This window comes from Alligator mississippiensis, chromosome 9, assembly GCF_030867095.1.
Source record: "Alligator mississippiensis isolate rAllMis1 chromosome 9, rAllMis1, whole genome shotgun sequence".
Lineage (NCBI taxonomy): Eukaryota > Metazoa > Chordata > Crocodylia > Alligatoridae > Alligator > Alligator mississippiensis.
The window spans coordinates 61,247,772-61,369,667 of NC_081832.1; the positions used below are offsets into that span (position 1 = coordinate 61,247,772).

At 42.3% G+C, this 121,896-nt stretch overlaps 2 protein-coding genes across 3 annotated transcripts; one reads left to right on the top strand and one right to left on the bottom strand.

Moving 5' to 3' along the window:
* Positions 1-13,615: 13,615 nt before the first annotated feature.
* Positions 13,616-108,419, top strand: UBTD2 (ubiquitin domain containing 2). 2 transcript variants are annotated; one of them, XM_019478525.2, is made up of 4 exons: positions 13,676-13,760; positions 30,642-30,792; positions 65,376-65,612; positions 101,020-108,419. In XM_019478525.2, the coding sequence occupies exons 2-4, from the start codon at positions 30,729-30,731 to the stop codon at positions 101,415-101,417; spliced, it is 699 nt and encodes a 232-aa protein (XP_019334070.1). In that variant the 5' UTR covers positions 13,676-13,760; positions 30,642-30,728; the 3' UTR covers positions 101,418-108,419. The 2 variants fall into 2 exon arrangements, with proteins under 2 accessions (XP_014453139.1, XP_019334070.1); XM_014597653.3 differs by lacking the exon at positions 30,642-30,792 and having other exon boundaries at positions 13,616-13,760.
* A 4,376-nt stretch (positions 108,420-112,795) lies between these two features.
* Positions 112,796-121,661, bottom strand: EFCAB9 (EF-hand calcium binding domain 9). The gene is made up of 4 exons (XM_006270864.4): positions 121,494-121,661; positions 117,803-117,951; positions 116,687-116,863; positions 112,796-113,294 (listed from the first exon to the last, which is right to left on the bottom strand). The coding sequence occupies exons 1-4, from the start codon at positions 121,627-121,629 to the stop codon at positions 113,190-113,192; spliced, it is 567 nt and encodes a 188-aa protein (XP_006270926.2). The 5' UTR covers positions 121,630-121,661; the 3' UTR covers positions 112,796-113,189.
* Positions 121,662-121,896: the final 235 nt, after the last annotated feature.

The window sequence follows — 121,896 nt, forward strand, 5'->3', positions numbered from 1 at the left end:
CTCCCTTGCAGAGCTAACAACCCTGTCTGAACATCAGTTCCACCCTGGCTTAACTCCACAGGGGCAGGGCCACTGGAGCTTTGCAAGGGGGGTTCCCTCCCTCTCGCCCCTTTCAACAGAGAACAACAAGGGGAATTAGAGAGGGAAAAAAGAAGAAAAGAAAAAAAAATCAAGGAAAAGTCACAGACTCACTCCCTGTGCTGGCTCTCTTTCTCTCTCGCTCTCTTTTCCTTCCCCCCCCCAGTCCACTGTCCTCCCACTTGGTAGGGTGATTTCTCCACTTCAGTAGTGGGGCCATGCCATCCTTGGCTCTAGCCAAAGCTGCACTACTTGCACCAAGCCTGTGCAGCAGCCCGTTGGCATCAGCTCCTTGCCTCAGGCTTCCTGCTTCAATCTTTGCCAGGCTAGATCAGTCCAATTCCCTGGTGCTGTGGGTCCATGGCTTTGCCAGTGGTCCTCCAACCACTCTGGCCAGGAGTCCCACTTCCTTCACCAACTGTTTTCTGCCAGATGCTGCTTGCTGGGGAGCTCTTAGGGGTCCCCTCTCCCAGTCTGCTCTCCAGGGTCTTTGTGCTCCCTCCACCAATATGAAGGGAGCACACACTGCGGCTACACAGCGGCACACTCCCTGCTCCAGTTAGGCTTCTCTCCGCACCTGCAGTAAGTACCCCTTGTTTGTGATTCCCAGGGCTTTCTCCTTGCTCCACGCTTCTCCCCTCACAATTTCAAATAAAAGTTATCTAATATGGAGTATAAAATGGCTCTTCACTTAAAAGAACTATAACAAAAAGGTTCTGTTCTATATCTCTGGACCAGTACACAGCATAAATTGCTACTTAGATTCTCTTTCAAGACCTACAAAAGTTGTTGCCGCTGATTCTTTTTTAAATCTCATAGTCAAAACTTCAAAACTTAGTTTGAGTCAAATTCACCCTTGGTGAAATTCCAGCAAAGTAAATGGCAATACAGCAGGATTAAATTCAACTTATTCTTGTTGATTATGATTATACAAGGAGACAAGCTCTCAGCTTAACAAGCCCGGTCAAAGTTGGGCTGCTGCCAAAAATATTTTTCCTCTCTGTGAAAACTCTGTGATATATGAAAGAAAAACAAATTTCACTTCTGGATCTTATGCAGAAAATTCTGAACTAAAATTTTGTCACCTGGAACTGATGGCCTTTTGAGGAGCCTGGGAAGAAGGTGTTGCCATTTTAAAAAGGGACCCTTCTCCTTGGTACTGTTATTATCTGAAGTGGCAAAGGTCAAGGTATTCCCCAACTTCTAGACACATCAAAGCATCTATATTCTCTATCTCATTGGGCTTAATATTTTAATTGATTTTATTAGATGGGCCATCCAATTGCAAAATCTGTTGTTTTTTATAATTGTGGATGATGTTGGCTTTCTTGTATTGTACCTCTTTCATTTGTTTTTACTTGCTGCATGGTATGTATTTGGATCTTACATGCACATACATGTGCACAGCCAGGGGTGGGGACTCTGCCCATAGACTCAGTCATTTGCACAACACCATTCCTTCCTCCATGGCCCACAAGGGAGAATGCTCCATATGGGCAATAATTGATGGACCCTGAGGAGGAGTGGAGAGGTCAGGTGCGTGCATATCATCTTCCATTTAGACTTGCAGAGCTCAGATGAAAAAGATCACAGTAACTGTGGTAGGTTCTATGCTTCTGCTAGTGACCTACCATGTAACCATGTAACCTGTTTGTCCTTTTCTACTCTTTCCAAGCCTCAGTTTTCCTACTTCCAAAATGGAGGTAATGGTAAGCACCTTCCCTTGTAACATGGTTGCAGCTCTATAGATGTTAAGAGCTAAGCAATAGCTGTCAAGGACTTTCTACTTGTGTTATTTATCTGCTGAAGAATGTGGAAGAGGAAAACACAGAGAAGCTATTGCAATTCAAGTGGGCGCTTCCCAAATGTATGACTTCTATAAAGCAGGCCAAGAGACAGCTCAAGATATATATCACAAATATTTGAAATAATTAATATTAATTTGGTATGTCAATTTTACACATTTCTTAAAGTAGCATATTTCCTGCATGGCTGATCCTACCATATGGGGCCATTTGTCTGCATCATTACCATCTGCTTCATCTTTTATTTTATCAAGAAACTTTTTGTCACGAGATAGTATTTTCCGTCTTTCAGCACTCTTCCCACCCTTTTGAAAAGCTGCATGATTTTTCATTGCATGAAACACCCCATTAAACCTGTACAGTGCTTAGTATCTTGGGGTGCAGGGCTGCAATTCTTTCCCTTCCAGAGGATTTATTGATGCTCATTAAAGTAAGGCAGAAATTTTCCATGAACTCTTATTCAAATTCCAAATCTTATCGTGTCCCCTCCCTTCCTTTGCATTCCGTGCTCTACCAGTGATGCCAGCTTTCTCTGCCTGTTTGTTAATACAGAAATCTCCATGATTTCTTCCATGCTGTGCCTTACACATAAAACACTCTGGGCTGTTTTGAATTAAGAGAAACAGAGAAATTGCCACTCTGGGTCAGACACAAGATTTGTCCAGTTCTGGGACCTAGTTCCAGCAGTGCACTGGATGCTTTAGAGAAGGTGCAAGAAATCTTGCAAGAGGCAGATGTGAGATAATCTGCCACAAAGAAGAGTTTCTTCCTAAGCCTCATTAGTTAAAATGATTGCTGTAAGTCTGTAGCATGAACTGAACTAATGTAGCTGATGTTAAAATAGAGTGTAATAATAGTAAAATATAACCACGTTAGTCTTGTCCTGTAAGCAATCTGAAAACTCCATTTTGTATCCTTCTGCTTGACATAAGTGAATGAACTCTGCATAGCCTTTATGTATGTGTGTGTAAAAGAGTGAATGTTGAGAGAATGGCATAGAGACAGGAGAAAAAGATTTAACTGTTTATGTAAGGAACAAGGCACCAAATGTAAGTTACAAGTCAGTAAACTAATTAATGAATGGCTGAAGAATCCCTTTTAGGCCTGGGGCACAAAGAAGATAATGAGGAGAAGAAATGCACCCATCTTGCCAGATGGGCAGCAAAAACACTCCAAGGCTAAGATAAGCTGAAGACAAAAGAAGAACAACCACAACAACAGAAGCTGGGTATAGAAAAACCCCAAAGCACTGAAACAAAGGATGCCAATCCCTATAAAAGAACACTTTGAAAATGCCAAGTTGGGTGAGTCTCTTTCTCTACTGCTGCTTCATCGGAGCATAGATGCATCTGTTCACCCCACTCCTACTGTTATCTTCATATCTGCTATCTTCAAATCATCATCATCTACTCAGTAAGCCCAGGTTGGCCACCCTGGGCTGATATTGAGAAACTATTGCTGGTAACTATATCTGGTGTATGTGTGGATGAAATGGTTGTTTTTTGTATGTGTATGCCTGTCTGTAATGATGTGTATGATGATTTGTGTGTGTTTGTATGAATGGTGTGCCCAAACCTCTCTGTCTAACTCATGTGATCAATAACCGCAGCACCTTGCCTTACCCCCCTTTATAAAGTCTCAGTCGTGATTTGAGCAACTGGTAATTTGAGTAACAAGTCTCAGATGCCGATTTTACACACACACACACACACACACACACACACACACAAATACTATATGCATATATGTGTATGCATATACATACATATACATACATACATATATGTGTACACATACACAGAGGCACACACACAATACACACATTCTATATATAAGGTGTTTATGGTATTTATTATTTCATTCTTGATCTGCTTGTTATCTGTATAAAAGTCCAGTCTTTTAATCTTCTTAAGTACTTGGCTTCAGAAATAGCCCATGTACCTGCAGTCCAGATCGACATTCTGTGAGAGAGCATTTATTTTGCTTGATCCTGTTTGCACCACCTTTCATTTTTGTTGAATTTTTCCCTCACCCTTGCATTAGGAAACAAGTAGAACAAAATTTCTGGATCCTGATCCACTCCCCCATTAATTATTTTAGATTCTTTTGCCTTCTTTGAGCCTGGGATTGTGTTCTTTGCTTGGGTTGCCTTAAATGCTTCAGTGTTCTTTTTTAATTAAGCTGACCAAACCTGATGCTTATCCCAAATGAGGCCACACTAATGATTTATACTTGCATTGTAGTATTTTCCATATTATTTTCCATCTACTTCTTCACATCTGCTAACATGTTGTTTGCTTTTTTCTACTACAACTGCCCTTTGAGCAGGGGACTTCTGTAATGGGGCCCCTAGCCCATCACTGAAGAAAAGAGGAACCCAGGAAGCAGCTGGCTGGATCCAGGCACCTGGAGGAACTGATAGGAGCAGAAGGCCCTTCACACCTGCCCCAGGTATGACCAGTATAGTAGGGCCAGTGATTGACAAGCCTTGGGTGGAAGTAGGGGGCAGATGACCCAGAGAGGGGGCTAAAGGCATATAATCCAAGGGCCTGAAGCAAGGTGGTGCTTACCTCTAAAGTGAGCCACAGTAGTCATTTTTTTTTTCTGTCTTGGCCTTTTGACCTTAAAGAAAAATAAGATGTGAACCACACTTGGCCTGAGCTCCCGGATGTAGTGAAGATTGGCTTATGGTCCTTGCTGTCCCTGGATTACCTTGTTTCCAAAGACATCTCTGGTTTTTTGGCTATGTCATTACTGTGGTCTGGACTCCTGGCTCTCTCTTGCCTTTGCAGGGTCCTTGGCCATCCAGTTGTCTCTCCTCAGAGCCCACAAAGGGTAAAACCAGGGCTGAGAGCCCCAGAGCCCATAAAGGGCAAGGCTGGATCTGGGACCCAGAGCCTAGGGTCCTGGGACAGTGGACCTTGGGCAGAGAGGCCCAGCCAAAGTAAAGTAGGCCAAGGCCAGGAGGTCTTAGCCCAGACAAGGGCCTAAGACCTGAATTGAAACCCCGCTAGGCAGCTTCCCTATCCAACTACAACACCAAGGTGTGGCAGGAAAGACAATAGGGTGGGACCCAGAGAGGCCAGAGGGGTTAAGCAAGGTGGCATCTAGGCAGACACTAACAGGTTAATTTTGCCACCCCAGCACCAGACCTGTTACACCTTCACAGTGTTGCCAACAATAATGCTTAATTCTTATGTAACACCTTTATATCAGTAGATCTCAAAATACTTTACAAAGTAGGGCCACACCAGTGTCTCTGTTCTACAGATAGGGAAACTGAGGCACACAGAGGTGAATTTTACCCAGTAGGCTTGTGGTGGAATGGGGGATAAAACCTAGATCTGCTGTGTCCCAGTCCAGTGATTTCCTGGGTCCTTTTCTGAATCGATGCTGTTATTTTAGAACCCAGTAAGATATATAAAGTCAAATAATCTCTCCAATGTGCATTACTCTACATTTATCAACCCCGAATTTCATTTGCCCTCTTCTCCACCATTCCTATCACGTCCCTCCGTAAGACTCCGTTAAAGAAACTGGATCTTTTCAGCCTCCGCAAGAGAAGGTTGAGAGGCGACCTTGTGGCTGCCTATAAGTTCATCACGGGGGCACAGAAGGGAATTGGTGAGAATTTATTCACCAAGGCGCCCCCGGGGGTTACAAGAAATAATGGCCACAAGCTAGCAGAGAGCAGATTTAGATTGGACATTAGGAAGAACTTCTTCACAGTTCGAGTGGCCAAGGTCTGGAACGGGCTCCCAAGGGAGGTGGTGCTCTCCCCTACCCTGGGGGTCTTCAAAAGGAGGTTAGATGAGTATCTAGCTGGGGTCATCTAGACCCAGCACTCTTTCCTGCTTATGCAGGGGGTCGGACTCGATGATCTATTGAGGTCCCTTCCGACCCTAACATCTATGAATCTATGACTCCCAAAGCTGTGATGTCTGCATTAAATCAGCCAGCATATGGTGGTCTGGCTGCATGTCATTTGTAGAGAGTTCATTTTGGTACCTTCTGGGCCATCAATTTGTCCAATAGCCACCTATGAATCATATGACCCTAGTTTCATAAAACTTCCCTTCATTCTTTTTCTATTCCTGTTTGCCACACTTACATATTACTTCGCATCTCTAATCAGACTCTAGTAGCCTTGCAGAGGTCTGAACTGTTCCTTAGTCTGATTTAGTCCAGCCAAATTACTGCTGCTGGCATAACTGTGTTCACTGAAGATCTGAAAAGATCACATCCCCAGCCAACAGGGCAATGCCAGAAAAATCCCCCATCTGGACTCACCTATATCAATAGAAGAGGGCTTCTGCCAGCAAACCTACTCTCATTTGGGGAGGCAGTGTAAGGATACCACTAAAAAAATCCATTATCTGCCATATGACACGTCTCTACCAAGGGGCTATGCCGTTATAGTTAGGCCAGCCGTGCTAAGGCAACAACAGCCCCATAATGTGAACAGACTCTGTGTACATACAGCACCTAATTCAGCAAAATTCTGATCCTGCCTGGGACCTCTGGGCACTACACCACACTATATGTACTGATAACAAGTGTGGAAATGTTGAAATCATCCATGACAGGGTCAACCATCCTTATTGGCCCTGTAGTATCCGATGACCTGTAAACCAGGTCATACAGCATCATTACATTTTACAAGTAGGTCTCAAACCCACATCTATGTTTATTTTCCTGTCCCAGTGTCTTAGCTACTTCATTATTTAACACACTGATACATAATATCCATGCCCAAAAGGACAACAAGTGAATTAAAATGCAGTTGAAAGCAGAGGAGGATCTGTACAGATTCCATCTCTTCAGTATGTAGTGAGACAAGGGTTCTGCTAGAGGAGACTTGCATGGTTTGTTGAATTTTGTAAAGTTAAATGGTGGTTACATTTTGAAAGAACTCAGTTCCTGAAAATGGAATGGTATGGGAGAATATGATTTTTATGTTTCTTGTATTGTACCTTTAAAGGATCGCCAATGACACTTTAATAAACATTTCTTAATAATATGTATTGTTATTATTTTTTTGAACGTTCTAGCAGTCTAATATTTCGGGGAATTTTTCTGGTGAATTACAACACAGTCACCACAAGAGGGAAGCAGAGCTTCATAAGTTTCATTTTTATTTCCTTAGGCTTCTAGGATAAATCCAAAATAGTACATTTTGACCACTAGAAAAGCTACTATTTCTCTGACAACTGCACCAGCCACTCACTAAATCAATCAGAAAGTTGAAAATGGCAGGAGCTAGAGTGATTGTGGATTAAGAAACTCATTCTGATTTCAGAATTCCTTGCAAAAGTCAGAATGTATTAAAACTAAGGTATTTTCAAAGCCAGAAGAATCAGCAAAGCTATTGTGAAACATAAAATGAAAGCTGACAGTCCACATGCTAGCTGTCCTAACATGCCATCTCTCACACTGACACCCACCAGCCAATAGCTACTACTTTATGGTATATTTGTAGCACTCCTCGAACCAAACAATCTAGAAAATTAGTCTGTAAATTCTTGATTTCTATGCTGTGCAAGAAACGGAATTGTATGCATAAAAATGTTTGACCATATTAGCTGCTCAAATTATAGCAATGTTTTAAATACAGAAAAATAAATATTTGATAAATATGATCTTATAAAACTCTTTTTAAAGTGTAAAATGAACAGTGAAATATCTTTTTCCATTATACAGACAGACTGGTAAGTTTCCCTGCTGAGTTTTCAGCCTAAAAGGCAAAAGATTTTCATGGGCCTTGCTAAACATACAGGCTTTGAGATGAGCGACTAACCAATGCTAAAGTTTTCCGAGTTAAAAAAATCTGGAATATCACCAGGAACTTAGGGATGTTTCAGTTCTACTCTTTTGTTTCATCCTGTCCATTCATGACTTTTGAAAAGTAGAAGTCCAAAAAGGAATGGAGGCAATTCTGTGGGAATCTACAATGGAATCTACCTCAAGCCACCTAGATTCCTGTTGAAGAGGTCCGACGCAACAAGGAACCCCTGCATGTTTAACAACTCTTCTGACCAGTCCTAGGAAACTCCTTTCCTACAAGCTCATAGCAAGGACAGACACTGCACAGAGCCCCAGCCTGCAGAAAGACTTAAAATATCATGACTTCTGTTTGAACAGAATGGATTAACACAGCAGAAGACCTGCAAAAATAGATCATGCATCAACCTCTTTCTTCCTCCAGTTTCTAAATATTTTGGGCTCTGTGTGTGGGTCTGAAAAGGAGCAGTAGATAAGAAAACTGCTCTCCATTGCTTTGCATACCCCACCAATCTGTGGACATTTCCTCACGCTGTATCTGCTGTGAAATTGCCCTATGCTCTTTCTGAATGAAGTGGCTGGACCACTGAAAATCCATGGGAGCAAGGCTATCAAGGGAGCTCTGTTATGAGAAATGAGAGGTGCCTAGGTAGTAAGATGTAAGCACGTAGACATGCTGCAGCCAGCTGCGATGTCCTGACAACCGCTGAGTTTCCTGAAACAGTTTGGGATGACTGTCCATTATGAAAATTATCCTCATTGCTGATTCTATGAGAATGGAGTAAACTCAGCCCAATATGACTGGATGATTTAGAAAATCTCTGGGTGGTCCAGGTTCTGAAGGTTTACCTGCCACTTTTGCCATCTCCAGGGTTTTTCAGGACAATGTAGTTTGGCACAGAGACACGTTAATTATTGGAATGGGAGATAGTATTCTAGAAACTACATCTAAATAGGTAAGCTGTTTGCCCTGTATGGTAGAACGGAGAGTAACTTTCCACACATCCTCATTATTACGAGGAAAGAAAACAAAATAGAGGTAAGTAAATGTAGTGACAAGCTAGATATCCTGGGACTCTAAGAAGGATGGTCCCAAATTACACCAAACTTCTATTGCACTCAGTGAAGTTGTGTTCATTTTCTGGCTCTACCACAGACTTTCTGTGTGCCTTAAGCAAGTCTGCTAATCTCTTTGCCTCAGTTTCCCACTTATAAAGATTAATTCTCTACAGTCTAGTGTTGATGTGTGGGTTAGATGCTGCAGTCATGGGTGCCATAGAAAAGCCTCTAAATAAAAAATCAATATGCTGATGCACAAGACATAACTTTGATCACTGGTGCAATTTGTCAGCATCTCATATTTGTTCCTACGCAAAGATGAATCATCAGAGAACAAGGATTTATCATTTTCTATCACCAATGTGATGGCAAAAACACCATCATTCACTGCAAGCAAACTGTAGGTCCAGGTTGGAAAAGGAAGATTGGCAGTTCATACAAAATATGTTAATGTGTAAAAAATACTCTTGCAATATAGAAATCCCAGGCTGCCTAGGGACTTTACAGAAGTCTCAGTGCTGTACTCCAGGAGCACTTGGGTAGCAATGTTACAACTGAGATTCATCTTTTACAAAAACAGAGACTCCCTAGCACTCATACCAAGGGCAAAATCTCTTTTAGCAGTTATCTCTACAAACATTAGGACCACAGGGGTGCATCTACATGTGCATATTAATGAGACAGAATAAGCTCCAGCACTTATTGTGCCGGAGTTTATTTTTCCGAGGCGCCATGTTTACAAGTATGCCTGAACCGCAGCACATCGGGCTGGGTCAGAGAAGCCCCGGCTGGAAGGAGACCCAGGGGGTCACCCTGCCAGCCCAGAGCTGCTCTGACCCATCTCAATGTGCTGCAGAGGGGCTGGCTGGAGCACAAGTGTACTCTAGTGCAGGGCTAGCCAGCAGGCAGCCCCCACACTGAAGCACCCTCGTGCCCCAGCCATCCTTGTCAGCATCTACACACACAGTGCTGCAGAGTAAAATACTCTGCAGAAGGACAGTATTTGTATTTACAAGTACTACCCTGCTGCAGGGTTTATTAATTTACTCCAGCCTAATGGCCCTGCGTGTGTAGACACCAAGACAGTTACTGAAGAGCTAATTAGTCTGCTCCCCAGGAAATGTCTTGTGTAGACATGCTCTAGATGAACAATAATGATTCTGTCTAGTATAGAGCAGTTAAACATATATGCACTAATTTAACACTTACTTAACATTCCTGGTCTCTAAAACACCATTGGCAGTTAACAACTTAGGAAGAATATGAAGTAAATAATTCTAATCATATTCTTGAAAGGTATATAGATAAATTAGCTGACCTGTAAAAATAGAGAAACTGAATTAGAGATGTGGCCTGTAGAGAGTTAGTCTGTGGCCAAACCAGGATTAGCGTACAGGCATTCTTTAGCCTGCATTTCAAATTTTGGTCCATGCCTCTCATAAACCATATGGGTGGACAGCATAACATAACATACTCTTCAGAACAGAATTTCTGTTGTGAACCAATCATTGTTGAGTCGCCTGTGATCTATTTTAAAAATATACCTAAAAGTATAGAGGTCACATGCATCTTGGGTTAACTGTGCCTTCACTACTTTGTTCAGAAGACTATTTCAAGACTTCAATGCTTAATGTGTTCATCTAATTTCCAGTCTAAATTTGGTCATTCATGATCAGGTTTGTGCAATCGATTTTTATACAATATTATCTATTAACTTATATTGCTCTTTCCCTTCCCTGATATTTATACCTCAAATATACTTGTTAAATTGACACCTGTTCTAGTCTGAATTACACTTTAACATAGGTACGTTGGTACATAATTGGGAGATCTGCTTCTGTTTGAGATTTTAAGTATTCACAGACGCATTGTTTTAAAGGTCACCAAGTTTTCCTTTAAAAAGACACAAATGCAAAAAAAATCCAGAATTATGTTTGTTCATAGATGTGTTTTTTTAATTGCAGTGAATTTCCATCCCAGAAATGTCTGTGGTTTTCTAATGATGAAGACTATCTCCAGAATGTTATTTTTAAACACGTGAAATAAGTTAGTCAGTAGTTTTGTTTCTATTATTTTCTTTGTCAGAAATGCAGCAGACTTCCTCCTTGCACAACACAATTTGCAAGGATCCTAATTTTCAGGCTGGGTTCATCAGATTTTTTTTGCACTGTTGCCACCAACTATGTTCTGGATTACATCTGATTTCTTTTAAAGAGCTGCAATGCATCTTGTGGCATACATATCCATAATTCTCCAAGCTCATTGTGAGGCTGGAACTGAAATGATGTAATCCCAATAGGCATGCAAAACCAAACAAACAGGTTTTTTTCCTCACAGGAATGAAGGTAGATGCTGATTAATTCAGAAGGTGATGCTGATGAATTTTTGAATGTTTAATTGGAAGTGACAGGTTATTAACTCAGATTCAGGATTTAATACATACAGACCATCAGTGGGAAGTACAGTAGATGTCTTTGTATGTGTTTGGACATGTGACATCTTATTGTGTGAATCTGATTATTATGAAACTAAACAGAAATGAAGGCAAAGAGGGGGCTTGGGGGAGCAGAGGACCCTTCGATAGAAAAGTAAAAGCATTTATAAGTCTAGCTAATCTTGCTACTCTCCCGATATGACTACCACAAAACAATATTATATCATAAAAGTAAGAGGGAAGAAACATAAAAAGGCCTAGTGTGCTTATTTTTTAATGTTCTAAATAAAAACATCTATAGAAATAAATTACTCTAATTACTCTTATCTGTTAATACACATACAGTATACCACACACATCTTTTTGTGCTACAAGCTAACACTTACGTGTGCTCCATGTATAGAGCCACTGTATACAGGTTTCCCTCGCCAACCAGAGTTTTGCCAACCACCGTTTTGAGAATCCACACTTAATATGCTGTATACCATGATATACAGTTTTGAGTAACCACGGTTTTCTGTGGCCTTGCATCAGCCTGCCAACTGTGTGAGGGGGCGGGGTGCTTGCACGTGGCGGCCACCGCACACCACACCGCTTCCCTATGGCCAGTCGTGGCTCCGCAGGCTCCTGACCGTCCAATCACACGCTGCTGGAGGCGGGCACAAAACACACCTACCCCACCATTCAGACAGGTGGGTGCGGGGAGGTGCCATGATGTGCTGCATGGGCCAGTGGCACCTGGCGTGTCCCTCCTCTTCCCCCGGGTAAGAAGTAAACGCACCAGGGGTGACCCCCCTGCTGTGCCCCAAACACACTCGTCCCCACCCACCCACGCATACCCACTATGACCTAAGTACCCCTAGGGGTATGCGTACCCCCAGTTGACAACCCCTGTATTAGTGGTAAATAAACATTTTTATACACTGTATGTTGCTTTATTATTCATATTCAAGTCCCTAACCACATTTTTCCCATAAGCCTTTTGTCTTACCAACCACAGTTTTGCCAACCACGGGAACTTTCAGAAACCTAACCTCCATGGATGGCGAAGGAAACCTGTATTTTCTTTAGAGTATTTAAATGTCTTTTGTTTGTAGCACCATCTCCATTCAGCCCAAGTGTGGAATACAAAATACCTTCAACTAGGTATGTGGAACTGCACCCATGTTACGTCTGAGAATCTAGTCTCTTTGTTTTTAACCAGCACGATTAGCAGAAAAATTGAGTCACTTAAGCAGAATCATTGGATTTTATTAGCTGCACAAACAAATGATATAAGGAAGAGTTGCAGGGGTTTGGGTTGTAGCCGTGTTGGTCTAAGGACATAGGCAGACAAGACTCCTTGGGTGAATTTGATATCTATTATTAGACCAACCCAAATGGTTGGAGAATAGTTATTAAGCAAGCTTTCGGGTTCAAAGAGTTGGCGCTTGGTGGTTGGAGCACAGAACAGGGAATATCCGAGTTCAGTTCTTCACTGAGCTGCTGGCAAGGATTTCTTTAGGGTGATATCTTTTATTGGACCAACTCTGTAGCTGAGATAAAGTTAGACAAGCAAGACGTTCTTCGAATGCAAGACATTCTTCCTCAGGTCTCACATTTGAATGTCTTGCATTCGAAAGCTTGTCTAACTTTGTCCCAACTACACAGTCCGCCCAAGAAAAGACATCACCCTAACACATCCTGACTTTTCACGTAACTTTTGGACCATCACAGCTACAACACTCTTGCACTACTCGTCACCGAGCTGCTGCTATCCGGCATCCACGAACTCGGTGAGACTGGGAGCGCTCCTGGGTTCCTTGCTCGGGCAGTGCTCCACCGAGCAACAAACCCTGCGTGTCGTGTCGTGTCCCCTCTGGCTCTCCCGCAAACTCCCTGGCAATGGCACCACCGGCTCGGTTTTGTTTTCCGTTTGTAATTACGTTTTCCGTATTCCAAGCCAAATTAGCCCAAACACATTCCAAATCCACGAGTCAGCCCAGAACCACGAGTGGCCCTGCTGCTGGCAAACCCCCTCTGCCCCCATCTGAGGCTTCAGACGTTTCCAAAACCTCTGGCGGGCGCTGTACTCGCGGGCCCAAACCCGGAGCCGTGGCCCACGTGTGGGGGCACGTGGCATCCTTCAGTCACCGTGCCAGGAAGCATGGTGAATTGTATCGGCAGCCGTTGAGAGTTATGAATCCAAAAAACCACGATCTGAGCCCACACGACGCCGCCGTCCTCACGGGGCAGAGACGGGCTCTCGAGGGCCTCTTGCGGGGGGGGGGGTTCAAAAGGGCCGGCGGCGCACTGAGGTGAGGAGCACACTCGTGCAGCGGGACCCGGGCGCAGCGGCCCGGAGCCGCGCCTCGGCCCCGTCTCCCCACCGTGCTCCGGCGCCTGCGGCCCGGGGGGCGGGGCCGGGCGAGGGGCGGGGCCGGCGCAGCGCGGGGGGCGGGCGCGGCGGCGGCGGCAGGAGGCGGCCCCGCAGCCATCGCGCCTGCCCGGCCGGCGGCGGCGGAGCTCGGGCGAGCGGCGGGTCTGCGGCCCCATGGGCGGGTGTGTGGGCTCCCACCACGACTCCTCGGGCAGCCTCAACGAGACCTCGGACGGCACCGGAGGTGAGCGGTGGCCGGGCCGGGCCGGGCTGGGCCGGACCGGGCCGGGCCTGCCCCCTCCGCGGCTTGGGCCTGAGGGAGCTCCCCGCACCCGCCCGCCTCACGGCAACTTCTCCCGGGCCCGGCAACTTCGCCGCCCCCTCCCGCCCTGCGAGCAGGTGCCCTCCTTGCTGCGGGGCGGCCCCACAGACTCGTCCTGTCTTGCCAGGACTGAGCCCCCGTCCCCGCCACGCCGCTGTCTCGCCTCGGCGCAGTCCAAGCTGAGGCCGTCCCGTCCCGTCCCCCCCCACTTAAATCCTTGCTGTCCAGTCATGACACCCGCCGTGTTCCCGTGTCGAGCGGGGAAGCGGCGAGTCCTCCGTGTCTCTCCGGTTACATGCACGCCTGCGTCATGCGAGTGCTGCTGCAGCATGGAGCAGCTTCTTCTCTTTATTCTTTGAACTTTTCGGTTTAAAAAAAAAAAAAAAAAGGAAGGAAGGAAGGAAGAAAAAGAGACAGGAGGGGATTAGAAATGACCTGTTGGCTCCCCCGAATGGTTTCGGCGGTGGAGCGGTGTTGTTCTTCGCAGCAAATGATGGGCAGCTTTGTTCGCTGGTCCCATGTGATGGGGCGTTCTTCGCGGCGGTGCCGTTTTACACGGCGTGTGCAAAGTAGCAAAGTGACAGTGCTTTGACGTAGCTGTCTATAATGACAGGAGCTCTGTGAGCTGGGGGTGCGTGGCCACAAATGCTTAAATATTTAGAAGTATTTAGGATTTTTGTCTCGTGGCGCCATTTAAATAAAGAGGTGGCTCGCGCTGTAGATACTCTTTTCAAACTTTCGGAGAAATGAGTTATGTAATAAACTCACCCACACCAAGCTAGCGATGGCCAGTTGACAAATGGTTGTAGAAAGGAGAGAGACAGGTTCATGTGGAAAGAACGGCAACAAACTTATCATAGGGCTCTTATGGTTATTATCAGATGTGGATTTTTCAGCACACGCATTCTGGGTTGTCCGTCGAGACCCACACCAGTAGCCAGGCATTATGAGGTGAAACAGTTTCATAGAAACACCCTTAACTGCTTACTTTTCCCTCAGCCATAATAATTAGTGGATTAGCTACAGTATCAGCCAAACGTAATGCCATGTTATTACAGTCTCAATGATAGCATATAAAACAGGCAATTTCAACGGAATTGCTGAAACCCAGAGTCCCGGATCTACTTGTTAAGAGCTTGCTTCTACATGTGGTTACATAGCATGCACCCTTATTTATTTGGGTAAGTAAACTTCTGTGCATTGGTGCATTAATACAGCAGCTGTATTTTCCAGGATGTGCAAATGCAAAGCACATATTGCAGGGCTCACTGTCTCATACTCGAAGGATAATGTACTTTGAGGCTTTTTCTCTAAAGTGATATCTGATGCGATTTTCAGCTAAACTGTGCGCTGCTTGGGACTAATCTAAAAGAAACTATCTACTATTAGAAGTTGCGTATTTTGAAATGTTAACTCAGGTTTTCTGTCGTTTAAAATAGACATAGGTAATCTGGAAGTGCCTCAAAAGATCTGTAATGACTGTAACTTGCAGCATCTGATGTCGGAGACCAACTTTCTCATTTCTTTTTTAAATGTAAAACCTTTATAAAATGTGCGAAATATTAAATCGGACTCCTCGTAGTTCAGGGAGGGGACAGGACTCTTATGATTTGAGACATCTAAAGCAAAACTGGCCAAAGCATAAGGGAATATGATTGAAAGAAGAATACAAGACTAGAAGGGGGATGGAACCAGGTAGGCCTTTAAAGCATTTCTGTCTCTAATTTTCCATTCTGTGATCTAGTACAGTGTATCAGCTTTCAGCCCAGTGCAAGTGAATGGGGCCGGATCATAAACCCCAGGAAAACAGTTTAGAACTGAAACATTCCGTTTTAACTAGAGCAGTTGTTTTCAACCTTTTTTTTTCATTTACAGACTCCTAAAACTTTTTGAATGGAGGTGCAGACCCCTTTGAATTGTAAGTGTGGGTATTCACATACTTTTGATTGATCATAGTTATCTGTTGTGAACTCCTTAGACCAGTGGTTTTCATCCCCAGGGGTCTGCAGACTATATCTAAGGGGTCTGTGAAAGATGGCTATGATCACTCAAAATATGTGAATACCCACATTTACAATGCCAAGGAGTCCATACCTCCATTCGAATTTTTTTAGGAGTCTACAGGTGAAAACCACTGCCTCAGCCATAGTCTACAGTACAGATCCCCAGTGGTTTTCAGTGGATCACAAGTTGAAAACCACTGAACTAGAGCATTTCCAGGGTTCAAAAAGATACTTTACTTTTGCAGTGCTTTATCCTTTCTTGAAAAGTTTCTTATTTAATTAACCTTGCCAGTGATCAGGCCAGTTAGCTAGTAATAAGTGTTTGCTGCTGGAGGACTCTTGGGGTCAGATCTTGAATTTATTTACTATAACCTGACTCTCTTCCATGAGAGTTAGGGGAGTTTTGCTGTGAATGAGATCCAGATCTTCCTCTCTCTTTGTGTTCTTCTGAGTTGTGTTAGCAGTCCCTAGCATTTTCAGATGGGTATCCCTTGCTACTCAGTCAGGATACTAGAATGGCTTGACCGAATACCATTCCTTTTTCTTCTAATGCTGACGCATTTCAAGGGCAGTGAGAGATTTACAAATAGCTAGTTCTCAGGGTAAAGGCAGCAAAGTGGGTGTATATTGCACAATTCACTGACTAAAGTATTGGCGTATTTCTTGTTATGCATGAAGGCTTGTAGCTTGCTTCTGCTCACATGGTCTTCAGCAGAGGTAGGAGCTGGCTGTTAATAATATCTGGTTATCAGCAGATGATGATGTCCCTGTTTTGTTGAAAAAGCAAACGTTCCTGTCCAGGTTGTTTCCAGCTTTTTCAGTATGACTGCTCTTATAGAACCGTAACAATAGGCAGCAATTTATAATCGTAAAAATGTTAAGCATAAAACAACATTGTTACCCTGAAGTGTTCGCTGACTAATAGCCAGAGAAGTTCCAAGAGGATCCTTCTTAGCACTGCTGATGGCAGGCTTTGTTCAACAGGTGCCTTTTCATATCCCTTTAGATATATGCTAAACGGGATGGCGTGCTAAATAAACACAAGATACCTTTTTCTCTTTATCATCCTTTAGTATCTTTCAGGATCCAGAGCCCAAACATTTCCTCAGGGGTGGCCAACCTAAGTTGGTAAGAGAATTTTCTTCCCTACTTGCCCCATGCTTAGGTGAGGACTCAGCAACCTGTGCGGAGCAGCAAGCGAGTTAGCGCAGCTCACTCTGAGGTCAGGCTCTTGCTCTCTCCGATGCCAAATTGTCCCTGACATGCTTCTGACCCAGCCACTGCTTTCATTGATGTTAAGTTACTGCCAGCATCAAGGGCCAGATGGAACCTCTTGGCAGGCCATATTTCGTCCACAGGCTGTAAGTTGCCAACCCCTGTTATAGGTCATATAATCTCTTCAGACACCATCTGAAAATGTGAAAGTTAAACATTGGAGGCTCTACTTTTTTGTGCTTTTTAAAATGTTAATTGTTTTGTACCAGCTATGTTCAGTTTGGTTCAGGATTACATGAACACTGAGGAGATTTTTCTTTGCTGGAGTCATCAATATCTGGGTCTTGTCCTGTCATGCAAGTTCTTCTTTATTCTAACTTTGGCCCTTTGAAATTCCTCTTTTATTCTTTGTCAAGTCCTTTTCTTCTGGTAGGTCTGTAAAAAAAAAAAAAAAATCTTACCCCTTTTGGGAGTCACAAAATGTTTGTTAGTTTTGCCTTTCTTTTTCCTACTAAGTTTAGCAAGACGGGTATTTATATGGAGTGAAGGGCAGGTGAGAGATCCAATATCTTGAAATACAGGTACGACAAGTCAATACAGATTAAGTCTGGGCTGCAGTGGTCTCATTGCTGCTGTTTTTCTTTCTGTCATGTTGCTAGCCTGCCCACTGGATTGCTGATCTTTCCCTTTGTTACAAAATGCTGTAGTCATTCTCTTTCAGACTTTGCCATCTTTACTACCTACCCCTGTTAACCTGTAGTGCCAATAGGAACAAGTAGAAATAGATTGTATGCTCCTCTGATTCACTAGACTAACAGATTATGATGAGTTCAAATTCTTAGTGAAGAACCTGGGACTATGCTACTCTCTCACTGAAATGATTGGTAGACCAGATACAATTCTTGGTCTTCACTTTGTCTACTGAAGAACAAGCAAGTCTTCAGAATTTTCATTAGGAGATTGTGTAGGTTTGCACTTATCTCTCTGTTTTGGAGTTACAGTAATGGCTTTTGTGGTGTTTCTGTTGAAGACTGACTAAAGGAATTTGCATATTAAGTAATCAGATTTGTCATTCAAGTCTGACCAGTATAGTAGTTCACCCTGTGGCAAGCATAGGGTATTTAAAAAAGGATCTTTTGACTGAACAGTTAATAGCTTTTAAAACACCTCTTATATCAGCACATGTTATACAGCATGTCTGAGCTGCTTATTTCAAGCTCTGAAACTGGTGCATTCCAGGACATGGGCGTCAATACAAATCATTGCCATTTTGTAGAAAAGACTACTAAATTTCTGGTAGTTCCTGCTATAAACTGTGCAGAGAATACTGAAATAAGGTATCTTGTGTGTATGTATTCAGGACCAGTGTGTGTTGTTGTGTTTTATTGTGCTGTATTTTACATGTCATTTTCTTTAAGCAGTTAATTTTTAGAAAGATGCAAAATAAAAAGTTGCACTTAACTTTGCTTATTACCTATTTTTTTTAACATGAAATGACACACTTATATTTTGAAGATATCATGAAAATTATACAACAGTAGCCTTTGTGTCAGAGCTTTATCCTCAGGTCAGTCTGTATAGTTGCCTGATTTCTGGTTGTGGTGAGCACCCTGCAACACTAATTGAATCTCATAGTAACTTTAGGTGTTGTGTCCAGAACACCTCAAATTAGTTGCTAAACATTTTTTTTTCTCTTGAAGTACCCCTTGACAAGTAAAACATGTCATTTCATCAGGCTAATGGGACATGTTAGATTTATGCTGTATCACTGCTGTTTTGTCTTACACACTGAAATAAGGCCTAGGGACAGAAATTACACACAAATCGGTATAAGTGATCAGCAGGGATCCAGATTTCCCATGGGGAAAATGGAGAAAACCACAGATTTTCCCCTTTACCGGAGGAAACTGCAGATTTCTCATTTAGCCAGAGAAACCTGCGGATTTTGCAGTCTTGCAACGAACTCTATGCAGGATGGCAGAGTTCCAGCCTGCAGGGGGCTGAGGGGAGCAGGAGGAGGGTGGTCAGGCAGGGGGCACCATATGTATGCACATAGCCACCAGGCAGCCTGGGGAGCAGCTCCCACAGGTAGATGAAAGAGGGAGGGGATGGAGTTGGGCAGGGCTGGGGCTACTGTCCAGCCAGGTGGTGCATTGTTCAGTTCTGTAACGCAACAAAAGTTCGCTACACATAAACCTTTTCAAAATGACCAAAACCAGTTTAAGTAGAGGTGCACTGATGCATCAGTCCGATATCAGATCGGCACCAATATAAAGAAAATTATATAAGAAATTAGTCTGAAGTGACTGATAATTTGCCAATTAAATGCTCAAGCGTGTACGCTGCCGCAGCGCAGCAGGCAGGCAGCGAGAAGCACGAGTCCAGCAGCTTGAAGAGCTGTGACCAGCTGGTAAGTCTGGTGTGGTGGAAGGGGCATGAAGGGCCAGATCAGTGTCCCCACAGTGAGGGAGGGAGTGGGGCTGGGCTTGGGGTAGGCACTACCCAGCCGGAGTGGGGCAGGCAATGGACGGAGCCGCGGCTTGTCGGGGGGAGGAGGGGCTGCTGCTGCTGCACACCGCTCGTCCAGCAGCTTGTCCCACTGCTGCTCCCACCACTTGGCCCCAGCCTACAGCTGCAGCCAGCCCTGCCTCATCACACGCAGATCCAGGGGCACAGCCCTCACCCCCGTGCCCCACCCCCCAACCGCACTCCCTGGATAAGCCGGAGCTCTGTCCTGCACCAACCTCGCCACCCCTGGGCAGTGCCTGGCCCAGCCCCACTCTATCCCTCACTGCGGGGGCCATTGATCTACCTTCCCCCCCTCCCCCCTTTCACCACAACAAACTTACCAGCTGGACTCAGGTGTATTGGAAATCGGATTGGTATCAGCTGATGTGCCTTCTTAAAAATCAGCTGTCAGTATCGGCTCCCAAAATGTCCATCGGTGCATCCCTAGATTTAAGATAAACCTGGATGGATATAGTATCACACTTAATTGATTTAGGTCAGGGGTTGTCAACCAGGGGTATGTGTACCCCTAGGGGTACTTAGAAATACCTTAGGGGTATTCACAGGCAGGCTGGGACTAAGCATGCCCTGGGGCACAGGAGCGTCTTCCCCGGTGCATTCCCATATTTTGCTTCATACCCCAGGGAGAGGGAAGGGCGCGCTGAGCGCCACTGGCCCCACGCGTTACACTGCAGAGCCTCCCTGCCCCCCATTTCAGTTTGCTCTCTGTGCCTGCTCCTAGGAGCAGAGCCGGGGGGGGGCAGCAGTGTCCCTCTGTGGGTTGCACATGTGCCGCTCAGATGGCCAGACGGGGCAGGCGGGCAGGTTTGCACACAGTGGCCACCACCATTGCCACCCCGCGCTGCTGCACCCCATGCTGCTTTCTTATGGCCACTTGCATGTGTGGCTCCATGGGCTGGTGACACGTGGCACGCTTGGCTGGGTGCATGGTCCGTCACCGGTCCATGGAGCTGCACATGCGACCAGTCGTGCGACAGTGGCGGTGGCGACGGCAGCCATCGCGTGCAAGACCCCGCTGTCCAGCCATCCGGGCGACATATATGCAGCCCGCAGAGGGGCACCACTGCCCTCGCCCCCCTGGCCCTACACCTAGGAGCAGGCACAGAGACACGCTTCCCCTCCAGCCTACCATTTGCGATCTGGCCCTTCCTCTCCCCTTTCCCCCACACACATTTACGTACTGCGGGGGTGGCATCTGTGTGTGTTTCTGCATCCATGTGTCTGTCTGCGTGTCTGTCCCCTGCCTGCCCGACAGCAGCAGGCACATGGAGTTGCGCAGCTCTTGGGGCAGTGGGGTACCGAGTCCAGCCTGCAGCAGCAGCTGCCTACACCCCGCGCACAAGTCTGGGGGGCTACATACCCCCTTCCCCATGCACCCCCAGACGAACCGCTCTCATGGCTCCATTGCACACTCCACCTGAGCTGTGCAGCCCTGCACCACTCCCTCCCTCACCATGGGGGCCTGGATCTGCCTACCTCCCCCCCTTTAAAAACAAGAGAAAAATATAAAGGGGTACATGAGGTGAAACTTTGAGGCAGAAGCGGTACGCTTGTTAAAAAAGGTTGAAAACACCTGATTTAGGTGAAATCAGTTTATTGAACTTCTGTCCCAGATCAAGGTGTTATCTCTTCTGTCTGTGGAGGCAGACCAGTTAATGAAACTCCTCTTTTCATTTGCTTTTTCTTTTCATCTGCTCTCTCCACCTATCCCTCCCACTCCTGGCTTTTCCCCTCAGCAGTGGTTTGAGCTGCGTTCTGATTTAAGTGATCTTTTTTTTCTAAAAAAGATCCTGCTTGGAGTTTGGGCTTCCAAAGCTGAAAGTAGCAAAAACCTTCACTGAATTTTAAGTAAATATAATAAATGAAACATTAGTGGTGCTTTAAAGATTTATGACCAGAATAAATGTGGTGAGAAGGTAGTACAATTATTAGTATTCTGTCCTGAACTGAGCTTTCAAAAGTAGTGACTTTTTTTTTTTTTTATAGCAAACAATATAATACACTTCTTTCAGGGCACAGTTAAGTAATATAGTTGATGAGTCGCAAATTGCAATACAATTCAAGCAGTTAATAAGGACTTCTAGCATATCGCTGTAACAGCATAGAAAAGCTTAAGTAGCTGAAGTCGTGTTCAGGTAGTTTAGTTAAGAGAAAATATGTGGTCTTTTCCATCAAAAGAAAAGGGATTTTTCTACATGGCAGAGGAGGAAAAGAAGCTGAAATGATGTGGGTTGGTATTTGGGTGGGAGGAGTATGTGGTGGAAGGGAGGAGGGAATGTTTTCTAAGAAATAAAATTCTGATTCATAAGTAAGCTGGGTCAGTTCCCACAGGAGTGTTTGCAAGTGGAAAAAAAGGCTCCAGTTGATTACAGCCAGCCTGCAATGTAACTTTAAAAGTAAGGTTGCAAAAATTCCTTTGTTCTAATGTCATTTTTAAAAGAGAAATCATAATAAATAACCACCCTACTCTTGAATGGTGTTTACTTTTTATAAGCAAACAAGGACTGAGGTACTTGAAAGTTTTGATATATAAAAACAGTCCCACTCTTCCTCATGAGTTCATGATCAAACATTGTACACAAAAAGAGAAATTCTGAGGCAGTGATTTTCAATGTACTACGTCTGCTGTACTTTAAGATCCCTTTTCTTGTGCTATAACAACTTAATTTTTTTCTTGCTTTCTTTGTAGGATAACTGTTTTGCAACCTGTTGCACCAACTATATTAAAGTACACACTAGTAGTTTATAGAAGTTTCATGTTCCCCAGTTCCTGTCTCATCATATTCAGAATAACTTTTTGATCTGGCCTGATGCAATGCTACTTCCTCCTGTGGAAGAGTAACTTCCAGTACCTCTGCTGTTCATTGTAGCTTTCCAAAGTAGTGCTCAGGGTAAAAACTAAAAAAAAATAAAAGCTTAGCTTCACTGCTGGTATTGAGCACCCTTGGAGGTATAGTCATAAACAAGACTGGTTAAGGTACCAAGCACTAACACATACTTCCTTCAGTAGTTGGAAGCATTTGTTTACTTTTTGGTGGGGAAGTAGGAAAAGATGTTGGTATAAAATAGGCAATCTTTTATTCGCCCTTCTAGCTGCCTTTGGATAGCAGGCTTCTGGGACATCATTCAGAAGTTGAAAAGTTATTTTAGTATGACTTTTTCCCCTTTTGAGGTTAGAGACTTAGTAGCAATGCTGTGTTTTGTTCATTGACCTCAGATTAGTGAAATTGGAAACAATTACTTTCAGAAGCAAAGTATATTTGACATAAAAGTTAATTGCACTTCAGACTCCCAAATCCTGAATTCCCATAGGAATACAATGCATGAGCTTATCACATCAACTTCATTTTCATCTTGTCCACTTCATACACTCTAGTTATGAATTTTCACTTGCTGAAAGACTGCTGACCTTTAGTTGATGCCAGGGCCACCAAGAGCTTTATATATGTGTTTGGCCTTCAGAGTCATCTGTTTGTCTTGTGCACTGAAAACAAGAGAGTTTTATTTGCTCACACTGATGATAGGCTTTTGGCATTTATGTTGTGACTCTGCAGTCAGGGATTTGGCATGGTTGGTGAATCTGCTTGTCAGGAGCTAATGCACAGAGGCTGTTCAGCTGAATTCTTGGTGGAATTGACTGTACCATAGCTACAGATTTCTAATGGTGGATCCTGTCACATGACATTCCTCTGTATAAGGGTGCAGTGAGCAAGGCTGGGCTCAAAATTACCCTGCATGTGAAATGAAAAGCTATGAAATGACCCACTGCATAAAGGAAATAAAATACGAGGAAAGGGGAAAGAGCCTGTAGCCACTTACTCTGATATTCCTCCCTGGTAGGGCTGCTGAATGAGACACTTAAACTGTAATTAGTTATCTGAAAATGGGAATAATCTGCTTTCTATATGGTAGCTACTTAAAACCTAAGAATTGGCAGAAGAAAGTTACTTTTTATTGTTCTACATTGTCAACAACAAATGTTATCTCTTCCCTTTGTTCTGCGCCAAATGCGCAAAGTGGCATTAATCCATCACTGAAATTGGAATGCGAGTTACCCAAGTATCAGCAAATGCGAGAGTTAACATTCTAACAGCAGGCTTCACTCTGTCACATTGTGCAGCTTGTATAATTTATGGAAAATGTTTTACAATGCACTGTGTAGCTTGATATTTTACTGTCTTAATCTGTACACAATAAAATATGCAGGATGTCTATCTAATGTGGTCTACTTAATGTTGTCGTTGGATACTTAACTTTGCATTTCCTGGCTTTTGCTGACCATAGCCCTTATGCTACCGGCATTACACACTCAAGTATTACTTACTTTTCCTCACTTTCAATGAGCCACATACTACTCAAGTGAGTAATAACTAAAGGATGTGGCTGTGCAAGTTGGATGTTGTATTGAGGATTTTAAAGTTTTCTAGTTCTTTGCAAAACACATCTCAGGAAACATAAACGCTTATTAACTGCTCTGAATGCTGAAGAGGCTGGATATCCTTCAGTTACCTTAAATATTTACAGTGACACAAGTGCCATCACATCTTGACAGCTTACAGTAGTGTGAAATGTAGAAGCAGTGCAAATTCTACAGGCAACAAGTGCAGAAGTTGCTCATTTCAAATCCCAGCCAGAGTGAGTTTATGAATTCACTGGAGCTGTTTTCAAGCCTTTTTTTTTTTGCTAATTAGGACCTACTGTCTTAAACCAAAAATAACACTCAGTGACGGTACAAATACTGACCAAACGACACTTTCAGATGTACATGCATGGTAGCTAATTTTCATAACTATTTTTCCATTTTTTTTTCTAGCACTGGTAGAATTAGGGACTTCCCAAAGAAATCGTATTACAAGTAGAACTTCAGAGTGCAGGTGTTTTGAAGTTAACTGTGGGAGTAGCTGGTAGAAATTTTACAGGTTAACATGAGGCTTTTTCTGTCACTTTGCAGAACTCAAATATGACCAGAGATTTTGAAGGGGGGAACTCTTATGCTGAAGTTACCATGATCAGTCCACCCGAAAAAGTCAGTTTTGCAGGAGAATAAAAGTGGGTGAAAAACGTACAATCAAAAATATTTTTGAGTCTTGATTATAGTGGTCCTACAACTTGCTCACTGTAACATGGGTACCACAGAACTAAATGTGGGAGTTAGGCTGCAAACTTATTGTATTGAAGATAGCTAGTAGCAGAAAAGAGATTTTTTTTGTTTTTGTTTTTCTGGGGTTTTTTAAACAACACTGAAACTTGAAAATCATAATTCTAGAGATTTCTGAAAAGGGAAAGGTTGGTTTTGTTTTTGTTTCTAGTAGGTGAGTTTGTTACCCATCATGTGGTTTTCCCACAGTCTTAACTTGAAAATTTGCCTTCCCTTTCATGCTCTTCAAGTTACAGTGCAGAGAAGATGAAAACATGAGTTTCCTCAATGAGAGTGAAGTGTTCAAAAAAAGAAAATCGGAAATTAAATATCAACAGTTTATAATATAATGCCATAGTTAGTATGGAATGATGCTATGTGATCTAAATAAATGAGCAAACATTTAGCTATGATATAGCTGGTTGAGCTACTGTTATTGACACTTAACTTCTCTATAAATATAACTTCTATAACTTCTCTATAAAACTTCTCTGACAGTTTGACCAGCATAAGGTAAAAGTGTTTTTCTGTTTCAACACAGTGAGAAGATACCAGTCTATGAGAATTTCAGTCCCCCTGAGTGTTGCATCAAGACACTATGTTAGCTTGGATACCATTATAATTTAATATGGCACGTGCTACCTACCATAAAAAGCTTGTTTCCTTTGTATTTTAAAATGGAGTCCCAAAGCTAAGTCCTATAAGCAAGAGCACTCTGAACTTGTGAGAGGGATTTCTCACAGCATTTGGTTTTTTGCTATTCTTTAAAATCTTGTCTGTGAATAGGTTCTTTTAAAAATAAAATACTTATAAAATAGTGAGTGAATAAGCTCCCCACCACCTGATTTATCAGCATCCCAATATCTGTGCAAGCAAGAGCATTTTAGAAGATTGGGAATTTCTGCATGACAGCTGTCTGGTGAGGTGGTTAATTGTTTTAGTGAAAATTGCTAATCCACACACTTGCAATTTCTTGTATAAAATATTTTTTGACAAAGGCATTACAGAGCACCACATAAGTCCTATGTACCAGGCTTAATATTTTCAAGTGCAGTTCCTTGCACATAATGGAATACCAGAATTACAAAATGCAAATGTTTTAAAGGAACAAAATGTTTTTGATTCAGCCTTCCTGAAACTTGCATTCAGTGAGTCCCCCTTTCAGCAAATACTGAAGTGGGTGCTTCACTTCATGCTCCTAAGTAGTGCCTCTGAGGTTGATGGGAATACTGCTGTTCATATTTGAAGGATCAGTGCCTTGCTTACTAAGGAATAAATCCTGCTTAACTTTCACATGGCCAAGTGGCACTTACGTAGCTGCATAACTTCAGTTTTTGGCACTTAGGCACAGTTTGAGATTCTGTTTTCATCTGTCAGAACAGGAAGACCATGTGGGCATGCTTGCTGGAAGTAGGGAGGAGGCCCTCCAACCTTTTTTAGCTTAATAACCTAGTGATTAAGGCACTTGGCCGTGGAGTGGAAGACATTGTTTCTATGCCCCCCACCCCCACTGGAATTGAGTCCGTCTCCTGATTCCTAGTGAAGTACTCTAACCACCAGGCCATGGATAGATATCACTTGGAGTGCTCTCCTACCCTAGCTCATAGCCTGGTAGTTAAAGTACTTTGCTATAAAGCAGACAGCACAGATTCAACGCCCCTGTGAGTGAAGAGGGTTAGAACTTGGTTGTCCTGCTTCCAGGTCAAGGGCCCAACCACTAGGCTATTGAGCTAAAAAGTAGATGGTCCTTCCATCTCCTCTCCTCCCCTGGCATCTAACACCCACTAGTAATGATTTTTCTGTGACTGAAGTTTCAGGACTTTCCTGGCATTATGTACATTCCCAGTCAGTTCTGTCACCCCCCTGAGTAGTCATGTGGCCAGAGTACATCCTGGTTAGCACGCTTGGCTGGGCTAGTGCAACTGTGCTGAGTCCCAGCCTGTGCCTAAGTGCCTTAAAAAACCGCAGGTATGCAGTTACGTGAATGAGAAATAAGATGTGGCCTAAGTCATACCAGGTGTCTTATTATCTGGATGAATTAGTTTGTGCATGAAGAGCCAAGTCGCTTTCACTTTTCTTGAAAATACAAGATGTAACCCAGGCCTGTCACCCATTCCTAGATAATCTTAAACTTCTTAAGGTGTGTTTTTATAGTTTGTAGATAGCATAGAAGTCCCCTCTTCCAGAAGACCTGTCCCAAATCCCCCTTGTCTGTTAGCACATAAAAAGAGAAGAGAAGCAGTAAGGAAATGTTAATAGTGAAAAGGGTAGTGGATGAGGACAGCGTAATGAAATTGGGCACAAGGTAAAGGTTGTACTTACGTTTTCTGTGATTTGCTGTGCAAAAAAAAAATGGTCAATTAGCAAGAGCATTTTAAAAACATGTTTTTGAGGTCTCCCTATAATTCCTTCATGCCTTCAGCTACCAAGGAACTTCTTCTTTCCTGCTTCTTGCTCACTGAGGACAACATCAAATCTCTTCCTTTGCACTGTGTAACTCACTTCATGCATCAGGAGTGTTCAACTTCTGAGGGGCCATAGGCATGTTGCCCTGACACTGGGCTGCACTGACCATCTGGGGCAGAAGCTGAAGGAGGCACTTTACTGAGGGAAGGCTGGGGGGTGGGAGTTGGGATTGGTGCTGATGCTTTTATAGTGCCTGCTATCAACTATCTATTGAAATCAATATTTCACCAAATTCCTGGAACTCATTTTTGAATGGTATTTCTATGGCTCATCTATGTGGTTGGGCTGAATAAGATACATACCAGAGGAGGCTTTGTAGTTACAGGAAGGCTTCAAAGGAATGTGTATTTCTGTAAACAAGGAATAGCAGCAACAAATTTGCCTGGTTAAAATAAGTTCTGCGAAGTCCTTATCTCTCTTGGATTTATTAATGTTTGCTCCAATACTACATAATGAAGTTTTTGCTGTCAGTTGCATCTTACGTAGTTCTTAACATTGCAGTTTATTTTCATTTTATAAATATCCATATCTCTCCAAATGAACTCCAGAAAATCTCAAATTGAAAACCTAAAAATGTTTATAGTGAACATAACACCACTGGACCAGCTAAATCCACAGGCTTTAAACTGGTCGCAAATTATACACATTTGTGCTGATAGTATTACAGCAGCTTCCCATGGGTTTTCTGGGTCAACTGAAATAGAAATACATTAATTATGTGTACCCCAAATATTTTCTGTTACATAGAAATTATCAGATTCTCTCATTTTGCAGGGGGCTGGACCCGATGATCTTGTCAGGTCCCTTCCAGCCCCTAACATCTATGAATCTATGAATGAAACATCATCAGAGTAGAAAAGGAGGGAAAGATGAATTGCAGTCTTGCAGTTATTATGGCAATAGCATCACTCCTACATTCACGGAGACTGGGAATGAATATTATAATTTGATAATGCATTAAAATACTAAGAAATTAATGCACTGTAGATCCAAATAAGCCTCTAATTTTTATAAACCCCTTCTAATGCACATTAAAAGATGATAAAGTTTTGTTTTCCTTTGTATTGAGTGCTACATGATTCATTCAGTAGGCAAAAGGATTGTTTTTTCTGTTGAAGCCAAATTAATTGTATTTAAGTGGAATCATTTGCAATGCTCTTGCCATTATTTGAATGAAGTGAATCACTGCAAAACAGCTGTTCCTTTTTAAAAAAAGGAAACTTTGACAGTGTTGCCCAGACCTCACTCACATAGGAGGACATTCAGTGAATAATTTTTGCATTGAAGTCCAGTTGTCTAAAATCTCCACATTGCTGTGCCTTTCTTGTAGAAGAAACAATTGCTTAAATATATGTTCCAGAGCCTGCTTGCTGTAATGGGGGAGGAACTCAGTGCTTTCAGGAGTATTTTTTCCTCCTTTCATCTCATGTTGTGGTTGCTTTGAGGATTCTGCCTGATTAATCTCACTCAGAATTACCTTTTGCTGAAATGCACTTTCAGTGTGTGGTTGTCCTTTGTAGTATTGTTGCACGTAGGAGCAAAAATTGTGAACCAGGAGCTTCTTATGCTAGTCAAAAACCACACAAAAAGGCAGTCCATATCCTTCAGTCTGCTAATATAATTGACTGTCCTAGGGTAGGCAAGAGCAAGGTCTTTTCTCTGACCTTTCCTCCTTTTAATATGGGTTTGGTCTACCTACCTGAAACTATGTAAGGAGAAATCTGATTCCTAATTTGTCAGGATCTTGCTAGTCCTCTTCTCTTTGCAGAGTTAGGGTTACTTACAGTATTATAACTGAGTTTCACTGTCTTTTGAAAAAGACAACCCCTTACTTCTATGTCGGAGTTGTGACTGAGAAGAATCTGCTTCACAGTCTTGTAGTATTATATCTGAACTCGCAAGGACCAATGAGCTCTTTGTATATTTAAATATAAAAACGACCTGTCTCATCAGATACCGTATAAGAATGATCAGGTAGAGTGACAGTGGTTGATTGTTGCAGGGGAAAGAAAAGCACCATTCTTTCTAGAAACTGGTCTCGAGTCAAAAGTGACATCATCTGATTAAATTCTTACATTGTTTTGTATATCACTTTAGAATATGATATACTATTTTACTTTGGAAAGGAGGTGTTTAAGAGATGGAAAAGTATGATATTATACTAGTTTTAATTAGAAAGGTTTCTTTTAAATCTAAAATGTGCCGGGTTTCATTTAATAGGAAAATTATGCATTCTTAAAGACTGCTATCATCTGCAACTGCTTTAGTTTCATTAGCAGAGAATTCTAAACATGGTGTCTGGTCAATAAGGATTTTATCCAAATCAGGAAACAAAGTTCCTAGATTAGTATGTAGACCCCAAAAGGAATGTCATTCTTTTTCTGAGCAGTAGCAGATGTTGGGACCTTGCTGTTGGTTTCCTGTTAGATGAGACTTGAATGATGTGGCATTTGGCTATATACTTTAATTAATTTTATTTGTAAACATACCACCAGGCCTAGAACAGAGGTGGCCACAAGTGGCAGGCAACGCTCTCAGAGATCTCATCCCAACCATCAGTGCCAGTTTCAAGGAAGCAAATCTGCTTCAAGAATTGACCAGTTACCAAGATTAAGATCAAATACAAACTCTCTTGTTCTTGTGGCTTCTCCAGATTTGGTTCCCCTCAAATACTATTTTCACGTACTTTGTTACTCTATAGAACATTGCTATTTTTTGTCATCTTAAAGGAGATGTTTCAGCACAAGTTAGGAATGTGAATCTTTTCAGTACACCAATCCTGACTTTTCTTTGTTTGGGAAAAAATAACGCATTTAAATATGGTACAAGTGCTGAAATCATCTATGTTAATAAGGTTTGCTGGCTGTTAGTAGTAGCACACCCTGGTGCTGTTTTCCCTAAACGCTTGTTGGATTTAGATTCTGCCCTATGTTTCAGAGCAAGACGGAAAGAGAAATATTATTTAAGCCCTGTTAGCTTCTTGTTGTATATTTGCATCATTTACCACCAAATGCTACTGGGAGGGCTACCATTTCATACTTAAACCTGGAAGTGTTCCTAAATAAAGCTTTAAAGCTTGTAACAAGTGTTGCACAAAATCAAAGGTGGTAATTGTTGGACATAACCTTTTTTATTTTCTAAACTGACACCTCTTGTCAAGCAGAAGACTGTACCTATTGATCTAACCTTGATTTTTAACTCTTTTCTGAGTTTACCTGTTACTATATGATTGTTGTTCCTGCCAGATTTCTGAGCTGAATTTCATTTGTTTGAGTCTGCTCCCAGCCTGTAATAATATCCCACCTTTCCCTCATTTACCTCTTAACTATAAGAACTACCTAGTTGAGTTCCCTAAGTTAGCAAATTCCATTCACTTCCCATAAAAGCCAGATTAAAGTTTTCACACCATTTTTCCTTGCTCTTATGCTCTTATTTTGAACCTTTCTTTTATAGGTGTCCTTGTTTATGTTACAGTGAGGTGAATGAGGAACACAACTAGAGACTTCGGAAACTTTTAAAAAGTATATAAAAATAAATCGGATGTGTGTGTCTGTGTGGAACAGGGGTGAATTTCATACACTGCTGCCAAATGAAGAGGCTTTTGGTATGTAACTGTCAGTGGCCGAGTTTTTGGTATACTATTCATCTAAAGCTCTAATCAACAAGAAAATTGAGTCGGGGCATAATTTGATGACAGTTTTTTTCACTGAACTTTATTCATGATGAGAAAAATCTATAGGTTTCCTTACCCCTCTCCTGAAAAGGGGAGAGGTTAAAAATGCTTTTTAGCTGATCCATCTTGGCTTTTAATGTTTGAACTGTTACTCTGGTATATAAGCTATCTCCGTGGGTCTCAGCACACCAACTCTCATTATAAGATTGGGTCCTAAATCCCTGAAGTTGTTGTGGGTCCTTCTGCATTGAAATCCTGCTGCAGGTCTGGGGCTGGAAAATTTTAATTTTTTGTGAATATACCTCTGCTGAATGTCATTTTAAGCTAAAGAGAAATAGTATTTGGACTGTTAAGTACCTTGTCTTGTCTAGGTGGACAGTCTGAAACCATATTACAGAGCTGCTCTTTACAGAAATAAAACTAACTTGAGCCCTGAACACCAAGGACACTACCAATCAGGATCTAATTTTAACTGTTATTAGAACTAGCTTTCCCAAACAGTGCAACTACAGAAAATATATACGTTTCAGTGGCTTCCTTGGGCTGGAAGCTTGAGCAATTTAGATTTATTCTTGCCATTCCAGATGCAGGTCTCTTAAATGCCAAGACTTTCTTCCATTTGTCAGTTTTTTTTCCTTTTCTATGCTTAAATTTTTTTTAATGTTTTCAGATTATGATAAATCATTGTGGTTGCTAAACCACTGTTATCTGAGATAATATGGCAGTAGTTTAGAATTGGCAATTTAAAACAAATTAAGAAAAACTAATGATGTTGGTAGTTTTTTGTCTTTAATCTATGTTAAGGTCTCAGAATAATCTCAGTTTAAAAACTGAGGACATCTTAAACTATAATAATATTTTTGCCCATTTTCCCAGGCAGTTTTTACTTACCTAGAACCCTGAAATATAACCAAAATATGACTCTTTGTATGGGACTTGATCACAGAACTGGTAGCAAATATTGGCATATTACTTGCAAAAGAAAAAAGGTTCATTTTTATATTACTCTTGTTTTTATTTTGGACAGACGATGATTGGGTCTAATTTTGCAAGCTGCTTTAGGGCCAGAACAAAAAAAAAAGAAGAATGAAGGAACAGTTTTCTTGCGATTCTGTTGCATGAGGAATAATTTACAAGGTGAAATTATTTTTGGATTCGGACATAAAATCTGTTTTTTTTGCAGTGGGCAACAAATATACTAGCCTTACCTATATTAAAAAGTTTGACTCCAGTGCTATTTTTAATCAGGTGCCCAGAATAAAATCCCTCTAAATTGTCAAAAACTTCAGTAGCCAACCCTGTAATTACAAGTTCTTTGGACTGCTCAGAGTGGATGCTGATATACAAAGAGTCTTAATGATCAGGGGAAAAAAATGAAACTTAATGCCTATTATTTAGCACTAGAAGATACTGTTTAATTTTTTTAAGCATTTTAGAACTGTTTTGTATTGGCATTAAGGAATATTAGAGGACTAGATAGTCAAGCCACTGCAAGTGAAGCTATTAAATGAAATTCACCACTTTAAATCCTGCAAAATTCTAAAAATCTCTGCATTCAACTGAAATGCTTGCTAAACCATGTTAGGATTCTTTTTTAGTGTGCATTGTTAGTATAACAGCTGAAAATTTCACCTCATGAAATTTGTTATGTAAAATATGCCACAGAAAAAATCAGTATTCCAGCTAGTACAAAATTCTGCATTAGAGGGCTCTATACCAGATAAATTGAAAGCCTCGTGATCCAAGGCACAAGACCAGTAATATAACTGTATGACTTGGGGGAGGGGTGAAGTGAATTTCAAATACAGACAAAAGTAGCACCGAGTTCAGGAGAACTTAAACATTGATTAATGTGGATCAAGTTCAGTGTGGAAATAGGTGAAACGATTATTTTCTGTGCTTCATTCTAGGCTTCCACCCAAGTTCTAAGGAGTTTGCAGCCTTTCTTCTTGGTTAAATACATGCAAAGGAAAGCAATGTCAAATGAGCAATTATCATATTCTCTCACATGTATAACAAACCCTGGAATATAGTACACATCTTGTTTTTGAAAGGCAGAATGAAGGAAAATATATTTTTCTAGCGTTATGACTGCATAGAGTCTAATAGGACAGAGCCTAACAGGACAGAACCTAATATTCAGCTGACTCGCCGTTCCTTAGCTGCTTAACTAAAGCTGAAACCATAGCTGCAGCTGAAGACTGACCTTCACAGGTAGATCCGTGATTCTGAAAAGAGCTAAAAAATTTCCAAGGCTGAAAATAGGAGGGGAGATAGACCAGGAGCACCTAATAGACAGCAGAATTGTCCCAAGAAATATTAGCTGGACTAGTGGAACATTAAGGACATTAGAAAGGAAAGACTGTCATTAACAACCTCTTTGAGTGGACAGTAGCAATCCATTAAATTAGCTGACTCCATCAACTGCCTGAATAGTAATGCAACGATTGATGCACTATGAATCAAAGCAGAGTCCTTGTATCGCAGTCAGAAAATCAGCATCTCTGCTTAGCACACTCATCCCAATTTTGGGGGCTGGTTTTGGGAGGAAAGTTGTGTGCTGTATGCAAGAAAATACAGTATTTGTATGTTTTGATAGGTTTTGCAAAATGGCTGGGTGGCCTTCAAATGATTATAAAAAGCTTGTTGTTTTTTTTAAAATAGCTAGCTAACTCCTACTGGCACACAGGCATCTTTATAATAGGGAGGATCCTGAGGATCCAGAATCATAGTTCTGTGGGAGGGATAATACAAGAATTAAATACTAGGGAACATAGGAACAAGCCATAATGAAATTTTTACTGACTCTGGATAGATTGCAATGAGTGCAACTAAATTTGCATACTTAGGAACTGCAGCCATGTGTTTAAGGGTTGGAACACAGGCTGAAACAATACAGGAGCTTGAGGATTATCTAGTACAGGGCTTTCCAACTGGCAGTGCACTAGGGGTGTGCGAAACGGGCCGTATTCAATTTGGATTCGGCCCAAATCGGGGACAGTGATTTGATTCATTGATTCGGCTCACTGTCCCCAATTCGATTTGGCCAAATCTGAAGATCCAATGCTGATTTGGAGAATCAACGATTTGGCCATAGACATAGCTTTAAATATTTTTTTCTATGTACCTCAAGGTACCAGGCATGGCTTGTGATCGCTGCGATGCTGGGATGGATGGTGTGTCCCACAGGAGCATGGGGGGTGGTCCCCACATACTCAGTGGCAAACCTGAAAGTAGACCGGAAGTACTTCCATTCCACTTCTGGGTCTGCCAGGAAGTGCTCTGGGGGGCCCCGCCACACCTCTCTGGCTTGGCAATTGGCCGCAGGGGGACCCCAGGTGCCCCCCCCAGACCCAGAAGGCACCAGGCGCCAAGCCGGAATAGCATGGGTCCCCAGTACACTCCCCAGCTGGACCAGAAGTGCTTCTGGTGGTCCACTTCTGGGTCTGCTGCCGAGCACGCTGGGGACCCCACCGCGCTTCTGTGGAACACTCCATCTGCCCCAGCATCTCTGTATTCACGAGCCTCCTAGTACTTTGAGGTATGTAGAAAAAACATTTAAAGTTGTGTCTATGGCTGAATCTCTCCAAATCAATTCAGAGGGTTCTGATCCGATTCAGAGAGATTAAAGGGTCTCCTGATTCGATACTGATTTGGAGATTTAGCCACCGAATCGGGCTGAATCTCCTCTGAATTGAATTGTTGACCGAAGCTTCGCACAGCCCTACAGTGCGTAGGCCACATGTGATCTGTGAGGGGTTAAGTCAGGAGCAGGCAATTCTTTTGGCTGGAGGCTGCTTAACGAGTTTCGGTGAGCTGTCAAGGGCCACAAACGTAGCCCCACTCCTTGACAGGTACCTGCCCCCTGATTGCCATCTTGGTACTGGAAGTCCTGGCCCGTGACCTTTGCTGCCAGAGATCCCTGCCCTTGCCCTGGAAGTACTCCTTTTGGGAAGAGGGTTTGCCATCTTGGCACCAGAAAAAAAACCCAAGTTGTATACTAAAAATCTAACATCCATAATAACGTATTTTAATTTTATTTTAAAAAGAGTTTTTTGTCCTGATTTGTGTGTGTTTGTATTGTATATAAAGAAGTAACTGCATAATAGTTCAAAATGAAGTCTGACTCTTGTATATTGTAGGGCAGCGCTGCACGCAGGTCCCTGCCAGCACCTGCGGGCTGGGGGCTGGGGCTGGGGCCAACAGCTGTCTAGAAAGAAAGTCCAGCGTGGAGCCACCCCAGCCCCACTGTGCCCAGGGGGCAGCAGGACACACCATTGTGGGACAGTGCCTGGGCAAGGTGGGACCAAGGTACCCACCGTAGGCTGGACAAAGCCCCTCCGTGGGCCAGATCTGGCCCACAGGCCATGTTTTGCCCACCCCTGGGTTAAGTTGTCCCCTGGGCTTCTGCATTTCTGCTTTTCCTTCCCTTGCTCTGGCTGCAGCAGCAGCAGCCTGCACACAGTATGGCAGGGCAGGAACACCCACATATGCACATTCACACTTTAGCTGGGAGAGCATCTGTGCAGCATGTAGCCCTGGAAAACCATGGATCACCCTGGTGAGACCTTAGTAGTATGCTGCTCTGGCTGGTACAGCCCACAGTGCAGGTGTTCCCCAACCATCTGCAAGTTGCACATCCCTGATCTAGTATTTCCTCTAGGAATCATGATGGAATCAGAATAGGTTGTTTCCATATCAGTAACACCTCGTGTTTCTAGCCAGGATTTGCATCCCCATTGTGTTAGGCCCTATACAAATGCATACGAGGATACTGTCTCTGTCCTAAAGAGTTTGCAATCAAAATTCATAAATGAATTAATTGGTATGGAGTGTTTACCTGTTGTGCTGTGGCAGTCACCTGTGAGGTTCAACTAAAGCACAATTATGGCTAGTTGAAAACTTTTCCACTGGTGGCCATGCTGTCCTAGCACAAGATTTACTTTCGTACAGTCGGCTTTTAACACTTCTTAACTCTAGATAAAAGACGTTTCCAGTGCTTTCATTATGTTTTTAAAAATTTCTACCATTTAATGGAAGCGGTACTATACTTCCATAATAAGAATATCAAACATATAGAAAAACATATGGTAGGAGTAAGTCTATGCTGTTTATGCTGAAATTGATTTGGAATTTTTGCACTTGGTAAACTTTGTAACAGCTGCACCTAAGCATGTTTTGTGCTAATGCTGCTTGACTCATTACCCACAAAATCCAAGTCCTTAAAAAAAATTCAGACTAATTTAATTGCAGTCGAAGTAAATGAAAAACAAGGATCTGGCTGGTAACATACACTTCAGGATTAAATACCGGACCAAGAAGACAATTCTTGCCAAAACTTACTTTCTTATTCCATTAATTTAAATACCCATTTAAAGAAGATGCATGTGGTGCTTAGACTCATTTGAAAATATTTGTTTCCTTTTAATTATATGGGAAAAGAGGGGAAGGTGGGTTTGGTCTGATAACTTACATTCCCAGTTCCATCTCCATGTGAGATGTTACAATGGGAGACAAAAGGCACCCCACAGCGAATGCCTTTCAGAAAGCAAGGGGATGCCTTTTGCTCAAGTTTGTATTTCAGCAATGGCTGCGTATCTTTTGGCTGATGCATTTGTTTTCATCATCACAATACTCTGTCTATATCATGAGTATTTAGTTCAGCTTGTAAAGTGCTCTGATTTCTTTCTTCAATAAAAACACCCTTTAATTCTGCACATTCTATTCTGTAATTATTGTTGCCTTTAAAAGGAAAAGATAGGTAGTCAGCTGTGTTAGCTTGGAGTCGGGCAGAAGCCAAGTGAGGATGACACCTTAGGGTGCGTCCACACATGCAGGCACGTGCACTTGCAGCAGCTCAAATAGAAGCAGTGCAAATTTGAGCTTGGGCTTTTGCCTCAGCACACATGCCTGGACATGCATGTGGGGCAAATTGTGCCACTTGGGGCAAAATAACCCTGCCTGGCTCATCCCGCATCTGCAGGCAGGTGGAGATAGAAGCTGGGACCAGCACCTATGTAAAAAACTGCCCTGGCAAGTAGCTCAGGGCTACTCATTCTCAGGAGCTTCTGAGGCCCAGCCAGTTGGTACCTGGAGACACTACCTCTTATACCAGGTGGACTGCTGAAGCAGCCCTGAGAGTTCCCTGCACCCTTTACATGAACATGAGCCTGCAGTGCAATGCTGCGGCTAGTAAAGCGACCAAAACGCTGGCTTGCATCCATAGATGCTTCTCAAGCAAATCCTGGGATGTCATTCTCCCCTTGTACTCGGCCTTGGTGAGGCCACATCTGGAGTACTGCGTCCAGTTTTGGGCTCCACAATTCAAAAAGGATGTGGAGAAGCTTGAGAGAGTCCAGAGAAGAGCCACACGCATGATCAGAGGTCAGGGAAGCAGACCCTACGATGACAGGCTGAGAGCCCTGGGGCTCTTTAGCCTGGAAAAGCGCAGGCTCAGGGGTGATCTGATGGCCACCTATGGGTTTATCAGGGGTGACCACCAGTGTCTAGGGGAACGTTTGTTCACCAGAGCACCCCAAGGGATGACGACTAGGTCAAATGGTCAGAAACTACTACAAGACCATTTCAGGCTGGACATAAGGAAGAATTTCTTTACTCTCCAAGCCCCCAAGGTCTGGAACAGCCTGCCTCCAGAGGTGGTTCAAGCGCCTACATTGAGCACCTTCAAGAGCAAACTGGATGCTTATCTTGCTGGGATCCTATGACCCCAGCTGACTTCCTGCCCTTTGGGCAGGGGGCTGGACTCGATGATCTTCCGAGGTCCCTTCCAGCCCTAATGTCTATGAAATCTTTACGCACTGCAGCAGTCTGGCAGTGGGGGCTACTGCCTGACTGTGACCTGCTGCCACCTGCAGCAGCACGTGGCCCCAAGGCTGCACGCCTGCCAGACCCAGATGGGGACTGCATGACCAGTAGAGGCATGTGTACCTCTGAGCCAGCTGCCAGTGGGCTGTGCCTGCACAGTTGGCCTTTGTGCAGCGCTACTGCTATGGGCACCACCACCCAGCCATCTGGGCAGCTATTGCCCAGAAGATGTTCTCAGTGTGGTGGCCTGCTTTGAACTGTCAAACCATGTCCTCCTGGTCCCAAGTGGCCAGGAGGTCATCCACCTCCAGCTGGGTCCTGGGTGCCAGCTCTGAGTAGGCTTCTCTTCCTAGGTCCTGCCACTAGGCTCACTAGCAGGAATTCCGATGTTCCCTATTTAAAATGCAAAATCCCTGATAGAAAAAGCCCAAAGTCACTCTTTAACATGCCCTCAAACCCATGTTCTTCCACAAATAAAACAAAAGACTACTAGACATGTATATGTAGGGAGAGAGAGGGAGAGATCAAATCAGTTGGGCAGTGTATTATTGATATATTTACAATTTTGAAGCAATTTGGAAGCCTACCAGTGACTCTTGTCATCATAATAAAATTAATTCTAAATATATGGTTTGGCATTTTTGTCATAGAAAAATCAGAGCTGCTCCTACCCACTTCACTCACCAGGATGTGTAGCATTGAGCAGCACTGATATGCCAGTGCCCTCCCCCTGCCCCTCATTCTCAACCCACACCCTTCTCCCCACCCCAGTCCCCTCACTCCTGACTCTGTGCCAGGTATGTGGATGAGGGGTTTGTGGGTGGGTTGTGGGAGGACTGAGTGTGGGGGGGCATATGGGAGGGGCTGCTCAGGAGGGCTGGGTCCCCAGCTCCCTGCAGGGTGCAGCCCCCCCCTCAGTTCATGAACTGCCTCCCACAGGGCTACAACCCCTGCAGCAGAGGCCAAAGTCCTCCAACAGGGACTACAGCCCTCAGCCCGAGTCCCTGTTTGCTCCCCCGATTGTGTCCCCCCCCACCCAGTTACAGCCCCCATTTGCTGTCCCGCCTGGCCCCAGCATCCCCCCAGCACTCACCAGTAGTAGCAGTGGCCATCAGGGTCTCATAGCAGAGCCCCTCCACATGGCGGGCGGCAGCAAGGATCGGCCCCGGCTGCCTGGCACCCGCACTGCCGCTGCTGCATCCTGCAGGTGCAGCTTGGCTCGGCAGGGCACTGCAGGCTGTCTGGCAACTCGGGGCCGCTTGGGCTGAGCGGCACTGGACTCCAGGTGACAGCTGGAATGGCCCCGAGCTGCCAGACAGCATGCAGGACTGCACCTGAATGATGTGGCACTGGCAGTGTGAGTGTCAGACGGCCAGGGCCAATCCCCGCCGCCCTGTGCTGTGCATAGGGGCTCTGCCATGAGGCCCTGGTGACCTCGATGGCTGCTGCTACAGCCAGTGAGTGTGAGGATGCTTGGGCTGGGCAGGGAAGTGATTGGGAGCTGGAACCAGGCAGGGGCTGGGCAGGGGAGCGAGTGGGACCTGGGACCAGGCAGGGAGGGCTATTGGGGGAAGAGAGGGGGGCTGAGGGAGCGAGCAGGGCCTGGGGCTGGGGGTGGTTATTAGGGCCTGGGGCCAGGTGGGGGACCCCCCCCCATAGTCCGCTCCGCCCTCCAGCCCCACCACCACCACCTACTTACCTTTCACAGAGCCTGGGTCCAGGTGCCTGCAGCCTGCATACTGCTTGACCTGCATGGGCAGGCAGCGTGCTTCAGCAATGGGGCAAGGGCCAGGCATAGAGATGCTCTGGCTGGCTACCAGAGTGGCTCCATGGAGGACCCGAGCCTCTGGTTGCCTCGGGGCACAGTCCGGGACTGTGTCCTGCCATGCTTTTTTCACCCGGGTTTTATTTTGGTACCTGGATATGCAAATTTTCTGCCCCTGCGGAGCACAGGGAAGGTTTTTTGTTCCTGCACATGCATCTTGCAACATCTCAAAGGGGTTTGAGACACTGCAAGAGGCACATGCGCACTCGTCTGGACACACCCTTAGGGGCTAACTTGTTCAGAAAGGCATAAGCTTTCATAGGGGGCAGACTTCATCAGATGCTAAAAAGGAAGGAGAATTACTGAAGTGACGTAAATGTTGCAGAGTATATGGTATAAGTAACTACTGCATACAGAGGAGTAAATCCATGGTCTATATAATTCATATAAGGGGCTAGCTGTACAAGGGTGCATTGGAAAGTTCAGACAAATTAAGCTTTGAAGAAGATACATGTACGTTAAAGTGCATTTCTTCCCTGCCTCCGTGTGGTTGACTCCATTTAGGATTCAAGTGACCTAACTTCTCTATAGCTTACTCCCCCAAATTACTTTACTCCTGAATGGAGAAACACATATTTGCTAATGCTCCTCCTCTTACCACCTTAATGCTCTTTGTTGATTTGCCCTGATTTTCCTGAGAGCTTCCATGGAGATGAGTGAAGATCTCAACTTGAGGAAACTATGTCTATAGTAAACTCGGTTATTTTAGTCTTTACTAGTCATAAACTAGGCAAATTTCTAGTCCATATCTTTTTGGAAAATATTTCTGCATACACTGCACTCCTCTCTGTATATACAGCATGTGACTCCAGCCACGGCTATCTTTTATAACTGGAGGTGGTAAGATCTGTTCAATAACAACATTTTCTAAGTGCTGGGTGCTAATTTATTTTATTTATTTATTTATTAGATGTATAGGCTTCCTTTCCCCAGAATTCTCAGGGTAGCTTATAATAAGAGAGGAAATCTATTATAAACAAATAAAATATTAAACTAAAAGCAAATAAGCTCCCACCCCATTCCACCCAGGAGGGAAAAAGGTAAATTCAGAAGCAAACTACCCCACCCCACCTGCTTCCACTTCCCTTTCTCTGACCAAATCTCCCTCTACTGAACCCAACCTTGCTTTCCAACTCGCATTCAATAAAAACAACAATTTCCTTCCCACCCATAGTCTGTAACATCCAGGGCCGGATTAACCCTTTAGCAGGCCCTAAGCAAACAAACTCGTGGGCCCCTACTTAATAGTATATATTTATATTACTTTTCAGACAATAATTATAATATGTAAAATAAGCACAACTGAGCCCTTTCTTCACTTATGGCCCTAGGCATGTGCCTAGTTTGCCTATGTGTTAATCTGGCCCTAGTAACATCCAACTTCCTCTCCCCCACCTCCTTCCTGTTCCTTCCAAGCCAAACCCCACTTTAAAAGGGAGGCTGTGTCTGTCTCTAAAACTCATTGGTTGTCCCCACAAGGAAAAACACATCGTTCAGCTAAAGCAAGAAACAAAAACAAAACCCCCATCAATTCACCCCATTTCAGTCCCTGCCAAAGGGAGCCTTTGAGCATCGCCCTTTGAGGAGACCCACACTCCCTTTTAAAGCTGCTATTGCTAGTCCCTGACTCCAGGATAAATGTAGCCTTTTTTTTTTACACAAAACTATACATGAAACAAAGGATTTCTTTTCACCTGAGATTTGAGTCAGCCAAGGCTTGTGGAGCTGACTGTGCACATTGGTAAATAATGCATTGAATTCATGTAAGTAGGATGGCATCTCTGCATATTTATAGGTGAAACAGTTTAACATTAACCATGCATATGCAATTGTTTTTGTTCATAAAAGTAGCTCTGACGAATTTAGGTTTTTAGATAAGTGTAAGAATTAATTTTATTAATATTTTATGCAAAATCATAGTCACCTTGTGTGAATATATAAAAATGCATTCTGTTTTGTCCTACTGAATGCTGATTGTAGTGAGCCCTTTACCAAAAGAAAATGCTTTCCTATAGAACGACTCAAGAGTGCAGCTGTTCTGTACTGTTTAGGGAGCTGTAGCCTACCAATTTAACACAGATTAATAAAGACAGCACATAATCTAATGGAAATCTGAAGTTTGAAAGCTGCTGTGGCTTTAAGGATATTTATTTTAATGTTATTGTCTCTTCCTAGAAGAAGACAACAACTTTCTTGTATACTTCACTGATGTGATATTACTATTTTTTAGGCTAATCTATTGATTTTTTTCTGTCTCAAGTTAATAACTAGTTCTATCTTTAGACAATGTAGTTCTTAAAATCGGATAATGTAATTTTGCTCTGTGAAGCCCCATTTACCTATGTGTTGCTATATAGGTAATAAAAACAGTAATTGCATGCTTTGTAAAGCTCACAAAGAAGTACAGCTCAGAAATAACTAGTTTTGAATTAGAATCACTTTGAAGTTTCAAATGTTCATTCATTTATGGAAGGCCTCTATGAGAGGATTTTTGACAACCATCTAGCCCTGCAAATTACCTTAGTTCTGATGTGGGAGATCAGACAGAAATAAATGTGGAGAATATACCCAAACATTCCCCTGCCAAAACATTTGAATCCAGAGTTCATGTTTTCATTCCCCTCTTGTGCTACTAGTTCTTGTCATCCTGCATTATGCATTAATAACAAACACGAGGAATTCTCATAACTTTCCAGCAGGAGATGGATGAATCCAAGGTAATGATGCTAATTGATAGCAAATACAAGATTATTTACAACCTTATTGTATTCTGTGGTAAACCTTATTAGATAAGTGAGAATGGAAGCAAGTCCTGTCTGCTGACTACAAAAACCTAATTATTAGAAATGTTTTTTTCCTTCTCAGATAGCTTGTTGCTTCTCTTTCTGCAAAAGCTAAATAGCAAAAAAATAGTGACTGTAAACCTGGCGGTGCAGACTATCGTCCAGAGAGCACATATTGGATTTCATTACTATATCCTGTATGTCTGGCCATCTCTTGTATACAGTACATCATGAAATATTGTATAAGACATTTTAAATTATCCTTAGCACCTTTCCTTTTGTAGCAGAGTACATCCTCTCTTCTGTTTGCATGCTCTCATGAGCTTGTAGTAGCATGGCATTTCTTATTTTGAGTGTGCTATCCATGTCAGTTTGATTTTTCTCAGTGGTTCATAGTCTCCAATATTCTCTGTTAGAATAGTGTTGTCTATCATAATCACCCTTTCTTTGACTCCAGTAATTTGCTTTTAAACTTACTTGGATTACAATAATTGCAATGGATAGTAATTTCCAACTACTTTCTAGTATCTACTAAGGTTTTTCACTGGCCAACTTGAACATAATTTTTATAAGCATGTAGGGTTGCCTCAGAACTACTGGAAGTTATTCGGTGATCTTTCCGGTACTTAAACAGATCTTCCAGTCTTCCTTTTCAGGCGTTCTCTATATCCTATGCATTAAAATCAAAACAAACTGGGAGCAGAGCTCTGATTCCAAGTTCAACCCCTGATGATTTAATGTCATTTCAGTCCAAGATGATTGTCCATGTCATACCTCCTTCACCAACACCTGGAACTCTTCAACTACCAAGTTTGTACTTAAATGTCAGATTTACCATTTTAAGGTACCCTTCCGTCATGAAAATCTGCCATTTTGAAGTTCTGTGTGCACAGTCCAGTTAATAAACATTGAAATACTTGTAGCTTCATGTTCCTTGTGGTGTCTGGATGTTTGAATAACCTGAAGATTCAATAGAAAGTTATACTGATTTACTAATGTTGAGGATAACTTTCCTTTGAAATTATTCTAATAAGGGGATTTCCACTGTTTGCATTACTGCACCACCTAGTTGTGGACCAAAAACCCCATGCACTGTACACACACAAAACTGAAAGGTAGCCTCTTTCTTAGAGACTGTTGCCTTTACATTTCACCAGACCTCAGGAAGCACATCACTTATACAGGCACTCGGAGGAAAACATTCATACAGAATAAGCTCTGCAGAGTCTTGCTTTCTGACTGAGAGAAGAGCCTGTAGAGATTGATACTGCCATGCCATAATCTGTTAACATTTTTCATTTTAAACTAAAAGAATATGAAATAGGTGATCCAGTTGGGTTTCTGTCCCTAAATCATTGTTGTGTCAAGACTCTGTACTAGAATGCCTTAGTCAATAGGTATCATTGGAGAAGACTAGCATCCACTCTTGGGAGATGGCTGAGAGATTATTTCACAGAAAAAAGCTTGACATTTGAGGAGTGTAGGGAATACATTATCCCATCATTATACATTCAACGTGCAGTCTTTGTGCAGCCGCAGGTGGTCTACACAGTTGCATGCACACAGAGCTGCCGTGTTCAGCTCACAGCGACAGAAATGTTTTTCAGAAATTACAGGGGCATAGTTCTAAGAAAAATGGGAGCAGCAGGTTTTCCTGAGATACTCGTATAAAAAAAGGATACAAAACAAGCTGGAAGCATGTAGAAATCATTTCTATTACTGATTTAAATGACCATAAAACAGTAATTATATCATGAAATACTGGCTTGAAAAATAAGGGGAGAATGATTTAAATGCTTTGCTTAAACTCCTAGAAACACAGAATACAAGTTGGATTTCTTCCTCCTAAAGAATAAGAGCTGAGGATGTGTAAGATATAAACAGGCATTTATGCTGAACAATTGTCATCAGTTTTTCATAAGGTATTAGTGGATCTTTATATGACACTCTAACTAAATCATTAAAGGTAATGCCTAGCAGGTTTATCAGGTAAAATTCCTGCTTCAGACTTTTAATTAACTGATGAGCTTAAGTAGCTGAAGCACACTATTAGCTGCATTTAGTTAATTGGTTAATGCAAGACCTGATCCTCACCAGTAAATGTCATGAAGGGATAAACCCTAGATGGGTTGTTAGCTGAAGTTACAGGACATTACTTCATTACTTGCTATTGTAAAAGCAGCTTTCAGACTTGAGTTTTGTTATGCATTCTGTCATAGAATTTGTAACCATTTAATGTTGGAAATTTTAGTGGTTCCACAATGATTTTTTTGTGCTAAAGCATCACATTTCTTAAGTTCAGTAATTGAAAGAATCTCTATTTTGAGATTTACAACATATCAATGTACGTTTGTCTAGTGTAAGTTCCATAGTTTCATGGAAAGTTACCAAGATTTTGGTAACAAAGTACATTCCAGAGTCCTCCTTGAAACCACCTGGCTACTGAAGCTAGTACAGAATGCTCTTATTAAGCAATTTCACACTAGAAACGTTTCATTAGTAATCTGGGGCCTGCTTGGTGAGGGGGCTTTCCAGCTAGAATTCAAAGCATTAGGGGTGACCTGTAAAGACTTGGACACTTTTGGAACTACTTATTAAATAGATTTATCCCACTATGCTGCCACAGTTTTGATCATAAGAGGTATACAGACTGGAGTCCCTTAGCTACAAGAAACAGCTGTCAGCAACACATTCTCTCTGAGTGTGTTGCTAGACTTTTGGCAGACAAGGTTCTTTGGGTAAATCTGATATCTTTTATTAGACCAACTCAAATAGTTGGATAAATTCTTCTTTGCAAGCTTTCGGGTACAAATACCCTTCATCAGGCTAAGGAAGCATCTGCAGTTGGTCTGTGCTCTACAGACCAGCTGCAGATGCTTCCTTAGGGTATTTGTATGCAGGGTGTTTGTACCCGAAAGATTGCAAAGAAGGATTTTTCCTACTATAGTAAAAGCTCCATTAACCAGCACCTTACAAGCTGGCATGCTCTATTAACCGGCATGCCGGCTTATAAGGTACAGTGAAACCGGAAGTGCCCACCATGGCACTTCGGGTTTCTCTGAGCCCCCACAGCTTGGGGCAAAGCAGCCTGCGCTGCAGAGTCCCCACAGCCTGGGGCATAGCAGACTGCGCGAGTCCCGCCTCCTTGTCCCACAGGACCCGTGGAAGGGTTGGCAATGCCCTGGATGCAGCAGGAGAATTGGCAGCCCAAAAAAGCAAGGATGCCTCTTCGGGCCTCTCAATTAAGTGGCATATTTTGTTATCCAGCGTCCCCCATTCCCAGGGGATGCTGGATAACAGATCTTTTACTGTTTTTGAGTTGGTCTAACAAAAGATATCAGATTTACCCAAAGAACTTTGGCTGCCTATGCCCTTAGACCAGGGGCAGGCAATTATTTTGGGCAGAGGGCCGCTTACTGAGTTTTGGCAAGCCATTGAGGGCCGCATGACAGGCAGCCAGGGGCAGATGAATATTAATTTTCTAAATTTTGGGGGGGCACTGCAGGCCAGATAGAATGGCCTGGCAGGCCTCATCCAGCCTGCAGGCTGCCTATTGCCCACCTCTGCCTTAGACCAACATGGCTACAAATTGAAATTTGCTAGACTTTGGAATTCAAACTCCCCATCTTTACTCTTAATCTTGGCTTTCCTCTGACCTTGTAGTAAAAGGGGGCTGAAGATTGCAGAAGTTTGGGTTTACTTTTTTGGTTTTGATTACTGAAGTTCCAGTCTTCAGATTTAAAAGTTGATGCATGCATGCATTACGTTTTACTGGTGTCTTTATTGTATACCGGCTTCCAGAATAACTACCTTCATTGCATACACTGTGGAAGAGGAAAGGCAACTGCTGAAGAAAAAATACTCCACTAAATGCACATAGCTTAATTTCTAACTGAGAACATTGTGTTTTGTTTTTAAAATGGAATTGGTGCTGAGTATTAAACTTACTTGGTGTGTGGCAAAATATAGACCAGATATATAACAGATGTTCCCATCTGTCATTTAATTGAATTCTGAGGATTCCTGCTGACCTTCTTCTGTGTGTTTGAGGCTCCAAAGTAGCTGGTCTCTCTGACTATTATGCTACTCTAATTTTGGGTCAACATAAAAGCACAGCTTTCTTGAGATTTCTAATTAATTTTATTTTCATCTCGCTGAAAGCGTACAGAATTGATGGTTAGCATGTCCATGCAGGGAAATGCATCTTAAAATGCAAGTTTATATTGGGATATACATCATATTTCAGCTTACAGTAAATGCCAGTTATTTTTTCTGTTAAATCCTTTTGCTTGTAGCTCTCAAAAATAATTGTTGTGCAACACTTTAAAGAAAAAAAAGAGGTGCCTGTAACAACAGACAGAAAAATCCTAGACTAGGATGAACATTCATTTGCAACAGGAAGTGGTCTGATTCCTGACTTCAAATCTGCACTGTATAAACTAGCAGATGAGGCAAGTTTTATGCTGTTGGCTTTGAACAGCAAGCAGGCAGTAGCATGATCAAAATAAGCCAGCATACAATTTACCAGTCAGTGTAACTCCATACCCTGCTCTGCCATCTGAGGTACCTAATGTTTTGCAGTTACCTGAATCTATGAGAAGATATAAAAAGCTTTTAGGTTTGTTTGGGGGTTTGTTTTTGTTTTGTTTTGTTTTGTTTTGTTTTGAAACAGTGTTCTTGGTGAAGTTGCTGAATTGCACGTTTCCTGACAACAAGAAACTGAAAGCATTAGATAGTTTTTGTGTAAACTGTATGTAAGGTTCCCCTTAAATTCCCAAAGAGGTTACAAGATATACTGAATGAATTGTGCTGTGTCTGGTAATGTTTTTTATGAGGGAACCTGCAATAATCAAGACTAAATATAAACCTTCTCTCCAGCAATGAGAAACGGTATATGTGGTTTTCAGTGTAACTCAAAGCCCCAGTACAGGCATTCAAAAAGCCCGAGCCCAAACTGATTCAAGCTTTCCAGGTTAGTCTACCCTGCGTAGATTGAACCAACAAGCAAGTGAATAGACATTCACTTTTGATTCCGGAAATGTAGGCACATGCCTATAGTGCCTCAGGCTAGAAACTGGGGGAGGAGCTAGAGCAGGCATCCCTTCCCTTCAGGCTGGAGGGAAGCTGAGCTGAGGGTGGGCTTAGCTGGGCCCTGGCACACTGAGTATGACTGGGGAGGGGTTTAAAACCCTACCCTAGCCCACCCTGGCCTGCAGGGACCCCAGCCGGGATCTGCCCAGCTTTTTGCCCCTGCTCGTGGTTCAGCATGGCCTGGGACACCCTAAAGCCCCGCTCCCAGCCAGGAGGTAATCCTGCTGTGCCTCCTCAGCTGCCAGAAGTGGGATTTTGCTTGGAGCAGCTCAGGAGCAACGGCCAGATCAGGAGGGGAGCAAAATGGCCCCAGGCCGAGGTGGGTTCATGCATAGAGAGATCGCAGCGGCTCCATCCTGGACATAAGCCCCACTGAGCAGAGGGATCCCACCTATGGGGGCAGGGAAGGGGCAAGAGTGTGTCCGCACTAGCCTGGGGTATTGCCAACCATACAGCTGGGGGAGAAGCTCCTACCCAGCGGCCCCTTCTGCCTGCTGGAGCGCTGCACCCAGACCAGCCACAGGCCCCACAGTACTGTGCACAGCACGGGCTCGCCCCCTCTGCCCTGATCGCTATTACCTGTGTCCCCCCAGGCTGCCAGGCACTGAGCTGGGTGCACCTTGCTCACTTGACAGTGGAAGCACAGCATAGCCCCATGTCCCAGGTGCGGGGCAGTACCCCAACAATTTTCCTGCTGCCGCTGCCACTATCAGTCCACCTGGCAGCCAACTGGAGTTTCACATGGGCAGCAACTACCGGTACAACCAAGGTAGGTCCCTCTGACGGTGGCCAGTGATGGGAAAGCAGTAGGAGTAGTGCCCAACGCCTGACACCTGGTACACCACACTGTGCTGCACTGCTGCTACCAGGTAGGGGAAGAGTAAGCAAGGCGCACCCGGTGGCCAGGGGAACTCAGGTAATAGCACTCAGGGCTGAGGAGGCTAGCCCGTGCCATGCATGCCAGTCTCCAGTGGATAGAAAGGGCCACCAGGCAGGAGCTGCTCCCCCAGCTGCATGCGCAGCTTGGCTTGGCTCTGTTGCAGACTAGCAGAGACGCACTTTCCCACCCCACCACCATCTGGGTCCCTCTGCTCAGCAGGGCTCATGTCTAGGATGGAGCCACCGCTGTGGCAGTCTCTGTGCAGGTCGCCACCTGGGCTTGGGGCAATTTCACTCCCCTCCTTCACCCAGTTCTGGCATTTGCTCCTGGGCTGCCACAAGCAAAACCCCAGCCCCAGTGGCTGGGAAGGTGCAGTGGGATCACCCCTGGCTGGGGTGGGGGGGGGGGCTGTTTCAGGGGGTCCCAGGCTGAACTGAGCCACAAGCAGGGGGGGAAAAGCTGGGCTGACCCCAGCTGGGGTCCCTGTTGGTGGGAGAGGGGAGGCAGGGGGGTTTAATCCCTCTCTGCCTGAACCTGCTGTCCCACACCCCGACCCTCTCCATTCCGGTGGGGAAAAGTCTGGCAGAGGCTGTTCTGCCCGTGCTGGGCAGACTGGGCTGCATCCACAGCACACCCATCCCCTTTTCAGCCAGCCATCACTGCTCCAGCTAGAGAACAGAGGGGCAGGGCCAACCCTGCTCTGTTCCAGCAGACAGCACAGCACAGCCCAGCCCAGGCCTGCAAAGCATGCTGGGATGCTGGAGGACTGTGATTTAACTTGAACTAGGAGGGGGTGTGGGACAGAAGTTCCATATCGCAGTTTGACTTAAATCAGTTAAGTCTGAATGATACTGCATTCAACCAGGTTTATCTTAAACTAGATTCAGCATTTTGAAACTGGTTTATGTGTATCAAACTTATGTTCTGTTACAGGTTTAAAACAGTTTCTGATCATTTAAACTGGTTTATGTGCAAGTTCTGTCCCTAGCCAAAGAGAATGTTCTATGTTGGTCGTTTCAGAAAAGCATGGGCTTGACATGGACCTCCAAGACTGTTGTTTAAAGATGTTAAGTGATTCAAGGGAAGGTTCTGTGCAATTCTTACTCTGTTTTAATACAAGAATTCTTGCAAAGGTCTGGGCAGCTTTGGTTTTGTTTGCTTTTTCAGTGTCAGTCTAGGATTTGTATAGATCCCAGTTGCCACAATATGAGCACTTTTGTAGATAGTATTAAACAGCACTCTACTGAAAATGCCTGTCTTTGCTAACACTTGCATCACAGCACTAGTGAAGCTGCAGTTTTATACCAGTAACAAATCTTGAAAAAGGTGCATCTAAAATGGCTGCTATTGCAGCACATGTGTATACACTAGCGGGGGGCATCAGGCAGTTTATGAAAAGCTTGCTCTGGTTCCTCTATTACTGATATATGCTTCAGAGCTTCTTCATCAATATCTTCCCCATTGTGGCTCAGAACATTCCTGATTCATTTACAGCAGTATGTAAACCAAGAAGTAAAAGCCTTGATACCTTAATTCCCACAAGACATTCACTCTTAACTGTTGCAATCTCTCAAGAGAAATGACTTGAGTTTTGTATTGTATGATCAGTGGGGAAGATTAGAACATATCTACTCTCTTATTCATTACATGGTCAGTTGGGAGGCAGCCAAGCCAGGGGGCCTTAAAAATACTCCTAATGTTCTCTTAAGCATAACTTTACAAATTTAATAATAGAAATGCTAGAATTAACATTGGGAAATACAGCGCCAAGAGGGAATCTGTTAGAGCCAATTGGCTTTTGAGCTCACTTCCTTGAAATGCTGTTCAAGTGATGGGATGATGAATTGTGCCTTTGATTTTTACAAATGGAATTGGTCTGTCCTATAAATACTTATTCAAGGCATTTGTAAAATTTGTATTCTTTAGCCTTCAGTATTGCAGTGCTCATCCTTGTGAAGTCTTGGAGTCCCAATTATCATCCTTATTTAAAAAACAAAAAACTAAAAACTGGATAGTTATACTGTAGAGACTGGTGTTTTTCTATGTTATGGCTCACTAAATTGCTTTCTTACAGGAGGTGGTTTTGGAGCAGTTGTTTGTGACATCTAAGCTGTTGAACAGTCTCTCTGCACCTTTATTTCTTGCTATGGAATTGATATTACCTTCTTCAAATACAAGTCTGCTCTTCATAAGCAACTCTTCACGCTATGCTCCTTGCTTTTTCTTTGACAAAACCTCGCAAAGAGGCTGTTGGTGGAGGTGCAAACCAATGACAGTTTCCTCTCCTTGCCACATCACATTTCTTCCCCCTCCTCTTCCCTTGTGCTTTATATCTCATGATGCAAAGGAAGCCTTTCAGCTGATTTCACAGTGATTTAGTGCTTTGTATGTAGCAGGGAATGAGGGAGATACTTTTTTGGCTTCTAGCTGTCCTTAGCTGCTAATAATTAACAGTGGAAATTACATTTTATTCACCAGTTAGAAGCCCCTTGCTACCTTCCCTCCTTGCACTTCCATAGCAGTGCCTGTTCAGCATTGTCCATCAGTTCTGAGAAAGGTGAGCAGCTGTCTTTCTGGCAAACACAGTACTGTTTGTGTGGCTGGCTGACAGCATAAAGATGGCATGGATGATTGATTCCCTCTTCTGCAGGGACTGTGTACATCATTTAACACCAGCACATGTAGTGTCTGCCAGTCTAGTCATATAGGAGTTCAAGCCTTGTTTCAAGTGCATTTCAAGTCCATTGTCTTCCACTGGCTCTTCAGCCTTTCACCTGCTTTTTAAAAAATGATTGTTGGTATTGATTGAGGTGTTTTTAGTTGCAGGTTACCCTTTGTTAGAATTATGGCTCTGAGGTCATAAACAGCAAATAAATTAGTGAATATCATTTATACATATACAGATGAATATTGCCTCCAACTGTGGTAAAGAGTACCCCAGGATAACACCCCCTTCCTCCTTGCTCCCATTCTCTGCTCACCAGATGTCGGAAAAACACGTAATGTAGTTGCTATTAGAGTTGCCGTGGGCATATGCCAAAGACAAGCAAAGAGTAGTTGTCTGATATGTTGTGTGCATGGAGCAAGAACAGATGGTTTGGGCTGTCATGGCGGCACCCCATAGCATGGGCAAAGGCAGTATGGACAGACATGTCTTGAAACATTTTACCAGATGACTTCCTTTCCAAGGCTGGTCATTTTCACAGTGCATCTCATCATGTGGCTTATGACTTCATAGCATGAATTTTCATTCTATTAGTCTTAAATGTCATTATAAATTAATGGAAACAGTCACTTAAGCTGCCATCCAGAAACACCTTTTCATCTTCTGTGTTCTGGCCCCCACTCTCCTACTCCTCGTTCGCTCTCTCCTAAATAAAACAAAATCAGAAACCCCTAAATCTGGAGCTTCTAACCTCACATGCTGACTATTCTATGAGTCTATGTGGCATTTGAAATGCTCCTGAATTTTCTCAATAGAAAGTCTCTTGCATCTTATGTATCTTTTCTCCTCCCAGGCAACCTGTGGAAGAGGGCACCACTTTGGGTCCCATAGGATCTCCCTGAGTACATCACAGGTTTGAACTCCACATGGTAACTCTAAGCACCTAGTGAAACTAAAATATGAATAAAAGGGAAACTTTCAAGTGCAACAGTTAAAACAGTTAATGTTGGAAGGATTTCATTAGTGTCCATGCACCATCCAAAATATGATACTTTTGCAAAAAAATCAGTGTCTTAAAATGCAGCGAATGTTGCAGTTTTAAATATAAATAGCTGAGGGCTTCAGCAATCCCTGTGCCTCTTTGCAATCCTTCACCACTTGCTTTGCCCTTAGATAGTGAAGTTGTCAACCTGATATAGACAACATTTTCCATTTCTCTTAGTCTTCTATATAAGATTTGACTAGTGGGCTATGGTTTCCGTTTTTTCTTCTCCCGCTGCAACCAATGTGACATAATTTATTTATTAGCAGGGTTGGACCAGAGGAAAAGATAAGAAAATGATCAATTCATAATGCAGTACCAAATTATACAAGTTTATGTAAGGGAAAAATTGGACACAAATCAGCTTAAAATAAGAGTTATTTGCTAAAACCAAATGACATTCAACAACAAAGAAAAACATTTGAGATTTATGATTTTTAAATTTCTACAAGAAATCAATGGTCAGTTCTTTTCACAGTTGTTTTGCACTCAAAATACTTGTAAAAATAACTGATCAACTTAAAAGCAAGAGAATTGTGTATTCAAACATTATTTATATTTGTTATTGTTGAGTATCTGTTTAAAGACATAGTCTGTTCTCACCAATCCCTCTTTTTTGCACTAATAGTCTGCTGTCTTTCAAGTTAACAGTGTTAGGAAAATGCAGTACAGGTTTTCCTCGATTTTATGCAGGTTCTTTATGTGCGAATTCACTCTTACGCGATGAGCATATTTAGACCCACCGTTCGTTATATGCGAGGTAAATTCACTCTTATGCGATCAGCATAGATGCCCCCCTGCCCAAGCAGGTAAGTCTGGGGGGGGAGGAGAAAGGGCTGTGGCCCCACTCACCCCAACCCCAGCTGCAGTGGCCCCGGGAGCGGCTGGTGCCAGCTGCCTGCAGCCGCTGCAATGAACTGTGCTCTGCCTATCCCCCCATGCCTGGGCTCACCCCAGCTCCTGGGCTGTGCCATGCCATGGAGCAGGCAGCTGGTGTTGGCTGCTCCCGGGGCTGCTCCAGCATGGGTTGGGATGAATGAGGACAGGCGGAGTCCCGGGAGGTGTGGGGAGCAGCACTCACCCTGCCCCGGCTGCAGTGGCCCCAAGAGCAGCCGACACTAGCTGCCTGCACCAGGGCATGGTGCAGCCCAGGAGCAGACGTGAGTGGGGATAGGTGGAGTACAGTGCAGCCCAGCGGCTGCAGGCAGCTGGCATCGGCCACTCCCGGGGCCACTGTAGCCAGAGTTGGGGTGAGTGCCGCTCTGTTCACTTTGCTTTGCTGCTTTGTGCAGCCCCAGGAGTAGCACCCCTCCCCCCGCCCCTTCGCTAGTCCCAGCCTCACTCCCTCCCTCCCTCTCTCACTGCCATGGGAACCTATTCCTATTTGTTACATAGTAAAGTAGATCTGCTTTATGCAAATTCGATTTATGCACCATTCTCTGGGAACATATGTACAGCATAAATTGAGGGAAACCTGTACTTGCTATCCGATATATAATTGTTTTATAAAGCTTAAGCAAACCTGATGTGCTACATCCTATTTACCTCCGTCCTCCATTGCTTTCAGTGTCAGCAAGCTCCCCTGCCATGAAAGTCAGTCTTATAAGCAAGCTGTATTTCACTTCTTCCATACAGTTTGATGGACCTCATTGAACCCTGTCCTTTCTTCCTTCAAAGCATTGCAATGCCGTTCATCCTTCCCATTCCAGCTGCTGAGAATAGTTTCATAGTTTCACAGTTGGTAGGGTCGGAAGGGACCTGAGGAGATCATCTAGTCCGACCCCCTGCCGTGGCAGGAAAGAGTACTGGGGTCAAATGACCCCGGCCAGATGTTCGTCCAGCCTCCTTTTAAAGACCCTCAGGGTAGGAGCCAGCACTACTTCTTTTGGAAGCTGGTTCCAGGTCCTCTCCATATTGGCCACATCCCTCCTGAAATGCGGCGCCCAGAACTGGACACAGTACTCCAGCTGCGGCCTGACCAGCGCCGCATAGAGGGGGAGGATCACCTCCTTGGACCTGCTTGAGATGCATCTGTGGATGCATGACAAGGTGTGGTTGGCCTTCCTGACCGTGTCCCCACACTGTCGGCCCATGTTCATTGTGGCATCAATGATGACTCCAAGATCCTTTTCTGTCTCTGCACTGACGAGAAGGGAGTTCCCCAGCCTGTAGGCATGCTGCTGGTTCTTCCTCCCCAGGTGCATTACCCTGCACTTGTCAGTGTTGAACCCCATCTTGTTCTCTTTGTCCCACCCCTGTAACCTGTCTAGATGCGCTTGCAGCCTGTTCCTTCCTGCTAGCGTACCCACTTCCCCCCACATCTTAGTGTCATCTGCAAACTTGAACAGGGTGCTTTCTACCCCCTCGCCCAAGGCACTGATGAAGATGTTGAATAGTGCAGACCTGAGGACCGATCCCTGGGGAACCCCACTGCCCACATCTCTTCAGGTTGAATAAGACCCGTCCACCACCACCCTCTGGGTGCAGCCCTCCAGCCAGTTCGTGACCCATCTGACCATGTAGGCATCAACACCACTATCTCATAGTTTCTTACTGAGAATGGGTTGAGAGACCATGTCGAAGGCCTTCCTGAAGTCCAGAAAGATTATATCCACTGCAACACCTGCATCCAAGGACTTGGTAACCTGGTCATAGAAGGCCACCAGGTTGGTTTGACAAGACCTGCCCCTAATGAACCCATTCTGGTTGCCCCTGAGCATAACCTCCCCGCAGGCCCTCCTGGACGCGTGCCAGGATAATTCTTTTGAAAAGCTTCCCCAGGACCGAGGTAAGACTCACGGGCCTATAGTTTCCTGGGTCCTCCTTCCTCCCTTTTTTGAAGATGGGGACCACATTGGCCCTTTTCCCGTCCTCCAGCACATTGCCTAAGTGCCATGAGTGCTCATAGAGCTGTGCCAGAGGTCCCGCAATGACCCCTGCTAGTTCCTTCAGCACTCTGGGGTGGAGATCATCAGGACCTGTGGATTTAAATACATCTAGTCACTCCAGAAGTTCCCTGACAAGGTCCTCATTAACCCTAGGCCTGGGTGTGCCACCCACAGGACCCTCGTGGGGGACAATAGTGTGTATTTTGATCCTCTTTGGTTTGTATTACAGTCTTCTTCCATTGGGCCTTTCCGTTTCTACTCTCCCTGTTCAAAATCCTCCTCTGCTCCCAGTGTTCATAATGTGTTTATCCTCATCTCTTCCACATACTCCTCCATTTTTATCCTACCCTGTACTCCTGTCAGATTCTGCATCAATCCAACCTTCTGGTGTTCTCTTTCCAGTCTTTCTAAATACCTCTTGCTGCTTGTGCCCTTACCTTAAATTTTTCTTTGCTCCTACCATATGCCCAGCAGCCCTTTATATCCTCTTCCCACTGTTATTTTTTATTCTTTCCTTCATATTACCCCCTGTTCTTGAAGGGGGCTTTCCCCTTGTATCCCAGCTTGACCACCTTTTAGTACATCTCCTTCATTCACACTCTGCTGTTTTGAAACCTCTTTTGACTTTAAATAAATTAATACTACACTTTACCAAACAGCTAAAATATTAGGAGTGCAGCCAAGCACATTGAAGTTAGGAATGTTAGGAATTTAGGAAGAGGGCACATAGGACAGATGGGGCTCAGGGAGGGTCATGTAGTGGAGGAAAATGTTGGCTGTGGGTGCCTACCTGCCCGTTACAGAAATGCGAAGGTGTGTATTAAGTAAGGGAGGGAACTGTGGGAGGAAAAGAATGGTTTCAGGGTAAATCAACCAAATGCACCCTGGAGCACTGACTATTCCTTCTGCTACCACAGAACTCTTATGATTCTAACTGAGGTTCTGCTTTGAACACAGTGCTGTAAAATACTAGATACTATGACCTTCACAGCAACATCATAGCTCTAACACTACCACAGGTATTATGAACCTTAGACTTTTCAGCTAGAACACCCAAAATCCGTTGACGCGTCTGTCTTTTAATGTTTGTGCCTCGGTTCCATTGTCTGAAATTGGGGTAATGAGTTTGTGAATATAAAATTACTGATTCATAAAGAACTAAGGTACTGTGAAAGCTTTGCAGGAAAGATCAATGGGAAATTAATAATTCTGTATGCAATGCAAGGTCTGAATGCGGAGAAATAAATGAATTGAGCCACATATTCATTGAAGGGAAAAAAGAAGTATTGAATAGCTTATTCCATTCAGCAAGCTCTGTCCATCCTGTGCACTAAGATCCTCTAGGGAAAAAATAGTAAGTAGTCAAGCAAATAAAGACTGTGTCGTAATATTCAAACACAGAAGGTGCGTTTTAAGATTCTATAGACACCATTACTACTTGCATTTCCTCATTTTAGTGATTGACCTTGCACTAAGGTCAGTCACTTTGCGACTGACAAATGATGCTTTATGACTTTAACGGTGCTTTCTTGTGTACTGGCTTTTACTTGAGTCTTCCTGCCTAGAGCAGAGGGGCTGGACCCAATTATCTGCAAAGTCCCTTCCAGCCCCTAACAATCTATGAAAATGAAAAGCAGGAAAATCCATTTTGGAGCTTTATTGACCCTCCCCTCTTCATGGCTTCAGCATCAACATGGAAACTTTGTAAGTCCACATTGCAGACTTACAACTCTAACTAACAAAGCAGCTGATAGTATAGCAACCTACTTCTGCTGTGTGGATGCCCTAGAGAGAAGAGTCACACCTTGGTGCTGGTCATTTTTACAGGTGTTTACTAATAGTGCTGTTATGCCAATACTCGGGAATTGGGTTCTCTTCCAGATTCCAAGGAGAGTTTACTATGGCCTATTATAAATGATTTACCTGAGTACCCTGCCCACCAGTCGCATTCTGGATTTCCCCAGCATCTCCCTTGCTTTTTTCCTATCTCAGGCTGCTCTCTGACAATGGGAAAATTCACACTACTTTTAGTAAAAAGCTATACCCCGGAGAATTATGCAATTATGCACCCACGCCATTGTGCACATAAAATGTATGACTGTGCATAATTGCATAATTTATGCATAATTTAACCTGGGCGGACTCTGTGCCTCCACTTCCATGGGAGGCCTCCACTTCCAACACACCAGGTGGGAGCCATGTGGAGGCATCAAGCATTGTGGCACGTGATTGGACAGCTGGTGAGTGGGAAGAGGAGCTCCTGCCTGCAGGAGGGGAGGGTGGGTGTGGGTTGATGTGGACCCCACCTGCCACATGCCTCTCCCCCTCTTTCCCCCATGGTGCACAGTCAGTGCCAGCGGCAGCAGCAACAGCAGGCAGTGGCAGCAGCATGCAACTGGCTGAGTCCTGGAGGCTGCACATGGTGGCACGGAGCTGGCTTGGCCAGTCCACTGACCTGCTCCTTCAACCCAGACCAAGTTGTCTCTGCCAGCACGTGAGGCTTTCATAGATTCATAGATGTTAGGGTCGGAAGGGACCACAATAGATCGTCGAGTCCGACCCCCTGCATAGGCAGGGAAGAGTGCTGGGTCTAAATGACCCCAGCTAGATGCATATCCAACCTCCTCTTGAAGACCCCCAGGGTAGGGGAGAGCACCACCTCCCTTGGGAGCCCGTTCCAGACCTTGGCCACTCGAACTGTGAAGAAGTTCTTCCTAATGTCCAGTCTAAATCTGCTCTCTGCTAGCTTGTGGCCATTATTTCTTGTAACCCCCGGGGGCGCCTTGGTGAATAAAACCTCACCAATTCCCTTCTGTGCCCCCGTGATGAACTTATAGGCAGCCACAAGGTCGCCTCTCAACCTTCTCTTGCGGAGGCTGAAGAGGTCCAGGTGCCCCAGTCTCTCCTCATAGGGCTTGGCCTGCAAGCCCTTAACCATATGAGTGGCCCTTCTCTGGACCCTCTCCAGGTTATCCGCATCCCTTTTGAATTGCGGTGCCCAGAATTGCACGCAGTACTCCAACTGCAGTCTGACCAGCGCCCGATAGAGAGGGGAAGTATCACCTCTTTGGATCTATTCGTCATGCATCTGCTGATGCACAATAAAGTGCCATTGGCTTTTCTGATGGCTTCGTCACACTGCCGACTCATGTTCATCTTGGAGTCCGCTAGGACTCCGAGATCCCTTTCCACTTCCGTGCCACCCAGCAGGTCATTTCCTAGGCAGTAGGTGTGCTGGACATTTTTCCTCCCTAGGTGCAGCACTTTGCATTTCTCTTTGTTGAATTGCATTCTGTTGTTTTCTGCCTATTTGTCTAAACTGTCCAGGTCTGCTTGTAGTTGTTCCCTGCCCTCCAGTGTGTCCACTTCTCCCCACAGTTTTGTGCCATACACAAACTTTGACAGAGTACACTTCACTCCCTCGTCCAAGTCGCTGATGAAGACATTAAAGAGTATCGGTCCAAGGACGGAGCCCTGCGGGACCCCACTGCCCACACCCTTCCAGGTTGAAACCGACCCATCCACCACAACTCTCTAGGTGCGACCCTCTAGCCAATTCGCCACCCACCGGACTGTGTAGTCATCCAAGTCACAGCCTCTTAACTTGTTCACCAGTATGGGGTGGGATACCATATCGAAGGCCTTCCTGAAGTCTAAGTATACAACATCCACCCCCCCTCCTGTGTCCAGGCGTTTCGTAACCTGGTCATAAAAAGAGAATAGATTAGTCAGGCACGATCTGCCTGCTACAAACCCATGCTGGTTTCCCCTCAGCATAATTTGTCCTGCCGGGCTCTCGCATATGTGAGCCTTGATAATTTTTTCAAAGACTTTGCCAAGGATGGATGGATGGCTTACAGATCTGGAAGTGGGAGCTGTGTGCCATTGGGACAAGCCAACTGGCTCTGTACCTCTGTGTGGGGGTTCCAGTGGGAAGCATGGAGCCAGCCCAGCCTGATGGCACATGTCTCTGTGCATCCATGTGGGCTTCCTGATGGAGTGCTGGAATCCCCACATGAAGGCATAGACCCCATGGCATGCAAATTCTGCCTGCAGTGCCACATGCAGACCCCAGGACTCAGCACATAATTTAAAATCTTTCTGCACATAATTTTGAATTTTGCAAGATTGGACAGTAATTTTGATGGGTCTTTCTATTAGGAAGGTGTCTGAAATATGACTTATTGGTCTTAATAGATAGGGATAGTTCTCAGAGGCCGTGTGACTTGTTTGGCAATGGCTGATTCTTCCAGATCCTAGTGTAGGCATGAGAGGTCACCTAGACCTTTGATGCATAGGCAGGAGTTTTTTGAGCGAGTGGAGGCTGCCCAGGCCTTTTATCCCCTTGCTTTAGGCTACAATCTAAAGGCCAGACTGAGTTCAGACATTTGGTGCCTCCATGGCTGTATTTGTATAAGTATCCAGGAATTGAACCTGGGTCCTCTGTGTAGTAGACAGGGATTCTACCACTGAACCACGGGAGATTTTTTCTGTGACTTGTACACTGATTGAAATATGAAGTCCGGTTTAAATTCTTGGGAAGTAGAATGCATTTTATTTGGAAGCACTGGGAAAAAGCAGTCAAGTCCCAGGAGGATAAGAAACCTCTCCTCTCTTTGCAGTGACCCCTCACACCAATCTAGGAAAAATGATTCTGAGGTCAGAGGGGAGACCCATCTGGTTGTCATCCCCTGGGGGAAGGCTTCTCTGAGAAGGGGCCTCAGAGGAAGAAGGGGAGCTCACAAGCAGAAGGGGGTGAAGGAATCTTCCATCCTTGGCAGAGGATTGCAGTTCTATACATAGGATTAATATAGAAATAATAACTTGAGATGTAGAAATGTCTTTGTGCAGCAGCTTGTCTTTAGGCCAACAAACACAAATTTGGGCATCGGCCTCTAAAGCCTGAATTTATTTTAGAGATGGAAAAACCCCTAAGCTTAAAATTGTTAATTTTTATTTATTTATTGGGAATGGTTTGTCAGTATTATGACTGAAAGATTTTTTTGTCTTTAATTTGTCATCCGTTCTCAAATTCCACTTTAAAAAAAAAAATCATAATACTGAGAGGCATATGGGCCGCATCCAGAGGAGCATGGCTGTGCAGCATGTGTTGCCGCAAACACATCTGCGGTGCCGTGTACCGCACGTTTAGATGTTCTCCTTGCTGCAAGGGCACACTGCCTGTGCATGCACTGCTCCGCTTTTTTTTATTTTCATAGGTTTTTTTGGATATCCAGGGGTAAAAAAAACCCACAGAAAAAAAAAAGCGGAGCAGCGCGTGCACAGACAGCGCACACCACTCAAAAACAGAGCTGGGCTGCTTGGAGCCACGCTCTGGCTGCTGACCAGGGTCCATGCAGCAGAATCACCACTGCTGCAGCTCCAGGAGGCCCCAGGTAAGGCTGTTAGGGCAGCCTTCCGTACCCCACCCCAGGGTAACCTGTCGTGTGCCAAAGGTCTCATGGCACAGGCATTCCCTGGGAACCAATAGTGGCAGCACAAGGTGCGCTGCTGCTACTTGTCCCCGGAGAACCAAACATCCACGCTCATCTGGACACAGCCATGAGGTTTTTTTCTGGTAAGTATAAATTGTTTGTAATGCTTTTTATAATCAGTTTGGCTGCAAATTGGTTGTCCACAATGATCTTGACTCTTTTGGGTCTTAGAATGCCACTTTTAAAGTTGGAAGCTGTTTAAGCAGTAATTTTGCTTGAATGTCAGTTAATAAATATGCTTTATCACCTAATGTGCTTGTCTCCAAGAAGGTAAGCAATCAAATCAGGCATATGCTAAAATGGTGTCAGATGTCACTGACAAAAGTATTCCACACCGAAAGTGATCTGATAATGTCCTTTTTGTATTGCTACTGTAAATAAGTCTTTTTTAAAAAATTGGGTTTCATAATTTCAAGAAATGGGTCATTTATAATGTTGCTTCAGAGAGCAAAAAGATCTTTTTTTGGCCTTTAGGGACGAGTACTTCTTTCTTTCATAACAAAATATTCATTTTTTAGCATTAAGTGATGTAACATGAAAAATGAATGTAGGAATCACTGCTTATTCCAGATTTTACAAGCTGGTAGTGCCTGTGACGTACATGGCCCCAAAGTCTGCATATTTTTTTTCAAGCTTCATTTACCCAGGAAATGAAAAAATAAACTGTCACTCTCAGAATTTATTGTGACACAAACATTAACCATCTAAAAATACTGCTTATTTCAGTGCTTATTCCAATCAGAAATTGTCACAAGCGTTTTTTGGGGGGTTTTTTTACAGGAAATTACAGGCTCATCTGCTCTGAAATACGGTTCAGCACTCACTGCTTACATGAAACAGCTCCTTGATATCGAGTCCATTTAGTAAAATCTTTGCCCAGTGAAAGCACTGAGCCGGGGACTAAGACATCAGGGTCCTAATCCTTATATCAAATATTTTTATGTAATCCTCTACTACAAAAAATGAATAATACCTCATGGGTGAAGTAAGACTTGCTTTAATATTTGTAAAGCACCAAGAAGCTCCTAATGGAATGAGCAATAGAAATACTAGGTATCTTATTAAATATAGACCAGTTCAGTTGAAAGGGGGGCTCCAAGGATAGACCATGGGATATGTAGCTGATTCACATCCATTTTACACTGATATGGCTTGTATTTACAAGTCACAGTTCACAGTTTGGCACCTCTCTCCAGCCTGAACTTCAGCATTAAAAATGAAATGCTAATCATAGGATGGATCTTCTTGTCAGAGACCAGATCTCTCGCACTATCCTCCTAATCTGGTGTAGACCAGCATAGTTGGAAAGAGAGGAAGAACCAAACTGGGGTGTTAGAGTGGAAGAAACTACTTATTTCAGTGCTCTTAGACATTGTTGAGTGGCTTGCAGTAAAGACCATGGTATTTCCTGAAGATAAGTGACAGTGTTCAGGCACTGCAGGAAGTGTCTGCAACCCACTTTCATAATTAATGTTTTGAGGAGGAGGGAGAAGATCCTGTGGGATAAATTAGCATTCATTGAGTGTATATGGAAACAAAGGTTAGGCCAACTAATATTAAATACCCACTGACCCAGGCGGATTTTATTGGCCTTTTAAAACTAACTGTTAAGGTGTATTTTTCATGTGCTATCTGCAGTCTGCTATTCAGGAAGCATTTTTCTTATTGCTGAAAAGTTTTAATAAGCTTGTGTCTTGTAGCATTTCAAAATCTGTCTCCTAACAAACTTGCACAGTCCATTTTGTCTGCACTGCATGTGTTACTCTTGTTCCAAACTGAAACATCATTAGCTTTTAGCCTTTATGTGCTCAGCAAAGTCTTAGAAAGTTAACATCTGGGCTTTGCCATTAAACTGTGTGTCTGTTTTGTAAACAGCTACGTTGGCTGTTCTAAAATCTGGTAGATGGTCATCACATTTAAAATCAAATGGCAGCAGTCCCGTGTGAACTGAAAGCGGTAAATAGTATACAGCTGGTCCATCTTCCAAAAGAACATCAGCTTTGCATCTTTCTGTATAGGATACAGAATAGCAGTTTAAATAGTGCATGGGCTGTTCTTTCGTTTGGCTTTCTAGTGATTTCATTTTTGCTATTTCTGATTCTTTTTTCATTAGTTGCAATTAGACTTAGTTGCAATTCTAATGTTTCCCTTGACTATTTTTTTGTAATCTGAAGATTTCTAATACTTATGTATAATGGGAAATCTCACCTTCATGTCTGAAATTCTTGCAAATATCTAATTTTTAATGAACTACAGTCCCAGGTTCTACGAAATGGATGTGACTTTGAATAAGTAGTTGGTGTTTCAATTTGACTTTGCACAGCCGGTGGCAAGCAAGAAGTAATATTGGGTGGTTCTTTAAAAAAAAAAAAAAAAAAGGAAAAAAGTGTGGAGTTAGAATTCTTTCTGCATTGCAAGTATAGACACTGAATAAATTAGGCCCTTTTTGATTTTGAATCCTGTTTGATTTTCTAAAACCACATTTCCTTTAAAAAAATGGGGGCAGATAATTTATGTGGATTCCACCTTCTGTCAGCACTTGAAAGCATTTCTTTTTTTTTTTTTTAAGTAACATCTATCCCTTACTTGTTGAAAGTATGAGAGAATTTCTGCCACCAGGGGTACATTTAAGGTAGAAAAGGACAAGCTTGGCAGAAAATATCTCATTGCAAATATAACAACTGTATCTTACCAGAAAGTAACATTTTCAGTTGGATCTGTTAGCAAATGTCCTGATTGCAGTTACTTACCATTCTCCTTAATGTTTCATAATTATTTGTTGTTCCAGCTCTTTGCATTACATTAAAACCTTAGTGACTCCCATAGAAAAATGCCTTGTGGTTGGCTGTAAACATATGGAGCCTGTGAGTACAGGATTGGATGCTTTGAAGAATTTTCACACTTAAAAGAAGATCTAAAGCATCAACATCTGTGGAGTACAGTTAAGACGGAAATGTGTTTTTGCTTTGTTGGTGCCATATAACCTTTACCAAAATGATCAGGGTATGGGGAAGGGAATGTCACTCGCATCACCCCTGGTGGATGTGCATATTTAGAGCACTGGAGATAAACATTCCTGCTTTTTACGTCAGTGCTCTGAGATTTTTGAAGACTAATAATCAGGAGCTCTGTTAAGCAGAAACAATTCTGTTAACTGGGTCTTGACGGCATAGCAGCTGCAGAGCCTTATTTTGATCAGAGACAATTTGGCCACTGTATTGCAGACGTGAGAGGACAAATTAAGTCTGTTATTGCCTTCCTTAACCAGACGGAGAATTTTGTGGTTCCATCATAGTACTGGAAATGTTAGGGCTCTTTCTCCCAAGAATGTCACTGGGAGTCTTCCCAAATCACATGGAGTAGATTTACTGGTTGGGACTACATGTAGAGTGCTGCTCATAAGAGACAGACATCAGCTTTTCTCATACATCCATGCCCCACATCTAAAATATTTTGTTCAGCTTCAAAGAACATCTTTAAATTTGGGTTAATGAATGAAGAACATTTGTTCCCTCCAGAAACATTAAACACTGTACAGTATTCAAAGTCCTGTGGTATTGCACCAGAAAGGGAATTATTTTTATTGTTTTTCACTGCTTGTTTTCCACATAGTGCTACATGTTGCAAGACAATGACCCATTTTTATGGTGTTGCTGCAGCCAGAAATGTTTTAAATTGAATTTTTACACATGCAAGTCGGCTCTTTTTCATTATGTGAAAAGAAGTTTTCCACTATGCCCTCTTTTGTCTACAGTGCGGGTGATATTAAAAGCAGTACTTTCCAGGTCCATTATGCAGTTTAGGGGCACTGTAAAAATCCCAGTGCACTTTTGTGACAACCCAAAATTTTAACTTTATTTTCTGAAATAGCATTCAGGACAAAAAACCTTCTGAGTCCCAAGCATATGCTTGGTCTCCTTGATCGAACCAGTGTATTTGGGAAATTCCTGGCCTTTTTAAACCAGGTTCTCCAATGTTCTTACATTAACAGTGACTGCTGGGCTACATGCCAGCAAACCCAAAGTGATATTTGTCTTTGATCACTAGCACATGCTTGCATATTGGGCATTTCCTCTGTTCTGCCTCTATAATTCTGCTCTTGTCAGCAGGAAGCCTTGAAATACCTGAGAGCCTTGCTCTCCAAAATATCTTTGAACAGTGTTCTTGGACAGTATTTGAAATAGCCTGTTTGTTAAATGTTTGTCCCAATGCGCAAACCAAACTTGAATGAATAGATCTAATAGTGTCATATCTTAAAGCCTGTGTTATCCTTTTTAGCTGACTTGTATATGAAAATAGCTTTTAGTTAAACTGAAGCAAATATGTCATATAAATGAAGTATCCAATATGGGAAAGCTGGTCAAGTTACTGGATTTTTTTTAGGGATTTTAGTGTATCCATTAAGTTGCTAGCCTCAGAGTTTAAATATTTAAAGGCTCAATATATGGCGAAAGGCAAATGAGATGCACAGTGATGCAAAAATTCTTTGCTTTATGAAACTCTTGTGTTTAGTAGCAAGCATCATTTGTTGTACAGTGTTCATTGCTTGCTGTACAGAAATGGAAGATCCTGATGCAATATTCCCTCTGACAGCAGGGTGCTTCTAGTTAATATGCTTCTCTCACTATATTGCTGCTGTAGCATGCTGAAAGATTTCTATTGTTTTAGGGATGAGTCATGCAGCTTGTAGCAGATGGTATAAGTAGCAAAGGCACAAAGTTACCAGGGGAGCTTACAGGGAACTTTTAGGGCTCCCAGGGAATACTGAGAGAGTCAGAGAGGCAGGTATAATTGGATAATGGAAGAGAAACCCTTGAAAAAGCTAAGGAGTAAAGCCTGAGGGCAGAGACTTTTGGAATAAGTAAATATCCTTAAAAACAGACTAAAGCAATGTAGGGAGCACAGGGGAGACCGGAGATCTGGGTCTCCAGAAAGAAGGCTAAAGCTGCTGAGAACTAAACAAAACCAAATTGGATTTAATGTGTGTGTGTGTGTGTTTTGTTTTTTTTTCTCCTCACAGTTGCTTTAGGTCGCAATCAGCCCCTGAAAAAGGAGAAACCAAAATGGAAAAGTGATTACCCAATGACGGATGGACAGTTGCGCAGTAAAAGAGACGAGTTCTGGGACACGGCACCAGCTTTTGAAGGTCGTAAGGAAATTTGGGATGCCCTCAAGGCTGCTGCTCATGCATTTGAGAGCAATGATCATGAACTGGCACAAGCGATCATTGACGGTGCAAACATAACGCTACCACATGGTAGGTTTGTTTAAGATAGGTGGATCCTGTGGAAGTATAGCCATAATTATGGGAAATACAAATGGAAGGGTTGTGATTACACATTTCCATCTGGGGGGGGAGAGACTCTCTCCTCTCACCTCAAATCACTTATTTCTTGATGCAGCTTTCATTATGGAGTGATGTATTTCTCTGTTTTCTGTATTGATGTTTGAAGAAGCCAGAATTATGCTGGGACATAGAAAAAGATGACAAAAGATAGACATTTCCAGTTACCTAAAACTTGAAGATATAAATTTTACAATGGGCATTAACACCTATACTTTAAATCATGACCTTCAAAGGTGACCCTGCCTTTTAGGATGTTGCTGGGAAATCACATGTGGGTACTTTTAAAGTACAGTTTTGTTAGACTCTTCCAGCCACCCATATTAACCACATTTGTTTCCTGGTCTTCAGGGTGACTTTATAAGACAGGGCGTATGGTGATTTAATTGGTTCTTTGGGGAGGAAGAAAATCTTCCAAAGCATCTCATAATGTTTGCAAGCTGCTCTGAGATGTTAAATGAAAGGCACTATGTGCTGTGAGTGCTTTATTGCTTCATGTATTTCCCCTTCCATTCAATCTGTAGGTTTGATATTTGATTGTCCTTAAGCTCTCTTTTCCATATGTACAACATTTAAGCATAGGGAATTGAAAACTTCTCATTCATTATTTTTATGCATGATAGGATGTGTTTCAAATTATCCTTCACTAAGATTCTTAATATGCAGAGGGTAAGGGCTTAAGTACCTGCGTTCAAATACACTTGCAGCTGCTGTTAACTGAGAGCCTCAAGGTTTTAGAACATTAAGGGAATATGCCCAAACTGGAGCCTAGGTTTTCCATGCTTGTATGCTCTCTTTAGGCTCTATCTGGAATCCTCCATGTCTAAAGCAGAGTAAAGAGGGATGCAAGTATACACCTGCTAGATTTGTGGAACCTGAACCTGCTTTAGAAAAAGTATACAGATGCACTGCACACCCCAGGGGAAGCAAGTGTAATTTGGCTCTCTGAGATTCAGTTAACCCTGCTAATTAGTGGCAAAACCTGTGTGAGTATAAGGTTGTATTCCAGACAAATATGAGAAATATAAAATATCCCATCTCTTGCTTTATGTATTGATCCTTAGGTACTCTTCTAGTGCTGCCACTTCAGTTCATTCATTTGTTCCATTAATTGTTATAAAAGCCTACACAACTCTTTGGGTGAAGCCTGCTGAATAGGTTTGCTCATGGTTGATTTACTGATCCCTGTAGTCCCCTTCCTTGCTAACCAGAAGACTCTCCCTGTTCACTAAGCAGAGCATGTGGATGAGGGAGACATCACATTATCCAGCATGAGGCTAAAGCCTCTCTATACTTGGACTTCTGTTCTTCTGTCTTACTCCGTCATAAGGTACTGTGGACTCTGCAGCAATCTGTTGGTGCTAAATTCTGCTGCCAGGCTGCCTTGTTCTTGCACTTCAGTGATGACTTCTGTAATGGTTTCAGTTAAAATTCAGAAATTGATTTCAATATGAAATGAAGTAAAACCGGCAGTAAAGTGTCTCTCTCTATTGTTTGTTTTTCCTGTCAAATAGCACTTGTTGTATTGTGCCTCTAAAATATAGGGTGCTACTGGATTTTTTTATTTCCAGCACAACTACACTGTAGACATTATTACAGATAAGCTGGTAATGTTGGCAGCTGGGGAGATGGGGTGGGAGTTCAAGCTTTTAGGAACTGGATTTTCAGGAAATTTCTGCCAAAATGAGAGACTGAAGTAATTAATCGTTTTAAAAATCAACATTTATTGGGATGAGTGGGAAAGGTTAACATCATAAATTCTGAGCGCTTTCAGAGTCAGGAATGCAGTGCTGAACTGATTTGCACTCTTTGCCATACCAAAGAGGTTTTGGTTTTGTTTTGTTGAGTATTTTTAAACAAAAGGGTTACTAGATTTATTGTTTAATTTTTTATAATAAAAATACTGGCATGTAGATCATCTCCCACCATGTGTTCTTATTGCTGTAACCTTAGTCTTTCTTTTTTTTATTTACAGTCATTGAGCCTTGTTTTAAATTGAATTTTTAAGCTATTTAGAATAGATTCTGTCTCTTAGCATGTGGTTGTGCAGTGCCCAGGAAAATGGGGATATCATCTTGACTGAAGCTTCTGAATACTAGCAAAATACAAGTGATCAGTGAAAAATTAATTATTTTAAAATATGAAAGCTTAGAACCCAGAACATGGTTTGCAGTGGTGGAAGGAGGGTGAAATTTTATGAGATTCTCCAACTGAATTATACAGATCCCCTACCCATGATATTTTGACAACATCTAGTTACACATTTGTTGTAAACATTGAAGAAGGATAGAAAGGAATTGCCACGTTGATCTGAAATGTGAAATGTGCGGCATCAAGCCATGCAAAGGGGGCTTGATGCCAGCCCCCCTGAGCACCCCCTGACCTCTGCCTGCTCTCCCAGCCCCATCAATGGCTTCCCTGTTCAGCCCCAGCTCCTGGCTCTTTAAAAAATAAAAAAACCCACACTCAGGGGCTCCTGCCAGGTGGGGGAGCGATCCCTGCTGCCCCCCACTGCCCTGCACTGTGTGGGGGGCACTGCTACGAGTCCCCATCCCCTGCTGGCTCTCCCAGCCTTGCCCATGGCTGACCCCTGGCCCCAGCTGCTGGTTCTTTAAAAAAAAAAAAAAAAAATCCCACACTCACTGGCTGCCGCAGCAGCCGTCGGGGCTGCTGGTGGCTCATGGCAGAGCTCCCCAACATAGCACAGGGCAGTGGGGAGCAGCGGGGATCGCCCCCCCAACCTGGCAGCAGCCGCTGAGTGCAGGGAGTGAGATTCAGACAAAACGATTTAGAACAGTGATTCGAATCACTGAATCGAATCACTGTCCCCTAAATCAGTCGAACCCGAAGTGAATACTAGCTGCTTTGCACAGGCATTCTGCTTGTTCACATGTGTATTTGTACTGGTACTGATCTGTGTGTATGAAGGCAGGCATGCGTTAAGGAAATCGGGTTACATGCACCGTATAGCTTTGACTTGTTAACGGACAGAAAGAGAGATACTTTTTTTTTTTTACCAAATGGGCTTGTGAAGCATATCTTACTCATGCACACTGAAGTTTTAAATCCCAGTGGTTTATCTGTTTTTTGTTGTTTTTTTTTTGTTTTGTTTTTTTTAAAGAAAAGCAAACCCCTAAAATTGGGTAATTCTCTGATGTTTTTTCTTAGAACACTCATTGCAATTTAGGAGAAGCATTGTAATATAAAGGATAGATATCTGTCCCTTCAGTGGGGACAGCACCAGTATCACTAGTTCAGGCCAGTAGCTTCCAGAGAACAAGCAATAGTAAATTTATGGTGGTCTTTAGATGGCCCTAGAATTGGTTATCTTTAATGTCACCTGTGCCACCATTCAGCTAGACTGTTGTACATTTGTGGTTGGAGAAGGGAAGAAACGTGTGCACATGTATTTTTATGTACATGTGTGCACATCTTGAAGTTCTGGGACTTCAGCATCCCCACAGTATTACCTGCAGGCTGGATCCTGTCTTGAGGCCTATAGAAGAAGTGTTGTATACAGAGCATTTTTGAGAAGTTAGAAGTCAAGGTTGCCTATACGCAATTAATCAAGTCTGCTGGAGTGTGGTAATTGCTGCACTCCAGCAGCCTCCTGTGTCTTGTGTATCAGCGTCCCTGTGCTTAAAAATGGCAGCGGGGCACTTGAACTAGAGCTCATCAATACACTGATACACGAGACAGGGCAGTGCTATAATTAGAGTAGATCTCAGAGCCGTCTTTATTAAAGCACCCCCACCCCACCCCTGGAGCATGTGTGAAAGTGCCTAGGTTGTATCTGAACCACACTGGACGCATCTACACATGCAATTAATGCAAAGCAATAAACTCTGGTGCTTCTCACACTGGAGTTTATTGCTCCCAGAAATGCTTTTCTTGTTGCCTTAGCTCATGGACATGAACAGCACATCATCTGTAGTATATACTGGCAACTTCAACACCATCCAGTTCATCCGAGAGCTGCAACAGTTCTCCAGCAGTCAAGGCCGCTTCCCTGAGAGCAAAGTCACGCTGTGTTTTGGCGAAGAGTTCCTATATGCAGTGCCTCTGCACTGTAAACTTGAACTAAAGCTCGTCAATAAGCTGATACACGAGACAGGGCAGTGTTATAATTAGAGCAGCTCTGACTAATTTACGGTGTTTCAATTTTAGAGAGCACTTAGAGAATTCTTTATTTTTAATCTTACACCACCCAGGTACAACCACCCTCCTCCCCACCCTTAAACCCATTAGTAGATGTTGTTCAGGAATACAAACATGATAACTTGGATTTTAGGCTATGAACATTAGAAAGTAAGATCCTCATCCTCTGCAAAATCATCCATAAAACCATTCCATTCCATTCTTCCACTTACTTAAAACAAGAGTTTCAAGCAAAGGTATTTAAAAATATCTTAAAACTTGATATTTTAAAACATTTAAAAATTGTAAACATTTTAACTTAACTGTTGGCAACTGAATTTAGTCTCAAACATTTATATGCCTAGAGGTTTCTGATTTTGCTTCTTTTGCTTTTCAGGGTAGTCCTATAGGTCATGGCTTTCAATACTAATAAACCTTGAAATATTAGTGTCAAAATCCAGTGAAAATTCAGGAAATTTGTATTTGTGTATGTTTTTACCTTAATGTTATTGAAACTTGGCAAGTTTTTCATGTAACGTCTTCTCCTTTGAAGGACTCACTCTTATGGAAAATGGTGCAATAACCTGTTTACTTGATAGACTAGAATATCTCCTTTTGTCTCATTTAAATTTATGCATAACTTAGGGCTTTTAAAAAACATTTCTACCACTTTTACTGTGCCTGAAAGCTACATATGATATGTCTATATATTGATAATGCATTCTTTACAAAATTTAAGCTTTTGAAGAATTTTGGGTGTTGTGCACTTTCTATAATCCTATAGATAAGCATGGCTCAAAAATGGATTTCCAAGTGAATTCAGGAACAATTCTTCCCATGAATCCTTCTTGAGGAGCCTGTTGGAGAAACTTTGATGTAAACTTGTCTGTCTGCCACTGCTTTCCTCTCCAGCATACACATGCACAAAATAATTCCTCATTCCACCAAAAAATGTTGAAAAGAAAAGAAAATCAGAGTCTTCTTAGAATTGTTTTTAAATGGATTGTCTTAAGTGACTAACTTTTTCCTCATCCAGAGTTTAGTTAATGTGAATATTAGATAGTTAAATATTTGTAACAAAAGTGTGTGCTTTTAACAGTAGACTCAAAGAAACAAGATGAACAATAAAAAAGCTTATGGTGTGGATTTAGAGTGACATATCCCCTCTGTCATGGTCCTGTCTTCTCGTTCACCTGTTTTAAATTTAAAAATAAGAAATAACATTATCCCTAACTTTTACATTTATCTAACATCTTAAAGTAGTACCACCTTAATAACACACTAATATGGCTGTTTACATTTAATGAAGAACACTTTTTATATATACCTCTCAGCAGTTAAAAAGAAATGCAGAAAGAAGGGTCTGTTGGGGCCCCACTACACATTGCATTTATGCTATGATTAACAGGTTAATCAGAGCATAAATGGCAAGGGTGCTATATGTGCACCCAATTTAGGGCACCATAAAATGGCAAACCATCCATAAAAAAAATGTTCCACATTATAATGTAGATCCTTTCTATGGTTGATTTGCATGATGCTTTAAAATCAGTGTATGGCACATCCTGGATTGTGCCAGGGCTAGGCCAACAATCAGGTGATTGTCAGCCCCAGCCCCAGGACAACACCAGAACTGACAATAAACTGACAGGCTGGGGTCTCACGATGGCTCTGGGACAGACCTGGGTCATGTCGGGCTCCAGAAACCCGGCTTTTAACTTGCCGGTGTGGGGAAACCCAGAATCACGTTCCTTCACTGGCAAGTAGAAAGGACATGATTGGGATCTGATCCATGATTCCGAAATCATGCCTCCTGCCATGCGTGGCAGGAGAAACAGTTGTTGGGGTTGCGGATCAGATACCATGGCTCCTTTGGGATTGGGGATCAGATCCCATGAGACTTTAAATGACTGTGTGCCAGGGGCCTTAGGATCTTGTTAGATTAACAAATTCTGTTAATAACAATTAATTGATATGCATTAACTGGACACTTTAAAAGATGTAGCTAGGTATTTACTGTAGTTTTGGATTTTTTTTTGATTTATATTATATGTTCCATAACATGTTTATTGTTAATAGATTTCATAGACATTAGGGCTGGAAGGGACCTCACAAGATCATCAGGTCCAGCCCCCTGTCCAAGGGCAGGAAGTCAGCTGGGGTCAGATCACCCCAGCAAGATCCCTCTGGCTGCCTAACACAGTTAGGGTAGGACTTTTCAGATCGTTCATCAAACAGACCAAAAAAGGACTTTCCTGCTAAGTCCAGTAGCTTTCTGATCAGGAGCAGTCATTTACAATGTGCATGTCTACATGAGAAGTTTACTACATAATAGACTAATTAGCACCACAGCAAGCATCGCACATCTACCTGTGCACCCCTATTGGGCTGAAGTAATCTAATTAACTCTACAGCAGGATAGTACTTGTAAATACAAGTGCTATCCTGCTGTGGAGCGTTTTATTCTGCAGCAGCACACCTATAAATGTTGCCTTGGTTGGCTGGGGCACAAGAGTGCTTCAGTGTGGCAGCTGTCTGCTGGATAGCCCTGCACTGGAGCACCCAGCCAGCCCCTCCACAGTCTGTTGAGCTGGGGAGGGTGGGAAGGAGCACCCCCAGGATGGCAGGCTGACCCCCAGGACCCCCGACAGCTGGAGCTGCTCCATCCCAGCTCAACCTGCTGTGGTCCCAGGTGCGTGTTCAAATGGTGCACCTGGGAGCAATAAACTCTAGTGGGGTAAGTGCCAGAGTGTATTTCTTCACATTATCTGTATATATAGATGTGCCAACTGTGTCTTAAAACACTGCCAAGTAGTCTTTCAGTGAGTGGTCTTTGCAGCATTACTTCTTTGTACATCAGCAAAACTGTAGCATTTACTGTTTGTAACAGTTGCAGTGATGAGAAGCAGAATGGTAGTATTAAACACTGGGGAAACCTGGAAAAGATATAGTCAAGTAAAGGAAGGTGCATTTGTCATCTAGAAAGGTTTTCTTTCCTTTCAGATGTTCCACAGGTAGTGTGTAATCAGTGCAAAGCAAAATCTATATTTGAATGAAGCTTGGCCTGTCCTTAGTGCAAATAAATAACATCCAAACACAACTAAGCAGCCTACTCTAACATTCCCTGCTAATGGGAATGGCAAAATTCCCATTATTTTTCTGACATCTGACTGTAATTATGTGCCATACAATGGTGTTTGCTGCCTCTGGGTCTGATGGTTGACTGTAGTAAAGATTAGCTTTTAATGTAAGTGCCTTAAGTACAGCATCCATCTCTTTACTCCCCTTCCTTTGAATGCATTTTGCTTTAGCTGCACTACTCTCTTTGAAAAGGGCATCTTCAGTACTTTATGTAACCTGAAGATGCTTATGGGGGGGGGGGTTTTCAGTCTTTTATTGCATCTTGACATACTGCATTACAATAGTCTACTGAACTCCAGTTGTGTCTGTGACCATCATGATGCATATGTTTCATATAGATGTAAATTGATTATAGGTTTTTAAAGTGAGTGCTATGTAGGTAAGTATTTGTAAATATGTATTGGATATGTTATAAAACAGTGGTACAGTGTACCTTTTTTAAACTCAAGGGTGTAGCAGCTAAATGCAGTCCTTCCTATAGTAATGGTACAATGCAAATATAAATGAGAAAGAAAAGGATGACAGGTAAAACAGTTGAGCAAGCAATGTGATTGCAGGTGGATGGAAAGATGAACCATAAGTAGTGTGTGTTTGGCAGGGCACTGGTGTTGATTTTAATGGAGACTGCAGCAAGATGCACTACTTCCTCCTCATATTGGGTATTAGCATGGGCTGTCCTGATGAGCTGTTTTTTATGTTCTGGTAACAGTTAATGAAAAAGAAAGCTTTTTGTGGCAGTTGTCCTGCCTACGGCCTGTTTCACCTTCTGCAGCTGGATCCATTGTGCCCTAGAGTTTTAAGAAAGTTGCCTGAGGTTTGTCAGCCTTTGTAAGTAGGGCCGACGGACATAAGAGCTACTCATTAAGTTATTTGTGCAACTAAGACACATGTGTGTCTGTATTCACATGTATATGCTCGTTCTCACGCATATTCTAATCCACCATAAGTATTTAAAATTTTAATGGGGTGCTAACTTTCCCTTGTTTGCAACTTTCAGAAAATTCTGAGGCTTCGATGAGTTAGGATAGAACGAAAAGCCAACCTTTTTATTACTCTTCTGATGTTCAGTAAAACGTCAAGTGTCATAATCTCAACAGTGCAAAACAACAGTAAATTATCATATGAGTCACGGCCACAAACTCTGGAAGACCATTTCAGGCTCAACATTAGGAAAAACTTCTTCGCAGTTAGGGTGTCCAGACAGTGGAATAAGCTCCCTCCAGAGGTGGTGAAATCGTCTACCCTGGAAATCTTCAAGAGAAGACTGGACAGTCACCTCACTGGGGTCACTTGATCCGAGTTGTCTTTCCTGAATAGTGCAGGGGGCTGGACCCGATGATCCTCCAAGGTCCCTTCCAGCCCCTTACAATATATGAACCTATTAAATGCAAATTGTTTCTGTAGAGGAATGCTGTCAACTTAAGAAGTTCACTGTTAGAAAATATTTACCCGTTGTAAAAAATGCCAAAGGTTAGATGTGGAGAAAAAATGGCAGGGAATGGGGAAATGTTTAATTATTTTGGGCACAGAATATACTTTATTTGCTGCATGTAGTCAGTTTCTTTTGGGTTTTTTGGTTGTTTCATTTTTGTTTGCAACTCTCTTACGACAATCACAATGTTGAAGGATGTTCAAGTTAAGACGATATGATTATAAAACCATAGAAATTCATAGAACTGAATGAACTGGTGCAAATGTAATATCTGAAATTAGTTTCCCTTTTTATGGCCTAGTTTTTAAGATGACAGTTCCCCTTTCAAATGCCATATATAAACTGACACCAAGTACTTGTGTGCATGTGTGAAGTCAATATTAATGAAACCAACTGGATATACGCATCTTTTTAATTGTTATGTGTTTTCAGCATTTTGAATTTCAGTAAAGTTTTATAGATTTCTTGTTTTCCTGTTTTAAAATTATTAACTACCCTCATAAAACTATATATTTTAACCATCTAGGCTTTATTATAGCTAACCTATCTTATGTTTCTCTATGGTTACAGCACTTTCAGCATACTGCCTTATTTACAAATTTACTGCAGCTTTCATGCACAGTAAGGCAAAAAAAGAAAAAAATGTATTTGTCAGTTCCTCAAATGGCTAACAAGCAAACAGAGCAGTGCTGGACAGAGAAACAGTATGTCCTTTCATTAATATAGCCCTTGGTGTTCCCATCCAGCCTTGACCTAGTTGACAGAAAATAATATGTTAAGAACCCTTCTTTGCACTACAAAACTACCACAAGCTGCATGTGACTTTTTTTCAAAGTAGATTACAGTAGCTTGTTTTTGTAGAAATGGAGACCAAGGATGAAAATAGCACTTGCTGCTTTTATTGAACGAGAACCAGACAGCTTTCTGTCCTGGCCAGACAAAGTTAGCTACATAATGCCACAAGTCCTTTTAAGGTTATACCAGCACCATGTGGCACTGCCATTTGTATGTAGTCATAACTTTTAATTATCTTACCCTAAGACTATAGGGTGAGGTTGTAAATGGACTGACCTTCTTTGTAAAGACCTCTAAGAATGAAATCTGATTTTTTTATGATGGGATGATGCATGGTCTAGTGGCAAAGGCAGAAGACTGGGACACAGCAGATATGAATTCTGTTATGTATTCTTCCACAAATTTCCTGTGTCACCTCATGGAAAGTCATCAATTCCTCCCTGCTTCAGTTCTCCTACGTGTAGAAGGGGGGTACTTGTATCACTTGCATTGCATTTGTGTAGGATCATTAAGTTTCCTCTTCCTGACACAAATGAAGCTCATAGATAATCAAGAGGTACCCCACGTGCGTGCCAGTGCTTGGATGATACCTTAAGTAAGCACTATATAATGGCATATAGGTAGCCAGTATTATTTCTGCTGGCTGTTCATATGCTGATTGCCTGACTTTTAAAACATTTATCCTTGGAAGAGTGATGTATCAGGCCTGCTAACTGGAATGAAAGGAGAGGCCCGGGGGGGGGGATCGAGTGGCGTTCCTTAGGGAGTTGTTAAGTGGGTGCTCAAGGGACAGTCTTTGAATTGGGGCAGAAATGTGTATTTGTTAGTCTAGAAACATGCATTGCAAAATCATGCAAGAGCCTTCTAGCAGTGAACACTTAACTCAAGTGTCTTTAAAAGCAATAAATAACTTAAAAAATGGAATGCTAATTTTGGGAAGGACTACTGTGTCATTGCTATTTCTGGCTGTTCAGCTGATGTATTGGTGAAGCCATGGCTGCAAAATGGTTCTGCTCTATGTTCTACTAAGACATATTAGCTTCTTCCAGTTGAGTTTACTTTTGGGCTGCTTACAATAAAACAATAGGATTAATTTTTCAAAGCCAGTATATCCATTATTTGGTCTCTGATGTTGTTAGACTAAGGATTTAGGGGGTAGGCCTCCTTACTATCTCAGTAAAATAGCTTCTAGTGCAGATGACTGAAAGTGCATTTTTTTCAATCCCAGATTGATAATCATTAGCAAAAAAAAATCAGTCTTTTCATGATGTGATGTATTGTCTGCACTGGAACATAAAACAGCTTTTGAGCAGTATCTTTTTATCTGGGCCTTGAACCATCAGTCGCATTTTCTAAAGTTTCTCTTCAAAATTATATCAAATGGTATTTACAGTGATTGTAGATGCGTCTTATTTTAGACTTCAGCAAAATTCTGAAAGCCTTTGGAATTCTGCATTTGAAGACCTTTGTCAGAGTCATTATCAAAAACAATGGGATAGGCCAGGAGACCGTAAGAGGTCTCAAAGTTATGGAACTTTTCTCTTCTATCTTTCATAATGGTGTCGTGGAAACACACGCAGCATACTTTTGGGTCAGGTCAGCAGAAGCTTTTATTTAAAAGAAACTACAGCTGTAGGGGGGATTCCAAAGTGACATGGCTTTCCCAAGCATTTGGAAGGGGTGCCCCCCCCCCCCAAGGGCAAAATCAGGAGGCTTATATACTTTTTAACAGTTGCTTATAACTCACGTGATCATATAGTGAAATTAGCATGAAAAGCAGCTATAATATTACTTCATTATTTCTTTGCTGTAATCAGGATGGGAACTAATGGGGGAGGCGAGGTTAGTTCACAAACCTCCTTCTTGTACCTGGAAATCAAATTTGTACATACTTTTTTGCTATCTTCAAGGCCGGGGTGAGCGAAGCAGTTGCAGAGGAGTTATAAAGAACAAACGCTTTCTTTTATCTGTTCTACTATACAGAGCCAGCAATTTTCCACAAAATGGTTATGTCATCTTATAACTAAAATAATCAAAGTTTAAGGCATATATTTTTTCTGATTCCACAATGGTTATAATAGATATAGTCACTGCTAACCTAGGTTTTTGACATATTAGCTTCCTATTTATTATTGAACATTTAAAAGAAAGGAATTGCATATTACCAGGTAGTATGGCTTTATACCAATCTGTCAAAGTAACAAAAGCAGGGTGTAGAATAACAGTTCGGGAGGCACTCCATTGGTTGAAGTTCATGGTAATGTACTTTAGAATTCAAGATTAATGCCAGTGTCTTGCAAGAAGCCAGGTTAGTTGCAGTGAGCTCTGAAAAAGCAGGGAGTATGTATTAAGAAATTCTGCAGACATGAAGGATTGATTTAGCCTCCTCACGCTTTCCCCCATGGGTATTATTTGCGATATGCATTATCCTATAATAGTGGCTCACTGACATTTTGATGCTTTTAAAAAATTGACATTGCAGTTCAGAAAATCTGCTTGACATTAAAGTTACTTCCTTAGGTTTTTTTTGTTACTCAGATTTCAGCAAGTAAACTAAAAGCCCCAGCTCATTGAATTAAAATGATAAGTTTGAACGTTTTCCCCACCTTCATTTATGTTTGTTACTTCATTTATGATTGCTAGTTTTCTGGTAAGGAGCCCCAGGATTGAATGCTAAACTAAACTGACAGCAGCAGAATTAGGTTTTGATAGTGTCTTTTTAATCTCTGGTGTCTTTGTTACCCTGTTCTTCTGTGATTGTGGAGCCCAAACATAGTGCTTTATAAATAAGAATAAAACAGGGCATAGAAAAAAATTCTGCTTAACCACTTAGTGTTATCATTTGACTTCCTCTCTTCCCTTCAGCCAAAAGCGTATGCTTTTTTCATTTGGAATAAACAAGTGCTGGATAAGAGCAGCTCATTTGGCATTTAAAGTCCATGTGAGGAAACCATTTCTTTGCATGCATATAACCCACTTTATTGAGAAAAGTGTGAAACATTTTAGGTTGTTTGATTTTGGTCAGGCATAAAACCTGCCATTTCTCTGTTAATTTTGGTCATAACTCTCGTTTGCAGTTATTGTCTATTCACTGCATATGATATTGAAAATACTACTAATGTTGAACATAGAGCCCTTTTAAGTCCTAGTTCCCTTTTCTACTTAGCTATAGGTTGGCATTGTACTTAAGAACACGCCTAGCAAACGGTCTTTGCCTAGGGAGAGAACATTTAGCTGCTGTGACTTTTTGCCATGGATCTGTGTAAAATGTAATCTTTAAATTCTTACACTTGTGTCCTTCTGGGCCCATAGAGAATAGAAGGAGAAAATTAAAATGTTAAGTGATTTCTAAGAATATGGTTATGCATCCTAAATTTGACCTTTTTTAACCACTGCATTGATCTGGGTGTCAACACACTGTCAGGTCCATAAAGCCTTGTCATGCTAGAATTTACCACACTACACAACCAGCAGGTTTACATGTGTGTGTCCTCTCACTAGGGTGGTGACATTCAGAATATGAATGTGCCTATGAAAATGCTTCTTCCTGCTTGAAAAAATGGCATATTATAATATGCCAGTTCCTGGAAACTCACTTGAGCAATAAATTTCCTGAGATGTCCTCAAAAAAAAAAAATAAATAAAAAGGCAGCATTAATTTATAGAAGAATATAGTAGAAGCATCTCTGCCTCTGAACATAAGCCGTTGTTTTATTAAATAGAGAGTTCAAAGTGGTGATAAAGCCTTTCTAGTAGCCTTTGGTTTGTTTTTAAAGTTTGTACCTGGGGATTTTAGTATTTCTTTTTGTGACGTCCCTTTTAGAGTACAGTCATTTAAAATAACACCAGGTCCTGCCCTGACGCTTCCCAGTGCCAGACGCTCGGGTTTTGCAACCATATTTTCTTTTTAAACAGTTTCTTCTCTTCCTTTTTATTCTGTGAAAGACCCACAGAGGAAATGGGAAACAGTGCTCAAAGTAAGCAGAAGTTAATTTTTCAATTCATTATAGTTACAATATCTTTAGGAGGTGTAACAGTGCTAAGTAAACCATTTAGGTCAGGGTGTCAAACTTATCTGGTCCCATGGGCCAGATGAGTGGCCCAGGACCACTCCACAGGCCAGATGAAGAGCACAGATATGATCCTGTGGACCAGATCAGCCCCCTCCCCACCACCAACCCCTCACATGCTAGATCCAGTACCTGCAGTGCTTGCTCTGCCCAGTCAGGAACTGAGGTGTATGTGGCACCCACTCCAGCCCTTTACCTGTGGCCGCCGTGTGCAGTGCAGGTCCTGAACCACCTTCAAGGAGGAGCTGGATATGGCATGCAGGGAACCCATGGAGCACCCATCCCCTGTCTGTCATACCAGATCCAGTGCCCACTCTGGCTGATCTGGGACTGTGCCATACACAGTGCCCATTCCAAGACCCACACAACACATGGCATCCACCCCAGGTCAGCCAGAGAAGAGGCTGCATTCAGCTCATATCCCAGAGCAGGCACCACATGTGGTGCATTCCCAAATCAGCCAGAGCAGGTGCTGGATCCAGCATGCAGGAGAGGCAGGGGTCCCAGACTGGTCCCATGCTGTGGGCCAGCACCGGTGACTGGATGTTGGGGCTCTGTGAGCTGGATCCAGTCCACAGGCAATATCTTTGATACCTTTGATTTAGGCACAATTAAGCTGTCCTACCCTGTTAAATAGTAAAGTACTTGTATCCATGCAATACAATTCCTATTTTCCTTTCCTGAAGAAATAACTCAGAAGTATTTTCACACTGAAGACATTTTTTCAAGGGTTTTCAATGTGAAGGAAGATGAGGGAGTACAAGGAAACACTGAGACTATATGGGACACGGTGAGAGGGTTGTCCTGTGTTGAGACCACTGCTTAACAGTTGTCAAATACATTGCGTAGCATCATAAAAGAGGACAGTGTTAAGGAGAGATTCAAAAGAAGTTAATGAGTAGGTTTTGCAGATGTTTAGGGGGTCTTCCTTCCAAGTGAGAGGGGCAGCAGACTTGACCATTTGAACAAGTGGACAGTAAAAGCTCACATCTGAGGCCAATTAGAGGCAGGGTGGGAGTCAACTCTAGTTGCTGAATAAGTGATAATCAGTAGGGTAGAGAGCATCTGGGAAGGTGCTTGAAAGCCTTATGCAACAGAGAGGAGATGACACACTTGGGAAATGATCTCTGCAGCTACATTCTGAATGAACATGAGCATTTTTCAAGGCCAGAGGTTGTTGCAGTACCAGAAGATGATGAGAGTTTCATTTGTTTGGATAAGGGAGGGATGTAAATGTCATGGACAAGCAAAAGCTGGAAAATATAGACATAGTGAAGAACATGAATGAAGTAACAGCTGAAGGTGGAACATAGGTTGCAGGCCTGAGTGAGAGAGGCCAGATGGTGTTTGAAGTGGTTGAAATAAGAGATAGTGGTTAAGAGCTCAGTTTTAGCCAAAGTGAGCTTGTGCTGATGGTTAATTTGTGGAGGAGGAGGAGAAGCTATCAAGAGGAGTGTGGTCATTGGTGTCAAGGGCAGCTGAGGTTAGAGAGGATGAGAAGCAAGCACTGGTTCTGAGGTTTGGCTAGCAGGAAGTCACTAGAGATCTTCAGTTTCAGTAATTGTACAAGAGATGGAAGCCCACTAGGAGAGGATGTAAAATGGAGCGGGAGGAGCAGAACTCCTGGAAGGGATTGTAAGCAGTATTCAGTTAACTTGGAGGTTAAAAGGGGCATCGTTGGAGATACTGCTTAGGTCAAGTAGTAGAAGTTCTTGAGCCATAAAATGCAAAACCTCCTACCATTCTAATATAGCATCTTTAAGGCTTTTGAAGGTGTTTGGCTTGAAGAGCAAGAGAGCTGACTACAATATACAGCACGAAAAGAGTTCATATTCCAGTTTTACTATCAAAATATATTTATCTAAACAGAAGAGTAAAGCAGTCCTATTTTAATGTGCTGTGCTTTGCTTGGGAATTGTAAAATACTGCGCGGTAAAGTTACCCTTAGCAATTATTCATGTTCTTTTTTTGCTGCTGTAAAATCATAGTCTAGATTTAATTCTTCAGCCCCAGCTTTCAACTGCAACTTTTTAATAGAGCTATTTTCAAATTATTGAATGTGGTGAGGAGGAACATGAGGGATGGAGAAGCAAGGTAGACACTTCCCTGATATCCTCAAATGCCTGACTGTGCTCTCATAGACTTGCACTGTGCGACTGCGTAACAAAATAAAAGCCACACGTATTACTGCGGTAGTTTTGATTGGATGAAAGCTTGTTTAAAAATGAAGAATTCAGGAGATCTTGTGACTGAAATTTAAAAAGTGCTAATACATTGTATTTTATTTCATGATCACCATTTAAGAACTTTGCATTTCATTTATTATGACTACAACATATTACTGAATTACTAATTGTACCTTGTGGTTGAGAAGAGGAAATGACTGGGTGGTACAGTATTTAGTAAATGCTCTTTCCTAAGTTGCAACCACGGTATATACTGTGTAGTAGTAATTCTCTGCAGAGAGGTGATTGTGGCTAGTTAATACAGAGTGTGGGAGGAATACAACAATGGATAGTTTATGGTGCAGTTGGGGACAATGAGGTTAATAAACCATATGCCTATTACCACCCAGGTTGCTTTAGTTATAACATTGTGTTTCTTTTTCCTATTTCAATTTTTGCTTTTGTCCTTTTAAATTGTTAGACCGTTTCTTGAAGAGGTTTCTCTTCTTCTGTTTGCACTGGGCCTACTACATTTTAAGCACTGTAATACTGTAATATCAACAACAAATAGCAAGTATGTGCATACATGTCATGTCACGTACAAAGTCATTTTGTATATGGATTGCAGCCATAGAGTACTTGGACGTTACAGAAAAGCAGTTGTGTGAAGAGCTTTGTCTTTTGAGAATTGATTCACATCTTCATTCTTTTCACTCCCTTTCTCTTTATTATTTCCTACATTAATTCTCGTGGTTCATTCACTATTGTGATTCTTTTCCGAGGAAACTCCCCTCCCCAGCCCCACTCACCCTTTATCCTGTCTCAAGTACAAATTGAACAAACTTTCTTTTTTTAGCTTTATGTTGGTGATTTGTGGGGATGGCTTATTGTTCTGCATGCTGAGATTGATGAAGGGAGCCTTATAGTGTTAAGCAGGAGGTCAGACTAAATGGTTATAATAGTTCCTTTGGGCCTTGAAATCTATTGAAAAATGCCTCCTTTTCAATGACATGGTGTGGAGATCATGTATTAAGGTACAGGTGGTTTGTTCATCATGTTTTCTGTAAAAATTTGTCTGTAACTGATTTGTGTTCCTAAAAATGTGTTAAACATGCACAGATCCTTCCAGAAGAACATTAGCTCTCCATAACCTCTTTCTTCAAATGGAGAATTTGTTATGAAGTCACTATGGTCTAAAAGGGGACGTGGTTAACTTTAAGTTTTAGCTATAACTTAATTGTGTATTAACAAAAAAAATCAAGCTTTCTTATATGGATGCTTTTCCTGATATGTAGTCAGAAACCATTTCTTAAATACCTTTTATTTTTTTCTTTAAATTTCTAGTGCACTTGATGATTAAAAGCGGTATTTTGGACCAGTCCACGAATGCTATCACTAAATAGGCTTGCTCCTTCCCCACCTCCATTGATCTCCCTTCCTCTCTCTGTAAAAATGCCTGCCTGCACTTTGCCTCTTCAGTTTCTTTGCTGCTGTTTTCGTGGTGTTGGGGGAAGATTGCCTTACAAGAGTTCTTTTCAGAACACCACGAGTGACAGTGACACACTTGGCGTGAGCTGGGAAGTGCCACAAACTATCCATAAAAACTGTGTGTAGTGGGCTACTTTAATGCCCAAAGGGGAACTCGAAAATTGGGACAGGTTTTCTTTCAGACTTAATTGATAGTCAACTTACTGAGTTGACTGAGGGGTTACTGAGTTGTAAGTGTGGCTTCTCAGGTAAACAGTCTCCCTTTAGTTAAAGTATAGGTGGTCACAGAAAAATGTTTAGATATATAACAAGTGAATGCGTTTGCTTTAAAGTATATTTCTAATGTTTTTTTCTCTTCAAAGAAGGCAAATAAATCTTTCATGTTCACTGATATGCCAATCAACGTCAATTAAACATTAAATATTTGCACTTCTAGTCTGTTTTCTGACGGGCATCTATAACTTCTGTCACAATGACTAGGTTCTTTTTAAGGTGCTGGGGAGCTATTGTAAGAAATCTCATCAAAGAGCAAGATAATTGCATGTGGTGAAATCCTATTTGTTTCCATCAAAATTGCAATTAGGAGTAGTTTAGTCTTCTGAGCCACGCACAAACTAATCTGCCTTTCTATCTCAAGCATAGTTAAAAATCTATTCCTGTGTTTAAAAGTGTGCAACTTTCAAAGTGATGGACAATAAAATACTTCTAAGAGTTCAGGTACAATTGTGTATTGTACCCTGAAGCTATTTTGCAGAGATTATTTGAACAGTCAGGCAACAGCTTTTATCTCAATGGATTTTTCTCTGGTAGCTTGATTATTGATTCCACAATAAATTTCAGTTTTTGCTACAACCTTTACAGCTATGTAAAATGGGTGGTTCTTCAAGAGACTGTCCATACAGATTTCCAGTCTTGATAGGCATGTACCCTAAGGAAGGGAGATTGGATTCCTCTGGCCATCAGTGACACTTGAGGTTGCATGTGCTCCTTAGATGCCCCCCTTTCTGCCAGCAACATAACTAGAGTGGGCTCAACTATTCCTCAGTTTTCTGTGACCACCTATGGCAGCAACAGGGAATTTCTCCAGTGTGCCCCTGCTTCTCTGCCCATCAGGCAAGGTTAAGGTTCTCTGTTTAGCATTTCTGATTGTTGGAAGTGCAAAAAGTAAATCGTTTGTTTTTTGTCATTCTGGTTCCAGGGTAGAAACTCCCACTCTTCTTTATGAGCAGATGTAAAATATCATGTTTTAAAACCTACTCCTGCTTCAATGCCAGTTGTTTAGGGGCAGTCTAGTTTCCTATACATTAGGAAGGGGAAGTATTTCTGAGAGAGACACCATAAATTCCTTCTTTTCCTAACAGTCTCCAAACTAGAGAAACTCCCCTGAAACCCGTCATACTTGAGCACTGCAAGTTGCCATGAACATTGAAAGGAAGGGTTTGGCTAAGCCTTAGTTCTCCATGCATTGCTTTCTATGAATGCCCCAGTGTGCAGAGATGCAATCCTAGGCTACTTTGATCAAGAGACCTCAATCATCTATCCCCATTTCGGCTTCTACTACCTCTGGCAGGAAGACACTCTGCTCCAGGGTTGTGCTGAGATGGAGGTAGCCAACCCCTTTAATGCCCGCAGGGTTAAACACAGGACTCTATTTGAATATTAGGCTAGGCATGAGTCATGCTGCAGCCAGTGGCCTGAGAGAGGTCCTACTAGTACATATATAAAAAAAAAATCATAAACCTAGAGATTTTAAATGGGAATTCATAGTGTTAAAAACAACCTGACTCACTGTTCTTTGGAGTTCTTTGCTGCAACAGAACGGCTACATTACTTTTCTGTAGCCAGAGAATTGGGTGAAAACTCAAAAAATGTCAGCTCTTAGAGGTGCCTTCAGTCTAAAAAGGTTGAAAACTTCTGATATATAGGCCAACACAGCCAGGTCAGCACTAGTGCAGACTTTTTGATGGTGGAGAGGCAGAAATTACAGAAGAGGCATGGAGCAACCTCCACCAGAGGAAGCAGAAGTTGTCCCTGCTGCATTCTCATCTTCCTCCAATATACTACAAAACCCTTGACACCTTCAGTTAATAAGATCAAGGCACTACAGCACTTTATCAGGTGTATGGCAAAACCACTTTTTTGGAAGTGATGCAGGAGAAAACTGTCAGATTCCTGCACATCCTATCAGGGTGCAAAGTTCTTTCCAAGGATTTGATGGCTAGGGTTGTGACAGTCTCGGAGACTTTCCAAAAAAGAGAGGCCAGATTTGTTTGCACCCAAATAGTTCATCTGCCAGCCTCTCTGTTTGTCCTTGATATTTCTAGCAAAGTGCTCTGCCTTCTTGACATTATGCTTTTATGAGCAGAACATTGATTCAAGAGCACATAATAAATATGAGTGGTACTTTGTTTCATAGTCCTAACACAGAGAAAATGGGCAGCAATAAAAATAACTTGTTTACACACACAGCTTACTTCCAAGTATTAATTATTGCATAGAGATAAAGAAGGGCCTATGGAGACTTAATTTTTTTGCTAAGTAAACCGAAGTATCTATGATAGAGATGCTACAACTGTATTAGGGTCTTGATTTATTAACCTGCCTAAAGTTTCATGGTCCAAGTGACAATCTCAGAAGGTCTTTGACAGTTGCTGCAGAAGGGGAAGAAGGCATGACTTTCTGACCAAAAAAAGAGGTTTTGCATCTTAAATTAATCAATTGTATTTTCAGTTATTTATAGTCATATAATGGACATTAAAGGTGAAACAAAACCAGATATCTATAGCTAAACAAATTATAAATTGGAAGTGAGCTACATGTTACAATCCTGGTAACAACGATTAAAACTTTTTGTTATATAAGGAATTGCCCATTTTCATATAGACTTGCACAGTGGACTTCCTTGACTTGTGTATGTGGAATTACACTGGTTTGCTTGACTTCCCTGGACTCTTGTACTTGGACTGCATGTGCACTCCCTGGTCCTAGCATAATGTTGCATGAATTGGTGCCATGCTGCTAGGAAAGGTCACTGCAAGCTTATCTTAATGGAGTGCTAATGTGTAAAGCTGAGCAGGTGGCCAGGATGTGTGCTGGCTCCAGATTAATTCTAAAAGGGAGTCTCATTCACCATTGAGCATAATGATTTTATATTCTAAACAGCATTTTGTAAGCAGGCAAATTTAGTACAGCTGTGCCAGACAGACTAGGAAAGTAACCAGTTGATGTGAGCTGTTGAGATTTAATGATGCAACCATTCTTATTTTGTCACTTGATTTAAAAAAAAACCCTGCACTTCATTTGAAGTCTCTTCAACTTCAGTGCAACTTTGTGTAGAGTAAGGTGCTATTCAGAGTAACACTATGCAAATCTGGCTTTTAGTGTGTACAACACAGCATGAGTGTCCAGGTCTAGTAAAAGAAAAATCCAGCACCTGTTGACAGATACACAGGTCTGTATCGTCCGATTCTCAGTGCTGTGACTTTCAGCCCCGTTTCTTGTATGCAGCCAGAGTTTAATTTGGAAGTGTAGCTTTCCTACACAGTACCAGTGTCATTTTAAACCTCCCTATAAGAAGCCCATACTTGTTCAAGTGTGTGTTTAGTCCAAGAGTTTGTCTTCACTTCCATGTCAGCTCAGGTTATGATGCATGTAAATTCCATTTACAAATGTCTCTAAGAAAGCTGTATTTTAGGCTCAATCCAGCTGGCTGAGAAAAGCATCAGTGGTGGAGAAGTGTTGTTTGAAGGTTAAGGACTGCTGATGGTTGAGCTAGTAATGCAGTGGAGAGGCAGCATCTGGAGTTACAGCAGGTCATCAAGCTGTGAATCAAATCACATGGTAAAGCAAGTGTTTTGTAGTGTTGTTTCATTCTGGCTGCGTCTCCTCTGGTAAAACCCATGTGTTCATATATGTGTGTGCACGTCCTTCTATCCTCAGGTCAGTATTAAACCCTGACCTCTGTTTAACCTAGCCTAGTGTAAATAGAAACACTGTTGCCACACATTTTGCCTGTAAATGTGTATGTATATTAGTTACCCTGAGTAAAATGCACCTTTTTTGGCTGTGAAAGCAAGGCCTCACTTAAACTAACTTAGACCAGACAAACTCAAGTGTACTAACTCAAGCTAAATAGAGAGCATAAGTCCAAAGGGAGTCTCTTGTGTTCATCTGTACATCACCAACTTGTTCATACAATACTGCCATAGGCTTAGGTGCTCCCATCAATGAGGCTGTGTAGTCAGCCTGGTGGGTAGTATGCTGCTCTTCATGCTTAAAGGAAAATCCTCTTAAGGGCGAGAGAATGTAAGCAGAAACCTAGCACATTACCTTAATTATCAGAGGTTACTATAATTGTGAAAGTTTTTAGAAGTCAATTCATCCCCCTTCCTAATATGGGAGGCTCTTTATTTAGGTTTTACTCTGTACGTAACATGTTATTTCCTGCTTTAATGTGAAAAAGGGTGTATGATTTCAATGATGTTGACTGAGTTAACGACCAAACTCCTCTTTGCTCATAAAGGCACACATTTAGTATATATGAAGTTACCCACAATATGTTTGCTAGTATGGTCAGGGACTCTGTGTTCACTCATATTTGGGAGGACCCTGGTTTTGGTCTAATGCTGCTCCTCCTGTCTGGCTGCACCTCTTAGAAGTGCAGGATTATTCTAGGAGTGCAGTGGTTCTCAACCTTTTTAGACTCAAGGCACTACTCAGTTGGTTTTTTAATGGGTCAAGGCACCCATCAAAAAAATGGAAACTCTTAGTTTGCACTCATTTTTTGACCACAGAAAAATAATACAGCAATTTTTGTGTTGCAAGGAACTCGGAAAGATCACAGCAGGTCAGAAGGCTTATAATCCTATGTATTCCTGTAGTGGTTGCTTTAGAGTTCCTAAATTCTCTGGGTGTATCTTGTAAATCATGTTTGCTCACCTAACAGTGCTAGTATTGTGTGGCACCTTGCGGCACCCTTGAAAAGGTCTCATGGCACTACAGGGTGCTGCAGCAACCTCTTAGAAAAGCTGCTGCTGCTCTAGTAGCTATTCTGTAACATCACAACCTGGCCAGTGAGGAATCCAGTTAAATGTGATGATCCAAGTGTTATGACTTCTGCCCCAAGAAGGAGCAATTGAAAGCATTACAAATCTGGTGAGAGAGAAAGAGTCCTCCAGTGAATGAAGGTAAAGACAGCTGCTCAAGTTCATGCGATTAGCAGCTGGCAGAAGACCTGTCTGTTCCAGTTGGGTTTTTTATGGGGTCAGTGTTCTATGAGGAGACTTGGCCACTTGGTTTTATGTGAGTATCGCAGGCTGACTGCAAGGGTGGTCCTCTAACTGCTGGGGCACAGCACCAATTAAAAATAAAACCCAGTGATTACTTAAAGCTGTGACAGCTTCTGTAAATCTGCTTAGCTCGGCTTCCATCTTTGAAATTGACCAGAGGCCTGGTCACGTCAAATGTTGCTAAATTAATAGTCCTTTAGGGAGGGACTTTAGGGCATAGTTGGTCCTGATCACCAGTGTGTCTTTTTTAAAGGAACCAAATGGTGGAGATCAGTGAATGTATTTTAAGAAGGTGTGAGATGACCAGTTAACAAAGATGATAAAGATTTTTAAGAAGCCTATCTAGACAGGCATCTGTAATAATGATATTCAAAGTGGAATAGCACAGGATGCTTTATTAGCAGACAGGACTTCTTATCTTTGAACTCTGATGTAATGTATCTTGAATGAGGAAACTCTTTTACTGTCATATTAGATCCATGTTCTACGGAGTGGCACAATATACGGCTTTGCTGACGTGACCGTTGCAGAACATTAATACCCATTTTTCCCCAAAAAATCTGTTTTTTTGCATAAACATTTACTGACACATTTCTTCCCTCTACAGAAATTCTGTTGTAGGAAAAGTTTAACAAATTCCTTTGCTTAGAGGAAAGAAGGAAATTGGTTCAGAAAATTGACCTGAGAATATGTACATTTGTGTGACTGGGCTACTGCCTGGCCTTGGACCAGGCTGGTTGTGACTGAAAGCCATTAGCTTCTCACACTGTTAATGAATCCAAATTGCTGATACTCTTAGTCATTTATCAACATTGGAAGCCTACATGTTGACCTGACTTGCACATTTATTAGTTGCCCCAGCAAGGGGCTTAAACCTAAACGAGCTGTCTGTACTGTAGCTACTTATACTGTGTTTAAATTTTGCCAAGGAACAGTTATCCAAATAACCAGGGGAAGAGGGGGGAGTTGGAAGGAGGGGGTGTCAGTTGGCCTTGATTTTTGTGCTTTCTGGACACGTAGCTCCTTTTCTCTGCCTTCCCCTTCCCCCCCCCTTTTCACCTTTGGACCAATAATTCACCAGGATGTGCAAGCCTTTGGGTAGCTCCTGATTTCTTGTTGAACTGGATAATTATTTGTTGCAGACAGCTTTATTGAACACCTCTGCTGCTTTGGTCCCCTGTAAATAACTCCCCAGTTCATTCTTCAAGCTCAGGTTTGATTGCCCAACCAGGAGCACTGTAAAGGGAAAGAAAGGGAAAAAAAGCGTATACTATACAGTACTAGAGTGTGAGTAAACATTGTTCTCCCATGCTGTCCTGTTTTTGGGACCCGGTTGGCTGTCTCTGAATTGGCTGTAGTAAAAAGAATGGCAGTGAGCTACTGAATGCACTTTATAGATAGTGTTGCATGGGATCTTCTGCATCTAAGTTTTATAAACAGTTAAGACTTAGTAAGTATGGGGATTGCCATGGGGTGTGAATGAGCATTCTGCCCTTGCAGATTGAACTGAACATATGGGTCTTCTGGATGTTGCTCAAAGGTGGCAGAGGGAAGGTTATATTGATCTGATCAAAAGAACAAAAAGTGCCCTTGCAGCCCACTGGGCTAGAGTAGTTTAAGGCACCCCAGTTCCTGTAACCAGTGACCATAAAGGGAGTGCTGCCAATATCATGTCCAGCTGATGTGACCACTTACAGGTGGGTTGACAGGGGGTGGCCTTTGATGTGAGTCTGGAACAGGGCCCCTGTACCCCTTAACATGAGTTCAGTTCTGCCTGCGCTTTTTGATGCTTGAATACTGCTGAACCTGACCTTCTAGAAGGAGGCAGGACACTACTGGGGAGCCTTAACTCTAATTTTAGTCACTATTTCCTAGTTTCTTTTAACAAAGAAGTCTGTTTTGTGGGAGTTAGTGCTGCCTTAGGCAGCTGCAGTTATTGCATCATCTTGCTGTTGGGGTCCCAAGGGCAAAGGCGGCTGTCGGTGCTTCTCACCCTATCTGCTGTCTCTTACTATGGGAGGGTATTCATGCTTTGAAATGCTTGGCGATGTGGAGTTACTGACAAGTCAGGGAGAGAAATCTAATGTGGTTTGTCCCACAATCTTGTTGGTTGCAGTAACTAAGCATATGAAAGAAGACCAGTGCTTCCATATCCACCTATGTCTTGCCCCCTACATTTCTAGTTTACAGTAGCATAACTAGAGGGAAGAGAGTGTGAGGGGCACCAGCCCTGGGAGTTGACTTAGAGGGGTGCTGGAATGATGCCTCCTCCCCTAGAGTCTTTGCCACATCTGGAACAGCTCTTAGAGTCTTTGCCACATCTGGAACAGCTCCGTGCCCCCTCTGGAACAGCCCGAAGCTGCCTGGACACATGAAATATGCAGGGACATGACAGTAGCAGCAGGGGCCATATGAGTCCCCAGTGCAGGTATAAGGCCTGGCTGTGGCTGGCAGCCTGGGGCTGCTTCAGCTTAGCTCAGCTTCTAGGGCTGGACAGCACGGGGCAGCTCCGGCTGTGTCTTGGCACCCAACTGCTATGGCCTGGCAGCATGGGACTTCTCCAGGCAGGGGGATGCAGGACCATTCCAGATGTGCAAAGGAGCACTCCCCACCCCTGAAGTTTTGCTCAGGGAACCAAAATTTATAACACTTCTGCTGGTTAACTTTTCTTTTTCCATTGTCTTTAGGCCATTTGGCCTTCAGAAGCCACCAGTAATAAAATTGCTAGTTGCTCTGGGGCCCTCTGCTGTTGCCTGCTGTTCGTAACTGTTAACATCTGACTAAATGGTCATGCACTAACTTGGTTGTGCAAGCTCACCTGGATCCTCTGCCTCTCTCTTGGCACTGATTACCTAGCTGTGGATACCCCTAGTCCCTTCACTGCCTCTGTCTTTGCCAGTCTAGCAGAACTGGGGTCTCTCTGGGCAACATTCTTCCAGGAAGAAGCAGGCATCAGCATGGGACAAACAGTTGGAGCAGCTGTAGAGAGGATGCAAGGATGGGACCTTCAGGAAGTCAGCAGGGACATATTTTTGAATGGATACCAGAGAGAGCACAAGAGGAAAGATGGTCTAGCACTTAAAGCTTTGGATGTAGGAGACCTAGGTTTAATGTCCTGCTCTGTGATACGCTTCCCAGGTGATTGTGAGCTAGGGACTTGGCCTCTTATGTCTCTCAAAATGGACATGAAGGAGCTTCCCGACCTCATAAAGTAGGGAAGTTGTGAGGATAAATATGCTGAATAAGTGAAAGTACTTTGATACTCCAGTGGCAGGGGCCATATAAGGGCCTATTACTCTTTCCTTGATGTGGAAAGATATTTTTGCCACTTCAGGCCCCTGGTGATTGTGGAGGGGATACAGGCATCCATCTACCAGCTGGAGATGTGAAAAAGCAGGATAGTGGGGACAGAATCCCTGCCTTGAGTCTAGACCTGGTATAAGGTGAACAGGCTCTGTGCTTGAGATCCTGTGTTATCCACATACCATCTGCAGCATATGAATGTCAAAGTGTAAAGAGATGCATTCATTTTAGCATGGACCTTCTCACCCAAAACTCTGTTTGCATTTGAGAGCCTGTGCTATGCACCGAGCATGCCTGTTCTTAGCTCTCCATAAAGAAGGGCTGGGACTCACCAGACCCTGGAATCCACATAAGGTGAAAAGCAGAGGTGCTCAGACCCCATGAACTGGGATAGGGACATCCAGATGTCACCTTTTATAACAGCAGCCTGCAACTTTTAACAAGCCAGCTCCAGTCTGATGTGGGGCTGGGTGGCTTTGGCAGCATGTCAGGGGCCAGAGGGCTTTTACTTACACTCATGGCAGATCCAGGCAGCTGGGAGCTGTGCCTGCACTGCTACTGGTCCTCCCAGCCCCCTGCTTGCCAGTTGGAGAGCAAGCACAGCTTCCAGCCAGTAAGGAGCTGTGCCAGGGCCATGCAACTGCAAACTGTGTCCATGCTGCTGCTGCTTCTGTCTGTCCCTCCCTCCCCATCCCCACCTCCTGGCCCTGGCATAGCTGCCTACCAGCTGGAAGCTGTGCCCATTCCACAGCCACGGGAGTAGAAGCAGCAGCTGCATGGGCACAGCTGCTCGCTGCCTGGTACAAGTTGGGGCATGGGCACAGACAAAGCCCTCCAGCTCCATGGGCCAGATCCAGTGTCTCTGTAGGCCTTATGTTGTAAAGCCCTGGTTAATGAAATTAGAGGAGCAGGACACAGGTCCCACATCCACTCCTTCCACAGGGACAGGCCTCCTTAGACCCTAGTGTGCATGTAGCAGGGAGACTGTGGAACTAATAGTCCCCCCACCCCACCCTCACTACACATTTCATTTATCCCACAAATCACACTTTTCCATCCTTAAGCCCTTCCTTTCCTAGCACTATCCCTATGTTTAAGGGTACATCAGCTCTGCTCCACATGCATTCCTTACTATCCCACCTTCCCTAATTTTTTTCCCCAACCAAAGAATTAAAAATCTACAAGTATGAGCCCCTAATAGTACAGTGCCAGCTTTCACAATCATAATATTATTCTAATGGTCTTGCATCTTCCCTCTGGTTAATCAATGCTAATTAATTAATCAATGCCAGGGCTCTGCTATAATAATCCCTCGTGTCAAAAAATAGCAACATGCCCAGGAGTCAAGAGATTGCATGTAATTTACTATCTTTCAAAAAGAGTAGTTAGAACCTTTTCTAAATGATCCCAATGGATTAGTAGGATATGGCTTCCCAGAGTGTAAACCCCACAGCAAACCCCCATCTACCTGACACTTTTTCAGGTAGAATTTGCACAATTGCAAATCATTCTTAAAGTTTCTGCTGAGGGCAGAGCATGTGCTGACAGTGCGTAGGTGTAGCTCAGGTTCAGTGACCACAGCGTGTCCCCTGCAGCCAACAAATTGCTGTGAGAATGAGCTGCCTGCAGACTCTTGCTGCACAGGCACATTTCCGAATTGAGTGGGGGAGGAAGTTTTCAGCAATACCATTCTAGAGAGTTAAACTTTTCCTTTCCCTTTTAGCATAGCTTCTCTCAAGGGGCTGTAAGTGCCAGACATACGCTGAAATAAATGTTTATTTGCTGAGATCCGCTGGGGCACAGCCAAGAGCCATAGCTTGAACCTCAGGTGTGCACAAAATGTTACAAAATTGGATTTAATAAAATGTTGGTTTGGAACATTTGGGGGCAAGGGGAGGACTCCTTCCTCTGATAAGCCCAAATTTGAATTCCTACTGCTGCCCAGCAAATTTTGAAGGGGTCTGAGAAAAGGTGAATTTTGGATTTTATGTAGTCAGCCTTTAAACAGAAAGGGTTTCTCAGCCCTAACTGTAACAGAACAGGAACTCTGGTCTAATGTAACACAGTGTATTGTACTTTACCTAACAAAGTGAATAGTGTGCTGCGCTCCACCAGTGATCTTGGAGGAGTACAAGTGATTCTGGGATTCTAGTGGCCTCGGGGCCTTAATGCTCAACATTCACAATGTTGGTGCACAGTGAACATATACTTTAATTTGGCTTAATTTCTGCCCTCCCCCCTTTTGCTGCAACACATTTTCTGCCACTATCTGTGTGCATCCTTTAGCCATCCCTTACTCCATACTCAGCTTTTGGCACAGATGTTAAGTGATTTTCTTCATAGGCTACTAAATGCCACCTTGAACTGTCCCCTCCCCCTCCCCCGCCCATGTTGCTATTAAGTGGAAATTAGCTCTTTTTTTATTTGCCAAGCAGCTTCTCAAACGCTCAGAGCTCCTGTTGGCACCTGAGGTGGTTTGTGGACTTTGGCCAGGCCCACAATGTTCTCTTAGTGAATTCAGGATGAGACTTATTAATGCTTAATATCTATTGTCCACAAGATCCTTGGTTCAAAGTGTCTGAATAAGTGTTTTTAGGTTAAAAAAAGAGGATACAGATAAGAGCACAGTTGGAACTCTTTGGTTACTTAATCAGTTGTCCTTTCTGAGGAAAGCTTTGCAACTTCATAGAATGCTAATGAGAAAATGCATCGTACAGTAGCTTTATGGATATTAACATTTGCATAGCATGCGGAGGTTTAGTGAGACAGTTGAAAGTAAAAGAAGCAAGAGGATTTCACGCTTGTGTTTACTATCAAATGCTTTATCCGCATCAGTAATACTTAGAGCTTTCTGATTGTTCATTGCACTTAGTGTGTGGCATCAGCTTCCAAAAATACCGGGATGCTTGTTCTTCCAGAAAATTGGAAGATTGCAATATTGCAATATTAAACTGTTGTTGTCATTATTAAGTTATATGGGTTTGACAGCAAAACAGTACCGTTTTACTTTTCAAGGTTGGATTTCCAATAGCTGATATCATGGGGGCAAAGCATCACATATTTGACTTTTTTCAAAGTGAATTAGATGCTGACTCAAGTCGTCTCTTTCTTCCCCCAGTTTGGCAGGTGACACAGCTGATGGTGGTGCAAGGTTCTCTGCACTGATTTGTCAGTATGTCCCAACTGTGATCTGAAGCCAAGCAACTTCAAAGCTGAAAGGATCATTCAGTGTAGTCACTGATTTCCAGGAGACAGAATAAGATCCGTTCTTTTCATACCAGACTTCCCGCTGCTATGAGATGGTGATGACTTTCAGGTATAACTGATGCAGACAGGATTCAAATCAGGTGAAAGTCTGATTGTCACCAGTTCCTAGAGCAGTCTTCCCCATGTTCAACTATATATATACCATACATGTTTTTGAAAAGTAGATTTTTTTTGATAATGAGAACAAATGAACCAGCTGTTTCTAGGGCAAATCTTAAGAACTCCTGCTTACAATTGGCACCATCACTCTTTACAGAGCATGTTATATGCACCAATGAGTTCTCTGATGGCTGCTGAGTCCAATGCATGAATGACAGTCCCACCCACAGGCAGGGCATACCCACACACTAGCTATGCTCTGAATCCGAGCGGGAGATTCTTTCCTCCTCTTATGCCAGTCATCACAAAACTTGATCCAGTTCGCCTCACAGTGCCTCGCTCCATCTGCAGGTATTAGGATGGGTTCCTTCCATGGAATCCTGCAGATCAGCTTGTCCAGCTGTTGACAGAAGCTGTCCTTCTCATCGCTAGCCTGAAGAGTTGGAGCATAGACACTAACAAGGTTGATGAATCCCTTCTGTAGTCTTACTTGAAGTGTCATGGTACTTATGGACACTGCAATCAGAGCTTCACATGATGACATAAATTCATTTCTGATGGCAAAATCTACACATGCTCTCTCCTTACTCCTTCAGGTTTACCGTACTAGTACGTGGTGTAGTCTTCCTCCTTTATGAAGCTTGTATCTGAGAGCCAAGTTTCCGAAAAACTGCAATATCAATTCTGAAACATGCAAGCTCATTACTCAACACAGCTGTTTTCCTCAGATCTGAATCAAGATCAAAGTCTTATCCAGGGGTCAATATATTACAGCAAGCAGTTCTGTTCATAAAATCAGTTGAGCCAGGTTGTAAGTACCGAGACAAAGCTTGTTTTAGCCATCTTTTCTAGGGTTACCTTCATGTGAGGCAAGCAGGCCATCCCTAAACAGAGTTGCTTGGAAATCTTGGTAGCTGCCTCAGGGCCTTTATGCCTCTCTCAGATCCCTGTGACCATCTTGCCAAGGCCTTCAGCGCATATGCCTAAGCAGAGTTTTGGAGGAGCAGAGGCTGCCATGGACCTGTCATCCCTCCGTTAGACCACTGAGCCAAAATTCAAAAGCCAGAATGAACGTTCAGTGACACAGAGATTGTAGCTTCTGCCAGAAAGCAACTTGAATAGAGCTGCTAACTGCCTGTCACTTCAGCATGAGTGCCTTTTTTGTCAGGGTGAAGTCCCTTAGCCTTTCTTCAACCAAGAAGTGTCCACAGGGCAGCGGAGGATGTAGTTTAATGCCATGCACAAGGCATCCTGCTTACAGTGGTGGTAATTTCTAGTTTCTCGAGGAAGTGATATATAATTATACCTGGCCACCTTTCGAAGTGCTCTTATGTAGCATCAGCCTCCCCTTTCTTCCTATTGTTGCTATTTATTCTGCCTTCCCAGCCTCTTACGTATTTGGCTGTGTACACTGTACTTAGCTTACCAGACAGCCCAGAAGCCTATTAAAGTTGAAATGCTGGTTCACATCTGGATGCTAGTAACTGCTTAAAATAGTGTTCTCTCCTTCTTTCCCCTCTCCTGAAATGTGATATCTTTACAACAGTAATTTTACCAAACTAAAAGGAGAATTCAGATTTATAAGATAACAGTCTAGGTAGATATTGTGATTCCTAGATTTATGTATTGTTTCTTAGCCAATTCTGCTGGAATATCATAGTCCTCCCAAGAAGAGTCTGAAATTAGACCTTCATCTAGTCACCTGTTCCTTTTATGTCTTCCCAGGTATATTGTTTGGTCTGTTTAAATGAGTCTGTAAGCCTATTGGACAGGAAGCATTGCCCTCTGAGTTACAGCTCTGAGCACACTGTCAGCATTCAATAAATAACATTAATAATAGAAAAAGCAGAGGATGGAGCCATCTTAACTTTGAAGTTTGTTTGTGCTGCTTTATGTCACAAGTTTAAGAGAGTCCATGTCCTTAATATATCCACATGGGATTCCCTTAACTAGTTTGTTAGGCTCCTTGTTGCCCAGGTGATAGAGGAAGCTATAAAGTGAATTTTCTTCTTTTCATCATATTTGTTAAGATCTTATGTGTCGATTAATGACACTTCTTATTGGTTAACTTTGACCTAAACATAAGCTTGGATGTCACGCAGAAAAGATCAAAACAGAAGGTTTTCAACTGTAACCGCAAAACAAAAGTTTTGAGTAGTTGTAGATTATTCACAGCTTTCACTAAAACAGTTCAATATGATGGACAAAAATATGTACAATATAATAATAAAATTATATCGTTAAAACACTCCTCTTCTCTTTGCAATATATATAATACTGTTGCAGGTGTCTGAATGTGGAAAATTCATCCACTAGTGAGACAGGCTAGTGAATAATTGACAAACATTGTTTCAACTAATATGAATTTCACTGCATTTCTATAAATCACTCTGAGTTTGCCTGGTTCTAATTGTGAATACAGCCTACATCACTTTTAAAGTTATCAATATGTGACACTCACTACAGGCCTCCAGTATATAAGCTGTTCTGTGCAGGACCCTGAAATAAGTTGCCAGCAAGTCTGATTCCCTGCACTTTCATAGTTAAAATGTAAACCTTTGCCTTAGTTAAAGATCCTGGGTTTCTTAATCCAGAGACTGCAGAAGATTCATAAACCTCTATGAATTACCAGCTACAAGGGACTAGAGCAGGACGTTAGTTGGGTTATATTTTCATAGTTCTGTTCTTCTCTGAAGTGGTTACTAGGTGTTTGAGAAAGGGACCCCTCTCTTCCTTTGATCTGCATAATGCCAGGCACTTTATTGGAACTCATCCAATGAAGAATAATGTTAGATGTGTAACACTGTCTCCCAGGTAACATAAACCTCTCTCCATTGGCAACCAGGATACTCTCATTTTACTTGTTCTACCTACCTATTGGTGCAATTTGTTCTATGCCTTAGTTGAATTATCCTGTCCTGAGACCATGTACAAATGGCTTGAAGATGATCAAAAGTCTTAAAAATATTTTTCAATGGGGAAGGAAGAATGGACATGAGCAATGCAAGGTTCAGAATCATTATTTATGGCATAAGTCTTTCCTAAGCTCCTGTTAGGCTGTGTAGTTTTCAGTGGCAAGAGAGTAACTGTAGATTACCCCAACCCCAAATCGTCAAACAATGGAATGCACATACCAAGAAAAGTGTTCCAACTTAGCAGCTGTTTTTTCAGTTTGCTTATCTGATTATGATTAAGCAAGCTGGTGTTTATAGCATAGGCCTTGACCTTGGTGTTGGTTCAAACGGGTAAGGATATGGAAGATGAAGAAATTTCTTAGTAAGCCTGTCTTAACTGTATATTACCATAATATTTTTGTGTTAACCTTTTGATGGCCTGGCTCTGCCACAGCCCAAAAAATAGCTTTCTTGTAAGGCAAATGTATTTAAAATTTATATTTTAATAGATGCTATATAGTTTAGATATCTTGGGACTCGAACATAGAAAGTGCCATACTGGGTCAGACAAATGGTTCATCTAGCCCTCTATCGTGTCTCCAACAATGGCAGGAGTGGATGTTTTAGATCAGTGGTTCTCAACCTTTTTCAAACTCAAGGCACCCCTCAGAAAATCCCAGCTCCTAGTTTTCACTCACTCTTTGACTACAGAAAAAATAGGACAGCAAGTCTTCTGTTGCAGAAAACCCAGAAAGACCCCACAACAGGTTAGAATTTTTTTAACATTATAGATTCCTATTTTAAACCTCTGGGTTTATCTTGTGAATCGTGTTTTTGCACCTAACATTACAAACATTGTGTGGCATCCTTGGCACCCTTGAAAGGATCTCGGGTATTCTCAACCAAGGTGCCACAAAACCCCGGTTGAGAATCATTGCTTTAGGGCGCAAGCACTGAACTAGGTATATCAAGAGTAATCTCTCCCCTATAAGCATTCTCATCCTGTTGGTTTTGTTCAGTCAAGCGCTCAAACCAGAAATTAATTTTGCAGCATTGGATTACATTGGCTATATGAATTAGGTGTTAAATGTAAACAGTTATACCATAAAAATGCTTTGAGATGAGGAACTCCAGAAATCTTCTCCTGTCATACTCCAAGTTCCTGGTGAGCTATAGATAGAGTATTAATTAGTCAAGGTTGGTTTAGTGTGAAATTCATAAGAAGCACAAACTGATATGGATGGTTCAGCCTTTGATCTTCCTCCATTCATGTAGTGGAACTGTCCTCTACACAGCTCTCAGAAAAGGACTTGATACTAAACGTGAGCAGGCAAGGTTGGGGCAAATATTCACCTGGATGTTTGTTCTCAGTAATGTTTCATATAACTAAAATACTTCATTTTCACTGATGTTCCTACCAAGTTTTGAATCTACTCTAACATGGTTTGCTGTCTTTGAAAGGCTTATTTTGCTGCAACGCTTATTCTTCTGAATTATTTAAGGAACCCACAGTGAAACAAATTCAGTGCAAGTTGCAAAAATGGATAAGAGATTCCTGAAACACGGCTGCTCCTGAGGCAGTTGTATTTTAACCAAACAATTTTTGTATGTTTAATTTATGTAGGTGAGGAAGGAGATAAAAAAGGGTCTTTAAAAATTGATTTTTTTTTTAAAGAAACGTGTACACTTCTGTTTCAAAGAAAGTAGCTTTGTAGCATCAGATGCAACTGTCAGAATGAAATAAGCTATATGGTATGTCCCCAAGTTATAATTTCATATTGCAGTAATTTTTGCTGATCAAACAGCAAAGTTTAAGGCAAGTTGCTGTCAGCATGAAAAAAGCCCCCAACCAGAAAAGGCCTTAATTTCTAATGAGGAACAGTTGGGGTAGTGTGTGCAGAACTGCAGAGTCAAAGAGTTTTTTAAATATTCTGTAGCTCAAGGACTTGGCTCATCTTCAAACATTTGTAACTACAAAAGGATGGATAATCTTGCAAGTGAATGTGCCCCATCTAGGGGCAAGAATGTGAAAATTCGTTAAAACAGGTAAATCCAAGACAAAGTAGCAGCAGCATTTCCTTGGCATGCAAATGCATCCTTTCTACCTCCACTGAGAAGTGATTTCTGTTCCAATTTATGGAATCAAAGACTGTCGTTTCCTCCAAATTTCATTTTCCTGAATAATGGTATGAATGTGGTTTGTGACATAAGTAGCCAGGCTTGAATTTTTGGCTGTAAGTTACTTAAACCTTAAACTGCAGTACTAAAGATAAAATGCTGCTGCTATTTTCTCAGTGCAATCCTTGGGACTTCTGTGGTGAGAATTATTTTGTACTGTGTACAAGCTGTGACTCCTATTGAAAGTTTTGGAAAACTCCCGAGTTTTCATCTGATCATTATCTGCATCATGAGTAATGACAAAGCTCCTGTCTGAGGCTACAAATTGGATAACTTTACATTCTCTGCGAAGTGTTTTTGCCATCATGGTGGACCAGAACATGGTGTAAACGGGATTCAAACGTGTGACGTTTGAGATATATGGTAACATACTATAGATTCAAAACTTTTTCTGATTTTTAATTGTATCTGTAAACTCCTGTTTACCATTCGTACCTTTATGTGATGATAACTCAGCTCTCTTCTACATGGATTGGCAGAACTATCTAAATGGGTGATTAAGTCTCCCATTAGCAGCGAGAATCTTTTGAGCCAACTTCAGCATTTTTGGTGGGTGGAGGGGCTCTGCAACAAGTTTTCTTTTCCCTTTTCTTTGTGCCTTTTTTCTTGGGTCACCCACAACCTGATGTAACTGGCTCAGGTTTGTAATTTATCAAACTCACAAAATGCCCCAAATATTTTGGGATGAGTTAGTGAGCTGAATGTGTGAGTTGCATTTCAATTTAAGGGACTCATTTTCTATGAAGTGTATGAGGGAATAACATCTCTCTAAGTTCTTACACCACCACTAAAGTAATTAAGCTTACTTCTTTTTCTTTCAGTCTTTACCATCTTTCCCTGATGAAAAAGGAAGAAACATTGTTTCTTTGTTGTTGTTGTTGTTGTTTTTTTAACAGACCCCAAGGTTTTTATATAACTGTATATCCCACAAATCAAGGGGCTGCTGAGCCTACATGGCATTAAGCTGTGCCTTTACATGAACACAAGAGTTTCAGAGGTTTCTAGTGGTTTGCTTTTAAATATAATAGGCATTTATACTAGTGTTTTTCTCTTTCTCCCAAAGGTGCTCTTACAGAGTGCTATGATGAACTGGGCAACAGATATCAACTTCCAGTCTACTGCCTGGCCCCACCCATCAACATGATAGAGGAGAAAGGAGACCTAGAGACTCTAGATATTCCTGATCCACCACCCAATTCTGGGCATGAATGCCAGCTTCGCTTACGTCTTTCCACAGGCAAAGACCTCAAACTTATGGTCCGCAGTATGGACACAGTGTATCACATGAAGAGGCGGCTACATACAGCGGAGGGAGTGGAGCCCAGCAGCCAGCGCTGGTTCTTTTCAGGCAGGCCACTTGCAGACAAAATGAAACTGGAGGAGCTGAAAATACCGAAGGACTACGTGGTGCAAGTCATTGTGAGCCAGCCCTTAGCAAACCCAGCCCCAGTGGAAAACTGATCCTTCTTGTTTGTTGATTCTTCTTTCCTTCTCTGTCACATGGGATTACTTTCCCTGCTCTCATTTTTGAGGTTTTTTCCTGATAAAGGATTGGTTCTAAGAAAAGACCAGCAAAAAGAATTCCATCTGTGATGGAGCTTTGCAAAAACAAACACACACAAAAAATAGTAACTGTCCCTTGGGATTTGCCTGATCTACCCTCACAAGAAATGCAGAGCAAGAGCAATGAAGGAGATGTAGGGTATATGGGTGGGGAAGGGGTTTGTCACTTAATAAAAATGTAGTGACACTTGGAACTGTAGGCAGTGTGCTGATGCATGGAGAGAGCACTTTTATTAGAATAAAAAATAAACCAAATGGTCTTATTTCAGGAAATCAGCACCTCTTACAGTTCATCCAAGAAGCATAGCTGTTCATGGTAGTTCCAGCCTGCTAGCTATTTATGATGATTCCGTTTTGGCTTAACTCGTGCTTTGTCAGATTACTCCTGGGGCATAGTGAAACTTGTCCAGAAAGAGCTGGACAGAGGGATGGATCTTTCTGTTGCTTCCTCATTCTGTGTTCCACCCTAAATGTGGCTCCTCTTAATGTTCAGACCAACAAATTTTAGTACATTCCAAGATGATGACACACAGTCCCGTGCCATTGCTAGCTTCAATGTGTTGGTAATGCTGCCTTCTGAAGCATTGGGCAATAATTTAGTAAATGTACACTTTAAAAAAACATTCATGTACTGTACTGTACTGTACTGTAAACTTACCTGCTATTAGGGTAACTTGTCCTGCAGTTTCAGGCTGGCTGGCATCTGAATACATGCCTACCCAATTACTGCATACATTTCAAGCTTGTAAAACAAACAACAAAAGGCGAGCTGATCACAAAAGATGCACTGACCTAGGATTAAGAAACAGAAGAATGACCTTTATCAGCAGACACTAGTATGCAGGCTGTAATAGTCTAATCTCAGTTATACCCAAACATGACTGATTGCTGTTTTCTCCTTGCTAAAATCTCTGACGGCACACACTGTGGAAAATGGTAAGAAAGAAAATATAAAGCACACTAAGTTTTGGTTATTCATGTGACTGCTTGTAGAAATAATAGTTGTTCTCAAGGTCTGTTTTGGACCTGCTGAGTTTATAGTCAATAAAATTGGAAATATCCTCACTGCATTGGCAACTCAGGACATAGTCCCTAGGTTTAACACTCTTGCTTTTCCCTTCAGAATGCAAATCCCCCTTTTTGTGGGACTAGATAAATCCCTTTCTTAACATTTCGGACAACAGTTATAGTTTTCACCTATCAAAATTAAAATTGAATAGGATGTTGAGAAAATAGATCTAATTACTGAGTAGTGTCTTGCTTAAAAAAGAAACTGAATTTGTTCCTTTAATGGCTCTTTGCATTTCTGCCTCTGTGGTCTTTCCTTCACTGAAACAATCTGCCCCATCCCTATTCAATACCAAGTTTAAGTTTACAGTCATTGCTCATTTAAATGACTTCGTTCCTCCCAAACTCCTATTTTGCCTATTCAGTCTTTATTACTTTCTGTCTTCCATCCCTAAATCTACACGCATCAAGTGTGGCTCTACTGTGATAGTAGAGTCATTTTTAGTATACATATTTTTAAACTTGCAACGAAAAGCTGCTTTAGTAATGCCATAAAACTTAATTTCACATTCTTGCAGGAGCTTGTTTCCTTTATGAACTGCAGTATAAAGTTGGAACGAGCACAGTTCACTTGGATTGCAAGCTCGTGAGACTTTCCACACTACCCAGATGCTTCATACATTTCAGTAGCTAGGTGGCGCAGTGTATTTGGTGCACTAGACTACCTCTTTCAAAGCCCCAAGATTTTTTTTTTTATTTTTTTTTTTTATTTTTTTTTTTTTACTTTGTCACATACAAGCATGAACTTAAGTTTCATTTTAGTCACCATACTACATGTGTCCAAAAAAATCCCCAGAAAGCTCCTTTGCAAAATTCACTGCTGACCATCTACTTGAGGAATGTTGAAGCCTGGCAACAGTTTCATGGAGTGAATTGACTGAGCTCTGTGAAGGAGCCTGTATTTAATCTCTTACTTCTCATTAATACCAAATTGACTTCCACATTTATTTTTTAATAAATAGTTAAATAAAAAGTTAAACAAATAAACCCTGATCTATACAATTTTTTTTGGATTGTTTATCCCCATAATGGTGATTGAACTTTCACAGTAAACTCTAGATTTTTTAGACAAAATCCAGCTGATACACATTGAATCTATCACAATCTGTATTTTGCATCCTGAAGGGAGAACTAATAGTGGATTTCTGCAAAGAGGCCTTAAAATCTCATGGATTTTAACACTTCAAATGGTGCTTGGTAAGACAAGAGATGTTATGCTTATCTAAGTGATGGGTAGTAATTTCCTACCAGGAGCAGCTTGTCTTTTAAGACACAGTATAAATCTTTGTTTAGCCTGTTTTTATGATGCAGTTTCCCTATAACCACTTCTAGAAGAGGGGAAAAGTGCTACAGCTATTCAAAAGGAGCAAAGTTGTAACTAGGATAAAATATTTTGTACCTCCCATCCTTTTGTAGGATGTATTTTCACACACAGTTTAATTGTTACCAAATATAGTTTTTAATAATACAAGTTTCTGACAGTTTGAATGAATTTCCACACATAATTTGAGACGCTTCAGCTGTAGAATGTTAAACTGTAACATGTAACAAGGTTTTACATAAAATAATTTGGTGAAGGGGACAGGAGAGGATGTATTAAGTCCTGTATTTACTTGCATATCATATGCATCTTTCCCTTAAATATCAGCCCTCAAAAATTGGAATGCATGTCTTAAGCAGGGAAGTGAATTTTCTGCATCAGAATTGAAGCCTAGTGGCTGCCATGAAGCAATGGGCTTCTTCCCCAGTCCAGAAAGGAAGGGCAGGGTGCATCCTTCAAGGTCACAGTTGTTTTAACCCTATTACAGCTGCTGAGCTGTAGAACTGTAGTTCCGACTGCACTCCTCTTGTTTGGGACCAGCATTCAGCCATGTTCATCCCATGATGTAGCAGTTAAGATTCTGGAAAAAAATCTTTCTTTTTCATTCTTTCTTCTCAAAACAAGTTGTCTGTATTATTTGGGGGGATATGGTATGTGAGTAGATATGATACCTTTGATTGGTCTTCATGAACGTAGGGGGTGAGCATTTCTGGTTATGATCACTGCTGGAACCATTTTCTAAAAATATACTCTCCTTTACTCACTCCTTCTGTTCTCTTTTCCTGCAAGCGTACATCTCAAAAGCAAGCAATCTGATGGCAAACCATTTTCTTAGATATGAAAGCAAATATTAACTTTCTCCCTCCTCCTGATAAACTGCTATATACCACCCCCATCCACCCAACCGGAAACACAGAAATGTCATGCAATACATGTCAGAAGGTGTAATGATTCTCCCAATAAGAAGAGGAGACAGTTTCTGAGAGCATACGTATGTAGGTATGTGGTACTGGTTAAACATATCCTATATAGACAAAAATGTGGCTATACACATACATGTTGAAGAAATACTGCACTTCTGTCTAATCTGTGAGATGGATGGTTTTGGTAGTCATGCAGAATTCTCTTCTATGAACACAAATGCAAAGGACTGAATTCTACCCTCCGCTGAATTTATGCATCATCCATTGGACTTGGTGAGATCTTTGTACATGCATCTCGGAGCATAACGGGTCATCTGCATGTTAAAATGCAGCTTCTGGCTACAAACTTGCCCTCACCAATGCAGTGAAAAAGTCTTGCCAGCTGCTGGCCTGAAAACCTAGTGGTCTCAAACGAACAATTTATATTCATTGCACAAGAAAGGTAAATATGTGCGAATGCAGGTGTATATGATTTTATTTTAATATGTACGTTCAGATTTGGTCAGGACTAGCTGATAGGTAGTAGTGCGAGTGCAGTGTTCATTTTATAGCATTGGCATCCTGCCCAAAGTGCTGCATTACAGAGTACAGTGTCCTTGGCCACAAGTATATAACTCAGGATGCATGTATAACAAACATAGCATCAGGTAAAACAGAGAACAGACAAATGAGCAGCAATAGGACAAAGTTTTCATTCGACCCACAAGCCCACTGTATGTCACGCTTGATTAACTTTGGCCATTAAGTGATGCCAGTGGATCAAATTTTTATGCACAGTTCTGAGGACTTTTTTGTACTTGTTAATGCAAAAATGTCACTTACCCCTGACCGAGAAGGGGCTGGCTGATTTCTCCACTCCTGATATAGTTTTAAGGTCAAGGAGCACCAACACTACATCTATATTGCTGCAAAAGAATGACTAGAAATGGAACAAATGTTAGAAACGTATGTGGCTAGCTCTGCTACAGGGGCCCCCCATATATTTTTTCCACAAAAAGAACAAGAAATTACTCTCATCCGTAGCATGTAAATTTGGATTATGGACTGCTCTATTAGCCGGTTGTGTATTACAATAATGGGATACACAGAAAATTCTTATTTGGGACAGTAACAACATTTTCAACTTAAAACCAACAACTTCTATGCCTCTGGAGATGTGAAATGTTTTGGAAAATGAAGTTCTAGTTTTTAATGGTAGTTGGTTGGCTGTAAGTAACATTGAAATTAAAAAAAGCTCCCTTTGCCTTTCACAAAAAGTTGCATCTTTTCACTTGGGGAGAACCAATCAGGCTTCACATTGACATGAGAAAGCAACATGGTCAATTTATATAATATTTGATAAAGCAGGTGGCCTATTGATAAAATATAGCTATGATATCAGACATGCTTCTGCATCTATATATCCATTGTTAGTTTTTAAAAAAGAAAAAGAAAAAATTCTATTAGTTGATGCAATGATGGGCTGCTTTGAACCACAGAATTGTGAAAGCATTTTAGCTGCATAAGTGTTAACAAATAGAATGCTATACATTTGTCCATCTCACTCGTATTCATAAATGCAAATGCTAAAGTTACATTTCTGACTCTTGATTTATATTTCTCAGAATCTTTTGTATGTCATTGTAAATATGTTCTTAAAGACCCTGCACCTTATGCAGAAATGTTTACGTTAAAAAAAAAAAAACTTTTTATAAAGGACTCTTGATTATTTTTTTCTCCCTATAATCTACTCTACTTGTTTGAAATGGAAATAACTTCCATTAGTGAAACAAGCTTTCTCTCCTGGCTCCCCCAAATGTATAAGCCTATAGGATAACTGCTTGTGAATGTTGGGCATAGCATTTTTTTGAAGTAGGGAATTTGGATGTTTGAGAAGCAAAGTCTAAAGAACTTGATTTTTGGAAACTGGGTATATTTTATGCAGTCCACAAACTGTTTAAAAAGAGAAGGAAAGAAAATAGGTAGTAAGTTTTGGCGCTGCCCCTTAAATTTTTTAGCCCTCTTAGGAACTTGATGAAATTAAAACAGACTTTTCCACCAACTTTGCTTCTGTCTTGTTCCAAAGGTGAAGAATGGCCTAATTTGCACAACTACAAAATTTTGGTCAGTTAATGGCTCTGTATAAGAGTCTGCCTGTTCAGAACTTCCATTTTCACAAAGCTTTCTTAACTACTCCATTTTGCAAATGGCTTTTCTCCTTTCATGTTTCATCAGTTTAAATATTCCTCAGCTGTGTAGATGCAGTTTCTTGTTCATAGGAGATGGTGGACTCCCCAAAAGTCTTTGGGGCTATACTTATCCTTCCAGAGGAATATAACGGTGTATATGCCACACACAACTCAAATAATTTGAAGGCGATGGATTTTAACCCAACTGGGTTTCTTACTATGGATTTTGAAACTATTCTTAAATATGTCATTTGTGCTGTCCATGAAGAAGTGTATTGCTATCCTTTTGAGCAGAGCCATTTGTTGAGAATCCATCCAATAGAATGCTGTATTTGTACATTTCAAAATGAAGACCATTGGATCAGAACCATGTGGCAAATAGAGAACTTAAAATCCTGACTCCTGCCTTAAAATTCTGGTTTATCTGGGGTTCCAAAAAGGTTTGGGGTTTTTTTAGTTTGTAATTACTGTTCTTATTTTTAATCTCTTTTATTTTTTTGACCACTTGAATCTGACTGGAGGATGGTGTAAGGAAATTTTAAAGCAAATGAAATCTCAGATGATGTGGCTTTATTAAAATAACAAAATATGGTCTTATATCAAGGACCCTAATTGTGCCTCTCTCTAAGTCCAGGGAATGTCAGAAAACTGGGGATGGACTTTGACCAATGACTAAAATTGTGCATTAGTCAGCTGGAAGTTTGTAAAACACTTCACTTTCACATGTTATGAGCAAGGGACTTAAGTTTATGTCCTCTTTGCCTCATGGTAGTGGCTTCCAAAGATGGCTGGTACCATCAAATTTGTACTTCTTGAATAAATATCTTCATTTTTATGGTAAATCTTTTTTGTACGCAGTTTGTTGTGTGCGTGCCATGTAACAAAGAAATATTCATATTAAGTAGGATAAGGTGCTAGATTTGGTACTGATGCAAAAAACAACACAGTTCCAACAGGTTGTGAGAGAGAGGTGAGGGAATTTCAGTGATGTGACTTTTTTTTCTTGTAACTTTTATAAAATTAAATCTTTTAGAACTAAACCTATTCATTGTGCAAGACACTCCCTGGTTCCTTCAGTCCACTAAATAAGTCTTCACCTATCTGGAGATGCTGTGAACATTGGGTTACATTTAAGATGCGTTGTATATTTTGTTGTACCTCTGTTACTTGGTTGACATATCACATTAGTGTGCACACACATTTTTTAATAAACTGCAAAGCACAAGTAGGTTGTCTTTAAAATGTAAATTATGTGAAATTTTTACATAGGAGATATCTATAACAATGAGAGCAAAACATCATGAATTTCTAAGAGTTGGACATGCTGTATAAAATTCCCTGTATTTAAAAGGAAAAAAAAAGGCAAAAAGAAATAACTTTTTTCCTGGATTTAAAAATAAAATTAATACTGGAAACGCCATGCCTTAAGAAACAAACTCAGTGTCATTTTTTTGTTTAGGTTACTTGATTCTGGTGTATCCCTCCAATCTTTAGATAGCTAGACAGCCAGCCATAGAAGGTTACAAAGCTAAAATCCTAAAGATAAATATGAAAAAATTCTAGCACAGTGGTGTCAGAGATATGGCCTGCAGAGCCCTATCTTTGGGCCTGCAATGCTGCCCTTGGGTCTTGGACTGGACCTCCACATGGTGCGCATTGGATTCACCCCCTGTGCTGTACACAGTACATGGGACTGGGCAGGCACCCACTGCACACAGCACATGGGGCCAGTCTGGGACACACGGTACATGTGACACCTGCACCAGATCAGCCCCATGTGCTGGGTCCAGAATGCAGGGCCAGTCTGCATGCCCAATCCAGCTCCATGCCATTCAGTTTGACACCCATGATCAAGCACCATCTTTCTGGGAAATAAGGTTTGCAACCACTAGATAAACAGGCTCCTGGGGAAGGACAGAAAAGAGGCCAAAAGGTAAGTTACTCCAGCACCCACAAAATGCAGCAATATCTCCATCACCACAACACTGAGTGGGTTTGAATACACTTTTTGGCTAGGGACAGAAATTACACATAAATCGGTATACGTGGTTGGAAACTGGTTCAGATCTGTAACACAACAGGTGAGTGCACATAAACCACTTTCAAAATGGCCAAAGCTGGTTTCAGATAAACCTGCGTGGATATAGCATCAAACTTAACTAATTTAGGTTAAATTGGTTTATTGAATTTCTGTCCCAGATCCTCTCCAGATTCAAGTTAGCTCACAGTCCGGCTGCATCCGAGGATGCTTTTCATCTCCCTTGCAAACCTCCCCTTGCAGGGTGGGTGGGCTAGCCTTGGCCCAAGCTGTCTGCTCCAGCTGAGCAGGGAGGTGTGCTGTAGTTCCCCCTGGCTTCTAGCCTGGCCCACTGTGGGCATGTGGCTGCATTTCTGGAATCAAAAGTGAATGTGTGTTCACTTGCTTATTGATTCAATCTCTGCAACCTAAACTGACCTGCGAAGATTGAATCGATTCAGCCATGGGCTTTTTGACAGTCTGTACTTTCTTAGCCTTTCTGGTATTTGGAGGTTTCTGAATACCCCAGGTTATTTGGATGGTGTAGTTGCCCTGTACAATGAAATATCATTATGGCCTTTTAACTTTGCCAGAATTTGTAGACTTGATTAATTAAATGTATAAATTATCCTTTTTTGGTTCATCTTACTCCCTTTCTCATCCTCCATTAACTCTTCTTCGTGAATAGGTACAAGGTTTGAGTGCTTTCATAGCAGAATGTAGGAAAAGCATCTGAACCAAATGTAAAGAAATAAACATAAGCATTGTTCTTGAAGTCCTTCATGGCTTTCTTTCCTTTTGTGGTAGGGGAAGAACAGATATGCTTATAAAATATCTTCAAGACTTGAATACCAACTTCCATTCTTTCGGGGGTATTGGTTGTAGCCGTGTTGGTCTGAGGACATAGGCAGACAAGGTTCTTTGGGTAAATGTAACATCTGTTATTAGACCAAATAAATAGTTGGAAAATTGTTCTTTCCAAGCTTTCAGGCACAGATAACCTTCTTCAGGCATAGGGGGAAGACTGCTGTTGTTTTGTGTTCATCTGGATGGAATAGAAGCTAATATGCAAAATGAAGGTCTGGGCTTATTGGATGGCAGGCAGGTTATAATGTGCCATAAATCCAATGTCTGTATTTAGTCAATGATTTTTTTTGTATCCAGTAGATTTATGAAGTGAAGTTCATAGCCTCGTTTATAGGTGTTACAAAACACCTTTTGTAGACCAGACTATAAACTCCATAAATCTACTGGATACAAAAATCCAGTAGATTGACTAAATACAGACATTGGATATATGGCACATTATAACCTGCCTGCCATCCAATAAGCCCAGACCTTCATTTTGCATATTGGCTTCTATTCCATCCAGATGAACACAAAACAACAGCAGTCTTCCCCCTATGCCTGAAGAAGGGTATCTGTGCCTGAAAGCTTGGAAAGAACAATTTTCCAACTATTTATTTGGTCTAATAACAGATGTTACATTTACCCAAAGAACCTTTTCTGCCTAACTTCCATTCTTTACTCTCTGGCAGAGAGAGATGTTCCTGTGCAACCCCATAATAAATAGCTACTCTACCTTTTGTTTGGTACGTTATGATTTTAGGGAATGACATAATCTTATCTCTTGTTATTGCCACTTGTTCAAGTAACAGATGCATCAGTGGTAAAGTGGTAATAAAGAGGCCCATGCCCTCCTGTTGGTGTCCAGAAGTCCAATATAGAACAAATAGCTTTTTGTTTCAATTTAGAACCAGCCTCGTTCCATCTAAAGCAATGATTTTCAACCGGGGATCCTGGCGTGCCGCAAGGTCCTATAAAGGGTGCCCAGGAAATGTGAGAAGATAAGCAAAGTGTGAAGAGAGAAGCAAACAAAAGCAAGCATAGGCTTCAGGTGTGAGAAGATAAGCAGATAAGGGAAGCCTCAGGTTGTCCCTGCCTGGCTACTTCTCCACCCCCGCTGCTTGTCCCCTCTGCAAGGAGGTAAGCACTGTAAGTAATACATTCGTTTTTTAAATGGGGTGCCACTCAGTTCTCAGAAGTTAAAGGAGTGCCTGAAGTCTGAAAAGTTTAAGAACCACAGAGCTAAAGGGAAAGTGAATTTCAAGTCAAAGGTGCATAATAGCTGAATCTCAGTCTTGGCTGCTTCTGGAAAAGAGTGAGGTCTAGAGCTTGGTTACACCTCCTAGTACTTGTACTGTGTGTATATAAGACTAAATACAAACCATTGTGCAGCTGCAGTAGTTGTGACTATATAGCTGACGTATACAGTTTACAGTGTTGAGGGCATTTAGCCCACGTTCCTAATGGACATGGGATAAATGTGCTTTGTGTTTGTGAATATACTCCAGCTTTCATCTGAAGCTATTCAATTATCTCTCTCTATACCAGACTACAAAATCTATGTAGGCTTAACTGTGGAAAGTGTTAACCCTGCTATCCTGGCCAGACTCCAATATGGTATTTACCTTCTACCTTCCAAAATCCCATAAAAAATTTGTATTCTTCCCTTCCAGTCCCAAAACCCTGAGTAGGACTAGTGTGCACTGTGTTACAGACTTGCCTGAGTTTGGTCCCCATGGGTCACATTACAGCAGAAAGTGAAACACCCTGAGTTGAGAGTCTTTGGCTTAGTCTACACCACTACAGATTTTTGCTGGCACAGTGACATCCGCTATATTAGCAAAGACCCTGGGGTAGGTGAAGCTATATCAGCAGAAAAGGGATATTATTGGCTTAATTTAGATCTCTCAGGGAAGTGACCTACCTACACCAACCAAAAAAAACCCGTTAGCATATGCTGTGCCTTTGATAGGGTGCATTGGCAACAGCAGTATAGTGACATAGTTACACTATCAGTACAGAAGCTCTAGGTCTCATTCTGCTCCTTTGTTGTATGGGCATGGATTTACCTTGGACAATGCAGTAATTCTAGTCTAAAACTGGGGCCCTGAGGGGGGTACCTAGTTAAAAATTTGGCCAGTTTGTTTTTGGTTTTTTTTGTGGGGGGAGATATCTTTGGTTATACAAATGACTTGGAGAGAAACAGATTAATCACTACTATTCCACCCTGGCTTACTTATAAAACATGCATCTCTCTCTAGACAGTCCCAAAAGGTTAAGGGTTCAACAGCTTAATTATCTCAGTTTGCTTAAAGCAGAGCTCTGTGACTTTGGGGAAAGACATAAACTGGTATTTTTCTTACGAGTTGCACACCTACGCTAAGGTTAAAGTAACAACCCTTGGCAGAAGTCTGGAAAATGGTATTTTTTTTTATTTAGCTGTCATACTATGGCCTTACATTTTTAATTATATTAGGTGGGGCTTCAAACTGAGTTCAATGGAATTTAAGTACTGATGTTATTGAATTCAGTATCCCAGTTGCAAGCATACAGTGGAACAGGGAATTGGGTTTATTAAACTTTTGTTTTTATATTCAGGCAATGAATGGTAAATATTTAACGTAAGAAACAGCCCATCCCTTCTGTTCTCTCTTCACGTGGATTTAATTTGAATTATTTTAACAAAGAAAATGCATTCCCTGCAGTTGACTCCATTCTCCACAACAAAAGTAACAAGGTTGTAGGGAGACTGGCCAAATCCTATTCCCTTCTCCACTATTTTTAATAGAAACCTCTTAATATGGAGCAGAAAAGAGTAAAGTGAAGGAAAAAACAGACACAAATGAGTGAATCCAGTGGTTGATGGGTGATCCATCTGTATTTGTTAGCTTTATTTCATATATCTTCAAAAGAGGTAAAATTGGTGTGTTGGGGTAGGTGTTCTGTCTCAAACAAACGCAATTTATTCAGGGGATGGGCCAGGTCAATGCTACAAAACTCAGGCAGTTTGATATAGCAGGGAAGGAGTGACAGCAATATCAACACCATATCTGGTGTGCAACATGAAGCATGAGGCTGAAGTCTAAATTGCATCAGCTATTCCATATGGAATGACACCAGATGCAATTTTGCACTTTCATATGGTATGAGACAAACTTATACATATGGGCAATTGTTTGCTCCATTACTTCCATTATCCATTGGTTAGCTGGTATGTTAAACTCATCCGAAAACTTTCGCTGGGGAAGGTGGTTATCTGGGGCCCTACTTTAAATAAAACCTGGGTATTTTACCAGTGGAATGAGTAGGTATTTATTTTGGGAAGGTTTATTTTTGGCTTTTCTTCAATACAATACTTTTTTTCTCCTCCTTTTTCTGCTGTCTGTCAATGCAGAAGATTGTGAACATCTTGAACTCCTTGTAGTTCAGGGACTAGTTTTTGGAGGAGAGAAAAATAAAATAGTATTTTAGCAAGATAGTGAAGATGGGTGCAACCCCAGTTTCAGACATGAACCTGATCTACAACTAGGGCTCTGGACTCCTCAATCCTGCTCAATACTGTTTCTATGCACACCTTGAGGAAGTGGGATCTGATCTAATACCTTGCACCCATCTCAGATGGACACTTTACTAAGTAATGCAGTGCTCTCTGACTTTTACACTACTATTCTGCAATTAATTGGTAGATTCAAGCGTCTTCAGAACTGTATTAATCAGTATCGCACAAGATCACCCTTAAAGAATGGCCTTTGAGCAAGCAGCTCAGTCATAGAGGAGTAATGAGAGTAGCTAATATCCCAAACTGGGTACAGTCCATTATTTGCATTACAGCAGTACTTAGAAAGCCCAAACTCTTATCAGATCCCCTCTTACCATAGACTGATCTTAGCAATCTATGTATTAGGGCTGTGCAAGGCTTTGGCCAGAGCTTCAGATCTGGAGAAGCTTCGGATGTTTTGGTGTCCAAAGCAGCATGTCCAGATCAAGGCACTGGCTTTGTTAGGCTTTCCGAAGCAGTTCAGAGCTTCCGAAGTGCTTCGGAAAATCTTCGGAACTGCTTCGGAGATCCGGTCATGGGGTATAATGGGGAAGCAATTAAATATGTATAACTCTGTTTTTTGTCTGATTTGCATGAAGCTTGCAGGGATTGTAGTCTCTGCTGAGAGCATGAAGCCTGCCAAGTTTCAAGAAGATCTGTGCAGGGGTTTGGGGGGAACTGCACCCCAAATTCTTGAAAGCAAAACTCATGTCATGTGTATGTGTTACACCACAGGGGGGTGAAAACTGCAGGGCTGGTGGCCCTTGGTGAGGCCACAAAGCCTGCCAAGTTTCAGGAAGATCAGTGCAGGGGCTCTGGATTCCTCAATCCTGCTCAACACTGTTTCTATGCATGCTTTGAGGAAGTGGGATCTGGATTTAATACCTTGCGCCCATCTCAGATAGGCACTTTACTAAGTAATGCAGTGCTCTGTGACTTTTACTCTACTGTTCTGCAATTAATTGGTAGAGATTCAAGCGTCTTCAGAACTGTATTAATCAGTACCGCACAAGATCACCCTTAAAGAACGGCCTTTAAGCAAGCAGCTCAGTCATAGAGGAGTAATGAGAGTAACTAACATCCAAAACTGGGTACAGTCCATTATTTGTATTACAGCAGTGCTTAGAAAGCCCAAACTCTATCAGATCCCCTCTCGCCATAGACTGATCTTAGCCATCTATGTATTAGGGCTGTGAGAGGCTTTGGACAGAGCTTCGGATCTGGAGAAGCTTTGGATGCTTCGGCATCCAAAGCAGCATGTCCAGATCGAAGCACTGGCTTTGTTAGGCTTTCCAAAACAGTTCAGGGCTTTCCGAAGCAGTTCAGAGCTTCCGAAGCACTTCGGAAAAGCTTTGGAGCCGCTTCGGAGATCCGGCCATGGGGTATAATGGGGAAACAATTAAATATCTATAACTTTGTTGGTTTTTTGTCTGGTTAGGGTGAAATTTGCAGGGATTGTAGTCTCTGCTGAGAGCATGAAGCCTGCCAAGGTTCAAGAATATCGGTGTAGGGGTTTGGGGGGAACTGCACCTCAAGGTGCTGATGGGCAAAACTCATGACATGGGTGACACTGCGTATTAAGGCGCAGTAGGGTGAAGGCTGTAGGCCTGCTAGCCCCTGCTGCAGCCACGAAGCCTGCCAGCTGTCAAGGAGATCGGTGCAAGGTTTCTGGGTTCTGGGGCCTTGCACTTCTAGCTGCTGACAGGCAAAACTTGCAACATGGGTGCTTGTGGGACTGACTGTCTGTGCCTTGGGGTGTGGGAGACACTACTGCAGGCCTGGCTGCTAAGCTACTGTGTTACCACTACCAATCAATCATAATTCACTCAGGGACCAGCTCAATACACAGTACCTAGCTAATGTAGCCAGTTAATTACCATCAATTAACACCTACAAAGGCAGAGACTAAGGAGAGGAAAGACTCAATACAGACAATCAATTGCCCCAATTCAGACAGTCAGTTGCACAAGCACCCATGTCATGAGTTTTGTCTGTCAGCAGCTAGGGGTGCAGGGCCCCCGAACCCCCCTGCACCTATCTCCTCAACAGCTGGCAGGCATCATGGCCGCAGCAGGGGCCACCATCCCTGCAGCTTTCACTCTGCTGCTCCTTAACACACACAGGGTCACCCATGTCACGAGTTTTGCTTGTCCACAGCTTGAGGTGCAGTTTCCCCCAAACCCCTGCACCGATCTTCTTGAAACTTGACAGGCTTTGTGGCCCACCAGGGGCCACCACCCCTCTAGTTTTCACCCCCCTGTGTTATAACACATAGACGTGGCATGAGTTTTGCTTTCAAGAATGTGGGATACAGTTCCCCCCCAAAACCCCTGCACCAATCTTCTTGAAACTTGGCAGACTTCATGCTCTCAGAAGGGGCTATCACCCCTGCAAGTTTCATCCAAATTAGACAAAAAAACAATGGAGTTATAGATATTTCATTGTTTCCCCATTATACCCTACGGCCGGATCTCTGAGGCAGCTTCAGAGCCGCTTGGGCCAGATAGAAGCAGAAACCCAGTCCAGAGCTCCAGATCAGATGGCTGGCATCTGAAACGGCTGGATCAGATCGCTGCCAACTTGCACAGGCCTATGTATGTATCTCCAAGCCAGCAGTGCTAGTAATCAGACACATTTAAGAAAAGAAAATATATCTTTGTATCCCAGAGAGAATTGCTTCCCTATAAGTGTCTTGCTATTATATTTAAAACATCTTTTCAGTCATCACTTCTTCCAGGTATGTTACTCATAAATAAAATAGCTCATAAACATGCAAAGTCTCACCCTGGGGACAGGAGGAAAGAAAATGTCTATAACTTCTTCATAACTTTTGTATGGGTCTTGGATACCAGGAAATAGCTCAGACAGACAAATCAGGCAAACTCAAAACGTCACAGTTGTATGTGGTAAGAAGTCATCAAAGACCTGATCTGAGTAGTTTCAAAGTCTGTAACAAAACTGACTTCATGGGAGGAGGCAGAAGGAGGAATGATAAGCTGTTTGTTACCACAACCACATCAGGTCTTCCTCCTGGCAAGGCAGTACTGTCTGTAAACACAGCTGTGGGTTGGGACTCTGGAACCCAACTTCTACTACAAACAAGCCTGTTGCAAGACCTTTAGCAAGTTGCTAAATCTCTGAACCTAATTTTCCACCCCCTCTTTGTCTCTTTTGCCTAGTTTGGGACCTGCTCTGAGAAGTGTCCCTCTCTTGCCAGGTATAATGAGATTCTGGATTCGTTTTGGACTTAATTAAGGGCCTTGGTATTCAGTGTCTTTACTATTACCTCATCTCCAGAGACATCAAAATCCCTGAATATCTTCTCAAGCTCTTCTTTGTTGATGTTAAAGAGGAACCTAGTGGCCCGAAACTCCTTAGGACCAATTGTATGTCCTCCATCCATATCCAGCAGCTCAAACACAGGCCAAGAGTGACGATAAATGAACTGCTTTTCGAGATGGTTCTGTTTCAGGACAGAAAGGGTTAAGAGCAAATAAAGCTTAAAAAAAAAAAACTTGTATCAAACACAGTTAAAGTCTAGAGGAGAAAAACAGAAGTAACCTTCCTACAACACAAACAGAAAAGTACTCAGCGCTTTCTTTCACACACCCTTCTTGTCCTTTGCCTGAAGGTTTCTGTTTGCTCCCCAGGGGTGGGACACTGGTACAACTATGAAATAATTGTCAGCAGGAAGGCTCACTGGGTAAATGGCATGAAAATGTGCTGAGGGCACTGAATGTCCCATTTTGGTTCACATGGCCAGCAGAGCCTCAAGTCCCTCTTGAATGGAAACAGCGTTTACTTGGGCCAGTTGTGTAGCCCAAGATGTGTTTCGCCCTCCAAGAACTCCCTAACTCAGGCAGCTGGCCCACTGAAAGAAAAGCTGGGGCTACAATATATCCCATAGGATTCGAGACTTGTCTGCAGCTCTGCTTTTAAATTAATTTCCTTCCTACAACCTGAATTCTCACTCCGTGCTATTTTCTTTCTCATCAGGTTTGATGGCCAGTAACGAGCAATCAAGGGACAAACAGATTTGACCTACAAAGATGGCTGAAGAAAGATCATGTCGTCTGCTGCGCAGCACTGACAGGACCGGCAAGTGCTGACCCATGAAAATGCAATCTGGTTCTATTCCTGCTACCTTTAGGATCGTGCAGATAGCAGCAGGTGGCGGCAGCTTATTTTGTGAGCTGAGATGTGTTTGCTGCCAGCAAGCTGCTTCAGAAATGTATTGTAAGAGCTAACTTGTGCACGGTTCCTCCATCTTCCACTTCTCACTGGAAATCAAGGTCCCACCCAATCAGCTATGGGGCCACAGCATTTTATGAAAGTGCTGGATAATACAAGCTTCTCTGAAGCCATCGGCTCCCCCGGCTACAGAGACCTGCCTGCTACAGACCTCATGAGCGAGCAGGATGCACACCAGCATGTAGAACTCATCAAGGCCAATCTCCCCGGTGGCGTTCCAGTCCAGCAAGTCAAACACCAGCATGATCTGCCTCCTTGTCAGGTCAGTCACATAGTGGAGAAAGTGATAAAACTGCAAATCTGGAAAACAGGGGGATGTGAGGCCCAATCTGCACAAAGTTGTTAACGATAATGAACAGGGTTTATTTAAAAGCAAAACACCTACAGTTTGAAGGTACTCAAGGTACTACATCAGGGGTGGGCAAAATGCGGCCCGCAGGCTGGATGTGGCCTGCCAGGCCATTCTATCTGGCTCACAGGGCCCCTAAAAATTTTAGAAAATTAATATTTATCTGCCCCGGGCTGCCTGTCATGCGGCCCTTGATGGCTTGCCAAAACTCAGTAAGCAGCCCTCCGCCCGAAATAATTGCCCACCCCTGTACTACATGCTAGTAAACTATGCTTGCACACAAACAGAAATATTCATAATACCCACATGTTGCCATCATTGCCAAGAGAGAGACTTCTGCATGTGTTAGTAATTGTATCACTGCAGGAGCCGCTGGTAAAATGATGATTATTAATTTTCCAACAAAATATTTTTTTTGAGAAGGAAAATGCCTTGTGCAGAAAAACAAAAAACAAAAGAACAATCAGGAAATAAATGTTTTTGTTGTTCCTCATTTTTTTTTAAATTGCCTTTCAAAAAAAAAATACCAACTGAAAAATTGACAATTTTCTTTGGGAAAATTGTTTTGTGAGTTCTAAAGATACATGTTCAGTGTGACTTCTTGAAAGAGGATCCAGGGATGGGCTGCCAGTAAGATCCACGTGCCAGAAGAGTCTTCATCAGACACTCAGTCATGCTCTCCTCAGGTATGGCCATGGAGCCTCGGGCAAGGACACACAGGAAGAGATACCAGGCCATGGATCTGTTTCATAGTAGCTAGGGTCAGGAGGGACCTGAACAGATCATCTAGCCTAACCCCCTGCCACAGGCAGGAATGAATGCTGAGTTCACAAGACCCCAGACAGGTGATCATCCAACCTCCTCTTGAATTTGCCCAAGGTAGGGGCGAGGACCACTTCCCTAGGAAGGTGGTTCCAGATTTTGGCCACCCTAACTGTAAAATATTGCCTTCTGATCTCCAACCTAAACCTGTTCTCCATCAGCTTATTACCATTATTCCTAGTCACCCCAGGTGGCGCTGGGGAGAAAAGGGCTCTACTTATCTGCTGTTGATTCCCCCAATGGGCTTGTAGGCAGCCACCAGGTCCCCCCTCAGTCTCCTCTTGCTGAGGCTGAACAGGTTCAGGTCCTTCAGTCTCTTCTCGTAGGGCCTGTCCTGCTGCCCTCTCACCAGGCAGGTGGCCCTCCTCTGAGCCCTCCCCAGGCTGGCCACATCCCTTTTGAAGTGCGGCGCCCAGTACTTGACGCAGTACTCCAACTGTGACCTGACCAATGTCACATAGAGGGGGAGTATCAGCTCTCTGAACCGGCTTGAGATGCACCTTTGGATGCATGACAAGGTATGGCTAGCCTTGCTGGCTGCAGTCTGGCATTGGCGGCTCATGTTCATCTTGGAGTCAATAATGACTCCAAGATCCCTTTCCACCTCTGTGCTTTCAAGAAGGGAACTCCCTAGCCTGTATGTATGCTGTGGATTCCTTCTCCCAAGGTGCAGCACCCTGCATTTGTCTACGTTGAACCCCATCCTATTTTCATCTGCCCACTTTTGTGGTCTGTCTACATGTTGGCTTTCATAACTGGTTGAAAAGACATAGCCAGCTCTTTAGTTTCACCTTTCCTTTGTCAATCATTTCGGAAGCCTGTGAGATGGTGAATGGCCTCCACTTTTACATTGATTTCAGGAGGATATGAGAGCACTCAGAACCTCACAGAATCGTCTCTACTGTGCCATCCCCTGTGATTTGGGGCTATGGGAGTTGTGTGAGGGAGGGCAGAGTTCAAGATTTTGTATCTTTTACATGGCAACAAATCCCTCCTCTTTTTAATGATTTCTTTTGTGCTCTTTTTATTCCCTTCTGCTATGTCACCAACATCAGTTAACTCCAGCACAGCTCCTGGAAGCGAGGATCAACAATGCAACAAGGTAAGATTCCCGCTATTGCAAAGGCAGCCTGGGGAACTCCGAGCACTGGTTTTGCTGGTGGGTTGTGATGGAGTGATGGCTTTGCTCTCATTTAAAAGACTTTTAAAAGCCCATGTGACATTTTTCCTTCAAATAAAGAAAGTGATGAGCCCAGAGTTTGAAACCTGAAGTTTCCCCCTTCAGGGGAATTGAATGTATAGGGTCCTAATTTGTGTCTATTAAACAGATGGGCTCTAATCATGCACTCTGGATCTGAAGTTCCATGTTAGAGGGGTCTAATCTGGGGGTCCATGTTTGTCCCACTGCTAATTACAATAGTTTCTGGGAAGGCCACGAATTGAGATTAAATTATGTGCAAATACTGCTTTGTTATTTCTTCAGTCTTGACTCACTAATCACTGTTTTAAACCATGTTTATTTTACTGCAGTGATATTATACAAGTGTTAGGTGCACGTGGGGACAGAGAGAAGCCAAGTTTTGCATTCTCCTTCAGTGATCTCACTGAATTTGGCCCAAAGTGTTTTGTGCATATGAGGAGCAAACCATCTGCAGCTAAAATCTGCATGACTCGAATGTGACTTTGTTACCCATCTTCCCACTGAGGGACTGATATATCTATGGTTTAAATGCCAGAGACACAGAAAAGCTATTTAAACAAAAGGACAGTGCTGGCACAGAATCAAATGGGTATAAACTAACCATGAATCAATGTAGGTTGGAAATTGCAAGAAGATATTTAACCATCAGAGGAGTAAAGTCTTGAAACAACCTTACAGTAGGATTAGTAGGGGCAAGAAGCTTAATTGGCATTTAAGGCAGAGCTTGGTTAATACATAAAAGGGAAAGTATCATACATTTGTCTTAAACAGGAGACTAAACTCGAGGACCCAGGTGTTCTTGTCAGCCTGCGTCTTTGACACCTCCTCTATCCCTTTCTTTTGTTTGTTTATATGTAGATTGCAAGTGTCTTAGTACAGAGATGCTCTTTTAACCTCTTTGTATAATGCAATAGATCCCCAAGTCAAATTTGGGGCATTAGATGTTTCTGAAATTCTACTACTAATAACAATCATCAATATAATGGAGCTATACCGATTGCTTAGGCTCTCCAAACTTTTTTATTAGCTTTCAGAAATAGGAAAGGAAGCAATTACAGAAAAAAAAAAATCTCAGGCAAGAGTTAAAATTGTGTTGCAATTACTTTGAATTATTCCATGAGCACTGACTATCATTTCAGAATTAGATGTGGTGCTAGTCAAGCCATATGACCTTTCAGAATGGATGGAAAGTGCTATAGCAGTCAGGACACAGTGATATATGGCATACCTGAAAGTCATTTGGGATATTGCCAGGACCTCATGTTAACCAAGCCAGCCAGTCAATTAGCATTACAGGGTGCTGCATTTGTTGTAATATCAGAGGTTCAATATTTATAATGTGTCTGAGGTTTGTTTTCAAATCCTGAATAATATAGCACTGTACAATTCTCTTCTTTAATATGCATATAAATCATTTATTTTAGTGCTATCAAAATCTGAACTCTGCACAATGTTTTGGAAAGTACTCACCATTCAGGGTGTTCTTCTTATGAACATCTAGCATTTGGAAATATTCTACCAATGCCCTGGCATTTCTTACTGATAGTAAGCAGTACATTTTATCTAAATGTAGAAACTGCAGAAAACACTCCGGCCTCAGTTTCATATTGGTACTGGCTAAGTCTGTTTATCAGTGAATATTCAGAGCTAACCAAGACAATGACTACATCACAGTAAGGGAATTCCATCCTGGAACCAGAATCTGATTATTCATCCTCTGACTGCAATGGGCTTTTTCCTGTTTTTGCCCAGAATTTTCATCAGGTATATGGAGGAAATGGCTCTCTCAACCATTGAGTATTCAGGGATAATTCATAAAAAACATTATATATGGGAATTAATCTTTTGTTACATATTTAAAGAAATACATTCA

Coding starts and splice junctions, on each gene's coding strand:
- UBTD2 (XM_014597653.3), top strand. CDS start 13,691: ATGGGCGGGTGTGTGGGCTCCCACCACGACTCCTCGGGCAGCCTCAAC. Junction 13,761..65,375: donor GACCTCGGACGGCACCGGAG/GTGAGCGGTGGC, acceptor TTCTCCTCACAG/TTGCTTTAGGTCGCAATCAG. Junction 65,613..101,019: donor AAACATAACGCTACCACATG/GTAGGTTTGTTT, acceptor TTTCTCCCAAAG/GTGCTCTTACAGAGTGCTAT.
- EFCAB9 (XM_006270864.4), bottom strand. CDS start 121,629: ATGAAACTGAGGCCGGAGTGTTTTCTGCAGTTTCTACATTTAGATAAA. Junction 117,952..121,493: donor TAAGAAGAACACCCTGAATG/GTGAGTACTTTC, acceptor CCTGTTTTCCAG/ATTTGCAGTTTTATCACTTT. Junction 116,864..117,802: donor GCATCCTGCTCGCTCATGAG/GTCTGTAGCAGG, acceptor GTCCTGAAACAG/AACCATCTCGAAAAGCAGTT.